Raw genomic sequence first — 125378 nt, 5'->3', positions numbered from 1 at the left:
TAAGTCTGCCTTCGTACTTCACCTGTCAGATGAGGGGGGTGATAAGAGCACACGTACCTTGTGAGGTCCAATGAGAGAATATTACTGGCATGTAATAGGCACTATTATACAGATATTATATCTCTATAACATATATAGATAGATATTAGCTATTATCCTTATTATTAAATGCTCATTGGAGCAAGCTGAACCAGGAAAACAATTAGCACAGTAATAGCGTTATTGTTATTTGGCTGATGCAGTTTAAGCGCCTTGGCCAGGGTCACATAGCCAGTAAGTGTCTGAGGATTCCAGGGCCGGGGCTCTACCCACTGTGCCATCTAGCTGCCCTGGCAACATTATAAAGATAAACAATTTTGAAAAATTTAACAACTTTGGTCAATGAGATAACTGACACAAATTTCTGAAGATTAATGATAAAGCATGTTATCTTTCTGACAAAGGGGAATGGATTTAATATAATGATACATTAAATAGATATATAATATGTATATGTTGTATATTATACATAATTATATATGGATTAACATATACATATATATATGTATACACACATATATGTTTTAGACGAGATCAGTATAAAACTTTGTTGTGTTTATGCATACCGTTACAAAGGTTTTGCTCCACTCTGTTCCCCCATCCTGGGAAGATGCAAAGGGAGTGAAATGGATTTTTGTTAACTAAAAAAAAATTAAATTTGCAAAATGCTCATTGATTTCTTCGTCTCATTCTTAGAAAGTTGTTTTTTTTTTTAAAAAAACATCAACTGTAAATTTTCCTCCCCTTTGTAACTTCCTTCATTAGAGTACCCAGGTAGTGCAGTGCTAATCAACAGAGAAAAACCTTAATTTATGAAATGAGTAGCCTTGAGAAAAATACAAATATTTTAATAATCTAAGTACAATTTCTTTTCACCACTACCACTGTGCCCTGAATTATGAATTTGCTAGCTATTCCTATAAAATTACAGAATCTTCGATCTCGAAGGGGCTCAGAGATCATCTTGTATAAAACAACCTGAAACAAGAATTCTCTTAACAATATTCCCCACAAATGTTCCTAAGATTTCCCTTGAACACCTTCACTACCTCCCACAGCAATCCATTACATGGTCTGAGGATGTCTGGCAGAGGGGAGGAAGATGAGATCTAGGGGGCAGTGACACTGTAGGTAAAGATGTCTAATGATAAGGAATCACATTTTAGATTGGCTTGAAAATGGCCACATGCTTGATGGGCAGCTCACTGGTGCTGACAACAATCTGGGGAGGGAGAGGCTACAGATAATAGCACCATTACACAGATGAGAAGATTCCATTGAAGAGAAGAGATTCACAAACCTTGTAAGGATCAGAGATGAGACATGAACCTGCCTTTCAGTCTTCCCCATGCTAATCACTAAATTGCCCTGGAGAGGTGAGACAGAACGGTGCAAAGAGGGTTTCCCAGAAAGAAAAGAGATTTTTGTTCTCCTAATGGAACTTACAGGAATTTTACGTAATTGGAAAAAGCCAAATGCAAAGACTTCTTTGAAGGACTTCAAACTGGGAGGGCTCACACAATTATTATTATTATTTACTTTGATAGAGTTGATGTTGCTAATAATAATAGCTAGCATTTTACATAGTGCTTTAAATATTGCAAAGCACTACTCATCTGTTATTTAATATGATCTTTACAATTACTCTGGGGGATAGATACTATTATTATCATCATTTTATAAAAGAGGGAAACTGAGGCTGAGAACCTGAAAGAAACAAGTCTCTTGATTCAGAAAGTTTAGACAGCCTTCTACTATTCCTTGGCTAATACATGTATGAATTGTTTAAATTGACAAAATGTTTATAGCGGAAGTAGTCGTCGTCATCATCATCATCATCATCATCATCATCATCATCATCATCAAAATGAGGAAATTGAAATAGTTGTTTTTAATCCTGGATGAACAGAACATCCTTAAATTCACCAAATGGAGACTGCTCAGGAGATAATGGTTACCACCATCTTTGACCCTAACTCTAGAGTTTTCTCTGCTTGGAAAAAACTGGGCTGGGAGTATTCAAATATCACCCACGGAAGGTTTGAACCTTTCCATGAAACTGGTCCTCTTCCCCTCCCTCTCAGGCGAAACACAAAGAGAGGGGCCATTTTATGGACCTGGAATCTAATTTTTTTTTTTTTTTTGCATAAGAAAATAAAGGGCTTTGTGTACATGGAAACTTCCTCTCCCCTGGAGAGATGAAAGATAGCCAGGGCTTCCAGATTCAGAAATCATGCAAATGATGAAGGTGCTGGCCCCTACAGCTGTGGTCTTGGACCTGCTGGAGGGCCAGAGGAGGAAGAATTGTGAAGCTACATTCTGATTATCCTCTCTCTGTTCCATCCATCAATGGGCATTCAGTTATTAAGGGCCAGCTCTATTCAAAGCATTATGTTACTTGATGAAGAACTTTGATTACTTTCCTTCCTTCCTTCCTTCCTTCCTTCCTTCCTTCCTTCCTTCCTTCCTTCCTTCCTTCCTTCCTTCCTTCCTTCCTTCCTTCCTTCCTTCCTTCCTTCCTTCCTTCCTTCCTTCCTTCCTTCCTTCCTTCCTTCCTTCCTTCCTTCCTTCCTTCCTTCTTTCTTTCTTTCTTTCTTTCTTTCTTTCTTTCTTTCTTTCTTTCTTTCTTTCTTTCTTTCTTTCTTTCTTTCTTTCTTTCTTTCTTTCTTTCTTTCTTTCTTTCTTTCTTTCTTTCTTCCTTCCTTCCTTCCTTCCTTCCTTCCTTCCTTCCTTCCTTCCTTCCTTCCTTCCTTCCTTCCTTCCTTCCTTCTTTCTTTCTTTCTTTCTTTCTTTCTTTCTTTCTTTCTTTCTTTCTTTCTTTCTTTCTTTCTTTCTTTCTTTCTTTCTTTCTTTCTTTCTTTCTTTCTTTCTTTCTTTCTTTCTTTCTTTCTTTCTTTCTTTCTTTCTTTCTTTCTTTCTTTCTTTCTTTCTTTCTTTCTTTCTTTCTTTCTTCCTGAGGCAATGGGTTAAGTGACATGCCCAGGATCACACAGCTAGGAAATGTTAAGTGTTTGAGGCCAGATTTGCACTCACATCCTCCTGACTTCAGGGCCGGTACTGTATCCACTGGCTACCTAGCTGCCCCTGAACCTTGGTTTCTTCATCTGTAAAATAGGCATATTAGAGCTCATACTAGCTACCTCCTAGGAGTGTTGGAAAGAGCTTTGTGTTCACTGTAAAGCCTATAGATAAGTTTTTGATTTTTTTAGTAACTCTTCCCCACACCCCTTCGATACTAAATGGATGAGAAAGCATTATTCCACACTTGTGTTGTCAATCACTGTGATCCGGAAATTGCACTGCAGATGCAAAGACAAACCTTCAAAGAGCTAATGTTCTGCTGAGGGATGCAGCCCATAAACATGTAAGTAAAACTAGCTTAATTTGAGGAGGGAGAAAAACACTAAGAACATTAAGGGAGGTAAAGAAAAACTGAAGGTGATCCATGAGCTGAGCCAAAATTTCAGCTCAAGCCTCCAAGAGGAAGAGAGGGCATTCCAAGAAAACTGGATAGTCTGTGAACAACCCCCTCAATAATCCAACAAGGAGGCTTCCATTCTCCCCTTGAATACCTTGTATCATGAGAAGTTTACTTTTATTTCCCTGGATTTCTCTTCCCCTCCCCTAACTCCAAACCCAATAGCTTGAGATTTAGGTCTTTAAAGACTAGGTGAGACATCAGGAGGCAAAGGAGGAAAAGAAGAATTTCAGAAAAAAGAAATTGCATGAGTGAAGGCAAGTTAAGCTGGAGAGCCTTGGGTGGGGGTAAGAACCAGAGGCAAAGAGTATAGTTTGGAGTTGAGAAGACCCGAGTTCAGATCCTACTTCTGATAGTTAGTAGCCATTGATCTTGGGCAACCTGAATTTGTCTGAGTCGCCATTTTCTCATCTGTTGGGGTTGGCTCTAAATCATGAAGAGACCAGGGCAAAAAGGAACTGAGAGAGAGGAGAAACATGATAAGGTTGGAAAGGTTAGGTTGGAATTAGGCTGCTGAAGGCCTTCACTGCCAACCTAATGATTTTAAATTGGGTTCCACAGATAATTAGAGGCCAATGAACATTTTTGAGTGAAGTTGTGAAATAGCCAAATCTAAGGATGAGGGAATTTAGTCTGGCAGTAGCTTGGAGGATGTATTGAGCATGATTGTGGTAGACATGTGGAGTGTAGAATCATGGATTTAATGATAGTCTTCATTTTACAGGCAAGGAAACTGATCCTTGCTCAAAGTCACACAGGAAAGGAATCGGATGGAATTTAAACCCATATCCTATGGCTCCAAATCCCTTAATCTTTCCTCAAGAACATTCAACAACCCGCCCATCTTCTGTCTTGGATCCTTACCAGGAAGGCTTTTTTTCCTTCTCTTTCCTTTCATGTGATGGAGTTAAGGGAACTTGAGCAGCAAGTGCTGATGGGAATTGAGTGAATCACACGGGCTGCATCTTGTGCCTCAATTCTGGAGCTAGTTCTTTCTATTCAATATGAATCTAGTCCAATTTGTCTTGTGAAAAATCCTTATTTAATGTGGGAATTGGGAAGGAGCTTTATTCTATTGTTGGAACCTTGCCCTGCATATCTGGGAAGCTGGATCCCATCTACCTGGATCCCCTCTACCTGCTCCTTAAAGACCCTTAACAAAGGACCGAGATTATATAGACCAGAAACCTGAAGATTGATGCAAGTTCTCACAATTATTTATCTCAAGTCACCCATAAGTCTTATCTGAAAACTACCCTCATGCCGGCCAATCAATTATTGTTTCCATGTTCCTTTGATTATTCAAAGTCAAGTGAGACTTCTGATTTCAAGAAATTGCACCTGATCATTCTCCCCCTTGGAAAGTCCCTTATCTTTCCTCCAAGTAGAATTCAGATTACCCAATGTTATGTTCTAGTTAATTGTTTCCTTTGAATTAATCGACCTTATTTGATTGCTTTTAATCAGTAAAAGTCTGCCTCCTTGCATTTGGATTGTATTTGTATCCAGCCTTCAATGCCCCTCTTTACCCCGATCCTATACTGGGCTCAGGTCTCTGAAATGTTTTCCTGTGTCCTCGAAATGTTTTCCTTATAAATAGAACAGGGGGAGTTGCAATATTTGCTTTGCAATTTGATAGGAAAATAGCCTCTGCCGGTGGAAAATGATGTCATACAACGGCCAGGACAGATTGCTCACCTGAAGATTCCAGAGAGGGCCGGCTCAGGCTGACCAGATGCTGAATGAGAAAGCAGGACAGCCCCGGGCAGAGTTACCTGATTCAGACCCAATCACTTAGTTAGAGCGTAGAATTTTGGAGGTGGAAAAAGATAATCCAATTCAACCTCCTCTTTTTTTTTTTTTTTTTTTTTTTTGAGGCAATCAGGGTTAAGTGACCTGCCCAGGGTCACACAGTGACACATTTGAACACAGGTCTTCCTCTAGGACCAGCATCACCTGGCTGTTCCTCACCTCATTTTCCAGAAGAAGATCATAAGATCACAAATTTAAAGCTACAGAGATCCTTGTAATTAGCATATTGACTTAGAAAACCAAATATTAATGTCATCTATGTTCTATTCTATTTTTGTTTATTTTGTTAAAAAAATTCCCAATTACATTTTAATTTGGTTTTGCTGTACTTAGGGGTGTCCTGGGGGTGTCCTGAGGATGGGAGTATTCAACACCTTTGGTCTAGATGACCACTAAGCTTCTGTCTAGGTCAGTGGGTCAGGGGGACGTCTGCACAGGGCAGAGAATAATAATGGGATTCTTCATATTCTTTAGAGCTGAAACAGACTTTCTTTTTTTTTATTAATTTTATAATTATAATTTTTTTTGACAGTACATATGCATGGGTAATTTTTTTACAACATTATCCCTTGTATTCCTTTTTCCAAATTATCCCCTCCCTCCCTCTACTCCCTCCCCTAGATGACAGGCAATCCCATACATTTTACATGTGTTACAGTATAACCTAGATACAGTATAGTGTGTAAATCCAATTTTCATGTTGCTGAAACAGACTTTCAACACCATTAAGTACAATTCCTTTTCCCTTCCTCAAAGTTCAGGTGACATACGGCTTAGATCATTAAGAAGGGGAGCTGAGACTCCAGGCCTAGACTTTGTGCCACATCATGGTGTCTCTGAAGGAAACTTTCTGAGTCTGGCAAAAGAAAACAAAACAAAACACCCAAAAGTGAGGTATTGGTGTAGCCCTTCCTCTGCTCCAGTATGAGAGTAGAGACTGCATGGGGTGTTCAGGGAAGATTAGCATCTCTGCTGAGCCCTGCTCTGGGCTGCTCTGGTCTCTACTTTTCACCCAACTCTCATTTGTGGGTCCAAGAAGCTACAGCACTCTCACTGTCCCAAGGCTCGTGGCAGGAGGGGCTATCAGGTAAAGAGTAACTGACGGGTCTCAGATTTGTCAGTGGATCAGGGGGATGTCTACACATGTGAAGAGTTCCTCTGACAGAGTGGGTGGATAGTCCAATGGTCATGGAGGTGACTGAAGTAGATACTGTGGAGCATTGAGAGCTTGGACAGACATCAGAGGTTCCAAGGCCAACCATTACATTCTGGGCCATCGCCAGTCCTTCTTACTTCTGCCTTACCACTAGATTTCCTTCAAGCCATTCTCCAACTGATAGACGGTCAAAAGATATGAAGAGACAATTTTTAGATGAAGAAATTAAACCCATTTCTAATCATATTAAAAGGTGCTCTAAATTATTATTGATTAGAGAAATACGCCTCTCAGATTGGTTAAGATAATAGGAAAAGATAATGATGAATGTTGGAGGGGATGTGGGAAAACTGGGACACTGATGCATTGTTGGAATTGTGAATTCATCCAGCCATTCTGGATATTGATTTGGAACTATGACCCAAAAGTTATCAAACTGTGCATACCCTTTGACGCAGCAGTGCTACTACTGGGCTTACATCCCAAAGAAATACTAAAGAAGGGAAAGGGACCCATATGTGCCAAAATGTTTTGTGTGGCAGCCCTTTTTGTGGTGGCCAGCAACTGGAAACTGAATGGATGCCCATCGATTGGAGGATGATTGGGTAAATTATAGTATATGAATGTTATGGAATATTATTGTTCTGTAAGAAATGGCCAACAGTATGATTTCAGAAAGGCCCGGAGAGACTTATATGAACTGATGCTGAGTGAGATGAGCAGAACCAGGAGATCATTGTACACAGAAATATCAAGATTATAGGACGATCAATTCTGATGAATGTGACTTTTTCTAACGAGATGATTCAGGTCAGTTCCAATGATCTTGTGATGGAGAGAGCCATCTACATCCAGCGAGAGGCCTGTGGGAACTGAGTGTGGATCACAGCAGAGTATTTTCACTCTTTTGTTGTTTGCTTGCATTTTGTTTTCTTTCTCATTTTTTCCAGTTTGATTTGATTTTTCTTGTGCAGCAAGAGAATTGTATAAAATATATGCATATATTAAATTTAACATATATTTCTACCATGTTTAACATATAACATATATTAGGAGAGGAGTGGGGGAAGGTGGGGAAATTGGAACACAAGGTTTTGCAAGGATTAATTTCAAAGAATTAATGATCCATGCATATGCATTTGAAAAATTAAAAAAAAACTTTAATAATAAAAAAAAAAAGAAACGGGCAGAATTTAAAAGTAACTTGAGTATCCAGAGGCTTTCTCTAATCTAAAGTAGATCTAAAGTAATCTAAAAATGTGCATTTTTCCTCTGGTTTTGGAAAACCCAGAAAAAAAGTCTCTTTTCCTGAGTTGGTAGAAGACATTAAAAATTATGTGAGAGTGCCACCTGGCGAGCAACATCATACATGATGGGGGCTCTCTGGTCCTGGGTTTGTACGATTGGTAGGAAGCTGCAATATCTCCTGCTCCTCCAAGTATAACTGAAGCTACCTGGGCCCCTGGTAGGAGATTTCTCTTGAGCTGTGCTTTAAAGCAAAATAAGGATCATGTGGGACAGAGAAAAGAAGAGAGCTATGAGTTCTCGACCCAGGAGACAGCTGGGCACGTCACAGGCGGGGGGGATGGACAAGATAATCAGAATAGGACAAAGTGGAATTGTGAGGAAGTTTCTGAGAATGATATAAGACTGGGAGGAGAAGCGGGAGCCAGGCTGTGGAGAATTTTCATTGCTAGCCGGAGGATTATGCATTTGATTCTAGACACAATATGGAACTATTGAAAACATTTGAACTGTGCAATGATGTGTCACATCCCCACTAGTACAGTCCCTCACTTGTATTTGTGCATTAGACTCCCAGATTCTAAGGTGTAAGCTGGGGGTGTTATCTTTCATTTAAGTATTTGTAGTGTCATCATGTGATCGGTTCTGTCTTTTACCTTCTTTTTATCTTCAGCCTTTGTTTAGTGCCTGGTATATTGTAGGTGCTTAATAAATGTTTATTGATTGTTTGGTAAAAGGATTTGACTTATTCTTCTTGGTCCCAGAGGATAGGTGAAGAAATATTTCAGGGAGGTAGATTTCAGCTCATTATAAGGACCCATTTTGGAATAATAAAGAATTTTTGTAGAAGTATAACAATCCAGATTGTAAGCTCCATAAAGACAAAAATAATTTCACTTTTCTTCTTCTTCTGTGTATTCCCAGGAACAAACACTATTTCTGACACGTGGTATGTGCTTGACAAATGCTTGTTGATTGAGTGATTTGACAAGTTTCCTCAACAGGTAACGACTTCCCTCTCACTGTATGTATTCACCCTAGAGGCTAGATGGCAATTTGTCAGGAAAATTATAGAGAGGATTCCTGTTCAGGTAAATGGCTTGTAAGGCCCATTCCAAGCAAGAGATTTTAGGAATCTAAAATCAAGGTAAATTCTCCTCAAGCACAGAAAACAAACAGGTCCTGGCAATCTCCACACCTTCTGTCTTGGCCAGAATCCACAGGAATTTGGCAAATGATGTTCAGTTGTTTCCCCTCCAAGGATAGAGGGTGGAACTATTTCCTGGCTCTTTGGAATTTACTGGCAAGCTCCAGGATGAGGGAGGCAGCAAGCAGGAACGACTTGCGTCTCCTCCCATCCCTCAGGTCCATTTGTGTGTCTGATGATCCTGTCTCATGAAACCAGAGAGGAAAGTTCCTGCTCTCTTAAAAAACAAATCCCACAAATTACTGGAGAAAAATGCTTTGGGAAGGTCAACATGGCGGCAGTTCTACCCATTCAGTTAGCGGGAAGGATGAAGAAGATGTCACGCTTCTGTTTGGTTTTCTTTAATGCTGGGTACTACTCCCATGTTTTGTCTTCAGGGCTCTTTTCTTAATTGCTGTTTGATAAAGTGCTTCATGGTATTTAGAAACAGCCTTGAACCCGGAGTCTAGAGATGAATTCTGGCTCCAGAGGCAGAGGAGCTTGCATAAGCCAGGAGGCCAGTGTCACTGGGTCAAAGAATATATGTAAGAGAGTAAGGTGTAAGAAGACTGGAAAGGTAGAAGGGACCCAGGTTATGAGGGCTTTAAATGCCGGAGAATATTTCATATTTGTTCCTGGAGGTAATAGGGAGCCACAGGAGTTTATTGAGTGGGAGCTGGGTGACATGGACGGATCTGCACTTAGAAAAATCACTTTAAGAACTAAATGGAGATGGACTGAAATGAGGAGACTTGAGGTAAAATCTACCAGCAGACTATTTCAATAGTCCAGGAATGAGATGATGATGATGATGATGATGATGATGAAGGTTAACCCCAGAGCAATGGTGGTGACAGAGGAGAGAAGGGGGTATATTTGGGAGATGTTGGGAAGGCAAAATCAATCGGTTTTGGCAACAGGATGGCTATAGAGGGAAAGGAAGGGGAAGATGGTGACTCTTGGATTGAACACCTGAAGAATCCACGTTGCCCTCTACACTTATAGGGAAGACAGGAGGTGAAGAGAGTTTAGGGGGCAAGATAATAGATTCTATTTTGGACGGATTGCATTTAAGGTGTCTACTGAACATCCGGCTGAAGACATCTGAAGGGCAGTTGGAGAAGCAAGGTTGGAGGTCAGCAAAAAGAATTGGGCAAGAAAGGTAGATCTGAGAATCATTAGCATAAATAGGAGAATAAAATTCCTTGGAATCTGATAAGAATACTAAGTCAAGTAGGAGAGAAGGAGAAGAGAAGAGGGCCCAGGACAGAACCCGGAGGAACACCTACTATTAAAGAGCACAGTCTGAAGGAGGATCCAGGGAAGAATTCAGAGAAGGAGTGGTCAGATGGGTAGGAGGTGCCTTGAAACCGAGAAGGAAGGAAATATCAAAGATGAGAGAATAATCGGCTGTGTTAGAGGCCACAGAGAAGTCAAGGAGAATGAGGAAGAGAAAAGGCCATTGGGCTTGGCCACTCAAATGATCACTAGTACCTTTGGAGGAGCCTTTTTGTAGAATAATAAAGTTGGGAGCACATTGTCAGAAGAGGGTAAGCAGAGGAAGTGAGGATGCTGATTATAGATGGCCATTTTGCGTTTAGCTGTAGAGGGCAGAAGGAAAATAGGATGATACTTATCAGTAATAGAAGGACTAAGGAAAGGTTTTTTTTTTCAGAATAAGAGAGACATGGGCATGTCTGTAGACAGAATGGAAGGAGCCAGTAGCAGAGAGAGATATATAGAAAAGAAATGATAAATGTGGGATGAAAAGGGGGGCAATTTGAGCAGATGGGATGGGATGGGATCACTGCAACAAGTAGAGAAGTTAGCCCTGGTCAGAAATAATGTCTTTATCATGTGAGACTTTCATTTCTCATCTGTAAAATGAAGTGGATTGGACTAGATGGCCTTGAAAGTTCTTCCCAACTCTAGACTGAATTATATTGTGTGTGACTGATTGTAAATCAGTTATTTCCCTTCCCTAGTTTAATCTGTTGCAGTCCCTTCTCTTATTCCAGTTGCCCAGAAAGATATCCATCACAAAGCCATTAATGATGGAGTCATTTCTTTGAGGTTGGAGATATTTGGGGTCTTCAAGGCTCTTTTATGAAAATAGCAACAAACTTCAGGAGGAGGAGCACCAATAAAAAATGAGGAGATTGGGCTAAAAAATTACTAAAATAGCCATTCAGTCCTTCCCCCTCATAAAGAAACACAGGCCCTGCCTGAATTTGGACTGAGACCCCTAACTTTAAATCTGGCTTTTCACTGCACTTAGCTGCCTCTCTTCCTAATTCCTACATTCTGAGATTCTGAAATATACCCATCAGAGCCATTATTACATGTACACATAACTGCAGTTGAGAACTGGCCACCTGTTTAGTGGGATTTCACATAATTACAGAATGTAGAACTGGGAGGGATCCACACAGAGAAGATACTTTACATTAAAAGAAAAACCCCACAACATTCTGAACTTAACAAACACTAAATCAAATATACCTTGTAGAACAGAAAATGGAGACTACATTTGAATCGATGAAACTCTATTTTAAAGTATATAATAAGTTCAAAACAAAACTTTCTAAGCTATCCTCTTTTTCTGTGATTCCTTCAGGTCTCCATTTCATTTTCTTCTCTTTTGTTATTATCCCTCAGCTTCCCATCTCCTCAGAGGGAGAAGAGAGAAAGGGAGAGAAGAGGAAAATCTGGGGAAAACCATTATTGTAACATTAGCACAATAGCTAGGGAAGGCTTCAGATCTAGCGTCAGGTACACCTCATTCAAACATTCATTATCTCCATATGTGGAGGTGGGGGCAGTTTATCCGGGAAGTGGAGGGAGAATGAGAAATGCTTCTTCTAGGTAATTATATCAGCTGTAACCTTGTTGTCCGTTGCTTTCAGAGACAGTCAAAGACAAATAAACCTCTCCAGCTTGTGAAAGGTCTAGGTACGTTGTCTGAGTATTTTATAAAGCTTCCTGGGGATGAATGTGTCTGTGTGTTTGTCTCCAGTGTGTGGATGAAAAGATTGTTGTTTGTCTTTTGTTCTCGAAGAAAGCCCATGACTTCAGGAAAATGATACCATGCCATGTGACTGAATTGGATTTAAGAGAAGGGAGGGCTGTGCAAAGTCACCTGCCTCACTTTCCCCTCCAGAGCCATCGAGGTCCAGTGGCCAGAGACAGATCAAGATGAGTGGAGATGGTCCTGGATGAAAAGGAAGAGGACTCAGGAGGCAGAATGTTGGGTCAGGATCTTCCTCCTGTCTCTGTTGTTGGGACCAGCCTCTAAGAGCCATTATGATACAGTGCATTGAGCACTGCACTAACCCTACATCCAGAGAGAGGCCTGTGGAGAGGCACTTAGGAGTCAGAGAGAGCTGAGTTCAAATTCCACCTCTGATGATGAATTTCCTGTGGGGAAAGGCATTTAATCACCCTGACCCTTGGTTTCTTCATCTATAAAATGGGCTAAATGTCCTCTAAGGTTCATTTAGCTTTAAATTTATGAGCTAAAGGAGAAGAAGAAACTTGAGTGAGGTGAGGTGCAGTTTTTCAGGGCAGGTGATTCTGGGGTGCTCAAGCAATTCAGAGGCATTTAATCTCCCTGGAAGATCAGAAATATTACTTACTCTGAGACTGTAGCTCTTTTGAGCTGTTCCCATCTAAGAAAAATAGTGTTCATAGGTCATCAAGGAGTCCTGAATTCTATCATTATTAAGTCATTCTTATTTTGAGGCCTCTGGTGTGCTAAATATTCTTTTATGGCAATCTCTATGGTCTTGGAAGTTGAGGGAACACATAAAGGTGCCATCATCGCCCTTCAAGTCAGCTAAGAGTTAAGCCACTGAGACAGCTATAAAATCATTCTATCATAAACATTTATAAATCTCCTACTGTGTGCAAGGCACTGCACTAAGCCCTGGAAATAGAAAAGGAAGCCAAAGACAATTCCTTCCCTCAAGGATCTCACAATTTAAGAGACTAACTAGAGGGATGGAGCTGGGATCATAGCATCATTGATTAAGGATAAGATGGGACTTTAGCATCAGGTTCAACTCCATTTTATAGATGATAATAATAATTACAGCCAACACTTATGTGACGCTTTTCCTAAATTATCTCATCTGATCCTCAATAATAAGACAAATATTACTGTTATCTCCATTTTACAGATCAGGAAACTGAGGCACAAAAATGCTAAGCAATGTACATAAAGTCATTGAAGATCTTTCCCTTTTTAGAGGGGATATGAGATAGTGATTTTCAAATCTTTGAAGGGCTGTCTTGTGAATAAATGATCCAATTGATTTTGTATCACTCCAGAAGACAGAATTACAGACAACAGTGAAAGGTATCAAGACAAACTGGGGCTTGATATAGGAAAGATGTTTTTTTTAAATTTTCATTCATTTTCTTTTTTTATTTTATTTTGTTTTTTATTAATTTTTATAATTGTAACATTTTCTTTGACAGTACATATGCATAGGTAAATTTTTTTTTTACAACATTACCCTTGTACTCCCTTCTGTTCCGAGTTTTTCCCCTCCTTCCCTCCACCCACTCCCCTAGATGGCAGGCATTCCCATACATATTAAATATCTTATAGTATATCCTAGGTACAATATATATGTGCAGAACTGAATTTTGTTGTTGTTCTTGCAAAGGAAGGATTGTATTTGCAAGGTAAAAATAATCTGGGAAGAAAAACAAAACAAAACAAAACAAAAAAACAATGCTCACAGTTTACACTCATTTCCCAGTGTTCCTTTTCTGGATGTAGCTGATTCTGTCCATCATTGATCAATTGGAATTGGATTAGTTCTTCTCTGTGTCGAAGATATCCACTTCCATCAGAATACGTCCTCATACAGTATCATTGTTGAAGTGTATAATGATCTCTTGGTTCTATTCATTTCACTCAGCAACAGTTGATTTAAGTCTCTCCAACCCTCTCTGTATTCCTCCTACTGGTCATTTCTTACAGAACAATAATATTCCATAACCTTCATATACCATAATTTACCCAACCATTCTCCAATTGATGGACATCCACTCATTTTCCAGTTTCTAGCCACTACAAAAAGGGTTGTCACAAACATTTTGGCACATACAGGTCCCGGAAAGATGTTTTTGACAACAACGAATCATCCTAAAGTAGAATGGGCTAGAGAGAAGTAGGCTGTCTCTCATTGGAGGGTCTTCCTGCAAAGGCTGGAGGACCATTTCTTGGGTATACATTAGACTAGTGGGCTTCTGAGACCCCTTCCAGTTCAAAAATAATGGGATTTTGTAATTTTGTAAAGTATGAGAGGCAGTAGCGTGGGTAGAGAGGAAAGGAATCAGCCTTCAGTGTGCTCACCTATAAGTGGGAAAATAGCCTTTTCCTCATGGAACATTGTTGATGTTTGCCCTTGTTCCTGATGACTACCATGATATCAGGAAGATGATGTCATGATATGCAAGTGAATTGGATTGAGGTGAGGGAGGACTGTGTCCGATCACCAAAGTCTCCTCTGGAGCCATAGGAGTCCAGTGGCCAGCTAGAAAGGGCCCTAGATGCAGTGGGAGACTTTGGCCTTTTTAAGCTAAATATTTCCCAGGTCTCAATTGAACTGAGGCAACATTATGGGATTGAGTAGAAAGAGCACCATATTTGGACTTCAAAGCCCTGGGTTTGAATCTGAACTCTCCTTCTCACCACCTCTGTCACCTTGGCTAAACCAATTAATTTATCTATCCCTTGGTACCTTCTTCTGTAAAATGAGAGGATTTCTAAGGCTCCCTCCATCACTAAAGTTTTATGATTTTGAAATTATAGAATTTAAAGTTACAAGAGATTTTCTGGATCACAGACGCCTACTCTCATGTTACAGAGAAGGAGCAGATGAGTAACTTGTCAAAGGTAGCACAATTAGTGTGCCGGGCTGGGAGACTTCCAGGGGACCCACAGCACACAGAAGGTCAACACCTCTGACAGATGGGATGTTTCTTGAGGAACCCAAAGCCATTAGAGAAAAGAGAGAACAGAGAGAGAATGATGTCTTTGAAACAGAGGGAGGAAAAACAGAATGGAAGAGCTTATGATCATGGCCAAAACTTTAGAGCCAAAGAGGAAGGAGGAGGAGGAGGAGGAAGATGAAGAGGAGGAAGTGGAAGAGGAGGAGGAGGAAAAAAAGAACAGAAGGAGGAAGGGAAGGAGGAAGAGGAAGAGGAGGAGGAGAGCCAAAAAAAGAATCTTTAGCCACTCACTGGTGAACCTTGGCCACAGTTTCAGTAAGTGGTGAGGTCGGGAGCCCAGAGACACAGAAAGGGAGGAGAGAGGGGAAGTGGAGGCGGTTTCTGGGTGTCAATAACTTGGTCAAGACATTTAGCATTCATTGAGGGGGAGGGAGAGATGGAACCAGGGCTGATTTTGCTTCAAGGACTGAAGTCTAAAAAAATTGAGGTAAGACTTCATTTTTTTAACTGGGGAAATGAGTATCTTTGTAGACAATGGTTAGAAGTCAGAGGAGATGGAGATAAAATGATGATAAGAAAGACAAGCAATTATTTATTACTTTAAGGTTTGCAAAATGTTTTTAAGTTGGGGTCTCGAGTCGAGAAGACCCTTATTCTAACTTAGCTGTGTAAGACTATGGTTTAGTCTCTCTAAGCTTCAATTTCTTGGTCTATAAAATATAAAATTAGGGTCCTGGATTCGATGCTGTTGGCACCCCCAATTTACAGATGAGGAAGTAGGGGGGTAGCTTGCCCAGAGCCATAAAGACAGTAAATGTTGGCGTTGGGATGAGGATCCATACGTCCTGATTTAAAGGAATTTAAAGGAATTTCTCCAATACTAAGTCATGCTTTATAATCAGAAGGGGACGGCTGGTTGGAGCAAGGCTGAGATGAGGCAGGATGGAGCAGGATTCAGGGCTTGAAAGGACTTCCTGAGGGCTGAAGACATCTCCTTTTTGGTGACCCGAGGGATGGGGAAGAGGGAGATGAAATCAAGGAAGACTGATGTGGGATAGCTAGAATTCTCAATCATGGAGTGAGGCCATCTCTTACAAGATTACGGATTTTGAGGGGTTTGGGCAAGATTTCAGGCACTGTGCCAAGTTCTGGGAATACAAACCAGCAAGGACCTAGGTTCTGATGAGGAAAGGGCGGCTGGGAGGGGAGGGCGTGCCTGTGAGGCCAGAGCATGGAGACGGCCAGGAAAAGATAGTGGAAGTGGGATCTCCGGGAGACTGAGCCAAAAAGCTGCTCTGCCAAAGCCCAGGGCACTTCCAGGGGCAGAGTCCAAGCTTCCTTGGAGGAGGAAGAGGAGGAGGAAGGGACTGGGAATGATAATTGAGGGGAATAAAGACAGACTAGAAGGCTTCCTGAGCAGCAGGGACAACGCACTATGGATGGAGAGCCTTAGGGCCTGGCACAGAGGGACTGGGGCATTATAGGGTTACCCCAAAATGAGAATTTGCATATTGGGACTAGTGAGCGCCAAGGGAGTAGCCGGTGGTGCAGTAGTAAGTGAAGGGATTGGCTTAGATGGTTCATCTCTAGATCTGTGACTTTTTGCAGCTAGGATTTCTTGTAGCTATGAGGCAACATGGCGGCAAGGCTTGTGATGGAGCCACAAGGGAGGAAATGAGCCAGAAGACCCAGACTGGGAACCAAAGGTCGTGGCGAGGGGCTTTGGAGCTGGAAAGCAGGGGAGGGATAGGTTTAGAGTGAGTGAGAGTGGGAAAAACGGGAGGATTAACATAGCACTCACTAGGTCCTAGGACCTGTGCAAAGTGCTTTGTAATGATCACCTTATTTGACAGAAGACCGGGATTTCTAAGTTTCAGACCTTGGAGATAATGATCCAGAGAGAGTGAGGTCTAAAGAGTGGAGTAGTCAGAGGCACAGAGCTTCCTCTATAAAATGGGCACACATTGGAGAAGGAAACGGAAACCATTCCATCATTTTTTTCCAAAAACCCCCAAAGGACAATACCTATGAGGTCAAATAAAGTCAGACAGGACTGAAGAAGAAGTCATTCTTTCCTGATGTGGTATTAGTCAATCTAGCCCAACTGGCCTTTTTTGCTGCTCCTCGTAGAGAATACAATCTCCCCTCTCCACACCTTTGCCTAGGCTGTGCCCTCTGTCTGGTGTATTCTCTCCTTATTGCCATGGCTCCCTTCAAAGCCCAGCTCAGCTGTTTCTTTCTATAGGAGATCTAGACTCTCCTGCCACAAGAGCTTTTCCTTGTACATTTATATTTATTTTGAATCTACTTCTTCATCTCTGAGTGATTTACTCAGATTGAATGTAAACTCCCTGAGGGCAAGAGCTTCATTGTTTTTAATCTTTGGTACATCACAGGTGTTTGAGAGAAGGTGGCTGATGGAGAGGAAAGTTGTTGACTTGAGATGGAAGAGGAGGAGGAAGATTGGTCATGTTTTCAGAGAGACTGGCAGGGGCAGTATTGCAAGAGGGTCAATGGGCATAGTGACAAGGATGGGCACGGGGAAGTTCGAGGTGACTGAAAGTGGGGGGGCAGACCTATAACCAGCAAGCTGAACACCCCGGATAAGCAGCATGACCCTCACTGGAAGTCAGCAGCACCCAATCCCTTTGTCCCTCATAGGGATAAATTCAGGGCCAGTACAAGGAGCTCCTTAGTGATGGGACTGGCTCTCCCCATGCGAGCCAGCACCCTTCTCTGCAGCCTGGCGTCCTGGCCATTGCAGGGAGCTCTGGGAGGCCCTGAATCACACAGATGGCATAGAGGCAGTTCCCAAACACAGATGTTCCTGGATCCCAGGTCTGCTCTCTGTCCTCCGGACTGGGATGCCTCTTCGGAATTCTTTTTTTCTTGGATTGGTGTAATTCTTAATGTCAAAATAAAACAAGGAGGGGAGATAATTGCTATGATAACTTCATCTCCCTCCTGACTCCCCACCTGCCCAACTTGCTCTGTTTCTGAAAAGATAGATCAGTTGATGATCTAAGGGTCCACCCATCCCTCCACCTCCTCCTTCCCTTTCCTGTGTTGCCTTGTTTTATTAGGGAATAAGTTTCTTTTTTTTTTTTAATTTTTTATTATATATATATAATATTATCCCTTGTATTCATTTTTCCAAATTATCCCCCCCTCCCTCTATTCCCTCCCCCCGACAACAGGCAATACCATACATTTTACATGTGTTACAATATAGTCTAGGTACAATACATGTGTGTGAGTATCATTTTCTTGTTGCACAATAAACATTAGAATCCGAAGGTACATGCAACCTGGGCAGACAGATATTAGTGCTAACAATTTACATTCACTTCCCAGTGTTCCTTCTCTGGGTGTAGCTACCTCTGTCCATCATTGATCAACTGGAAGTGAGTTGGATCTTCTTTATGTTGAAGATTTCCACTTCCATCAGAATACATCCTCATACAGTATTGTTGTTGAAGTGTACAGTGATCTTCTGGTTCTGCTCATTTCACTCAGCATCAGTTGATTTAAGTCTCTCCAACCCTCTCTGTATTCCTCCTGCTGGTCATGTCTTACAGAGCAATAATATTCCATAACCTTCATATACCACAATTTACCCAACCATTCTCCAACTGATGGACATCCATTCATCTTCCAGTTTCTAGCCACAACTAAAAGAGCTGCCACAAACATTTTGGCACATATATGTCTCTTTCCGCTCTTTAGTATTTCTTTGGGATATAATCCCAGTAGTAGCGCTGCTGGGTCAAAGGGTATGCACAGTTTCATAACTTTTTGGGCATAATTCCAGATTGCTCTCCAGAATGGCTGGATTCTTTCACAACTCCACCAACAATGTATCAGTGTCCCAGTTTCCCCACATCCCCTCCAACATTCATCATTATTTGTTCCTGTCATCTTAGCCAATCTGACAGGTGTGTAGTGGTATCTCAGAGTTGTCTTAATTTGCATTTCTCTGATCAGTAGTGATTTGGAACACTCTTTCATGTGAGTGGATATAGTTTCAATTTCTTCCTCTGAGAACTGTCTGTTCATATCCTTTGACCATTTATCAATTAGAGAATGGTTCGGTTTCTTATAAATTAGGGTCAGTTCTCTATATATTTTGGAAATGAGACCTTTGTCAGAACCTTTGTTTTTAAAAATATTTTCCCAATTTGTTACTTCCCTTCTAATCTTGTTTGCATTAGTATTATTTGTACAGAAACTTTTTAGTTTGATGTAATCAAAATCTTCTATTTTGTGATCAATAATGATCTCTAGTTCTCCTCTGGTCATAAATTCCTTCCTCCTCCACAGGTCTGAGAGGTAGACTATCCTCTGTTCCTCTAATCTATTTATTATCTCCCTCTTTATGCCTAAATCATGGACCCATTTTGATCTTATCTTGGTATAGGGTGTTAAGTGTGGATCCATATCTAATTTCTGCCATACTAATTTCCAGTTTTCCCAACAGTTTTTTCCGAATAATGAATTTTTATCCCTAATGTTGGAATCTTTGGGTTTGTCAAAGACTAGATTGCTATAGATGTACCCTTTTTTGTCCTTTGTATCTAATCTGTTCCACTGATCTACCGTTCTATTTCTTAGCCAATACCAAATGGTTTTGGTGACTGCTGCTATATAATATAGCTTTAGATCAGGTACACCTAGACCACCTTCCTCTGAGTTTTTTTTTCATTAGTAGGGAATAAGTTTCTTGAGACCAGGGAATATCTTTCTTTTGTATTTGTATTCCCAGCACTTGGGACAATGCCTAGTACATAGTAAGTGCTTATTTCATTCATTCATTCATCTGCCATTGCTGAAGTACACTGCTACATTTTTATCCCCTTAAATTTTAGCACCCTAGGACAAATCCCCACTTACCCTACCCTAGACATATCTGGGCATGTGTGAGGCTGAGTGGTATCGGACGCATTAAACAAGCCTGGAAAGACCAGTTAGAAGCTAGTTGTGGCTGGGGGAGGCTGAGGAGCTGATATTTTATTATGAAATAAGAAGGAACAGTGTTTTTAGTATCACTCACCTCAGTGTCGTGATAAAAGCCCCCCCTTTCTGAGAAGGCAGTAGGTGCCACATGGAGTAACTCACCTGTGGAGGGGGCTGCTTAGAGGAGGTAGTTTAGCCCAAGGGGAGCGGCCCCTCCCCCATTCCTTCTCAGCCTGAAGGGCATCTAGGAAAAACCCATCTTTCAGCTTTACATGAGCCATTCTTCGCATCTGTGAGAGGCAAGCCCAAGAGGGCTGCCCATCACAGGGCTGAATTATGATACATGTGCTTACCCCAGTTTCCTCTTTTAAGTAAACTTTGGCTACTTCCTCTATTCTAATTTCCTTATAATTGGTCTTTCCCCATAAAAGGATAGAGTAGGGGCAATTCCCAGCCTCCCTTGGGGTCAATATACTGCTGAAGGGTGTCGCAGGGCTTGGAGGCAAGAGGGACCACAGCACCGGGGAGGAACCCCACGTCCCTGCAGAGGTGATAGAAGGCAGTGCTTGAGCACGTCTCCAGCTTGGAAACCATCATAGCAGGTCAGGGATGGTTGGGATGCTGGACGTCCTGGAGGAAACTGAGGGGGCTGGATCCAAGTCATCCAACCAGGAAGTTAGCAGACCCTTATCTGGCTTCAAATTTAAGGCACTTTCTACTTCCTACACTGTACGGTTAAGTCCAAAGAGTATAAAAGGGAGAGCAAGGGGAGGAAAGATATTATGGAGGAACATTATTAGGATCCAGCGATGGACATGAGAAATAAGCGAGAGGGAAGTGTCAAAGGGAATAGAGATAACATTCAGCCAGCATTCTGCTCAGCTCTTTGGAACTGTTCAAAGGCAACGATGGGATGGGATAGAAGGAGGGAATGTGGGAAGGACATCCAGGTGGTCCAGGGGATAGAACCCTGGTCTTGGAATAGGAAGTCTCATCTTCTGGAGTTCAAATACGGCTCCAGACACTTACCAGCTGCTCATCCTGGGTCTGCCACTTAACCTGTTCACCTCAGTTTCTACATCTATAAAATGAGCTGGAGAATGAAATGGCCGATCATTCCAGTAATTTGGTCAAGAAAACCCCCAAAGGGGTCATGATGAGTTGGACTTGCCCAGGGTCACCAGGTCACAAGTATCTGAAGCTGAATTTGAACTCAAGATCAATCTTCCTGACTCCAAACCTGCTTGTTGATTGGCTGATGGATTGACTTCAAGTCCTTGTAAAACTTTCAAACACAGAATTTGGAAAATGCCTCCTAAAAATACATAAAAATGTAATATAGTGTGGCTAGTGTTAACACGAAGTTTTCCAAGTCACAAGCCGCTCTTCAGAGCTCTGTTTGTATTGGAGTCTGATGGCCCTTCCCACATGGGCTCTTGGTGGTGAGAGCCCGGGGAGCCCAGTCTTTGGGGGCATCAGGCCTGGATGAGGCCGGGAGGCGCCATGTGGGGACCAGCCTGGGCAGGAACGGCATCTCCTCTTGGCGATGTGGGGGGCGTGGGGTGTTTGGGGCTCGTGCTGCTCCAGCGCCCCCTCGGCCAGCATAGTAAGCAGCACTGAGGCGGGCTGGGGTCAGATTCTTCCTTGGTGGGGCATGGGCTGAGCCGCTTCCTTCCCATCTCTGGTCCCTGGAGGAGAGTGCTCGGGGAGCACGGGGCAGATGGGAGGGCGAGCAGCATGGGGAGCAGGCGATGAGCAGAAGTGACAAGAGTCAGGACTGTGTGAGAACCGATGGCCTAAGATTAAGGGAGCCCCAAAGCGCCCCTGGAGGGCTCCTGCACCAGAGGCTAGCGGCCCCTCACCGCATCCTGCAGCGCGCATTCTGATAAAGGCCGAGCCGGGATGGAGGTGGAGACCCTTCCAGCTCCGAGAAGTAGCCACTGGAATCCGTCAGACAATAAGGCAAATCGGGGAGGACTTACTAAACCACCCCGAGCAAGCCTGCGTCCAGGACCAACAGGAAATCTGTTTTAAAACGGAGTGGTTGGCGGACGCTCCGGGCTGAGCTTTCTGCGGACGATGGGCTTTGTGGCGGATTGGATACGAGCAGGTGAGAAAGGTGAGGAATCAGGAACTGCTCGGTGTTCAGGTGGAGGGGCCTGGGGACCGGGAAGAGGCGGTGTCCTTGGCAGCGCCAGGGAAGTCTGGAAGAGGGGGGGTCCCTATGGCCAGTGATCGGAAGAGGAGCCCCTGCAGGAGACTGGGAAGAAGGGGGGGAGCCGCGAACGCCGAGGAGCCTGGCGCTTTCAGAAGGCGGTTCCCACTCTTCCCCGTCCAGCTGGCCCCCTCCCCATCGTCCCTGGGCCCGTCTGTCCCAGACACGGAGAGGCTGCGGTGCAGGCCCCAACTTCATTTTATTGTGCGCTGTTTGTCCCTTTTCTAACTGCTGCGGTTGTCCGATTTCCGCCGCAGAATCATCCTGAAGAGCGGGCTAAGCTAAGAGCGGCGGCTCAAGTTGTCCAGAGAAGGGTCTCACCATAGGGGCGGCCCGAGTCTGGGATTAGAAACCGGGAGGTCAGGCCCGGGAGGCGGCCGCTCGGAGGGAGGCTGGGGAGTCGGGGCGGCCACGTCGGGCGGCAGACCCCCAGGCGGGCCGGGGAGGGCCAGAGAGAGGCGTCAACCGTGGGGAACAGCGGGCAAGCGGGGACCTTTAACCAGCAGCCTCGTTAGCCAGTTCCCCCGGCTGGAGGGGGAGCCCTGGCCTGCGGCTGACCCGAAGCCCCCCATGCTCCGTTCTGCCCCCCCATGGAGGCCCTTCCTTTCCTGTGCTACCCCCCCCCCCAGTTTGTCATAAAAAAATGCGTTCTGTCAAAATGAGAGCCAGGGCGGTGCCCTGGAAAGGCACCCCCAGAAGCGGCGCCCCAAATAAAGCCTCCGGCTGGTCACTCTCCCTCTCTAGAGCTCCCTTGGCCAAGGGGAAAATGAAGAGGCTGGACTCTAATTCTGGGCGGTTTGGGGTTTGAATTTTTGGTTTTGGTCAGATTTCTGCTGACTAGATCTGGAGCCTGCCCTGGGCAGAGGTTTACCATAGATCTGAAGAAACACAGCAATCAATTAACGGACATTTATTAAGTACCTGCTGTGTGCCAGGCACTGTCCATTTCAGGAGAAAGGAACCTTAGAGATGATCCAGTCCAATCAGACAGTCAACAAGCATTTATTAGGCGCCGACTATATGCCAGGCACTGTCTATTTCATTAGGAAGGAACCTTAGAGATGATCTCCGATCTCATTTAGTCAATCAGCAAGCATTTATTAGGCGTCGACTATATGCCAGACAAGACAGCCAGTTCCTGCCTCTCACTGCTCCAGTCCTCTCGTTTCTTGGGGGGAGGAGCTGAGGCTCGGAGGTCAGGGGTCACCGTAGGGAGCACTCTCCCTGCGGACTCAGGCGGGCAGCTGCCATTTACGGTTCCGCGGCTCCCTGGAGATCCAGGGAGGTCAGGGCCTTGCTTAGGAGCACGCGGCCTGTCAGCGCAGAACTCGAACCCGTCACTCTGGGAGTCAGCTCTCTAACCACCAGGCGCCTTTTTCAGGGAGAGGGGGAACTTTATTTCTACAGTCCTGTAAGGTTTGCAAAGCGCTTCAAGGTGCCAAGTGAACAACTACTGGGGCTTTGCAAAACGCTTTATGGGGTGCGGAGAAGCCTCGCGTCTGCTCTCTGAGGGAAAGCGAGGGATTGAAGGGAGGAGAGACTACAAGTCCCAGGAGGCCGCGCGTTGGCGCCGGCCGGTTTTAGGACTAAGAGAATCTGGAAGGGAGGAGGGAGAGGGGGAAGGAAGGTAGGAAAGACAGGATATCAATCCCAGGCTGCTTTGCGGAGCCGTAGGGAAGGCCGCGGGCGCGGGAGCGACTACACTTCCCAGACTGCCTTGCTCCCCGCTCGGGAGAGGACTACGTGTCCCAGGCTGCCTCGCGCGGCGGGCGGCCGTCCTGTCAGTCGGGAGTGGGGCGGGGACGAGGGCGGAGGCGGGGCGGCTCGGCTCCGGGATCGGCCGCGGCGGGCGGGCCGTTGGCGCTGCGGGCGCCCGGGGATGCCCGGGGCTGAGGCCGGGGCTGTGGCGGCCGAGGAGGGCGGGGGCCCCGAGGCCGCCCGGGAGCCGGCGCGGCTCTGCGGCTACCTGCAGAAGCTGTCTGGCAAGGGCCCCCTGCGAGGCTACCGCAGCCGCTGGTTCGTATTCGACCCGCGCCGCTGCTACCTCTACTACTTCAAGAGCCCGCAGGACGCGCTGCCGCTCGGCCACCTGGACATCGCCGACGCCTGCTTCAGCTACCAGGGCCCGGACGAGCCGCCCGCGGCCGCGGCCGGAGCAGCCGGGGCCGCCTCGACCGCCAGCGCCGAAGAGCCCCCCGCCGCGCTCTTCCAGGTGCACAGCGGAGGCGGCGTCACCGTGCTCAAGGTAGGCGCGGGAACCCCCGGCGGCGCCCCCGGACCCTCCCCAATGGAGGATCCTCCCCGGCGGGCGCCCCCGGACCCTCCCCAGCGCGCACTCTCCGAAAACTGAGTCCGCCTTCATCTTTCCCCTTTCCCTCCTCTTCCTTCCCCCTCCGTGACTGCCCCCTCCAGCCCCTTCTTCCCCTCCAGTTCCTTTTCCCACTCTCCCGCCTCTGCCTTTCTCTGCCGCTTTCCCTTTGCGTCCCTCAGTTTTCGGAGGCCGAGCTCCTTCTCCGCACAGACCCTCGTGGCCCTCCCCAGATCATTCCCACCACTAAATCCTTGCCCGCCTGAGAGCCCTGGGCGCAGCCTCCCGTGTCTGCGCGCCCCGCGCCCTTCTCTGGAAGCCTCGCCCGGGCCTCCTTGCCCACCTTTGGGCGCCCTGTGCCTTTTCTGCTCCTCTGTAACCCACCCGAGGGGGAGGAGTGGACGGGATGTTGGGCTCGCGGGTTCTGCCTCAGTTTCCCCATCTGTAAAATGAGGCGGTGGGACGCGCGGCCTCCAGGGTGTCCCAGGGATTGCGCGGCCTCTGCCCGAACTTTATCCTGCCCTTCCCTCGCCTTATTTCCCCCTTAATATCGCTGCCGAGTTTGCTTGCTCAGCCCTTCTGCTTCACCCCCTTCTCCATTTCTTGTCCCTTGCCGTGACCTTCATTCTTGTCCAGCCTCCTCATCTTTTCCATTTCTTCTTTCTCCTGGGGTGTCCCTTACTCAGTCATCTGCGCCCGGGCCGCGGAGCAGCACCTGTCAGCGGGACCGCTGGAGCCAGGGGTTCTTTCCTCGGCCCACCCTCGAGGTCACTGTCGAAGTTTGGCTTTTTATTCTTCCTTATCGTTTGGCTCGGGTTTTGATTGTGGCCTGCGGGTCCAGCAGACGTTCTCTGCTGCTCTTCTAGATGCTTGGAACTTTTCTCCAAAGAAGAGATTCAGAGTCCGAGTGCTTACCAAACTCCCCGGGTAAATTTAGGAACAGTCCATCGGCTTCAGAGGACCTTTGCCCAGAAGTCAGTAATTAACAAAATTGCCACTGTAACGAAAATTTAATTTCCTGTGGAATTGTTTATGAAAAGTGAAAATAGAAGCTTCTCATCACGAGGTCTTGGTATCCTGTTTCAAATTTTCTTTGATTACTTTCGGGCTTGCTTTTATGACTCCTCCTCTCCAAGCATGTGTGTATCGCAGAACTGTGTATATAAAGTAAGGACTGGCCCTTAGTTTTGGTGTCTAGGAGAAGAAACTTTTTCACCCGTGTTTTTTCTAGAGGGACAGTAACTTCGACTGTGGCCGTGAGTTTCCTCATCTGGAAATTGAAGGCGTTGGGCAGTGTCTAAGACCACTTCCAGCTCTGAAGTTCTGAGTCAAATGTGTACTACTAGAAATGATCTTTTGAGATTGAGGAGAGGGACTTTGAGCTTGGAAGGCAAAGGATCTTAAATTCATCAGTTCTTTCTCTTGCTCTGTCTCTACACATGCACACAAACACACTGTAAGAAATTAGCCTCAAACTGATTACAAAGTAAGGCCATAAAGGAATTAAACAATTAAGTTATTTTAAAAATGTTTTTAAAATGAAGACAAAGTGAGAGCCCAATAAGCAGCAACAAAAAGCTGAGAACATGAGACTTGGGATTTAAGAGTGAATCATAATGTAATTTTTAGCGTTGCCTTGGTAGTGAAGTTTTAGTGAAAAGTTTCAGTGAAAATCATTCTTCCTAACTTTTGATTCAGACTCCAGGTTCAAAGTGAATTCAGTTTGATTAGCCATTGCCCAGCCTGTCACAAGGTAGACTCCGTTTTCAAAAGGACTTTGCAATCCTGCACTGCCTTGTTTAAATTGAAGTTCCATATGTGTATGTATAAACATTTGATATAAAAGAGCTTTCCTTTTATGAACTTATTTATAATCCCCTTTATTGTTGAGTTGTTTCAGTCACATTCAACTCTTTATGATCCCATTGGGGTTTTCCTGGCAGAGACTCTGGAGCGGTCGCCATTTCCAGCTCATTTGACAGAGGAGGACACTGAGGCAGACCGGCTTTAGGGCTTGCCCAGAGTCACACAGGGAGGAAGTGTCTGAGACTGGATTTGATTTCAGGCAGATGAGTCCTCCTGACCCCAGGCCAGGTGCTCTATGCACTGGCCCACCTACCTGCCCTGCATGCTGTCCCATAAGGGGACCCAGATGAATCAGCAGGTGCCTTAGAGACTCTCTAGTCCTTACTGGTAATTTTGGAAGAAGAGATGTTAGCTGGGTGCCTTGTCCATGGTGACAGCAGTAGGAAGTGTGGGTGAGGGGGATTCAGTTGGGACTCTCTGACTCTGATGATGCTAATTTTGTTCCCCTGGGGTTGTTGTAGGAAGCACAGTGCCTGTGGTTGGGGGTTTCTGGGTTTTCCTGAGACACTTCACCTCTTGAGGAGCCTTGACAAATGGCTCACCATGCTTAGTAAACATCCTGTGTGAGAACCGCCATGCGGGGGTGGGGGTTTGGGGCAAGCCCACTTGCAGCCCCTCTTGCCAGAAGCCAGAGCTCCTTGGGAATCAGTCCTTGTGCAGCAACAGGAGGCGGAGGTATTTTAGTGTGTGGTTTCTTGCTGTTTCATTCAGGGATTTTCTTTTAACTTTTTTTTTTTTTTTTTGATAAAGGATAGGAATCATTTTCTCTATGACTAGTATAAGTCAGATATCTCTGAAACAACCTGGGTTGGAGCCTTCACTCTGCCTGGCTCCTGACCTTGGACAGGACAGGTCAGGCCCCAGGGCCTCAGTTTCCCTCTGTAAAACCAGGGGTTAGATTAGGTAAACCAAAGGTCCCCTTCTACCTGCAAGTGGAAAGCCCAGAGCTGTTCAGTTCAAGCCCGGCAGTTGGAGAACACTTGGCCAGGCTTGGCGCCGGGGAGGGCTTAGTGCCTGCTTTGTGGACGTGCAGACTAGGCCTCCTGCAAAGTGTCCCCTTGTTCCTGTGCCTGAAATAAGGTCATAAGACGAGACAAATGAACACGGACAGCAGGAGGGTAGTGGGGACGAGCCTGCTGGAGAGAGGACTCACTTCATGGGGTATTTCCCCGGCCCTGCCTGGGGCCCAGTCTGGGTTTACTGAATGACTGTGGACTTTCATTGGATTCCCTTAATCCAGCCTCCTTGCCCCCACCTTGATCGCCAGGCCTTGCTCAAATGTGTGATAAGGGGGAGGGCAACCATAGAGTCATTTGACATTAGTAGTGGTAAGTTCTACAGAAGAGACTTCTCCTTGGGATGCGAAGACCTCTCAGATAATAAAGATCATTAAGATGACAGCTGTTAAAGAGATAAAGGAACCCATGGAAGATAGAATGTTTCATGCTGTATAAGCATCTGGGTAGTCTGAGTATCCTTGAGGTATACACTGGGATTTTATGTGTCCTTTGCCTTGCAGGGTGAGGTCACTACAACTGAGTAGTCACATGGTCATGTTTGTGTGAAAGATACAACTTTTCTGTGAAACATCTTGTTTCTTGGCAGATGCTTGTGGCTTTTGTAATCACAGAAAATATAATTTATCCAAAAGAAGTCAGTAGTTTGGCATTTAATTACTTAATCGGTAATTATAGATTTTTCTGGTCACAACTTTTTAGCTATTGTCTTGAACTACTGCTTAAGTCTGCTGCTTTTTGCTGCCTCACCTGTTTCCCCCCAAAGTTTGGAGGCTTCTTATATGCTGGTCCCGCCTCCGTTTCTTTGCTTGCTCCGACAGACTCATACACAATCCTGTGCCTTCAACACATTATATGATTAGTTTATATTTGATTTGAGTTTTGTTTGATGTTAGACCATTTGTTACTCTAGCAAAAATAATTAAAAATTAAAGCGCATCATTCTATTGGCTGATTTCTCAGTACTAAAGCTCGGTCAAAAGATAGGCACAAGTTATTCACTTTTTGGACACAGTTTCAAATTGCTTTCCAGAATGGTTAGACCAATTCTTGGCTCCACCAATGGGATCGATGTATTTGGCACTAACATGTTTTTGAAACTTTATTTTTGCAACACCTTTCACATCCGTCCGTCCCCTGCCTCTCATACATACCACAACCACTGTGCTTCAGCTCTTGTCACCTCTTGCCCGTTCTGTTGCAGAAGTTTTCTGAGTAATCTTTCTGTATCTAGCTTCCACACAGCAGCCAAAGGGATGTTACTGAAACAGTCAGGTCCGACTGACATTTATTGTGCCTGCTCCCTACCTCTAGAATCAAATGCACTGTTCTCCACTCGGCATCGAAAGCCCTTCTCAGCTGGGCTCCGGCTTTCTTTCCATGTTTGCCTGTTGCTCCTCTCCAGGACCTCAGCGCTTCGCCGCCTGCACCTGCTTGCCCTTCTCTGCACACAAGACTCTGTCCCGGCTGCTGTCCTCTTAGCTTCTCACTTAGATTTCTCTTCCCCCTCCCTGCTGCCCATACCCCTGAAGGCTCAGCTTCCACAGGCTTCTTGATCCTCCAGGTGTTGGTGGCTGGCCCTGCAATGATTTTGTATGTAGTTTGTGGATTTCATATTCATCTGTAGGTTTTGCTGGGGTATCTCATTTTATTCCCAGGGTCTGCCATAGTCCCTGGCACATAGTAGGTGCTTATTAAAAACCAGTTGAAGTGTTTCATTTAGTGGAGTCATTTGCTCTGCTTCATGATTTTCAGAGAAGTCTATATATATATATATATATATATATATATATATATATATATATATATATATATATATGTATGTATGTATACATGCATGTATGTATCTAGTCACAAAATTATAAGTAGAACCTCTCTTTAATATAACTCAAAAGGTGAGATGAAATATGTGGTTTCACAAGTATTGTGCAGTTAATTTGCTTTTATGAAGCCTTGCTAACATAAAACTTTTCTGCTGTTAACCTTTAATGACTCTTCTTGCTCCTTGCAGTAAGTAGTGCAAGACCACATACTTTCCCAATTTCCTTCCCTTTTAAGAGTGACCACAGTTTATGAAGCAGTGGGAGGAGTGAACTGAATATAGGGCAGAGGTATTGAGCTGACCTCCCTCATGGCACTTGCTGTACATTTAATTGAATGTGCCTTTAAATTGTATCAGCATATAGCCAGTTGTCAGAAATGTTTTGATGGGAGTTTATTTGTTTTTTTCTCTTCAAACAATAAATTTTAAATAATACCATATAGAAATAGAAAATTGATGAATCCTATTAAAAAAATTCAGTATGGCTTTTCCAGTGCATTCTGCTGAATACCATATCTGGCTAATGAAAGGGTGCTAATAATGTAACAGGTGCTGTAGAGAATACAAATTAAGAATCCCCTCTTCAGGGAGCTTATGATCTAGTTAAAGAGGTAAAACAATCATAGAATGATGAGAATTCATCTGAAGGATTTTCTTCTAGATCAGAAATTCATGATTTCAAATGTTCTATGTGGCAAAGAGAGCTTTAACTGTCTGGCTTCTGTGGACATTGAGAAGCATTTTTGTGGGAAAAGAATATTAAAAAGTGCCGTGTGGCAGACCGTGGATGGCTGCATGGCTAGGAGGGATGTGAAGCTGAAGCATGAGGAGGTGCTTGTCCAGGAAAAGCTATGATTGGAGATCTCTCCAGCTATAAGGGAGGCTCTGGCTCCAAGCAGGATTGTAAGAGAACTATGAGTGTCATAGAAGGTTAAATCTTCAAGGTAAGGAATCAGCTAGGGAGAGGTTCCAAGTTGTTTGCAGCAAGGAAGGACTAGCAGTTTAGGGGAAATAATGACAAGTAGGAGAGAAATCCTCCTCCTCTCCTAAAAAACAATACTCCCAAGAACTGAGTACTTCCCCAAATAGTTTCATGGTTTATTCAAAACTCACTTGAGTCTTCTTGACTCTGAAGTGCTCTCCTTTCTATTCAGACCTGTATGTGCTCTGTATAAAATGAAAAGAAGTAGTGCTCTATTTTAATGAGTAACATTCTTTAGGGATCACTTTGACTGTCAGAAACATTCATTGCCTCCTGAATATAAAGTACTAGGTCTTGATCCTGTGAATAGGAACTTTTTTTTTTTTTTAAATAATACAGCTTGTTTGTACATAGCTGTTTACCTATTTCCTCCACCAAATGAGGAGCTCCTTGAAAGCAGCACTTGCTTTTTGTCATTGTGTGATTTGTGCTTAGCACAGTGCATGAAACAGTTAGTCAGTGTTGGCTGACTATTAAATGAGCTTAGCATTTCTTCTGTGGTCTGAGTCCACCTGGACAGGGGAAAGGGCCAGAAGAGACTCTCTCTCAGCAGGTGAATATTCCCTAGGGTGACTTGGGATATCCAGGGATGGGCTGGGATAGACCTGAGCAGGCTTTTTCTTCTCATGTGCCTCACTTCTAGGTTCCTTTCTGATGTGGACATTGTGTGCATTGCTGGGAGAGGATAACTCAGGTTAATGAGTGGACTATTATGTTTCAATGATTTTCATTTTTACCTTTTAAGTATATTTTATAATTGTTCTTGATTTTGCCTTCTTTGTAAGTATATATTTCATGTTTAAGTGTTAACAGTGTCATTATGACTAATTGTATAAATAGGGAGCACAGTAGTTGGGGTTCGGGAGCTATAGTGGTGATCAGTAGAACTGTTGTATTGTCCTTCTCTCTCTTCCTCCTTCCCATATCAGGATTAGTTCTAGGACCTTGAAAGGGAGCTAGCACTGTGACTGCCCTTGGTTACCACCTCCCAGTGCAGGTTAGGGTTAAGTGAGCCATTTCATGAAAAATAGAGTTGGGTACCATGTTATGTGGCCACTGCCATATTATAAACAAAGGAATCAGAAAGCATCTATTAAATGCCTACTGTGTGAAAATCACTGTGCTGAACCCTGGAATTACAAAAGAAAAGCACAATAGTCTTGCTTTCCAGGAAATCACCTTTCAATAGGGAGATGGGGAGACAACCCATATAGGAAGGTTCAGTTATGGGACAGATAGAAAGGCCCAGTGGTTCTTAAAGGACCACAAAACAGGTGGTAAGCATCTTCAATGAATCATGAACATATTTCTTGTTGAAGGAACCCTTTGTGGTTAGTATTTGAATGTCTTATCCAAATGAGCTTGCTCTAGACCAGTGGTTTTCAGGTTTATCTCTGCACTCTTGTGTCAACACTTCCCCAAATAGTTTCATGGTTTATTTTGTAGGTATTGCTACCACACACACACACACACAAAAGTTATTGGGACTCACAGGACTGTAGAATTTTAAAAACGGGAGGTCCTGTGAGATCTTCTGGGGCAGCCCCTTGACTTAAGAGTTGAAGAAATGAAGCACAGAGAGGCACGGATCGCACAGCTAATACAGCATTTGAGGCGTTCTGGCTCAGTTCTAGCCTGGTTTCCTTGGTGCCTTCAAAGTGTGACTTTCTTCCAGTGTTCAGCAATGTCCATCAAGAACAGCAGTGCAAAGGCCTTGTAGCTGAGAGGCGGCCCAGCAGTTCATACAGCCAGTGTGGGTTTGCCATGGCCACCACCAGAGAGCCAAGAAGGCTCTGGCTAGTGGCTCTGGAACCTTTGGTCTTTTGACTTCTCCATCAGATAACAAACGCTCTTCTGTGACACTATTTTGAACCTATAGTGCATAGCGGCAGAGATGAGTTCGAGTTTTCAGCTTGGGGTCAGGATGTTGAAATGTTTTCTTTTAGAAGCAGATGCAAATTAATTTAGAATGTATAGCCTTATCATCTTCTTCCACTTTTTTTTTAAATTTTCATGTATTTCCAAAAATATGATGGTATTGGAAAAGCTAAGATCATGTAATGCAATCTGTAATGGCACATTGAAGCTATTAGCAACAGAGCCAAGAGCAGAAGTCCCAGTGTGACACTGGGTGTGGCCATATGAGTTTTTATTTATCTGGAATAAACAAAAGTGGAGCACATGCATTTTGACTGTCCTAGATCGGATAGTGGTTAGCTACAGATTCAGCTCAGATTCACCCAAATGACCCAGCTGCTCTCCTAATCCATTGGAATGTACATGTGGTCACTTTTTTTTTTTTTTTAACAGTTCATATTATCATGCTCTTTGGAAACAGAATTTTCAACAATCTTTAATAATTCCTACTCCACGAAAAAGAATAAAAACATAAAATGGCTTTGGTCTTCTTTATCTTGGTTTGATTCAATTAAGTTTCTTAATTGCCTAATAAAGATCCAGGCCTTATGCTGGGAATCCAGAGATAAATAATACCACCATCATAAGGAATCCAGAGATAAACAATACTACCATTCCTGGCCTCAAGGGATTTAGTCAGCTTCACTGGTGTGATTGTGTGTGTGTGTGTGTGTGTGTGTGTGTGTGTGTGTGTGTGTGTGTGTTGGTGATCACAACACAGACATAGTTAAGTATAACAGAAGTTAGGCTCTGGTAGAGGCAAAAGGGCAATCCAGAATGCTCTGGGACAATTGAAGTAAGAAGAGAATATTTTCTCTTTGGGGGGCTTGGGAAGCTTCATAGAGATGGTAGCACTTCTCCTTGAAGAAAGAAGTCTTCTGAAAGCTATAGATGAGTTTATAGATACATTCAAAGCCTGGAGATTGGCTGGTATATGCTGAAAAACAGAAGTCTGGGAAGATAGGTTCAGATCAGGTAAACATTGATTAAGAGTCTAGGTTGTTGGAAGGTCTTAAATGTCAAGCTGAGGAGTTTATATTTTATTTTATTTTATTTTTTTCTGAGGCTGGGGTTAAGTGACTTGCCCAGGGTCACACAGCTAGGAAGTGTTAAGTGTCTGAGACCAGATTTGAACTCGGGTCATATTTTATTTTTTAGACCAGTGGTTTCTATAGTAGTCTTACCCCTATCTATAAGAAAGATTTAATCATATAACCCCAATATCACTATATTTACTTATTTATAAGTTTATATATAATACCCTACGTTGCTCATTTTAAATCTAGGACCAAAATAGAATCACTTTTAAAAGTCAGTTTTATTCCTGCTGCTGGTTTTTAGGGAGTTTATTTTAAATGAAGTTATGAGTTGAGTCACAATCACTCCAAACCTCTAAGTAAAATCTAGATAGATAGATAGATAGATAGATAGATAGATAGATAGATAGATAGATAGATAGATGGATGGATGAATTTATGGATGAATTTTGGCACAGAGTCCAACCTCTACCCAAATCTAAGGAATTCTATTTTTAGTTAAGATACAAGTTAATAAGATAAGGCCTCTTTGTAATTGAGACAAAATTCATATTACTAGAAAGTTTAGATTAGGAACAGTAAGTTATATACTAAGAACAGTAAGAATAATAAGAACAGAAGTTATACTAACTATAGAGTTGGGAAAAGCATCCCTTTTGTCAGGACTTCCCACTGTCCTTAAGGAGGTGAGTCTATAGGTGACATAAGTATCAGACTTCTGCTCTGAGATGCTTGTCTAGACAATGACTCTCCTTTAGGTCTCTGTTCCCTGCCATAACTCAGTTCTACTTTCACTGATTGCCCCAGGGCTGCCAGTTCTTGGCTCAATCCATCTAATCCCACTATCCCTTCTCAGCTTCCAGACTTTTGGAATCTTCTGGTTCAGATAACTCCTTCCTTTCATAGAGATTTCTTAAGACATCCTCAAGTCTCTTAATGGCTTTGATTGATCCTTGGAACTATTAAGATCTGGTTTACAGTGAAGAAATATTATTTTTAATTTAAATTTTTTTTATTTTGCAGTTACATGTAAAAATGATTTTTTCTTGGTTATACATGTATATTCAATGTTTTTTTTAAACATTTCCTTATGAATTCTTAAGAACCAATTTTTTTCTTGGTTATACATGTATATTTGTTTTTTTAAAAACATAGTTCTTTATGAATCAAAATCAGAAAATTCAGAACAAAAGGGAAAAACTATCAGAGAAAAAAATAAAAGAAAAAATAAGTGAGCATAGTTTGCCTTGATTTATATTGTCTCCATAGTTCTCTCTTTAGATGTGGATGGCATTTTCCTTCCAAAGTTTGTTGGGATTGCCTTCGATCACTGAACTACTGAGAAGAGCCAAGTCTGTCATAATTGGTCATCATACAATCTTGCTGTTGGTGTTTACAATGTTTTCCTAGTTCTGTCTGGATGTAAAACCCTTGCTCTCCTAAATTGCTTATGGTATCACTCGTTATACCCAAATCATGTACTTACTTTGACCTTATTTTGGTGTGGCGTGTGAGATGTAGCTTTATTCTGAGTTTCTGACATAATATTTTCCAGTTTTTCTAGTAATTTTTTTGAAATAGTGAGTTTTAATCCCAGAAGTTGGGAGTTTTGGGGTTTATCAAATAGTAGATTACTATTATCATTTATTATTGTGTCATATATATCTACCCTATTCTACTGGTCCATCATTCTATTTCTTACATATATTTTTGATGACTGTTGAATTATAATAGAATTTTAGAATTGGTACCGCTAGGCTACCATTCTTTATATATTTTTTTTCATTAGTCCTTTTGATATTCTTGATCTTTTGTTCTTCTAGATAAATTTTATTATTATTTTTCCTAACCCTATAAAATAATATTTTGGCAGTCTTATTGGTATGGTACTGAACAAGTAGACTAATTTAGAATTGTCATTTTTATTATATTAGCTCACCCCATCCATGAACAATTGATATTTTTCCATTTGTTTAGATCTGACTTTATTTGTATGAAAAGTGTTTTGTAATTGTGTTCATATAGTTCCTAGGTTTGCCTTGGCAGGTAGACACTCAAGTATTTTTTTTTAAAGTTATTTTAAATGGAATTTCTCTTTGTATTTATTGTTCCTGGGCTTCCTTAGTAACAAATAGAAATGCTGATGATTTATGTGGATTCATTTTATATTTTTAAACTTTGCTAAAGTTGTTAATTGTTTTAAATAAATTTTGATAGATTCCCTAGATATTTAAGTATCATCATATCATTTGCAAAAAAATGATAGTTTTATCTTCTCATTGCCTATTTTAATTCCTTTAGTTTCTTTTTTCATTTCTTATTGATAAAGCCAACATTTTTAGTACACTATTGAATAATAGTGGTGATAGTGGGCATCCTTGTTTCACCCCTAAACTTACTGGGAATATATCTAACTTCTCCTCATTACAAATAATGCTTGCTGATGGTTTTAGGTAGATTCTGTTTATCATTTTAAGGAAAACTCTCCTTATTCCTATACTCTTTAGTGTTTCTTTAAATAGAAACAGGTGCTGTATTTTGTCAAAAGTTTTTTATGCATCTATTGAGATTATCATATAATTTCTGTTATTTTTCGGTTTGGGAGCTTAATAATTTGTTCTTTTTCTAGCTTTTTTAGTTGCATGCCAAATTCATTGATCTCCTCTTTTTCTGTTTTGTTCATTAACTATTTAGAAATATAACATTTCCCCTAAGAATTGCTTTTGTTGCATCTCATAAATTTTGATATGTTGTCTGATTATTGTCATTTTTTTGGATGAAATGATTGTTTCTATGACTTATTGTTTGATCCACTCATGCTTTAGAATGGATTATTTAATTTTTCAATTGTTTTTTAGTCTACTCTTGGCCTATTATTGAATGTAATTTTTATTTTATCATCTGAAAAGGAAGCATTTACTATGTTTGTCTTTCTGCATTTGATTATGAGGTTTTTATACCTTAATACATAGTCAGTTTTTGTTTAGGTGCCATATACTGCTGAGAAAAAGTACATTTCTTTGTCCCTTTTCAGTTTTCTTCAGAGGTCTAAAATATCTAAATTTCTAAGATTCTGTTAACCTCTCAGTTTCTTGTTTTATTGTGGTTAGATTTATATAATTCTGAGGAGAGGTTGAGGTCCCCCACTCCTGTACTTTTGCTGTCTATTTCTTGTAACTTGCTTAACTAACTTCTCTAAGAATTTGGATACTGTACCACTTGGGGGTACATTTAGTATTGATATCACTTCATTGTTTATAGTACCCTTTAACAAAATGTAATTTTCTTCCTTATCTCTTTTAATTAGATCTGCTTTTGCTTTGTATGAGATCAGAATTACTTCCCCTGCTTTATCTATCTATCTATCTATCTATCTATCTATCTATCTATCTATCTATTTATTTATTTTTGCTTCAGCTGAACTATAATAAGTTCTGTTTCACCCTTTAACCATTGTTCTGTATGTTTCTCTCTATTGCAAATGTTTATCTTGTAAACAACAAATTGTAGGATTCAGGTTTTTGATCCACTCTATCTGCTTCTCTTTTATGGGAGAGTTCATCCCATTCACATTCACAATTATGATAACCAGCTCTGTATTTCCCTCCATCCTATTTTCTCCCCTGTATATACTTTTATTCTCTTTCTATCCTGTTCCTCCTTAATAGTGTTTTGTTTCTGATCTCCCCTGTCCTCATCTTGCCCTCCTATCATACCCCCTCCCTTCTTTTCTTAAATCTTTCTCCTAGTGTTTCTACTCTTACTTCTATCCATTTCCTCCCGTTCTTTCCTTTTTTTTCCTATTACTCATTTAGAGGAAAAAGTTTCTGTACACAATTGAATGAATATATTTCCTTTTTGAGCCCAAACTGATGAGGTTAAGTTTCAGATAATGCTCATGCCCCTCTTTTCCCTCTAATGTAACAGGTCTTTTATATTCTTCTTGTGATCTCATTTATCCCATTTGATCTCCTCTTTTCTTTTTCCCCTTCTTATGACCCCTCAATGTCTTTTTCTTTAATATTACATCAGAGTCAATTTATACCCATACCCTCTGTCTATGTATGCCTCCCTTTAACTGCTCTGATAAAAGATACATTTCTCAATAGTTACAAGTATCATTTTTCCCTCTAGAGATATAAACAGTTTAACCTTTAAATAATGTTTTTTTTTCTTTCCTGTTTACCTTGAGTCTTGTATTTGGAGAGCAAATTTTTTGTTTAGTTCTGATCTTTTCAATAGAAATCATTGAATGCTCAGTCTCAGTGGGTGGTTAATTCTTTTGTCTTCTGGAATATGGTATTTCAGGCCCTCTGTTCCTTTATTATAGAAGCTGCCTGACTCTAATCCTGACTGTGGCTCCTTGATACTTGAATTGTTTTTTGTTTTTTTTCTGGCAGCCTGCAGTATTTTTAACTTGAGATTGTAGTTCTGGAGTTTAGCAGCAATGTTTCTTGGGGTTTTCCTTGTGGGATCTCTTTCTGGAAGTGATCAATGGATTCTTTAAAGGACTATTTTATCTTCTGGTTCTAGTATATCAGAGCAGTTTTCCTTGATCTCTTGAATAATGCTATTCAGGCTCTTTTTTTTGGTCATGGCCTTCGGGTGTATCAATAACTTTTAAATTGTTTCTCCTGGATCTGTTTTCCAAGTCAGTTGTTTTTCCAATGAGGTATTTTACATTTTCTTCCATTTCCCCCCCTTCTTTTTAGTTTCTTTGACTGATTTTTGATGTCTCATAATCTTCATCTCATTAGCTTCCATTATAATTGTCTTATCTGATTTCAGAATGTAAATGCTTTGAAAGAGAAAGTTTTCTTGTTTCTCTGAAACCTAGAATATTTGACCCTAGAAATATGATTCCTAAACTTGTCCTAGTGGCACATGGAGCAAGTCATTTGGATGGGATCTAAGACAAACTTTCTTTGTACTACCTGAGGAAATTTCTAGGGTGGTGTGTGTGTGTGTGTGTGTGTGTGTGTGTGTGTGTGTGTACCTGCCTTGTATGAGTGCATTGTGTGCACATGTGTGTGACTGTGTATTTGCATATATGCATGCACATATGTACTTGTGCTGTATTGAGTGTGTTCATGTGTGTGCATACATGCATGCAGATGCATGCACAGTGGACTGAGTGCTGGGCCTGGAGGGGGGACCTGAATTCAAATCCAACTTAACATACTTCCTTTCTGTGTGTCTTTGGGCAAATCACTTATCCTGTGTTTGCCTCAGTTTCCTCATGACATAATGATTGTAAGATACTGTGTATAGTGCCTTGCATAGGCTGCGTGGCATTTCAATGTTGGGCATTATTTTTATCTATCCTGTACTTGAAGATTCAGAAAGGAGGGACACACCTGGGATAGAGAGTATAAGACAGTGAAAAGAGAGCCTGCTCTGGTCACAGAACCTGGGTTTAGGTGCTTCTGCTTTGTGACCTTAGGCATGGCACTGAATTATCTGTGAAAGTCAGGCATTGGATTTTTGACCTCTAGGCCCCTTCCAATGTGGCGCCATGACCCTGGGGCTGCCCACTCCTCTGTGGGACGTTTCTAATTGTTAGTGACCTGAAATCTGCCTTGACAATTCCCACTTTGCTCCTTATGTTGCCCTTTGGAGCCAAACAAAACGAGTCTAATCTAAGAGAAAAAGTCTAGTCTCTTATGTGATGTGCCTTCAGATACCTGGAGGCAGCTCTCATGGCTCTCTAAGCACTTTCTTCTCCAGATCAGGCGTCCTGTGTTCTTCCTTGTTCTTCAGTTGATTCTCTGTGACAGGATCTTAAGACTTGTCATCGGCAGGTTGTCTTCCTTTGGCTTCCTTCTCATATTGCACATCTTTCCTAAAAACTGGTACCCAGATCTGCACTTGGGACTCTAGGTTTTTTCTCATCTGGGCAGAGTATGGTGGGATAGTGATTTTCCGACATCACACCTTTCTTAATGCAGCCTGAGATTTCATGAACTTTGGGGATAACTGTCATACTCTTGACTTGTATGAGGGCTTTGGTCTCTCCAAGGCTGGGTGGATAAAACCTATATTGTGATGGAGGAGAAAACACTCAGACGAGTTCAGCTACAATGGACAGGCCTAATAGAGCCAAGACAGCAGCAGTGCCTCATTTTTTTGCATCATTGGGTCAAGTCCACGCTCCCTCCAATCTATTGTATTGTTTCTTTTTCTTTTCTTTTCTTTTTTTTTTTTTTTTCCTTCTGAGGCTGGGGTTAAATGACTTGTCCAGGGTCTCACAGCTAGGAAGTATTAAGTGTCTGAGATCAGATTTGAACTCCGGTCCTCCTGAATTCAAGGCTGGTGCTCTATCCACTGCGCCACCTAGCTGCCCCCTATTGTATTGTTTCTAATAGAGAAACAAAGGGGTGAATGCATAAAGTTTTTTCAGGGAATAATAAAATATCAAAACCTTAACTAGAACCTTATATATTTTTCATGCTGAACCAGTTAATGAATGACAAGGATGTTGGTGAAAAAAGCTTTTGGCTCTTCCCTAGCTCTGAGGACTGCAGAGGCAGAAACTGTATCACCTACAGAAGCAGGCACACATTCCTAAAAGGACTGCTCCCATGGCACATGGCTTTGGGAGGGGGTGGGAGAAGCAGGGCAGTAGATTCCATTCCTGACCCTTATTGCCTCGAGAATAATAGGAAAAGCGAATCTGAGTGGCTCAAGGCCCCACTGTTCAGTCCTATAATCTAGCTTAAGTCATATTAGACCATCTTCTTTTCAGGTCCATTTTTATTAAGCACCTTCTAGAAGGCACTCTGAATGAAGGATAGCCTACTTTTATACAATTCTAGCCAAAGAACTTTTAAATAAATAAAATATAGATTTAAAAAATGATTCAACATTAAAATATACTCCATTTGAATTCTATTCTAGCTGGATGTATCTGCCACTGGAATATATCTTAGTTTAGTTTCCCTATAATTTATACTAAGTGCCTTTTTACTTGATATAAGTAAAAAGCTTCTTAATAATTAAACCTCTATCCAAAAGAAGTCCCCACATGAAAGTGATGACTGTTTGTTTATCAGGTATATTGTAGAAGGGATATAGGAGATCGTTTCTTTATACATACTTGTATACATAAATATATAAGTATATTGTATACAATATACAATATGCATTTATATACATCAATATATCTAAATGTGGATGTATACAAATATCTGTGTCTCCATCCATCTGTCCGTCTGTCTATCTGTTTATCTGTCCATCTTGGCCAGGAGTTCATGGCTAGCTTTCTACTTTCTAGTTCCATCGTTGCTAAGGGCCTCTTTTAGATTCATCACAGTGGGCCTTGGCCCACTAATTGCCAGGAGTTGAAAGAAATTCACTTGACCTAATTCTGAATGGAACTGAGGGAAGTAAATAGGTTGGATTGCTGTGGTAACTGCGAAAGTCTTGTAATGATTTTAGACTTCTTCCTGAAAGAGAGGTCCATCTCTTTAATGAGGCTTTTCTTTCAGTGATGTATAGCTTTGAGTCATGAAATACTCCATTCTCTGAAGCACAAATAAAGAAATTCCACTCTCTTTTGAGTCCTGGGACCACCTCGGCTATATCAGTCTCCTTTGAGACTCTTCAATAGAATGACAATATCTTCCTTGTTTGCTTCATAAGGTTGTGGTGAGAGTCACAAGAGATTTTTAAACATATAATATTGTATTCAGGTTTAAAGTAATAGTACATAAGCAAGAGCAGACCCCTAGTTTAGATACTTGAGTTGTTTCTTCCCAGCAATATAAGTTACCATATGTCTTTGCAAGTAACATATTTCTCTTCTGCCAGGATGGCACAACTAAGAGAGTAGTAAGGTGCAAAATGAATCAGTACAATGGAAAAGTGTGACATTATGTATAGGCTTCCAATGGTCTCCCACTTCTGCAAAGAAGCTAGTGTAGGTGTCTTCCCCTATTGCTGGCTTGGGACCAGGTTTGGTCATTGTAATTTTGCAACGTTCCATTTTGATTGTCAGCTCAAGTCCAGTCTTCTTGCCACAACGTCATGCTGCAAAGGAGGTGGTGGTGGTGTTTTTAAACAGCTTTTGCTCTTGTTTCAGGAGGTGGCTAAGTAAGTTAATAGCATTCTTGAGAGTATTATCCCAAACTTGATGTCCTATAAGAAATGAAAGTAGCAAGGGAAGACAGATTTTTTGGCAAAAAGGAACAAGAACCAGTGAGACACAGCTGGTTGCTGAGAAATTGAGTCATGAGAAATGTCCCTTGCATGACACAAGCTTTCATCTGTTGTCCAGGAAGTGTTTCCTCTTCTGACAGCATTGAAGCTTCTGTCCTTTCATGAATGCAAGTAGAAAATCATTCTGTTATTTGATTTTCCCTCATTTACAATGCTATTCAGTCTTTTTAAAACGATCATTTTTATTTATTTTTAATCTTCTTTTTTACATTTTGTGTTTCAGATTCTCTTCCTGCCTCTCACCACTCTTCCATCACTGAGAGAGCACACAGTATATCATTTATACGTGTGAAATCATGCAAAGCATATTTTCTCTTTGACTTGGAAATTTGTCTGTAATATTCCCTGGATTTTCATTTTAAGATCTCTTTTAGGAGGTGATTGGTGGTTTCCTCTGTGTATAGGATATTGGGAATAATTTGTCATTATTTGTTGAAAGATGATATCTAGAAAGTATTTTTGACATGGTTTTCAGGTCATTCAGTAATTCTTAAATTATCTCCTCTTGATCTGTTTTCCAGATAATTTGTTTTTCCAATGAAATAGTTCACATTTTTCTTCTATTTTTCATTCTTTTGATTTGTTTTATTGGTTCTTGAAGTTTCATGAGCTTCCATTTGCCCAATCCTAATTTTTAAAGAATTATTTTCTTCAGTGATTTGTGGAATAGCTTATTCTTTTTTTAAAGGAATTTTTTTCCTTCAGTGAATTTTTGTATCTCTTATCCTATTAGGCCAATTCTGTTTGTTTGTTTTTTGGTGGCGACTCCTGTTTTCAGAGCTAGTTCTGGGGGTCTAATTTTTTGATTCTTTCAAGGTGGTATCCTGGGAAAAGTGTGGTCATTGACCTCCTGGTCTGCCTTCTGGTATGTACCCCCATTCCCCTACAGCTGCAAGCATTAGCATTCCTCTTGGCCTTGGAACTGTGACTAGAGCCCCCTGCCATCTTACAACCAACACAGACATACTCTTTAACCCCTGGAATGGTGATCCAGAATTGCATGTTTGCAATAGAATTGCCAACCAGCACCAACTGCATCCTGTGCCAGCGAGGGGTCCTCTGTAATCTCTTTCTAAGTAGTTGCCTGACCCCTTTATTGTCTCTGGGCTGAGAGTTCCTAAAGTTGCTGCTGCTTTAGCAGCCACCTCCAAGGCCAACATAGGTGCTCCTGCAGACCTAAGTTGTGTCAGGTTAGAAAACTCTTTTCTTACCTTTTGTTGTTTCTGCTGTTCCCAAGTTTGATTTGAAGTGTTATTTTATAGTTGTTTGGAGGACTGATGGTGATGTGTACTTTGCCTTCTTCAGTGTGGTCAGTGTTAATTAACTATTTAATTGTGTGACTTCTGGTTGCTGCCTAGTTTTCTTCCGAATCCAAACCCAGTGTGCTACCTACTGTATCCTGCTGCTTCTAACTCCCAAAACTGACTAGATTCCCTCTCTCTCCCTGACCCTTTTCTTCTTCCTCTCTCTTGAATATATAACTGGCTGTGACTGAATAAATCCACATTTCTTTATACATTTCTTAGTACATAATTATCTTCTATTTACTTTTTGTCCTTTTCTAGGCTCCTAACCGTGAACTCATGACATACTGGTTACAAGAACTACAGCAGAAGAGGTGGGAATATTGCAACAGTCTTGATCCTGTGAAGCGAGACAGCAGGACCTTCCCAAATCCCGGTGACTTTTCCAAAGGTCTTGTTGCCAAAGATAACACAGGTAATGTCAGGAATCAAGGGAATGTAGGAGAACTTGTATGGATCTTTAGTGTTGACTGGTTAAAATTAACTGATACCTTTTGTCTTCATGTTACCCACATTTCTCAATGAGGTTGAAACAGTCAACTGACTGGACAGTGCTTTTCTCAGACCCAGGAAAGCGATGTCTATGTGTCCAGAGGGAAGCTGGCATGTAAGAATGAGGGTGTCCCCCACATAAGGGTGCTCTGGGCCCCAGTTCCATTAAAAACCAGCTCCGGGTTCTTATCACTGATCAGCCAGAGTACACAATTAGTTCAAAGCAAAAACCTCTAGTGAAATGTCACAGAGAGAAAAACAGCAATGAAATGTTCCTCACACTCACTTGGGGCATTTCTCCCAGTGTGTGCATCATCAGAAAGAGGACAAGACTCACGAATCCAGCAGGAGGGCGATGTCATGGAGAGGCTTGTGCATAAGAACTTAGGCCCACTTCCCATCAGGATGTCACAGGCAGCGGGTATGAAGTCTTTGCAGGCACTAGTTGGGGGGAGGCACAGTTGCTCTGGGCAGGGGGCACTAGGTGAGGGGCACGGCTGCACTGGGCAGAGGGGAATGGTTGCACTGAACCGGGGGCACAGCTGCATTGGGCGGGGGAGGGGACATGGCTGCAGCAGGCAGGGGGGTATAGGGGCCTCTCAGCTGCTTCTAGGGTGCAGTCTTCCCCATAGAAAGGGCACATCCTTTACTCATGGAGCTTCTACTGTAAACTGCCTTGATGCTCTGGGGCATCTTCTGGGTCCTGTGTTCCTTTTGGGCTGGTAGCTCTGCTGTGGCCAACATGGCCCATGGAGAGGGGGGAAGGGGAGCTCTTCCTGCTCTCCCCCAGCCACCCGCAGCCCCCAGAGCCAGCAGCAACATCCCCATGGGGCTTGGGCTCTTCCATCTCCTGGGCTTGCTCTTTCAGAGCGTCTCCCGGCTCATGCTCCCTAGCAAGGGTCTTGCTTTTTAGAGACCCCTGGGAATGCGGCCAGTTGTTAAGCAGGGCTAGCAGCTGTCTACGTCCATCAAGCTTAACTCAAGAAACTCTTCTTATCTCCTAAAAGGAGAACTCACGCCTGGTTGTCCATGTGACCTGCTCCTTTCCTTCTGTCATCCTGGCCACTTCCCATCAGAGGTGACTATTGATCAGCCCTTTCTCCTCCCTGTATTAGGATACTGAATATCACCCCTTCTATGGGTAAATGCACAGCCCATATAAAGCAGGTGAAAGGTAACTTGAGAGTGAAGGAGTCACCACTAGGGGGAATCAGAGAAGGCTTCATGCAGAAAGGGGTCTTTCAACTGAGTCTTAAAGGAAACTAGGGTTCTCATAGATCAAGGTGAGGTGGGTTTGGGAGCAGACATGGACAAAGGAGGATCACCAGGGAGCCATTTTGGCTGGACTAGATGGAGGTCAGGAAAGTATCCCTGTGCTGGCGCCATGAGTAGCAGTGTGACCTGATCAGACCTGAGCCTCAGGAAGATCCCTTTGCATCGGGCTGAAGAAGGGCACATGGGGAAGAGGGCCGAGGCTGCCGCTGTCCAGACTGGGTGCGCTTGGGATGGCAACGCCTCTGCTCCTGTCATTCACCTGGCGGGGCTGAGTCTGCCGCGCCCCAGTTGTTCAGTGTGACATAGAAGCTGGCTCTGCCCTGGTGTCCCCACCTGGGCCTTGGTTCTCTTTACAGTGATTGGCTCACATTTCCTCCAGGCTCTTAAATTCTCTGATTCTGTAAAGCTGGAAAAGTGAACAACCTCAGAAATCTATGGCAAAAATGCTGGGCTTTTGAGGCTTTGGGCCCTGCAAACACGGGGCAGTTAGGTCTGCGCCATGGAGCCCCAAGAATCACTGTGTAAGCCAGGGAGGGCAGCTCACTGTGTACAGGAGAGTCCTTGGGGTCTCAGAGGCCTTCGGGGTCCTCAGGCCCTGACCGATGCACTGGGCTCAGCCAAGAAAACTCCCTCGTTCCTCCGCAAGCCCTGCTTGGCAGGGAGGGAGAACGTGCTTGGGTTTGCTGACTGAGCATTTGGTGACGTTCGTGCGCCTCTGATCCTTTCCTTGGAGAACGTAGAGAGGAGAGGCTCCTTCAGAGGCCTGGGACATGAGAGCCAGACACAGCAAGAGGCATCTTTGTAAAAGCCCTGGGCCAGGGAATGATTTGTTAGACCGTGTTTGAAATGTCTAAAGAATCAACTCCAAGAAACCAGAGTTCTTTCTGGAGAAAGGTTCTGGCTGGTCTCTGCAAGCAGAAATAGGACTCCAGACCTCTGTTGTCTGTTCCCCATCTCACAGTCCATCCTAAGTGTAAACCTAACTGTGACAGAGGCTACATTGCATGGGCTACTAATTTTGATGAACCCATTTAGATGCTAATCATTTATCTTAGGGAACGCAAAGTATGCCCTAAGGACATAGTTGTGCAACATGATAAAGCACCATAGACTCACTGATCTTGGGGTTAGGGTTAGAGTGGGGAGATATTTAGAGTGGGATTAGGGTTAGAATTTTAGCCTTAGCTCTAAGACAGATGAGCTATGTGGCACTGGGCACTGTTCCACTCTTTATTGCCTCAGTTTCTTCATCTGTCAATTGGGGACAATTATACTTTCTCATTCCTGCCTCACTGTGTTGTTGTCAGAGACCTGCTCGTCAAGCTGTAAAGTCCTCTGTAATTGTGATCCCCTGCAGGGAGAGGTTGGTTTGTTATTACTGGAATTGCTTTTACTGATGTCAGAAGTGATAACTACGACTGTTACCCTTCCAGCCTAGGGAGCTTACTTTGGAAAACTTAAGATTACTAATATTTTTTTAAAAGCCTTAACATTTGGAAGTGCTGGAGGGGTCTGCAGAGATCCTTCTGTCTTACCTCTTCATGTGACAGTTAAGGAAGTAGAAGACTGGAGGGAAATAGAATTCCAGAAACATCATAATTATTACAAAGAGCAAAGAGCATTTGAAAGTTTTAAATAGAGAAGCATGTGAAATCAGTGTTCTTTAGGTAATGGCTTCCTTATTACCCTGGTCTAGGATAAGTAAGTGCTTAATAAATGCTTGTTTCCTTCCTTCAAAAATCTCCATCTCTCCCTCCCATCCTTTTGCACTTTACACTTCATGACATAATGTAAAGAACAGTTTATTGAAGTTAAAGAATTAATTCTTTTTAAGACTGAAGAAAGTAGAGTTTTCAGTTTGTTTCAACACACTTTTCCCCCATCTATACTTTAGCATTGATATTAGTGGGAAGGCATCTAAGTTTATTCTCATTACTTATTTTTTTCCTATAAAACACATGCATCATTAGACCCTTCCCCCCAGCATCACCCAGCAGAAAAATTATTTAGCCTAGAAGTTAACCTCATTCTAGTCCTGGTTGTGCCAGTTAGGGGCCAGTTAGTGATCATCTATAAATAATTTGCTGTTGACTAGTTGGATGTTTCAGGTTCTTGCTTTAAGATTCTAAAATTTTTTTGCACTTTTTTTTTTTTTAACTGTTAATGTTTAACATGATGTATACGCAAACATAAATTGATTAAGTGAGCCAGTTTGTCATTCTAACTTATCCTTTGATAATCTTAGGAAGCTTATAAATGAAAATAATATTAATCTATTTTATTTAATACAATTAAGAATTTATTGTAATTAAAATTATTTGTTTTTACAAGCACTTAGTATCTTTCCTTCTCAATATTTTTCCCAATTGAATAGAAAAAAATATCAGTAAAGCCCTTTCACAGAAATACAAAACAAACCCCCACATTGGCATGTCTAAAAATTTGTCTCATTCTACATTTTAAGACCATCACTTCTAGTTGGTAGCTAGATGGTATGTTTTATTTTCAATCCCTTAGACTTGTAATTTAATTATTGCATTCATTAGAGTTCTAAAATCTTTCAAAGTTAATAATATCTATATAAATTGTTCTATTTCTGCTCATTTCCTTCTACAGCAATATATCGAGGTCTCAGTTTTTTCCTAAAGTTCTTTGTTTTCACTTTTTTATGGAAAATAATATTCTATTAAATTCATAGACTGTAATTTGGTTAGCCATTCCCCAAAAGCAAGCCACCCTTTAATTTCCAGTTTTTTGCTACTTTACAAAGAGCTACTATAAGAAATTTTGTACATATAGGTTCTCTTCCTGTTTCTTTGATCTCTTTGGACCTAGTAAAGATATATGGACAGTTTGCTCATTTTTGGGGGTGTCATTCCAAATTGATTTTTAGAATGACTGATCCAATTCATATTTTCACCAAAAGTATACTAATGTTCCTGTTTTCCTGTAGACCTCCAGCATTTGCTACTTTCTCCTTTTGTCATCTTTGTCAAACTAGGTCATGAGTTGCTTTAATTTGGATTTCTGTTATTATCAGTGATTTGGAGCATCTTTATATGGCTTTTGATTACTTGGATTTCTTCCTTTACCTGTTTATATCCTTTGCCCATTTATCTATTGGGGAATAGTCCTTGGTTTTAAATTGGAATCAATTACTTATTTATCTTTAGAAAGGGGATCTTTCTCAGAGAAAGGTACTTGCTGCAAAGATATTGCCCCAAATACCTCCCTTCTAATTTAAAAGAAGTACAAAATCTTTTAAAATTTTCTTAAGAAAAATCATCCATGGAGGAAGGAATTTATGACCAGAGGAGAACTAGAGATCATTATTGATCACAAAATAGAAGATTTTGATTACATTAAACTAAAAAGTTTCTGTACAAATAATACTAATGCAAACAAGATTAGAAGGGAAGTAACAAATTGGGAAAATATTTTTAAAAACAAAGGTTCTGACAAAGGTCTCATTTCCAAAATATATAGAGAACTGACCATAATTTATAAGAAACCGAACCATTCTCCAATTGATAAATGGTCAAAGGATATGAACAGACAATTCTCAGAGGAAGAAATTGAAACTATATCCGCTCACATGAAAGTGTTCCAAATCACTCCTGATCAGAGAAATGCAAATTAAGACCACTCTGAGATACCACTACACACCTGTCAGATTGGCTAAGATGACAGGAACAAAGAATGATGAATGTTGGAGGGGATGTGGGAAAACTGGGACACTAATACATTGCTGGTGGAGTTGCGAAAGAATCCAGCCATTCTGGAGAGCAATCTGGAATTATGCCCAAAAAGTTATCAAACTGTGCATACCCTTTGACCCAGCAGCGCTACTACTGGGATTATATCCCAAAGAAATACTAAAGAGCGGAAAGAGTCATATATGTGCCAAAATGTTTGTGGCAGCTCTTTTTGTTGTAGCTAGAAACTGGAAGATGAATGGATGTCCATCAGTTGGAGAATGGTTGGGTAAATTGTGGTATATGAATGTTATGGAATATTATTGTTCTGTAAGAAATGACCAGCAGGAGGAATACAGAGAGGCCTGGAGAGACTTAAATCAACTGATGCTGAGTGAAATGAGCAGAACCAGAAGATCACTATACACTTCAACAACAATACTGTATGAGGATGTATTCTGATGGAAGTGGAAATCTTCAACATAAAGAAGATCCAACTCACTTCCAGTTGATCAATGATGGACAGAGGTAGCTACACCCAGAGAAGAAACACTGGGAAGTGAATGTTAATTGTTAGCACTAATATCTGTCTGCCCAGGTTGCATGTACCTTCGGATTCAATGTTTATTGTGCAACAAGAAAATGATATTCACACACATGTATTGTACCTAGACTATATTGTAACACATGTAAAATGTATGGTATTGCCTGTCATCGGGGGGAGGGAATAAAGGAAGGGGGGGATAATTTGGAAAAATGAATACAAGGGATAATATTATAAAATATATATATATATATATAAAATAAAAAAAATTAAAAAAAAAAAAAAAGAAAAATCATCCACTTTATCTCTTCTGATTCTCCCTATTTGTTAATTATAAACTCTCCCCCCATTCATAGATGTACTTTCTTCTCTAATTTCTCCTGTAATTTGCTCATGAGGCCATCTTTTATAGCTAAGTCTCTTGTATCCTTTTGGAATTTATCATGATGTTGATGTGAAAGGTTGGTTTTACCAAACTGCTTTTCAGTTTTCCCTGAAGTTACTGTCAAATACTAAGTCTTTATTCTAGTACTGTGGTGTTTGGGTTTATTGAACAGTAGATATCATATTTTGATCAAACTCTCAATTTTTAACCAGTACCAAATTGTTTTTCTTAATAATTACTGCTTTATAGTATAGTTTGGGGTGTGATACATACTAATAGAACCTGTTCTGTTCTACTTTTTTTCATTAGTACCTTTACAGTTTTTATGACTGTTTAGGTAACAAACTTTAAATATACCATAATTTGTACAGATGTTTTTTTTGATATAACATTCTTAATAATTTTCACTTTTATAACATAAAAATAATAACCACAATAGTATTATAAATATGAAGTATCGGGGTTTCTTGGTATAAATTTCCTTAAAATGGGTCATCATTGATATGGTTACTCATAATTCTTTTTCAAACACTAATGGAGATAGATATTTTATTGTTATAATATTTACAACAGAAAATCCTGTTATGCAGACAGGATGTTCAAATGATAGTAAAATTTGAACCACTTGTTTGATAAACCAGAGAACTTTTTATTGACTATTAGCCAAACTAAAAGATTTTCCAGTTTAAATTCTTGTTTCAATGTCCCATCATAAGACATTCTCTTCTTGTTCAGTTGAAGTAAAATAAAATGTTTCAGATTAATCTGTGGCAAATGGATTTCTATCCACCTTTAATGGAGCTTGCCCAATAGTACATATATTTGGGACAGACAGTACAGATAGATAAGAGATTAGGCCCAGACTTGAACTGAGGATGGGCTAGATTGCATTCAGGAAGTGAATTTGCCAGGTTCTTTTAATGGCCTCAAGTAGCCTATGAAAGCTAAAGGTCCCTCTTTTCAGGATAGCATTTTATTGGGGTTGCTATATGGCAGTGAGGTATGGGGCACCCTTGCTTCCAAAGAACTAAGCATAAGTATCATAAAGTGAGCAAAAAAAGGATGAGGAAGAGGATGGACAGGCTGTAGCACATGGACAGTGGGAAATTCCAAAGAGGAACAGGAAGTTGTAGGAAAGGCAAAGAAAATGGGCTACTCATAAAAATCAGATTGGCAGAGGGTTCCACTGGGTCATTAATATGTTGGAAGAAAAGGACAACCTTGAGTGTGTTTGATAGATCTCCTGTGGCAAACCTTTGGGAGAACATGGATAAGTCATCTAGGATGGACAGTCATGAATGGAGTGTGAGCTCTATTGTTGGGTAAAACTCAATTTGAATATATCCATCACTATTTAGAAATATTTAGGCCTTTAAAATAAAATGGTAATGACTTCCATATAGATCAGGCAGCAATTAAAGAAAGTCTTTACTTTCTTCTGTTTGATGTGCAGAACAAGAGTTTTTAAAATTAAAATTTTTAAAAAAAATTTGTTAAATTCAATGTCTATAATAAATTTTCCATGCATTTAGTCACTTCATTTTTCTGGATCAGATCTTGAATTTGAAGATCTCAACTGATTTTTTTAGAGCATCCAGTTTTTCAAAAATATTGGCCATATACTAAATTTTAAGGTGAAAATATTCATTACAAAATAAATTTGTTTTACCATGAAGAAAAATAGACATTTCTTTCCTTCCTTTCTTCTTTCTTTTCTTTCTTCCTTTTTTTTAAGCTTTGATGCAAGAAATACAATGTTTTATAATATGTGTCCTATTTTCTGTCCCCATATTATCATAATTTTATAGAGTTTTCAATTTATTTTTTTTAAAGTTGATTACTTTTATACCAATGTAAAAAATTGGTACGTTTTTCAACTTAAAAAATTGTATGTAGCTTTCATTTTATTTAAGTGTAAAACTCTTCATATTTCTCAATACAAGTATTTGTCTTTGAAGCATGAAATATGATTAAATTACAGGAGATAGCAATCTTTTTCAGCCCTTACATTCTAAATCTAAACCTTTTCACCTTGACATTGATAGAGCTATGTCACTACAGAATCTGATATTTTCCCCACATCTTTTACTGAAAAATTTTCTTAAATATTTTATTATCTGAGATGATTCAGGCCAGTTCCAATGATTTTGTTTTTAAGAAAGCCATCTGCACCCACAGAGAGGGCAATAGGAACTGAACTGGACCACAACATATTTTCACTCTTTTTGTTGTTGTTTGCTTGCATTTAAAATTTTTTGATCTGATTTTTCTTGTGTAGCACAATAATTGTGGAAATATGTATAGAAGAATTGCACATGTTTAACATATATCGTATCACTTGCTGTCTAAGGGAAGGGTAGGATGAAAGAAGGGGAAAAATTAAAACATAAGGTTTTATAAGGGTGAATGTTGAATATTATCCATGTATATATTTTGAAAATAAAAAGCTTTAATTAAAAAATATTGCATTGCCATCAATAGTTTTGCAAAGTAATGACAACTAACTTCTAGACTAACTTCTAACATCATTTTCAATAACATCATATTCATGTAATCGAATGAACATCTTTAAATGTATCTCTTGCTTCATCCATTCTCAATAGAAAATCTGAAAATTTTTATTTCTCAATTAATTGATTACAAAGGACTTCAGACATATGGGTGTTTTTCCCCCCACTGTATTATTTTCAAATGGAATTACTCAAAGCTGTTTTGCATATGATATGTCAAGCAATGGCTTAGAAAAGTTAGACATGATAGACCTTTGGAGAAAATTGAATGGAGATAGGAATGAACATATCTTTTTCTCAGCAGTTACATGACATCTAAACAAAAACTGACTATATATTAGGGCATAAAAACCTCACACTGCAATGCAGAAAGGTAGAAATAGTCAATGCATCTTTTTTGAGATCATGATGGAAAAATAGACCAAAAATTAATTGAAAACTAAATAATCCTAAAGAATGATTGGGTTAAACAAAAAATCATAGAAACAATCAATAATTTCAACCAAGAGAATAACAATTATGAGACAAATACCAAAACTTATGGGATGCAGCCAACACAATTCTTAGGGAAAATTTTATATCTCTAGATACTTCTTTTTTCTTTCTTGTGGGTTTTCCCTTTTGACCTAATTTTTCTTTCACAGCATGATGAATATGGGAATATGTACATGTTTAATCTAAATTGGATTGTTTGCCATTTTCAAGAGGAGGTGGTGGGTGAGAGAGAGAGAAAAATTTGGAATACAAAGTTCTGCAAAAAGAATGTTAAAAATTATCTTTGCATGTATTTGGAAAAATAAAAATTAATAAAAAAGGATGTAATTAGCACCATTATTTTTAACAAATGAGGCTAAAACATTTATTTTTGTTTATTAGAAGTATCTTCTTTGGAATAATTCTCATCCTGCCATTGACGAGATATTTCAGTTTTTTTTAGATTCCATGCTAAATGCATAGTATTCATACAAAGCAAGTCCAGTGAACTATCTTCTTCCTAATTAATTGTACTTGTGAATTTCATTGATAAATATAGTGGATCTTTTTCTCTGTTATTTGGATTTTTTCTGTTTTTCTGCTACCTAAACTGTTATCTCTCTTGCATCTACTTGTATTAGTTTGTCTGGAGCCTGAGTCAGACAACAGTGATGGCAGCCAACTATAGCAGTGTAGGTATTGGTACACCTACCAATATGGATGATTTAAAGTTGATCACTTTTTTTTCATGTCTTACTACATAATTGCTGCACTGCTTTCATTATCAGTTGGATTGAATTCACTGGGTTAATCTTGCTTTTGATTTGAACTTTGTTTCCACTGAAAAAAATAGTGATTCTGTTTATGTGAAAGTTGGACTAAAAATATCTAGTTATTTTGACTTTGGCTTCATGGTGCTTCTGGAGCTTGTTATGCCCCTGAACTCTTGAGGTGGGGGATTCTTCCCATTCTGGAAGTCCACTTTGTGCCTTTTGTGTTTCTTGACTAGGCTTCTTTTTTTTTTTCATGAACTAAAGAATAAATTAATTCCCAAATTGAACAATGTTGGTATAAAGAGAGAATGTGGATTAATTTGACACATTTTATTGATAAATTTAAATTACTCATTTTCCCCTTGGATATCTCATCTGGAAGAATTTCCATATTTTTCTTTTGGCTTGTAGGTGGAAACATTTGGCAGAGGTTTTGTTTTAGAGAGAGTACATGCTAAAATTTGACAGTGTATTCATATTATTGCCTTTTCTCTTGGAAAAAAAATTCTGTTCTTCATTCTGCAAAATCAGACAGTTGTATTTAGATGGGATAGGGCTGTGGTAAGTGATCAGTGCCATATTTAGTGACAGCGTATCTTCATCTGTCATTGGTGATGTTATTTGGTAGTTTGCTCTCATATCCCTGGGAAACATTTCATAATATTCCGAAAAGCTCAGAAAATGGCACACTTTTGTTAATCCAGCCTCTTTTCCTTTTTTCAAGAGAAGACCTATTTCAGAGCCCTGAAAGAATGCCAGAAGCTGATCATAGATAGAAAAGACGTCTCCGATCCACAAGTTCTAAATTTGGGCTTTGGGGGGACCTAAAGCTGCCTGATGCTGATGTTCCTTCTCTTTCAGATGGGATTCTCCTGCATCCAAACACCTCCGCCGAAAAGGCCAGAAACGTCCTCTCTGTGGAGGCCACTCCTGGAGAGCTGGTGGGAGAGCAGGCCGCCAGCCAGCCGGCCCCGGCCCAGCCCAGCACCAGCAACTTCTCCCTAAAGCAGTGGGGCACCGATATCAAGTGAGTCTGTCAGCTTAACGGCTGCCTCGGCATGGAAGGCCTAGAGGCCTGGCTCTGGTCCGGCCCTGTGTGAACCTGGGCCTTTGCTGCTCTTCTCTGGGCCTCAGTTCTTCCTCTGTAAAGTAGGAACAATATTTGTTGTGAGGGAAAGCTCCAGAGGGTTTGGTAAGCCTTCCTGGCTTTAAATGTGAGATGGGGTCCTTCCTCAGGAGCTGTGGGCGTTCTGCCGGCAGCCCCGGCACCCTCTGTCTCGAGACTCTTCTCTCTAGAGAAAACTCTCTTATAAATAAAATGGAACCACAAAAGTGGTTCAAAGGAGAGAAAGATGTCACAGAGTTACACAACCTTAGCCTGGAGAGAGCCCTTGAGATCCTAAATTGGGGCCCAGAGAAGGGCTGGGAACAGCTGGGCCAGGGGCTTGGGGCCAGGAGCAGAAGGAGCTGGCTGCTCCAAGGCAGGACGTGGGGAGGGGAGCTGGGCAGATCCTGCTTCTGACATATACAACCTGGGCCCTCTCTCTGGGTACATCCCCTGCCACCTGGGCAGCTTCTGGACCTGTGCCTCCCTGACCTAGAGGGCCCCTGGGGGGCCATCCTCACTCCTGGGCTCTTGTGTTGTTTTCTGAGAAGCCCCCATCCTCCTGTTGGGCAGCAGCTCTTCCAAGCTGGCTGGTCCCGTCCATTGAACGGCTCCCAGTCTGGGGCTTCCTAAGAGATCATCAGTTGGTCTGAGCTGTGCCAGGGCAGGGATTGCCCGAGTCTGGACCTGGGCTGGAAAAACTCTCAGGATGGGAAGCCCCCATCCCCAGGCACAGCTGTCATTGTCAGGGAATCTCTCCTCAGGCTGGATGGAAGTGTTTTCTTGTCGCTCTGAGCCCCTGTCAGGCTTTCTCACAAGGTTCTGGATCTGATCCAGAACTCTGCTCATAACTATCACTGCCATCTCTAAAAATGCCAGTGAGAGGAGAAAGCGAGATACCCCGGAATGGAGGAGGCCCTGGGCTCCCCGAGGCGAGCGGACAGCATCTTGGGCCCCTTCTTGGGGGTCAGCTTGTGGTCAGAACAGCCCTGGATATTGTGCCCTCCAGGGAGAGTGGATGGAGCGAGGCTGGAGAGGCGGGGAGTCGCTGCATCTGTTGTGAAATGATGCTGTTGACCCATTGACCTGTCCATGGCTGATCAGGCAGAGAGGAGGCTGCGAGTCAGGGCCCCACGCCTCCAGCCTAATGACTTCATGTGTTGGCAGTGCTTGGTAATTGCGTATTTTTTGGACTGGACCTGGGTTGGATTTCATCAGTGTCAGAGTGCTTCTTTACCAGAGCTCTGAGACACAGTCCTTAGTACTTGCCCAGAGTCCAGCAGGGGAGCTTTGAACCCAGATCTCTACCCATTATACCACACTATTAAATAACTGCATCAAGCCATCCATGTGGCCACACACACGTCTATTTAGTGATAGTCTTCTAATTTCTCATTTTATTCATATGTTAAATAGGGAAAATGCCTGCTTTTCATACTTTCTACTGGGAGGGGGCCGGTGAGATAAACTATCAGAGAGCTTCGGAAAGGTCAACATTTTATATTACTATAAGGTGGCATTTGTATTGCAAGCTCCCATGCCCATGATGATATATGGTACAACTGTATTTTTATCTCGAGCGATATTAAATGTAATTTCCGTGTGCTAAACACTGGCATTTTCAAAGTCATGATGGCTATTCAGATGTTTTTTTAAATAAGGCATAATATACAATAGCCACCACATGACCTCAGAGTTTAATATTTGCAGACAACTGGCTTTTGCTTTGAGTCTTGCTTGTTTTGAAGCTCAGTGTCTCTGTTAGCTTACTTTGAAATACAGATTTGTGCTCTTTAACCCTCAGTGGTGGCTCTTGCTCTCCTGCCCATCCCTTCTGTTCTGCCATAAACTTATCTCCATTAATTAAGGCCCTTGGTTCAGGAGTTGAAATATGTTTTGCATGACAAAAGTTAAGATCATTGTGATTATTAGACCTAGAGTTCTACTTAATGATATCACATTTTTACGTAGCATTTTACAATTTTCTAAGGGTTTTCCTTACTGTCACTGAAAAGTGTAGGGGCTGGAAGGTTATGAGATTGGCCAGCTAACAGCTAGTAAGAAGTGTAACCTGGAATGAAAACTAAAATTTCTCATGGGAAATGCTATGGTTTTTCTTTTAGATGGTGCTGGTTCTGTTGCTCTATTAAAAAATGGGTGCAGGCTTCATTTTTTCATTAAAGCTTTTGTTTCCTGATAATAAGAACAACTTTGTGAAGAGGAGGGACAGCTTTGAGGACAGAAATGACTTTGGAGAGTTCCATATACATTGTCCATTACAGAATGTTGTTCTTTTCAAGTATCTTAGACGTGCCCCATTTTGGTCAGCCTTTCCTTGAGTCTGTTTGATGGCCAGGCAGCTTTCCCAAAAGAAGTAAACTCCATTGTGGCCAATGTAAATGCGTTGGAAGTTCCAAAGTTGATGTTTATAACTTAATCCCACAAGAAATGGACCATGGAAAAATGGAGTCTTTCAGTTTGTCCACAGACAGAAAAGTTCCTTGAATGGTAAAATCTCATTGCAGGGCTTTGTTTTAAAGTGTGCTCCTAGGCCTCTGATTGAGAGACTTTGTTGGCAGGCAGGCAAGGTGTCAGTGGCCTGCTAGAAGGGAGAATTTAAGCAATGAGTTCTTAGTGAGGCAATATCCCTTTCTTTGTTAACATCTTTTAATCCCATTGAGAGGTTTGGTTACATTGGACTTCAGTGGAATCTGAAAAGTTTCTTGGTGGAATTCATATGGCTGCAGGCCCTTGAGAAATTTGATAGTTGTTTGTCTAATGCTTCTGTGAACTTTTTAAGATCCAAACATAACAAAGCAATAAGGAAGATTTTTTTAAAAAGTGAACCATGCAATTTGCCTATGAAAATCTGGATAGAATATTAACATTTGGCAGAAGTCAGCTGTTAACCATCTTGGGCTGTGTTGTAGATCATAGAAGCTGCCTATTTTTGAACAAATGCAAGGAAATAAGCTGATGTTCATCCTGCCTAGTAGATGATCACAAATTATTTGTTGAATGAATGAACTGATTATAGGAACTATGGTATCCGGGTACTCTACCAGGATATTGACTGTATTAACCCTCTCAATAGAAAGACTCCGCTTAAACCTATTGTGAACTTAACTTTACTGCTTTATTTCATGCCATTCCCCTTCACAGACTGTTAATGGCTGAGCAAGACCACCTGCTGCTGCCCAAGCTCTTCCTACCCTCTAATTCCATACATTTCCCAGGTCTTCTCCCACTGTTTCCCTCATTGCACACCTCAGCCTACTGAAGACTCGTGTCAGGTTCTTTATGAGTCAAAGTAATCACTTTCTCCTCAAATTGTATTTTCTTGGATCTTATCTTTGTTTTATGGCAAAAAGGCAGAGCTGCTCTTTAGCATCTAGGTGGCCTAGTGGAGACCTGAATTCAAATCCAGTCTCAGTCATATTCTAATCGTGTGACCCCAGCCAAGTCATTTAACCCTGTTTGCCTCAGTTTTCTCAGCCATAAAAAAGAGATGATATTTGCACCTGCTCTTCACAGCTGGTGTGAGGATGAAAGGAGGTAGTTGGAAAGCAATTAATATACCTGGCCCACAGTAAGTAGGTACTTAAATACGTGCTCTCTTCCCTCTTTATCTTAGAACATTTTATTTTAGGCCTTACCTACTTGTATACATGCAATTTCTCTATTAGATGAGAAGCTCTCTGGGGTCAAGAACTCTGTTAGAAGTTTGTATTGCTTACTTTGTCTAGGAAGGGTTTCTTGTATTTCTTTTTATAGCATTTAATAAGTATGCTCTTTATTCAAGGAGACATTAATTGATTTTTACTCCTAAATAATAACCACCTTTATTAGCTATTGACAAAGCCGACCTTCATTGGTCCAAATTGGTGCAAATTGTAGCCTTGTCATGCCTTCTTGTTCTTTTTTATTTTTGTACTTGTTCTTCAGTAGTTTCTTTTTTTTAAATTAATTTTATAATTATACATTTTTGACAGTATATATGCATGAGTAATTTTTTAAATAACATTATCCCTTGTATTCATTTTTCCAGATTATCCCCTCCTTCCCTTTACTCCCTCCCCTAGATGACAGGCAATCCCATACATCTTACATGTGTTACAGTATAACCTAGATACAGTATATGTGAGTAAATCCAATTTTCTTGTTTCACGTTAAGTATTAGATTCCGAAGGTATAAGTAACCTGAGTAGAAAGACATTAGTGCTAACAGTTTACATTCACTTCCCAGTGTTCCTTCTCTGGGTGTAGTTGTTTCTGTCCATCATTGATCAGCTGGAAGTGAGTTGGATCTTCTTTATGTTCTTCAGTAGATTCTTCAATAAAATCTACCCGCTGGGCTAGAAACCTTCCTCTTTTGGGGGAAATGGAGTGGGGGAAGTGTACCAGAGCAATGCCTGGGCTGGCCAAATGTTACTTCTTGCTTTTACAATATGACTGATCTACTTCCTTTCTGGATGATACATTTCTAGGAAAATATCCCCTATACTACTTATTGCATATCATTGTTTCATCTGCTACAACCTGCTTATACCTACCATTTATTAGATCTCCTTTGCCCTTTGAGTCACGTATAATTCTAAGTCTTTGGAGAATATGTGCCATCCCAATATTTGCCACCAGAAGAACACTTGTGTTCAGTAGATGAGATTTTTTGTCAAAAACAGCTTGAGTTATCGAATGCACTGCAGAAGTCACAAGACTTAATGGTCATATGACCAATGAGATGGAGACTAGACATTTTTTCTTATCCTTACAGCCTCTCAATCTTTTCCAAAACAGAAGTTATGCCGCAAAGATAACGCTACTTCAGCTATTTCCATGGTTTAGGTCAGAAGTGTCAAACTCAGATGGAAATGGGGCCATTTAATTATATATAGGGACCCCATGGATTGCATCTTAACTAGAAAACCATATATTAACATCATTTATGCTACTGTAATTTTATTTATTGTGTAAACTATTTCCCAGTTTAGAGCACTGGGATTCCATGCTTCATCTGTCTGGTCTAGGACACCAGGAATCTAAAAGAAGGCAAAGCAAAACAAAAATCCCATGAACCAACACCTCCCTCCAGGTCACTCAGCAACCCCTCCCTCATCACCCACCTCAGTGCCTGCCTAACCCATGGGCCCTGCACTCTTGTGCCCCCTCCCTCTTTCAAGTTTCCTGGGGATCTGAGCTGTAGATTGTAAAAAAGAGGGGAAAATGGGACTCCAGCCTGCTGTTCCTGAGTGTATCAAAAGAGAATTGAGAATTGTGAGAACAGCATTTAGGGTTAGTAATAATTGGGTAGAACAGAAAAATTTGAATCTACAGTGGCCAAGTCTGCCTAAAGAAATAGACAAAAAAGGGCAGCTGATTGGGAATGCACAACGAAGTAAAGGACAGTCTAGAGGAAGAAATGGAAAAAACAGTAACATTGAAGGAAAACATATTCTTATTTCAAGAAAAACATTGGTCTTGAAGAGAGGTCATCAAGCAACACCACAAGGATTATAGATATAGAAAAATCCAAGTCAAAAAACCTGAATGCCATAATTCAAGAACTAATAGAAGAAAAATATCTGGAACTTCTGAACACAGAAAAGGAAGAATACATAGATTGCCTACAGAAAAAAAAATCCAAGCCTGCAAACTTCTAGACACATAGGACTAAATTTAACAGTTCAATTCAGAAACAGATTCTCCAAGTGACCAAGAGCAAGACCTTTCAGTACAAAAAGTAGGCAGGGAGCAATTACCCACAAAGAAGCTGGATTATTCCTCTGAGGCTTGAACAACCCCTTTTCCTGATACCTTCCACTTTTTACCAGAACCAATTGTTCTGACTTTTGGTCTTAGATCAAGCCTAAATTTATCACTTTGAACTTTCTATACCTTGCTCTTACTTTTGCCTTCTGTAACAAAACAGATCAAGCTTTTAAGGGACAGCCTTTCAGTAACTTGCAGGCAGCTATCAGGACCCCAGGAGACTTCTCTTCTCCAGAGTAATACTCTCCAGTCAGTCCTTATGGGGCTGTTCTTGTGGCCTGCTCCTAGATGTACATTAACTTATTAACAATCTTGCTAATCTGCAGCATCCAGGACGAGCACCATCCTTCAAATACAGCCCCTGCAGGACCAGGGACAGGGGGATGGAAGCTCAGCCTCTCTTAATTCAGCCTAGTATCACACTTTTTTTCCCCCTCACATAGCTGTTTGTGTGTGTGTGTGTGTGTGTGTGTGTGTGTGTGTGTGTGTGTGTATGAAGTCCAACAAGACCCCCGAATCTCTAACATACTGAAGTTCAGCCATACTACTTCCATCAGGTCTTGTGAAATCAATTTAAAAAAAAAAAAGCCAAAATATAAGTTTTTACATTTTACCTCAATTAGGTTTTATCTCAAATTCAGTCTAGTTTTCTAGCCTATGAGGATCTTTTTTGAGCCATTATTTTAGATATGCTTTCTAATTTGGGGTCATCTGTAAAGGTGATAAATCTACTTCTATTCCTTTATCCAAATCATTGAATAAAAAAAATGTTAAGCAGTGAAGAGCCAAGCATGGATCCATTAGAGACCATCTTCCAAGTGGACATCAAACCATTAATGACTTTGAATGTAGCCATTTAATTCTTTATTTAATCTATTCCATATGTGTTCAGCTTTTCCATAAGAGGAGCATGAAATAACTTTGTCATGCTTTGATAAGAATAAGTAAATTGCAGCATTCCCATTTTCTATCAGTTTAACATTAAGGTTTATCTGGCAGGACTTGGGCTTGCCAAAGCCATCCTTACTCTTGATGGGACCTATTTTCTTTTCTAGCTGTTCACTAGTCATCTTGTTAATAATAAATTCTGGAATTTTGACTGGACTAAAAAGTCAAATTCTCTGACCTAGAGTTTTCAGGAGAGTGGCTAGGTGGACCATGGTTTGAATGCTGGGCTTGCAGTCAGAATGACTCAACTTCCTGAGTTGAAATTTGGTTTCTGGCACTAGCTGTGTTATCCTGGGCAAGTCACTTAACTCTGTTTGCTTCGTTTTCTTGTCTGTAAAATGGGCTGGAGAAGAAAATGGCAAACTATTATCTTTTCCCAGAAAACCTTAAATGTAGTCATGAAGAGTGAAACATAACTGAAAATCACTGAAAGAATTTGCAGATTATATTCTTTGCTTGAGGGGAAGAAAGGTATGATATATCAAGATATTCGCCCTTTTTCAATCTTGCAATTCTGTCATTCATTTGATCTTTCAAAGACTATTGATGATGACTTGGTAATGTAGTTAGTTAAACTAACCTGTTGATTTGAATTAATTAAGGACATCTTAGTGCTCTTTTACTATATTTAGATAGGGTATCAATTCCATATTGACCCTTTTTGTTTGGTTTCCTGTACAAAGTTCTGGACCTAATAAATTGTTAGTGCCTGTCATTTATAAAAACATACTGATGCACTAAATCAATGGATTGGCCATCAAACACTATATCCTAGACAATAAACATTTTTCATCCTTATTTTTTAATGATGCTCTTTTTTTTTTTAATGATGATGATTCTCACTGAAGAGATTCTGGTATATTCTGGGTCTTACTGTAATTCATGTAATTTCATTTGAAAATCTGGAGTATTTTACCATCTATAAGAATCTCTTCCTTTGAGGCCCCATATAAGACATCCTTCGTGACTTTGGTAAATGTCTTTGAGCTTCCCAATTTTTTATGCCTCCAATAAGTTAACAAATGCTTATTCGAGGAGAAAGTGCAGGTAACCTTGCACAGTCCACCCTCACTTCATTCCAATTCACTTGCATGTCATGATATCACCTCCCTGATGCCATGATCCTCTTTGAAAAGAGGACAAATAACAACTAAGTGCCTTCTATGTGCCAGACATTGTGCTAGGTACTGGGGATACAAAGACAGACAACATATAATGTATCGTATAAGCATTGTTGAACAGAATCATCTTTAAACTTGAATTTATCAAAGAATTCCACATTATCTTAAAATGCAAGTGAAAAGAACCCTCTTTTGAAGAAGAACCTGTAAAGCCACATTTTGGATGATTGTGTCAAATGCTTTTATTTAGTCAACAAATACAACTGGTTATTGCATTCACTCTACTTTCCTCTGAATTGAATACTTATAAAAATGTGACCTGGTATAGTAGCTCAAAATAAGTGAGAGCCCACCTGTTCAATTCTCATTTTGTCATCAATAAAAACTCTCTCTATATAGATTTTCTTAGAAAGATTGGAAGGAGTCTAAGTTGGTTGTTATTTTTATACTTTCAGAGGCCTTTTTTGGGAAGTGTAATATTATTGTCCTTTTGTCAGTTCCATTCAATATCTTTGGTATCTTTTCCTCACTGAAATATTTTATAAAATGATCTCTTTTTGCACATTTTTCTCCTCTATTTAGTGTCGATCTAGCTGTAATTTGTATGGATAATTTAAGTACTACTTCTTCTTCAAGTAGACATTGGGGACAAAAGTGATGGTTACGCTGTCACTGATTATAAAAAAAAATCACTTGTAAAAATGCATGTTATTTTCTTCAATTTTTCTTTTTTTCTGTACTTTTTCTTTCTGAATGTTCTTAGTTGTTTATTAACTTAGAGTTTATCAACTCTCGTACTGAGCTGTATATACTCTTCTTTTGGGTTATTCTTCTATTTGCTGTTTGAGATAAAACTGCTTGTAATTATCTGCCATCTCCTGTAACATTTCACAATTGAATTTTTTAAACTACTATTGTCTTTGGTTTCCAGTTGGCAAAGAGAGAAATGTTGGCTGAGGGGGTTTCTGACTTCTTTGGAACTTGCCCTTACTGCCTCTTATTAAACTTCTATATAAGATGGTATAATTGAGATCAGTATTCCTGCCTTTCCCCATTTTCTCACATTTTTTCTAGCAACAGTAGCTTGCTCCATTTGGTCCAGTTAGAGATGTTGGAAAGGTATAGAGCATCATCTTTATATGTTTATTCTTTAATCTGATGTTGATTTTGACCTCAGCTGTAAGTAATTGATGGTGGCCTTCCGCTCATCGGTTATTTCCCATCTGTTCTTCCCCTTCCCTTCCTTGGCCCTTGTCTTCCCCTTCTTTCTCTTCCTCTCTTTTTCACACAGTGACACTAACTTCTTTCAGATATTTACCAAAATGGGAAATGTGCTGACAAGAGTGATTTATGTTCTCTTTGGTATAGTAAAAGGTTTTAAGTAGCCGTTCCTTCCAATTTTCACAGAAATTCGATGTCTTCATTTCGACCCGGAAGAGGAAATAATGACAGCCGGAAGAGTGTGTTTTATACCAATGAAGAGTGGGAATTTATAGACCCCAATCCAAAGGATTTAGAGGAATCTGCGCTTCATGAACAAGGGAAGAAGCAAACCTGTGAGGGAAACAAAGGTAAAGATCCAGCTGGGGACTTCCTGCTCTGGGCCAGGCAGCATGGGGCCCTCTCCTTCCCTCTGGCCGCAGTCATCGCCAGCTTCTGGACATCCTCCCTCTGCCCTCCAGCCAGACCTCCCTGCTTACCCAGCCCCCTGGTGTCCTCCTTCCAACTCTCAGACTTTCTCTTTCTAGAGTCTTCTCCAACTGAAACCTGGCCTGATTGCTTCCAGCTTGTGTAGCCGTCCAGCAAAAAGGTCTCTGTAGAACTTTCCTTTACTCCCATAGAATGCAAGCTCCTTAAGTGTTGGATCTCTATGTCCCCAGCCTCTAGCAAGTACTTAAATGCTTGTTGAGTGCATAAAAATGACATAAGCAGTGAAAAAGTAAAAAATGAGAGAAATGGAGCCGAGTTCAGAGTAACAGAAACTTTCAGGGGCCCCAGCACCATCAAAAGAAAAATTATATGGCTACGTAGGTTTTATTAAGAAATAGCTTTGTTTTACTTCTTAGGCATTGTTTTTAATGAATTTTTAATGGAGCCTATTTTAGAGAAAGCTGTAGAAACACAAAGACATTTTAGCTCCATATGTAGAAAAAACAATGGATTTTGGTCCCAGCTCTGCCCCTCTCCAGGTGTTTGACGTTTCCCCTCTCTGCCCCTCCTCTATCATCCCTGAGATAACACTGCTGGAGGCTGCACCCCTGAAAAAGGCCCGTACCCCTAACAGCTTGCTCACCATACCTTATTTACTTAAGGGGTATTCACTGCCCCCTTTACTTTTATCAGGTTGAAGTGGAAACACCTTTGGGTAGAACATGCACAGGCTCTGGAGCTGGCAGGGGCTTCCAAGGTCTTCTGGGGTAAACCTAGGGAGCCAGCGGGTTTAGAGTCTGGGTCTCTGGGTTCTTCTGGGGGACTTTCCATCGTGCCCCACTGAAGAAAGGAACACCCGCACGGCTGCTTGCCTCTGAACAAGCAGATTGGCATTTAGTGTCTCAGACAGTTGGCAGGGTGCTGCTTCCGGGCTCCAGAAGCCTGTGCCCTCCAAGGCTAAGCTTTGGCAGGCCCTGCCAAGTGGGTGTAGGGTGAAGGCTGAGAGCTAAGTTCAGAGACGCTCCTCACCCAGACGAGATCTGGAGTAAGAGTCCCTGATCACTGATGAAGCCCTCCCTTCCCCTGCATCCCCAGCGCTGTGCTAGATGCTATGCAAGGCATGAGGTAGGGCCTGCCCTCAAGGTGCATCCCGTCTATGGGGGAAGATAAGACAAGAAAGTGGGGCTGGAGGGCAGGTCCCTGGCACAGGGGGGCAGGTCTCTGAGCTGGTTTCATCTGGCAGAATGATGAGTTTCTAGAGAGATAAAGTCCTGTCAAGCAGCCGAATGGGAACCAATGAGCACTTGGTGGGCCCCTGGGGGAGAGGGCGGAGGCTGTGAGAAGGCTGGGTTTCCCCGTAGATCTCATCTGGCGGAATGAGCGGCTAGGTGATGACACATTGTTTTGGTCACAGCAGTGAGTGACTCCCAGCTGGGCTCGGGGATGGGCAGTTAGTGGTGGTCATTGCCCTCATCAGTAAAGCCGAAGATCCCCAGGTGCCAGAGCTAAGGGAGAGTCCCAAGCAGAGAGAAGAGGTGATGCTCCTCAGGGGCCATGCTCTCCTGTCTGTGAAAGTGGGCGCACTACTGGGGTCACCAGGGACTGCTAGGAAGCCCCCTCTATGCAGGGATGAAAGGCAGTTGTGAAGTTTCAGATTGAGTTTCTTGTCCTCTGCTAGACAAATGTTTTTTGTTTTTGCATAGGAGTGATTGGCTCAGCGTTCCCCTTTGATTTTGGCCGTATCCCCTATAAAGGAAAGCGACCTTTGAAAGATATGATTGGGTCATACAAGAACCGAAATAATAGTGGTGATTCTCCAGTTGAATGGACTTCAGGCAATGGCAGTAAATCAGTCTCTGAAATGCAATTGAAGTTTCAAAGCCAGCAAGAAGAGCTAGAAAGACTGAAGAAGGAACTCTCTAGCCAAAAGGTAACTATTTCTTTTTTAAATTGCATGGTAGATAGAGAACCAGAAATGAGTAAGAGCTTCCATATTACACGTAAATATTTAAGGCATTTTAAATCCCAGAGAGTGAGTTTATGTTAAAATTTCCAGGGCCCATAGCCAATGTTGCAGGTACAAATATTCTCAATAATGTTAGCGTGATACCTTGAATTTTCATTGACATTGAACTAATTTTTTAAAAGAGGAATAGCTTCCTATTTCCTACCTTGGTCTGCATCCACAAATCTGATTATTGATTTTAATAGGTTTTAGAAATCTTCCTGACTCAAAGAACTGCTAGCTTCCAGTTTTCAGGAGTCATTAGAATTAATGATAATTTAGTTATGTCTGGCTGAGACAAGCCAGATACAAAATTAATTTCTGGGTCAATCGGAAAAGAAAGATATATTTTATGACTTACATGGACTTGAATAATTCAAGTGCTAAAAATGCCTTAGATCCTATGAATTTAATACTCATATAAATATTCCCATAATACTACTATTCATTTAGTTATGCATGCATTATGATTTTTTTCTTTCCTCATTGCTTTCTTTAAAAAGTAAATATTTTTTTTCTTAAGTACACCAAGGAGACATTCTGGGTTTTATTATTATCAGTAAAGTTTCTTTATTTACTGATAATTGCTTCGAGAAAAGTTGCTGTTATTTTTCTTCATTTTAGGTTTTAATAATTCAGCCTATTTCTGTTATTTCCCTTACCCCCGCCCTCTCCTCAGGAACTTGTACGACTTTTACAGCAGACGGTCAGGTCATCCCAATATGATAAATATTTCACTAGCAGCCATCTTTGTGATGGAGTCCCAAAAGAGAAACTTGAGCTTCTGCACCAAAAAGATGATCAGATCTTAGGTCTCAGCAACCAACTTGAAAAGTTCAATCTGGAAAAAGACAGTCTCCAGCAGGAAGTAAAGAACTTGAAATGCAAAGTTGGTGAACTCAACGAACAGCTGGGCATGTTATTGGAAACAATCCAAGCCAAAGATGAAGTGATCATTAAACTCTCCAGACAGCTCAGCGAATGTGAAGGGAACTCATCTTCCCAAACACTCGGCACATTCACGTCCTCTTCTGTCAACAAAGACCTCCAGGAGCTCGACAGACTAAAAGTAAGCAAGTAAAAGATAGTCTTTATTCTTATTTGTTATAAAAAGAGGAACCAGAAACTCACATTGTTTGGAAGTGATTGGGAAAAATTGGTTGATGTTGATGATGAGCTTGAGAAATTGGCCACTCCATGTGATTATAAAATAACGAGATTGTCTTTAGCGAACTTTCAAGATGTCATTCATATCTAAGTGAAGGTTCTGCTTTCAGTAATCAGTTTGAGGCCCTCAGTCAGTCAGCAAGCATCGATGAGGTAACTGCTGCGTGCTGAGCGTAGTACTAGATGAACGAACTTCAGAAAACTCATGCTTAGAGAAGCAGAGAAGGATTTGATGTGATGAGGGGAGCCCTTGAGGAGCACACCTCTAGGTCAGGAAAGGCCTCGTGGAGAAAGCATCATTTGTTCTGAGTTTTAAAGAAAGAAAAACATTCTAAGAGACCGAGATAAGCAGACAGCTGAGGCAGGGCATGAAGATGAGAGACGGGAAATGGCGTCCTAGGTGAGAAATAGCAAGGGCAGCACTTTGGTTGGACTGAAGAGGAAAGGAAGGGAAATAAGGCCACAGCTGTGGACTTCCTCATGCTTAAATGGTTTTGGATCACACAGGGAAGCCGTATTGTTTTATAGTTATATCACATTTTGACCATGACAGTGATGATTTCTTGCCTCTCCTCAGTTTGTATACTGTGCCATAATTCTTCATCTGGCTTAGTTGACCAGAGAGCTAAGTGGGGATGCTCCACACTTCCTTAAGAAATGATATTGAAGGGCAACAGGGCTACGCGTGTAGGTTACTCTAATCCAGGTTGACCAAAAAGTAGCAGAACCAAGCAGGGAAGATGCAATGGCTCATTACTTGAGGTATCCACAGCCTTCTTTGTTGCTGTCTCAGAATAGAGGGATTATGAAACTCTCTCCACTCAGTCTCCACTTACACGTGTGCACCCGCCCGTGAAACATTGCAGACTGTGTAGCCTGTGATTCCAAAATGGAGTTTCCTTTTCTTCTAACCCCACCCCCTTTCCCTATCTTCTTGCTACTATCAAGGGTACCAGCGGCCTGTCCTCTTGGCTCCCCAGGTTTACAAGCTGTTTGCCTTCCTTGGCTCTCCACCCACTTTCACCCTCCTCCTTTCATAGCCTCTCTCGGATTTGCCTCCTTTTCTGCTGCACCCTCGTGCAGTCTCTCTGCTCCAGGCCGGTCTTCCGGCCTTCGTTCTCTCTCTGCTGCTCAGCTCCACCACCCCATCATCCCCCTCCTGTTCACCCAGTCCTTCCATCGTGGCTCTGGGAGCATCTCAAAAGCTCCTTTTGGCACTGGAAGACTTCATAGCCTGCTTCCTTCCCACCTCCCTCCTGTGTCCTCAGTGATTCAGAGACACAGGCCTCCTTGTTGTTTCTTGATCAAGACACTCTCTTTGACTTCTTTCACATTTCAACTGAAAACTCAGTTTCTATAAAAAGGTGCTATTAATGTGCCTCCCCCTATGGATTACCTTCAGTTTATTCTGTTTATACCTCTTATTTTTACCTAGTTTTCACACTGTCCCCTCCATTTAGATTGTGAGTCTTTGGGAACAGGGACTGTTGTTGCTTTTTTTTATATCCCTACCACTTAACACTAAGCCTAGTACCTAGTAAGTGCTTAATAAATGATTGTTAACCGAGTAAGTGATGATGTCAGAGGATCTATTATGCCCAGAGCTGGGATTTAAGTCAGGTCTTCCAGGCTAGCACTTTATTCATGAGGCGCTTGTATTTCTCACTGGGAGATATACAGAAGAAAAATCACAGAGGATGAGCACAGACCTGAAGTCCAGTCCTGCCAGAGTAAGGTTAGAAGTGCTGACGGTCAGAGTGAGCGGAGGCTGCCCTGGAAAGCCCAGGACAACAGAGTGATAGAGGGAAGGCAGGATGGACCTTGTCACTTAGGAGGAAGAGAAAGAACTGCTTCACTCATTCTGCTGCTTTTCTTTGCCAAAGAGAGCGACCTTTGTGTCAGAAAGGAATAATAAAGTGGCTTATAGTATATTTGATACTGGAGGTAAATATGGAATTCCTAAGAGAACAAAGCTCTGCCTTTTTTGAGTTCAGGTCACCTGGCTCTGGGAATTCATACCTAGCAGGTGTGTTTGCTGAAGGATTGTGGAAGATGGCGAGGGACCAAAGATTCTGTACTGGTTAGTGAGAAGGGAAGAATCCAGAGTGGACAGACCTTGCCAGTGACCTTGACTTAAGGTTTTACATTCTGTTTTATAGGGCTTGATTAGTGACCATCTAAAAAAGGCAGACTAGTCTCGTTATCCCCCTTCCTTTGTTTTTACACTAGTAAATCAGGGGAAGCCTGTAGATGAAGCTTACAGAGGTTCTGGAAAGCATAAAGTGTCTCTGCCTGTTGAAGAGATGGAAAAATGTGGACTGGATGATACCATAGCAAAGGATCAGGGTCCCAAGAGCCACCTTAATGGTTGAAGGCTCTCTTGGCACTGTGGGTCTCTCACCAAGGACCTGGGGTAGTCACCATTTTTATCACTAACTTGGATAAAGTTGTAGACGGTGTGCTTATCAGATTTGCAGATGTCTGTGATGCAGAAGGAAAGAGTCAGGATTCAGAAATAGCTCAGGACATGGAGCTGAGAACAGAGATAAAAGTTAACAGTAGTAAATAGAGTCTTAACACAGCTGGGTTCAGAAATCAACTTTTAAAGTGTCCGAGTGGTGACGAGGATCTTGACGGCAGTCTGAAAAAGATCTGTGGGTTTTAGCAGAGTGCAATATCAAGAAAATGGTTCCTTGTAGTGGGAGCCAAGAAAGCAACCTTTACTTACTTTAAAAGATGTGTAGTTTCCAGGAATAAGGAGGTAAGAAAAGACCTGATATGTTCTTTCCTGGCCAGCCCATGTTCAGAACTGTGCCCCACATTTTCATACTGAAAAGCTGACGGACATCCTGAGGAAGGGAGCCATGGTGGTGAAAGGCCTCTGGAAATCAGGGGAACTGGGGTGCTGAGCTGGAGTTGAGGAGAGCTGTCCTCAAGTGTTTGAAGGACTGCCACGAAGAAGAGAGAATGGGGTTGCTCCATTGATCTCAGAGAATCAGCAGATAGGACAGGTTTTTGCTTGTAAATCTAAGCTTCCTGACAATTAGCGCTTTCCAGAAGTTGAATAAATGGGCTGTCTCCATTCCTCACTGGAGGTCTTGGGGCCAAGACCATCTAATCACTTGTCAGGAGGGGGAGGGGATGCTTTTCTCAGATGCGGGCAGGCCTGGAGGGCCTTGGAGATATCTTGGGAGTCTGTGAGGTAAATGTAAGGCCCTTTGTGGTCCTGCAAATGATTCATCCGTGTGGGAAATTCTCAGGATGAATCCGTCTTTCCACATTGCTGTCGTATTTAATGGTTGCCTGAGAGGTTGAGGGACTTGCCAGTTGCCACACGATAATATGTCAAAGGTAAGGAATTAAATTGAGGTTTTCCTGATTTCAACGCTGGTCTTAAATAACAACAGAATCTTTCCTCTGGAAGAAAAGTAGCTTCTTGTCAGTGTGTGTTTTAAAAAGACCCACAAACAGAAAAGAAGCCCAATATTTGTCAGTGCATCGTTTGGGAGTGAGCAGAGATCCATTTCGATCACTCCCACCTTCCACATCCTTTTCTAATACAAGTAATCTTGACTTTTAGCTGTCACAGCAATCCGCATCTACTAGTCATAAGACAGTCAGCATTTTTCCTAAAGCACAGCCCTCAGGCAGAGCTCGTTGTCCAGATGTCAGTTCCGGAATGGGGATGGTGTCCTCCATAAAGCTGTTTTAGTTTTCTTAGCTGCCGTTTCCCACTGCTCTCTCACTGAGTTCATGGGCCGTTAAAGCCTAAAGTTCTTTTTATCTTGAAAAAAGTCCGATCATAATTCACCAACTGTATGTTCTTGTCATTAATTTTTTTCAAACTAGAACATAGAATGTCACATTCATCCCCACTGAATTTTGTCATAACTGGGTTTTATCTGTAGAACTGCCAAATACCTCGGATTCTGAGGGAGCTTGCACAATAACAGTCTGTCCTGTTCGTGGGCTTGGGGCAGGACATCCTGGGGGAAATCAGGATCTCCACAGAAGCTTCACACCAGGTCACGGGGTCTCGGGACAAGTCCCTTCCGGAGGTGCAGGGCAAGCAGGAAGGTCGCTGGATTTCAGTATATCCCAGATTGCCCTCAGGGAATCTGTGCTGAGAGGAGATCTTGCAAAGCTGAACTTGTGCGATGGTGAGATAGGAGATTGAGGGGAACCAGAGAAAGGCCCCCCAGCCGGAGGGGAGGCCTTCAGAGTGGGCGTCAGGAGCTTGTTTTAAGCCCTAGGGCTCCCCAGGTGGAACGTGTGGCTGTGGGTCCGAGCCTCAGGCCCCTGGGGGTGAAAAGTTTGGGGGGCACCAGAAGGGCAGTGGGGGGCATGTGGTCACCTATGGCCAACAAGCTACTACACCCCAGAAATTATGTAACATAAGAGTCAAGTCAAACCAGTAAGCCTACCACGTACATGGCCTATTAAACCCTGGTGTACAAGGAAAGGTGGAACTGGCCCAGTGAGAGAGAGCCTGTAAAGAGCCAGATCAGCAACACTGGCACAGAGCTCTTGCAGGTCACCTGAGGGAAACTGGGAAAGGTCGTGGCAGATGGAGCCAGGAGAACAGGACAGGGCGGGAAGGCATGGGGGCGGCCAGAGGAGGGGTGTGTAAGCTGTGGCGCAAAGGGAGGGCCCGCTCAGAGAGGTTAGAACTGGGCAAATCTAGTAGTAGTCAGCCCAGAGCGAACTGGGGGGGCTGATAGTCACCTCAGGCAGTGGTCTGGAGGGAGGCCAGAGGGGTTCAGTGTCAGGGGCCAAGCCAAGGGCCAGGATTAAGAAAAGGACATTATAAGATCCCAGGGACTTTGGGTGGGCAGGAGATCCATGAGGTTGGAACAAAAGGGAGTGAGTGGGGAGTGGGGCTAGCCAGCCCTCTCAGAGGGGAGCCATGAAAGGAAAGAAGGCTATGGGATGGTAGTCCTGGGGAGGAAGTGAGGATCTGTGAAGGTGGGGGAGGGAGGGCAGCAGTCCAGAGGGTCAAGATTGGCCAGATAAGGGACAATCTACAGTAAAACTAGCATGGGACAGTCACTCTTGCCTGTTAGAAAAGGCAGAAGGTATCAGAGCTCTACCTGGGGAGTTGAGGGGTGTGGCAAGATTTGGAAGAGCCCCTGTAAGGCACACAAATCGAAGCCCCTCAGCTGTTTGTGCCTCTCCCGACTTCTCTCATTCCCATGTGAAGAGCTAGGGGCAAAAGCAGCCCGCAGTAAGATGTAAGATCAGGGAAAGAGGGCTGCTGCTCCCCAGGGAGAGCCTGGGTGCCCTAGAGTCCATCTCTGTCCCGGGGGCCATTGATGAGAGGCTGCAGGGGAGGGAAGTGGAGGATCAGAATGGTGGGGAGGGGCGGCCAAGGGGTGTGGCTGCAGCCCTCATGAAGGAAGATGGCCCGGAGACTGCACCCGGACTACCCAGCACTACTGGGGTGAGCGTGAGGGAGAGGGGGCAGTGGAGGATGAAGGGGGGCTCCGGTGTGTGCAGAAGGTGCTCCCGCAGGGGGTTCTGAGCATCCCTGACCGTCTCTTCTTCCTCCTTCCACACGGCACCCACGTTCTCTGGGCGCTTCTTGACTTTGTGCTTCCTCTCAGAGGCTGTGAGCTGCGTGGACTCTGGGGCCGCCTCTGAGCAATGCTTCCAGCCCCATTCCAGCAACAGCTGAAGCCACGCACGGTGGGCACGTCAGGGAGCTTGCGGGTTGGGCTTTGGGAACAAGAACAAGACTTCCTGTTAGCAGAGTTTCCATATGTTGTAGAGTCCAATCATATAAAAACCAGAATTCTGTTTTTATTAAAGTACCTGAGCTTTTTGCTTGGTGAGTTTTCCCTCCACATCTAGAGGGGATCCTTCATGATGTCATTGAGTTGGGATGTAGAATGATTTATAAAATGTCCCATCCTTTTTCTGAAATTTTTTTTACAGTGATGATCCCAAAAACTGACATTAGTTCAGTTATCATTTAGTTTATGAGATGTGATTAAATTCATCTAGAAGGGTTTGTGCTACACTCCTCATTTGAAAAAAAAAAATTGAGTGGACCAAAAGTCACAAGAAAATTGCCCCAGTTTACATAGGAAATTCAGCTAGCACAGGAAAGAAGCTGGGCTAAACAGTACTCATGACATGCCGTTGGACGATTCTGATTCACTGAGGGCACATGCTTCTAATTCATGGAAACTCTATTTTAGAAATTATAGGCTCCCAATCTGAGTGAAATCACCAAGATTTTCTGTCTGCTCTAAGGCCAAAGTGGGACAGAGCTTTCAGCCCGCTTTGAAATTAAGCTACATTCTCCTGATGTTGGCTTACAAATACCCAATTAAAGCTGGACTCGTGCGTTTTACAACCCAGGGATCAGAAAGACAGCTGGGCACTATGGCCTGGGTTGGTAGTGGTCAGCCGCTCAGAGTGACTGTGGGCACATTGCTCCATTTCTCAATGCCTCAGGCAGCCAAGACAACTTCCTGAGTAAGGGCTGTTTGTAAGGGAGTTTGCTTACTTATTTCCCTACACTTATGAAATCACAAATTCAGACCAAAATGATTCTCTGTAGATTTTTTAATAGAAGCCGAGATTAACAAGGATATTCCTAAAACAAACACAAATTCCCAAGTCTGTACGTTTTCTTTCTTTTTAAATATGTAATTGATGCTCTTAAACACCTGTCACTTCAGTGGTCTCCTTTCATCCCTTCATAGAGCTTTCCCTTGTAACCAATGTTACAGTCCCAAACACAGAGAGCATCGGCTGTGTCTGAGAGGCCTGCGGCCTACCCTTCTGCTGCGGGTCAGCAGACTTCCTCACGGACTGCCGGGATTGTCGCAGTCACCTTCACCACACTCCCTATGCTCCCCAGAGGTGCAGGCGAGACTTTCCAGACAGACGTTTGTTTCTAGTACAAATGCTGCAGGCAGCTGCCCCCCTCCAGTCTTCCCTTTCCAAAGCTCCATCGCCAGCCCGGAGTCCATAGAGCAATGTGCTGGGGCCTTCCTGATGCTCGCCCTGCAAGGACAGGAAAATCACTGCAGCTTGCTCTTGTCTGTGGGGGGGAGCACCTTCTAATGCTGGTGGATGTCCGTGGGGGGAGCACCATGTAATGCTGGTGGATGTCCGTGGAGGGAGCACCTTCTAGTGCTGGTGGATGTCCGTGGGGGGAGCACCTTCTAGTGCTGGTGGATGTCCATGGGGGGAGTACCATCTAATGCTGGTGGATGTCTGTGGGGGGAGCACCATCTAATGCTGGTGGATGTCTGTGGGGGGAGCACCATGTAATGCTGGTGGATGTCCGTGGGGGGAGCACCATCTAATGCTGGTGGATGTCCGTGGAGGGAGCACCTTCTAATGCTGGTGGATGTCTGTGGGGGGAGCACCATGTAATGCTGATGGATGTCCGTGGAGGGAGCACCTTCTAGTTCTGGTGGATGTCCGTGGGGGGAGTACCATCTAATGCTGGTGGATGTCCGTGGGGGGAGCACCATCTAATGCTGGTGGATGTCCGTGGGGGGAGCACCATCTAATGCTGGTGGATGTCCGTGGGGGGAGCACCATGTAATGCTGGTGGATGTCCGTGGGGGGAGCACCATCTAATGCTGGTGGATGTCCGTGGGGGGAGCACCATGTAATGCTGGTGGATGTCCGTGGGGGGAGCACCATCTAATGCTGGTGGATGTCCGTGGGGGGAGCACCATCTAATGCTGGTGGATGTCCGTGGGGGGAGCACCATCTAATGCTGGTGGATGTCCGTGGGGGGAGCACCATCTAATGCTGGTGGATGTCCGTGGGGGGAGTACCATCTAATGCTGGTGGATGTCCGTGGGGGGAGTACCATCTAATGCTGGTGGATGTCCGTGGGGGGAGCACCATCTAAGTGGGCCCCTGCTTTCATGGGCCTCTTCACGAGGACACATTCCTGCTGGCCCTCAGACTCAGCCCAAGTTTGTTCTGAGGAGAAGCCAGCTGCCTTTGTCCCGTGAGGGGAATTGTAGCCGTGATACTGAGCTTGGCTTGGGAAGCTGGGACTCAAGGAACTTGAATCTAAAATAATTTAGGGAGTTTAGGGAATGAAGTAGATTTTTTTTTTTTTTATATTTTAAACACAAATATGTTGTTTTTTTAATTTGTTTTTTTATAAAGTCTTTGCCCGTGTTAATAACTCCTAGAAAACATTGTCTGGCCCTAATAGAAGGAGGAGGAGCAGATTGGGAAAGCACCCAGAGGCGCCTGGTGAAGGTTTCGGGGACGCCTCATTTCTGAGCTCAGGAGCCACTGTCAGCTTAGTGTCCATAGGGTCATCGAGGGTTCCAGGTTCAGAAGGACCTAGTCAGCCATGCAGGGGAAAGAGCAGGCCCTGTGCTTTCTGGCCCAAGCTGGACAGCACCCGTCGGCCTCGGCTGCCTACAGGGAGCTGCCTTCCCTCCCCGGGGCTCCTGGGAGAAGGCAGAGGAAGCCCTCTGTGATTCGGTGTGGGAGCCAGTTTCAGGACTTAGTGAGAGGAGTACGGGGTGGACAAGGCGCCGCTGTGTAGGCCGGCCTCGATGATTTGCCCTTTATTACCTGGTGGGTTGGTGTGGTCTGGCCCAGAAACCCGTTCTCCCCTCAGGGCTCTGTTCTTGCAAGGGTGAGATCCTGCTCCTGCACCCCTTTCGCTGCGGGGGTGACTGCCCACAAACTGGGCCTTTGCTTCCCCTCTGGGAGAGAGCCTGCTGCCCTTTGTTGCTGGGGGCTCCGGCCTGCCCTTGACTCAGCTCAGTGAGGTCCAGGTGGCTGGAGTCAGCAACACCGGGATTCAAATCCTCCCCTAACTTATGTCTTGTCGCGGATTTGCCAGGGGGGTGGAAGGAGCTCTCTCTGGCCTTCTAATCGATCAAGGCTGGCAGAAGCAGGTCTCCCAGCTCCCGCTGCCCCACGCCACTCCATCGCTTCATTTCTGTGACCTGGAGATGCCATGGCCCAGTGTGTTGGGCACAGGACTGCCTTCTCCCTAGACCCTGAGTCAGGTTTCTGCTCTGCCTCCTGCCAGCTCTGGCCTGGCTGGGCGAGTCAGCCTCCCACCAGGGCATCCCAAGGGGTGGTTTTCCAAGGTCCTGCCTGAAAGGGCCTTCCAGGGTAGATGGCACAAGCCATCCGTGCAGGAAGAAACTGAAGCTTGTGGCCTTCACACAATCCAGACGTGTCAGGGCTGGGATCTGGACTCCCCAGTCTTGTACCCCCCAACCTTACCTGGAGCCCCTTCTTCAGAGTCTGCAGAGGCTTTTTCTTTCACAGCTAAGTTGTCTGGGCATTTGGATCACAAATTTGTCTGGGCATTTGGTCAGTTAGCAAAGAAAAGCACCCAGCGGGCTGTTTGTAGTGTGGAGGGGCGTGCTAATAAATCTGGGTGTTGGTGAAGAATACTTCCCTGAGGAACTCTGAAAGCATTTGAGCAGTGTCACCAGCAGTGCTGGCAGAAAGCCTGGCACTCGCGGCTCCGATGGTTTCAGGGGAAGCCTCCGGCTCAGCTTGCTGTTGAAAAATCCTGATTTTTAGCTGTGTGATTGTGTGTGGTTGTGTGCGTTGAACCTTGTTTGCATATGGTCTTGCATGAAAACTCTGGTTTCACATTCTCTTTCTCACTCCTTTCAATCTTTCCTGCTCAGAGCTCCAAGGGACTTGGTTTCCTGAAACTGATAGCTGATAGTGTGCCTGACTCTCTGCCAAGCCCACACTTAAGCCGCAGGTCAGCCGAGCTCGTCGCCAGCTTGTTCTTGTGCTACGGAATGTGAAAATAATGCACTCAGCTAACTGCTTTTGTGTGTGCACCTAGAGCTAGCGTGTGTCTCCTCCAGAGAGCCCATGGGAAGGGCCGTAAAAGCGTGCTCTGCGGGGCAGAGGAGGACAGGGCTGGAAACCGGGCATCCAAGTTCGTGGTTCCAGCCCTGTCCGTTTACTCCTCCCTGGACCTCAGTTTATTCCCCTAACAATTGAGGGGATTGTGCAAGAAGGTTTTTAAAATTCAGCCAATCCCAGCACACTGATTTTATATTGTGTTGGGCAGGATATTTTTTTTTAAATGCACAAACAGAATCTGGTGGCTGGAATGATAAGGATACTGCCTGGAATGGAACCAGATGTGTTTAATGGAGATGAGCATGTGACACGTAGTGAGAGGAGGAGCTGATTCTCAAAAACTCTTAATCTATTGAGAGTTGCTGTGAATTTTCAGAACAGCAGAGGAGGAGTCAGGTTCTAGTCGTAGCCCTGACCAACTACAGCTTCCCCTTCCCCGGGCCTCAGTGCTAGGTTCCAGCTCAGACCTGCCTTTGTCCTCCCTTCCAGAACTGACCATCTCTTTTCTGAAGTTCATTCTAATGTGAACACACTTGGCTCTGGGGTCCAGGGTCCCTTTGGACACTGACCTTAGAGAGCTGTGCTACGAAGGCCAATGAGACTCCTGGGAAGTCACAGCCTGGGAGATGGGGCTGTGATCACAGCCTCCCTGGGGCACGTGTCTGAGAAAGGGAGAAACGAGAATGTCCATAAACAGCGCGTTTCTCCTCAGTCTGAGGCACTGTTATCCTGCTCTCAAAAGGGGACTTGGATGTGCCCAGCATTTGTGTAACTTTAAGTAGTTATTCCAAGACAGGGGAGCTATGTTGCAGACAGTAGAGAAAATCACCACATTAAAGCAAAGTCCTTTTCACTCAGAATATCTGTCCTTAAATTGGAAGCCCAAGGAATGCTTTAGTTCTGACTGTTTAGATCAAGCCAGCTCTGAAGAGAAGTAACTCTTGAGCAAGTCAGCTACTCTCTGCCTCTGTTTCCCCACATGTAAAATGGGGATGAGCGCAACATCTACTTCATAGAGTTGTTGTGAGGACCAAATGAGTAAACTTTTAAATCACTTTGCCACCATTGAAAGGATTTACATAAATGCCATCTATAAAAGAGACAAACCCAACAAGTATTTCTAATTGTTGTGCTAATGACAGAATCAAAATGTATGTTTATGTTCATGGGTGGTTTTGTTTTTTTTTCCCTCTGCAGGACAGTCTTCAGGGGTATAAGACACAGAATAAATTTCTAAATAAAGAGATTTTGGAACTCTCAACTCTTCGGAGAAATGCAGAAAGACGAGAGAAGGATTTAATGGTTAAGGTCAGATTGAAAGTCTCCCCCTATTTTGGGAAGGCCTGGGAGAAAACCAGTTTATTAGTTTGGGGAAGAGCCAGTTCGAGCAGAAATCTCACAGAGGAAGAAATGGTTATTGGGAATTACGAAGAATTACACCATCAGTCTGCCCAATTGAAAAGAAGCATCCTCTTGTGGCATTTTAAGGGATGCTGTTGGGAATAGTTAAAAATATTATTTTGGTACATCTCCTTTTAAAAAGAACTGTTCAAGTTGCTCAGAAGTTGTAATGTTTTTCTTAGTCTTGTGACTAAGACCCTAAAGTGATCAAATTGGGTAAGTGGAGAGGCATTGAGGGTATGGAAAGGAGATGAGACCAACACGGGCCATTTCATCATCTGGAAGATGGAGCTCAGAACTCGGCCTCTAGCAAATTGCATTACAATTTTTGGTAGCGTTTTGGAGTTGGAAATATAAATGTCCCACATTAGTCCTGGGAGAGGGGAGAGAAGCACCACACCCTTGGGATGGGACAAAATGAGATAATATATGTAAAGTGCTTCACAAATCTCAGGGTACTATGGGAGTGTGAGCAGTTCTGTACCCATTTCACAGATGAGGAAACTGAGGATGCTAGGGTTATTATTTCCCCTTACGTCTTTCTCCGCTGAAGTCCCACTCAGATACCTCACTGGGCATGGAGGTGACTGAGCCTTAAAGGCTGTGCCAATGGAGACAAGTGCCCTCGAGGTGTGTAGTCACATTGGTAGACTTTGTGTTGCCTAAAGACCAGCAGATGCTTGTCAGAGCGAGATTATGGGTTGTGATCCGCATTGGTGAAGGAGTACTCTTGTAAGGGAGACCTGATTCTTGTGCTTTCTGCCTCTGCCTTTGAACCGAGTAGTCACGAGAAGGTTTTCTTCAGTATTCTAGCCTGGAAGCCAAGCTGTGTCAAATAGAGAGCAAGTACTTGATCTTGCTTCAAGAAATGAAGAACCCCGTGTGCTCTGAAGAGCAGGGGCCCGCCCGGGATGTCATAGCCCGGCTCCTGGAAGACGCCCTGCAGGTGGAAGGCTCCGAGCAGCCCGAACAAGCTTTTGTCAAACCGCATCTCGTCAGGTAAGTGGGAGCTCTCTCGGGGCCATGCAGGAATCCAGCCTGCCCTGCTTTCCCCTCTTCCTTGGATAGGGCTGCTCACCCTGGGGCCTTTGTCCCCCTGCCCCCATTTTACAGGTGAAGAGGAAAGAATGTGGAGGGCTGCAGTCCCCGCCCCTCAGCCCAGGGCTCTGGCTTGTGTGGAATGGAGCTGGTAACAGCAGCATTTGCCATGCACTCCCCACCCTCCCAGCTGCGGCCTCCAGCAGGACCCAGAGCCCAGTGGTTAGAGAGTTTCTTAAGCCTCATTAATCAGACAAAAGGATAGAAGCCCAGACTCTGGGGAGTGAGGGGAGGAGCCCTCTGGGTGGAGGGACCGGCCCCCATGGTCACCGAGCTTCTAGGTAACAGGAAGAAGCCCAAGGTGGGCCAGGCTGTGATGAGGCTGTGTCCGTGCACTCATTATTCCTGGTTTTTATATTTTGATTTCACCTTGTGGAGCTTATGCCTTCTCTCTAAACTACCTTGTAGTTACTTTATTTCGTACACATGTGTCTTCTCAATAGTGTCCTTGGTCACAAGGTCTGTTTTACATTTGTCCTTCTAGCCGCAGTATCTGGCACATAGTAGGCGCTTACAAAATGTTTCTTAATTGATTCTCTCCTACTGGATTACAAGAGGCTGAAGGCCCGGGGGATGGAGAGGGGGCTAGAGAGTCAGGAAGGTCCGCCTTCAGATCTAGCCTCAGCTGCATACTGGTGGCCTTGATTTGCTGAGCTGTGAGACAAGGTCCTAGCCCCACCTCCCTTGCAGGGTGGTTGTGAGATTTAAATGAGATAGTGAAGTGCTTGGTACCCAGTAGGCGCCTCAGAACTCTTATTGCTGCACTTAGCCCAGCGCCTGGCACACAGGAAGTGCTCTATAAATGCTTCTTCTCTTCCCCCACCCCTTTGTTGAGGGCAAAGACTGTGTCCTCTAGCATTTTCAGCACTGTGGCTCTAGGCAACACAGAATGGTGGGCTTTATCCCATTTTAGAGCCAACTGGGGAAGTGCCCTGTCCCCTCACCCAGATGACTCAGTGCCCGCACACTCCCCTGGCCGAGCTCTTGCCGGTGTGCCAGGTAATGGTGGGCGCATGTCTGTGGACAGCGTAGCCCCGAGGCTGACACAGCTCTGACTCTCTCTCCCTCAGTGAGTATGACATTTATGGGTTTCGGACGGTGCCTGAGGATGACGAGGAAGAGAAGCTGGTTGCTAAAGTGCGAGCGCTGGATCTGAAGACCCTGGCGCTCACGGAAAATCAGGACATTTCCACAGGGGTCAAGTGGGAAAATTATTTTGCCAGCACAATGAACCGAGAGATGATCTGCTCCCCTGAACTGAAAAACCTCATCCGCACCGGGATTCCCCATGAGCACCGCTCCAAGATTTGGAAGTGGTGCGTGGACCTCCGCATGAAGAAGTTCAAGGACCGGGCAGAGCCCGGATACTTCCAGACCCTGCTCCAGAACGCTCTCGAGAAGCAGAATCCGGCCTCGAAGCAGATCGAACTGGACCTCTTAAGAACGTTGCCAAATAACAAGCATTACTCCTCCCCAACTTCAGAAGGCATTCAGAAACTGCGCAATGTCCTCTTGGCCTTTTCGTGGAGAAACCCTGATATAGGATATTGCCAAGGTTTAAACAGGTATGAACTTGCCAGATCTCGGATTGGGACCTGGGGTACCTCACAAGCTGTCTGGGCCAATGTTGGGGGAAGATGGATCCGGGTCACTAGTGGGGGTAGGAGGATGGGAGGTGAATTTGAACCCATATCCTTGGATCCACAGCCAATGCTCTCCCATCGTGCCATATTTCCTCCCTACTTTTTAAGGGAAGAAAAGAAATAGAACATCCAGTTTGGCAGCAGAGGAGTTCTGAGAAATAAGTCCCCTCTTCATGTAGTATGGAGGAAAGCCAATTTTTTGTCTGAAGTCATTTAGTTCTTCCTCTGATTTCTAGAGAAGGACTGAATAATGCACCAGCAGAAAGACGTTCATACAAACGTGTCAGATCTGTCCCAGGCCCGGCCTGCTTACATTTGACAACAGAAGGTGCTGCTTTGGACACTTTTTCCCCATTATAATGCAGGACCTTGAGCTGGAATGTTGACGGATGGGCAATCCCTAGTAATGAAGCTTATGGGCCAATAGAAGCCCCAAAGTAAAGTAGTAAAGTAAAGCCCTCCTGTGCATCCTCTGCATGGCTGGCAAAGCGGCCTTCCTCCTCCCCAAGCCTGACTTGTCACCTTCCCATCCAGGCCCTTCCATAGTTCCCTCCTGCTTCTCTTCAGTGACCACCAAAATAGCTAAAACCCAGCTGAAAGCAAGCGTGGGACCCCGAGCCCTTCCTGCCCCAGCCCAGCTCCTCTGGCCCTCTTCTCCCAGGATGCTTCCCTTAGCTGCCTTGGCTCCCATCCTCTGGGCGTGTCTTTGGACAACAGAAGGTGGACGGAGTTTGTTCCAGAGTCTGCTTCTCGAGCTCTGGAAACGCTCCCCTTCTTTCTTTTCTCTTCAGAACTTTCTCTTTGTGGCTTCAGAACTTCATTTTCAAAACCTCCTTATCTTTTCCAGAACCTTGTAGAATATGAGGCCATGAAATCAGACTGCCAGTTTCTCTGAATCCTTGGAAGCTTCCTCTCCCAAACTCAGGAGTGTGCATAAAAATGTTTTCTCCCCCGTGTCATAAATAGCACAAGCCTTAGGCGCAGGCTCCAGAGGGTCCCTCCTTGTTCACAATCACCGAGTCAGGAGGATCTTTGGGCTTCCACTGCCCTTTCCTTCCACCTTGGTTTCTGATTTCTTGTTAAGTGTTTGTGGATCTACTTGAACTCTTTGAATAGGAACTTAAGTACTGAGATGAAGAGAGATGTTCTTGTTTTTTTAATTATTGTTTTTCCATGTAATATGTATGATTGTTCCTGAGAAACAGTCTATTCGAAGGAAAAAACTGACTTGTGGTGTCCTGGCAATAAAGACAAGTTTCTTTAAAAAAAAAAAAAAAAAAAAAAAAAGGAAACAGAAAAGGAAATCTTTTTTCAATTCTTATGCTGGGCTTGAGGAGAAGTACTGCTAGCTATTCTTAATTGGGAAGCTATAAATCATTTTGGCTGTTGGAAAGGAATGAGAAACAACATGTCTCCTGTAAAAAGGGTGGAAGCAGATGTCTTCTTCTGGAAGGCTCAGCTCTTTCATTTTTCTTGGTCTACTTTCAGGTTGGCTGCAGTCGCTCTCCTCTACTTGGACCAAGAAGATGCTTTTTGGTGTCTTGTTACCATCGTGGAAGTCTTTATGCCACGAGATTATTATACAAAGACGCTCCTGGGATCACAGGTACTACGGGATACAGCAAATGCTACATTTGTTTTTACACTTAAATCTATCATTTTATTCATTTCTTTTAAAGGTTTTAGTTAATGCCAGGAAAAAGTGTGGAGAAAATTGTTAGCATGAAAAATTAAACAAGGGATATTTTATGAATGCTATTGAGATCAGAAGGGCCCACACTTGTAGTCAGTTGTGTGGAGGGTGATAAACAGCTTAGTGTGGGGAGAACATTAGATCTGGAGTCCAGAAGGGGAGCTTAGCTTCTCACCTCTGCCACAGCCCTTCTGGAAAGCAGTTGTGAAGTCATGCAACCATGGTGATCGAAGAATCCCTGCTGTTTGAGCCAGGCCCATACGCCCAGGGGGGGTAGTGACAAAAAGAAAGGCCCATGTACATTGCATCTTTTTTTATTATTAATTTTGTAATTATAACATTTTTGACAGTACATATGCATAGGTACAACATTATCCCTTGCACTCACTTCTGTTCCGAATTGTTCCCCTCCTTCCCTCCACCCCCTCCCCTAGATGGCAGGCATTCCCATACATATTAAATATCTTATAGTATATCCAAATATATAGGTACAATATATATGTGAAGAACCGAATTTTGTTGTTGTTGTTGTTGCAAAGGAAGAATTGGATTCGGAAGGTAAAAGTAACCTGGGTAGAAAGATAATAGTGCAGTTTACCCTCATTTCCCAGGGTTCTTTCTCTGGGTGTAGCTGGTTCTGTCCATCATTGATCAATTGGAACTGAATTAGCTCTTCTCTATGTTGAAGATCTCCACTTCCATCAGCATACATCCTCGTATAGTATCATTGTTGAAGTGTATAGTGATCTCCTGGTCCTGCTCGTTTCACTCAGCATGTACATTGCATCTTAATGGCAACCCTTCTTGTGATGGAACTGGGAACAAGGTGGGAACAGCTAAACAAATGGAATCCTTCAAATGAATTGGGCTCTTCTGGTGCTGTATGAAGGCCCGGCATGATAGGCACAGAGATGCCTGGAAAGACTTTTGGGACTGATGGAGAGTGAAGTCAACAGAGCTAGAAAAGCAGGTTGTGCAGGGGCCATGGCTGTGGAGACAGAAAGAACAGCGCAGTGGTCACAACTGAGTGTTAGAGCCGCCCAGCTTGGCTCCCTCAGAGAAAGTGGCCGGACGGGCACACGTCCCCCAGCAGGGCCCTAGGCGCGTGAGGGTAAACCTTTATGACGAATGGCTTAGCCGGCCAAAGTTTTCTTCTTCCTCCTCTTTTCTTCTTTATTATAAAAGATGGTTCTTTGGGAGGGAGGAGTCCAGGGAAGTTATAAATGCTGCCAGATCAAAAGACAATGAAATCTAGTATTACGGTTTGTGTTGGCTCTGTGGGCTTCAGTTTGCTCAGCCTAAAAAAGGCGGCTCTGGATTAATTATTTCCAAGATCTCTGTGCATGATGCTTGCTCACATCCCAGGAGAAGAGGATCTGCTCATAGACAATTTGCTGACGAATCTGCAGATCCATTTTGGTGACATTTCCCAGTTATTGCATCATTATGTGAGAAAGAAAACAGAATTAAAGGCAGGAGGAAAGTCTTGTCACTCTGCAGCACAAAAGAATGACTTAGAAGGACCAAATGACAAAGTGTGAGGTGACTCAGGGTAAAAAACCTGTTGCTTTTGTTCCAGCTAGAGATTAGCAGAAAGGAAAAAACAAATCTTTTCTGAAATATGAATTCAAAGATAAAATTTGCATCAATCTGTGCTAAAAATATAAACAAAAATTTTTTTTTAATCTAGTAGAAAGATGTTTGTATGACTTAGGTACCAGACCAATAGTCAAGAGCCTTGAATTCAAATCCAGCTTTGGATGCTTATCTGCAATGTGACTAGACAAGTCACTTCACCTTTTTTTTCTTAGGCTCCTCACTAGTAAAATGAGTTGGAGAATTCTGAAGGCAGCAGAGCTATCTAAATCATCAATGAGGATCTACAGGGTGCCCTGCGCACCCCAAACACTCAGAGTCGGAATTACCACAAGTCTGCCCCAGACATGAACCCAGGAACAATCCATGCTCTTTTTCACATCAAAAGCCCCCATGATTTACTCTTTGATCAAGTGCAGAGCTCCCCATCTCCACACAGTATGGAGCAGATCCCTGAGTCTTTCTTAACGTATTCCAAAGGAGCTCATAAGCCGTCCAAAGAGTAAAGAGTCTCACAAACCTCTGCCAGAAAGGCTGAACCCCACTTTGTCAGGCCTGCAAGTTACTGTAGCGAACCAGCAAATGCAGCCTTGTCCTCTCTGAGGAAAGAAGGCAGGGACTCGAAAAGAAGAGGTGATCCCACTGGACCCTATGGCTGCTGGCTGCTACCCGCTACCCAGGAGCCACGTTCCATGTTAAAGGGCAGGGCCTGGACGCTGCCCCTGGGATGCTCTGGGAAGGAGAGAGCACTCAGAACCATGCAGAAAGCCCCGCCTCCTATCCCCCTGCCCCTGGGACACCTGGCCAGTGCTAAATATTTTCAATGCTGAATTTGGGTTTTTCTAAATGTCTTTTGTCATTGATGGTTCTTGTGTTGCCCAGTGCTTTTGGGTCATGTCTGACCACATGATCCTGCTTAGGATCTTCTGGCAAAGATAGCTTTGTCATCTCCTTCTCCAGCTCATTTTACAGATGAGGAAACTGAGGTGCACAGAGTTAGGTGACTTGCCCGGGGTCCTACAGCCTGGTCCTCTATCCTTTGCAGCACCCCTCCCCCCTTTCTGCTCCACAAAGCCCCTCGGTTTCAGTTGAGGTGAGTTTGGGGCTTTAATGCTCTGGCTTGGCCAAACCCAAGAGTGTCCCTGGAGAAAGTGCTGGGGGGATGGGCATGAGGCAGACTCTTTTATCTCTCCAACTGGATCACCAGACCTTGGGACAAAGCCTCTCCAGGCTGACACAAACCAGCTTTTTCCCACCTGATGCTTCCTTCAGGGGCAAAGGTGAGGACTGGGGCTCATGGGATATATGGAGCTCAGTGGGAAGCTCAGATATTTGGCCTGTCTTTCTCTACCTTCAGAATGGTCACAAAACTTGACATTTTTGGAGTCGTTCAGCCGTGTTCAAAGCTCTCTGATCATGGAGTTTTCTTGTCAAAAATGCTGGAATGGTTTGCTACTTCCTCCTTTTTTTTTTTTTTTTTTTTTTTAATAATAGCTCTCTATCTTCCAAACACACATGAAGACAGTTCTCAAGGTCCACCCCTGCCAAACCTTCCCTCACCCCCAGCCCGCCCCCAGCCCCGCTTCCTTCTCCATCCTCACCACTCTCTCCTCTCTCTGCAGGTTGACCAACGTGTTTTCAAGGACCTGATGAGTGAGAAGCTGCCTCGGTTACATGCCCACTTTGAACAGTACAAAGTGGACTATACGCTCATCACCTTCAACTGGTTCCTGGTGATATTTGTGGACAGTGTGGTCAGTGACATCCTCTTCAAAATTTGGGACTCTTTCCTTTATGAAGGACCCAAGGTATGTTTGCCTCCTAACTTTTATATTTGAAGCCATTTCATGACCATACTGTTACACTTCACATCAGAAGTCTTTGGATGGAGCCAAATAGGAAGTGCAATAGGGAAACGAAGGGAAGACCCCAGAGCTGAAGTTGAAGCCTGGTCTGATTTGAATTCATGTGGGCCATCTCCTGAGACTGTTTTCTGAAGGCCTCCTCCAGGCAGGTCTGTGTGACCTCAGTCTGTCAATTTGGCTGAAATCAGAACTGTTTAGCAAATGATCTTTTATTTTAGCCTGCGAGTTATGGAACAACTTTAGAGTTTTGTAATCCTGAAATCAGAAATCTTTCTTGTCATGAAACCAATGGGGATCTACCCGTAGCTTAAAACCCACCCTTTCTCTCCTGAGGTGGCCCAGTCTGTTTTTGTGCTGTTAGGATTGTCAGAAATGTTTTCCTTTTGTTGTCTAAATCTGCCGTCCATTGTCCTTAATTCTGCCCAGTATGGTAAGAAAAACAAGACTAACCCTTTTTGTAGACAGCAGCCCTGCTTGTAGCTCTGGGCTTTTGCTACATTGTGTGAGATGTCAGTGACTTTTTTCTGGATTATTAAAGGAAACATATTACAGTAGACCCCTAAAGCTATTTGGTTGAGAGAAGGGCAAAAGAAGGGCACAAAGGAATTTCTTTGCCTCTGGGAGTTCTGAAAATCGAATTACCCAGAATAAATAAAACAATGTTTTTTAAAGTGCCCAGAAGTGAAGAATTTATTTACTGGTTCATCAGTAAGATGGTCCCCCACTATGCCTCAGAGGTAACTATCCCGTGTTAGCAGGACCCACTCTAAGTTTTGTAGTAGTGTGCCCCGTGATATGAAACCCATGAGTTTAGGGCTCCATTACTTTAATTTCTAGTCAGTAACATTTATTTTGAACTATAGTTCTTAACTGATTGAATGGAACAAGCCTAACGTTGATAGAAGTCAACTTAATGATGGTGGCAAATAGGTAGAGAAACTGCCTTGGCCCTTTGGCTTCTGTGCTTTCCTTTGAAGGGACAAATACCCAAAAGGGAGACCTCATCTGGCCTGGGGGCTACTTGTTTGAATCCTGGACAGCCATGGTGATCACAATTCCCATTAAGCTGGGGGCTTACCCAGCATTCTGCTTCCAAAGCAAAAAGATTATTTTCTTCTTTGTATGGAGGAGAAATCTGAGACCTAGGGAATCTAAAGACTCTGCTGGACGTTAGCTAACCAGTCAGCATCCAGCGTTCTTTCTGTGTTCCCCTCAATCCACAACCCATTAATTCAGATAAGAAAAGTCGTTTCCGATTTCCCCATAGTGTTAGCAACAGGGAAAGCATTAGGTTATGAAAGAAAAATTTTAAACCATGTTTCGTCATAAGGCTTTTTGACCTTGGCCAAAGTGAAGTGGATGACGCTGGGGTTTTAGAAGAAAGCCAGTTGAGTGGAAACCAGTAAGCTCAGTTTTCTTCCGCCCTCCAAGAAGGGCCCTGACATCGACCACTCTCCCTCGGCTCGTGGAGCACACGTGGGCAGCGCCCAGAATGGATCTCGGGAAATATGGCCTGCACCTCGCCGCTCCCCCCGAGACAGAGACCCATGTCTTTTCCGTGTGCTGGAGGAGGGGGGCCTGGGCTGCGAGCATGGCAATGGGGACCCTTCCCAGAGCCCTGACTCTTGTCACTGAATCCACAGGTCATCTTCCGCTTCGCTCTAGCGCTTTTTAAGTACAAAGAAGAAGCGATCTTGAAGTTACACGATCCGATGTCCATATTCAAGTACCTGAGACATTTCACCCGCACAGTTCTTGATGCCAGGTATGGTCTTGCCAAGACAGAGGAGGGATTAGAAATCTTGGCTAATGGCTAATGGTCCTTCATGAAGAAATCTCCCTTTGTGAGGAGGGGCTGGGCTCAAGGCTGTCTCTGGAGCCCACAGAGTCTTTGGGGCAACAGAGAATGGGGAGATGGTGCCAGGCATGGGGCCAGAAAAGGGCCTGATACTCATTTCACTGCTCCCAGGAGCTGGGCGGCTTCCCTCGTGCCCCTGCCCCCCATCCAGCTCCTGCCAGGGTTACCTGTGGCCATGAGGGCCCCGAGTCAAGGGTCCGAGTGGAGCGGGCAGATTTCCCTGTCTGTGTTGGGACCTGCTGCACGCTCACCCTTTAGTTTCTCTGGGTCTCAGAAGCAGCTTTCTTCCCATTCTTGCTTGTTGAGCTTAGCTTTCTCCTTTGGGTGTAATGGGGTAACCCTTGTCAAGTGCATGGGGAAAGACTTTGGGCATTATCGGCTGGTCCCCCCTCTTTCTGAGGTTGGGGACCTTGAGGCCCTTATTGGCCTGATGACCATAGTAGAGAAACATGATGTAGATGATGCAGTGATTGAGCCTCTCCTGCAGTTCAGTAATACACAGTCAGGGGCACAGGGGAATAGTCTGGAGAACGTGGGTAAGAGAGTTCCCCGGGCAGGGCGCAGGAGGGGCGGGCGCCTGCGCCGAGAGGCTTGTGTGGGGGCTATATGGAGGTGCCGGAGCTGGTGGGAAATTGGGAGTGATGTTCAGGTAGGGTTAGTCACGCCGCCCTGGGAGTAATTTCATCTTTGTGCTTGAGTTCCACAATAATGGCTTCCATGATGAGGTGTCAGCCTCTCGGTAATATAACATATTCTCCGAGCTGATGGGCCTGAAAATATTCGTCATGTCTAACCTTGCAGTGACCCTTCTGTCCGAGCCCTTGGAGAGTGCACGGATTTTGACTGGGCCAGGACTTGGCGGGACTGGGCCAAGCTTATGGGTGCTGCCTCTACCCGATGATGAGCAACAGATTGCGGGGGGGGGGGGGGGGAGATAATTCTTCAGAAGCTACAGCATAGCTTTCTTCATTGAGCTGATGCCTAAATAAATGTTCTTGGGGACCTTGGAGAAGCCATCTCTGACTTTTGGAATCATAGGCCTGAGGGACTGTGAGAGCTGTCGTCATTTCTCTGTTTCTAGGAAGATTTGACAGAGTTTGAGCTCCAAAGCAGTAGGTTCTTCTCTTAAAATGAGCTGTTTTCAGCTGTCTTGGTTCCCAGCACAAAGTTCCTAGATGGGCCGACTCACCCGTGTTGGTGCATCTCTGCCGGGATTCGGGCCTTCAGCCGTCTGTCAAACCCAGGATTGCTTTGCTTCTTAAACATGGCAGCAGAGCTCCACCTTGTGAATTCCTGTGGAATTGCTTGTCTAGTGTTTTTGAGGTAATTTAGCCTGGGATTTTAGCGTGACATTTGTGGGGCTCAAAGGGATTTTGAAGATCCCTGATCATACAGGTGAGTAAGCAGAGGCTCAGAGAGGTTGTCACTTGTCCAAGACAACTTTGTGACTTTGCTTCTTCACATAACTCATCAAAAAGAATTAGTAGAAAATACATGAAAGGAGCTTTGCCTTTGGCTCTGTTTCTGGTACCAGCTGGCTTTGAGGCCGTGGATGGCTTCTTCCCTCTGGGCCTCTGGACTACATGCTTGAGGTCTGGTGATTCTTACGGCTTTGACTTCTTTTGGTCTCATAATCTGTAGAACTCTGACCCAGTCAGTCAGTAAACACTTAATTAGTCATCAGGTGTACTAGGAGCACTCATTCTACATATGCAGAAGTGTGACGTACATACAAAACAAATACAAGGTCCCGAGGTAGGGGTCTAGAAAAGCCTCACTGGGAAGGGGTGCTTGAGCTGAAAGATGGAGTCGAAGAGGAGCAGCCTGGGCAAAGACAGACAGGAGGTGGCGGATCCCTGGGCTGGAGCACAGAGCATAGGAAGGGGACAGGTCTTGCTTGGCTGGAGCTGGAGCGTTCTTGACAGTGGGGGTTGCATTTTGTCCTAGACAAGAGGGGCCACTGCAGGGTGGGGCTTCAGAGAATATCCCTTTGGTCGCTCGCCGTGGGCAGAGAGCCTCATACAGAGGCGGTCGTGGTCCACCGCTGACCGCGGGAAGAGCAAGGAAGGGCTTGCGGACATGGAGCAGTCAGGACAGGGCAGCTGACTGGACACGGGTGGAGGCCTGTAAAGGAGAGAGAGGGACCCAGGATGACTCAGCTTTCCAACCAGTGACTGGAAAAACAGTAGAAATAGAAATAGGAAAATGTGGAGGGGAAAGAGGATTGGGTCCATTTTGGATATATTGAGTTAGAAGTACAGACAAAACTCTTGGGTTAATGAGCTTGGGCTACAAAGATATGAAGGAAGATAATGTGTGTGTAGACTTGGGAGGCACCTACGGAAACATGAGTTCCTTGCCTTTCAGATTGCCAGGGGGGAGTTAGAGAGAAAAGAGCAGATTCCAGAACAGAGCCACGCTGAGGAGTGCATGGCCCCGTCAGGTGCCGTTGTGCTGATTCTTACGTTGTGCTGTGCCTTATGCCAGCATTGGCAGAAAAGCTTCTTACCTTCTAAAAGGAGGCTTTTGCCCACGAGAACATAATAGATAAAATAGAGAGTGTCAGAAATCTAGAGGAATTCCTCAAATCCTTTGGGGTTTTATTTTTTTTTTCAAATTGTTGAAATTGGTTTTTGCACTTTTTTTTTCTTTGTTTTTTTGCTTAGGCAATTGGGATTAAGTGACTCACACAGGTTTATTTAGTATCTGAGGCCAGATTTGAACTCAGGTCCTCCTGATCTCAGGGCTGGTGCTCTATTCTCTGTGCCATCTAGATGCCCCCGAGTTTTTCTAGTTGCCTTAAATGGTGCTCTGTAATGAATAAATGTATAAATCAGATGCTCCATACAACTTCCCTGGGATCACAGTTAATAGAATTTGGAGCTAGAAAGAGGGAAATCCATGTCCCGAGAGAAGAGACTTGCCAACATCACAGAACTGGTTTTCACACCCAGGCCTTCAGTACCACAACCCTATGTGCTCTCTGCCGTCCCATGCACTAGGAACACTTATTTTTCTTTCTTTTCTTTTTTTGGCTCTTTTTATATTTCCAAATACATGCAAAGGCAGTTTTCAACATTCACCCTTGCAAAACCTTTTGTTCCAGATTTTCTGTCTTCCTTCTTTCCATTCCCTTCCCCAGCCAGCAAGCAATTCAAGATAAGTTAAACATGTGCAATTCTTCTAAACATTTCTACATTTATCAGGCTGCCCAAGAAAAATGAGATCAAAAGGGGGGGAAAAGCCCCAGGGGAAAAAAAAAGCAAGCAAACAACAACAAAAAAAGTGAAAATACTACATTGTGATCCACATTCAGTCCCCATAGTCCTCTCTCTGGCTCTCTCCATCACAGTTGATCATCACATAATCTTGTTGTTGCCGTGTTCAATGTTCTCTTCTTGGTTCTGTTTACTTCACTTAGTATCAGTTCCTCTCTAGGCCTCTCTCAAATCATCCTACTGGTCATTTCTTATGGAACAATAATATTCTATAACATCCATATGCCACAGTTTATTCAGCCATTTCCCAACTGATGGGCATCCACTCAGTTTCCAGTTTCTTCCCATTACAAAAAGGGCTACAACAAACACTTTTGCACATGTGGGTCCCTTTCCCTCCTTTAAGATCTCTTTGGGATATAGGCCCAATAGAAACACTGCTGGTTCAAAGGGCATGTACAATTTGATAGCCCTTTGGACACAGTTCCAGGTTGCTCTCCAGCATGATGGGATCAGGTCGCAATTCCACCAACAATGTATTAGCGCCCCAGTTGTCCCACATCCCCTCCATCATTTATCATTATCTTTTCCTGTCATCTTAGCCAATTTAAGAGGTGTAAAGTGGTACTTTAGAGTTGTCTTAATTTGAATTTCTCTGATCAATAGTGATTTAGAGCATTTTTTCCTTATGACTAGAAATGGCTTTAATGTCTTCCTCTGAAAATTGTCTTCATTTATCAATTTATCCCAATTTATCAATTGGGGAATGGCTTACAGTCTTATAAATTTGAGTCCATTCTCTATATATTTTAGAAACGAGGCCTTTATCAGAGTTCGTGGATGTAAAGCTCCTCCCCCCTTCCCCCCAGCTTTCTGCTTCCCTACTAATCTGGCTGCATTGGTTTTGTTTGTACAAAACTTTTTGCATTTCAGAATGTTCTCTGACTGTTCTTTGGCGGTATTCCTTCCCCAGAGAGCTGGGAGGCAGACTGGCCCTTGTTTTCTTAGGAGCTTTCTGAAGGGATTTCATGGTGCTCGGACTTTTCAGGCTCGAGATCCGCCCTTACATCAGTGGCTTTCCTCAGCCCGGGCTCATCCTGCCCACAGCTTATTTGCCCACAGCTGGGTTCCCTCAGTGGGCCGAGAGCTCTGGGAGGGGCTGGCCTGGTACAGAGTAGGTGCTTAATAAATGCTCGCCTGAACGAAGCTGCAATTGGAGGCAGCTGAGTGATCCGGGCTGGCTCTGGTGTGTTTGCTTTCCAGGAAGTTGATCAGCATCGCTTTCGGGGACCTGAACCCTTTCCCTCTGCGGCCCATCCGGAACCGGAGGAGCTACCACCTGGAGAAGGTGCGTCTCGAGCTCTCGGAGCTGGAGGCTATCCGGGAGGACTTTGTCCGGGAGCGCGACACGGACGTGGATAAGCGCGACCTCATCAGTGACGAGGACGAGGACAGCTGAGCGCCCCTCTTCCCCACCGCCCCCCCCCCCCAGGTGTCATGACCAAAGTGAGGGGAGCAGACACAGCTCGGGTGGTCTGTTCTCCCGAGAATGTACACGGCGCGTCTGGGAGTCTGCTGGACACATTTCCGACGCGTGAGCTCCCCCTCCCTCTCCCCCTCCTGCCGAGTCAGGATCCCTCTGCCTTGTTTACAGCCGCCTTCACAGTCAGTGCCCGCCGTGGTTGAAGGCGGAGAACCCCAACCTGGGACCATGCCTTAGCCCGCAGGAACCCAAAGGCCTCAGCCTGCCGCCTCCCTGTGGAAAGTCCTGGAAATGCTTCATGGCAAAGCCCCCAGGGACGGCCATCTCAGCCATTCTCCTTGTCCTGTGGCCATCTTCTCAAGCCAGAGGTCCAAGGCAACTTTTGGAACCGCAGAACACGCCACTTGCAAAGCCCTCCCTGGTTCCCATCGACCCATCGCATTTACTGGGAGTGCTGGGAGTAACAGGCTCCCGGGGGCCTGCGGCTTGTGGAGATGGGGCGGCCATGGCAGATCCCGGGGCCGGCTGGCCGCCAATCAAGGCGGGCATGGCGCAATTTGGGGGAGGAGGCTTTAAGGCAGAGTTTTGGCGAGACTGATCAGGGTGAGATTGCGCTTCCCAAAGAGGTAACAAAAAAAACCGCATCACCCAGATAAGGGTAGCCCGGGTGTTGGTGACCAGGAAGCCCCGGGCCGCCCCTTTCAGTTTTACTCCGAAGATTCTGCCCCAGAGAGCGAATTGGCTCCAGGTTAGTTTCCCTGCATTCCCTAATTCTGGGGGCTTCCCCCACAATCCAGGTCTCCCGCACTGGCCCGGCTCTCCGCTGTCAGAGTGAATGGTCCCTTTGGTTCTTGGCTAGTCTTAGAGCAGCACATCCTTTGTGAGAAGCTGGAGAAGAGAGCAGGTGTCTCCCAGAGAGCCATGTGTCCTTCCCATCTTCACTTGCGGCAGCTGTTACAGAAACTCCCGGGAGAAGCAGTTTGGTAACAAAGTGGCTGCCATTGGTTCTAAACCTCATCAGAATGTGGGAGACTTTCTTTAGTTTATAGTAGAAGATATATATGCAGTTTGGGTTAGAGGCAATTCTTTGTGCTTTACCCCGTGGTTCCTCTCTAATTTGTGAACATGGTAAGGAATATTTTTTAAAATTGGGGTTTAAAATTACATTTTTTCCCAAGTCCCTACCTGGACTAAAAACTTCTAGAAATAATGATACATATCCTGCAAATGCTATCAAATTTTTTAGTGATTTCTAGAATTTCTGTTTTGTAATTTAAAAAAATTTTATATTTCTACTCCTTTTTTTTTTTTTAATTGTCCTATCAACTGAGACTCAGTGTAGTCTTTCTGATGTTAAGATTTGGGTTATTTTTCTTGAGGAAACTCTAGAGTGAACCACACCTTTAATGCTATAGTCTTATTCTCTATTCAGATGTTAAATTTTATGTCAGATGCATTAGAAACTTCATCCTTGGCTGAGATGGGGAAAGATAGGGTAGACTAGAGCTAGTGGAGCACAGACCTCTCCAGAAGTCAGTGGAAAGTCGAGCCTTGCCCTTATGAGCCATTCTGGGACTTCCCAGCCACTGATACACACTGAGCAGTCACTGACCTCTGCCCTTATAAAGCCAGATTCCTAACTTGGGAATTTGCTTATCTCTTTTCACGAGGTACTGTTTCTAGAAACAAATCTTGCAATTGCTGTTTGAAAGGGGTTCCAGAAAGTTTCTGGAGAGAACTGCCACATATGTCTTAATGGAATGGTATTTGATCCTTTGATTCCCTACTGTGATGCTCTTTTAGAGCAGAAGGAATCACAGGATCATTAGATCCCTGCAGGGCTGTCTGTATTGGAATTTCTCCTAGAAACACAGGAGGCAAGGGCAGCTCTCACTCTGGCAGTCCTGGGCCCAGCCCCATCGCCTCCTGCTGTCTATCCCCTCCTGCTCCGGAACCACACCAGAAGAGAATGTGGAGAGGAACAGGCTCGCCGAAGTCCCAGGAGAGCTTGGGGGGTGGGATGGGGAAAGGAAGGGATAGACTTCTCCCTGGCCCCAACATTCACTTTTTCTACCAAAGAACTGGCAGGATGGAGCTTGAACTTCTTCAGAATTCATCTTAGTGTGTCTAGAGGTTCCTTCTGTTCATCCTAGAGTGGAATGGGCTCCATTGCTGTCATCCTACAATAGAGTCAACGGGCTGGCAGACAGAGACTGGAGAATCAGTGAAGGAGCCCAGAGATCATGCAGAGCCCCTTAGCTTCTGGGTCTCCCATTTCAGCTGGAAGAACCGCAGTTGTCCTGGTCAGTTCTAAACCAGTGCTTTGGAAATCCAGTATTCAAGATGAAAAAGATAAATAAATGCAATGAATATCTGTTAATAAGTACTTTTTGTTTATTTTCACTACAGTTTATATTTTTATAGCCAATTTTATCAAGGTTTTTCTAGGTAATGGACATTTTATTTTATATGGCAAATGCATGATTCCCTTTATGTGTATTTATGTAAGCACAAACCACTGAGTTACGGTTCTCCTCTGTCTTTGGTCAGCATTCACTTTATGCATGAACTTCTGGCCCCAAGTACCCCCTTGTGTTACTCATGCTGGAATATTAAGAGTAATACCAGAGAGAAGAGCTGTGGGGTTGATAGTAATTCAGGTTTCAACTATACTGTGTATGGGAATATCAAGTATTATAGACAAGTATTACTGTTTTGTTTTCTTTGATAATGATTTATCATATTGTATAAACTGCCCCGCTTTGGGACTTGGGGCTGGAGGATGTTACTTGCAGTATTTTTCTTCCTGTGTACAAGGGTGGATCTGGCAGTTCGAGCTTGACCGGATCGTTGGAGAGCAGGAGAATGGGGAGAAATCCTCAGGGGTGGCCATTTTGACACGAGCATCTGATGCTCCTGTGTAGTTGGAATCTGTGATGTGAGAATCACATTGCCCCTCTTCCAGCCCCAGAGCTGGCTAAAGATGTCTGAAGTAACCTGCCTTAAAGGAAGGCCCTCGTTGGCTCATGTTCTACTTGGAGCTATGTGCACAGTCTTCAAGTGAAGTTTTAGAATTGTAATATTAAAGGAAAAAATAAAATATGTTAATTTTGTGTAACTTTCCGTGTTTTTGTTTTTGTTTTTCTCCCTGTCTATGCAATTAAAATAATCACTGTAAGTAAGCTGGAGTTAAAGAAAGAATAGGAGTCAAGAAATCGGGTGTAGTAGTCTAGGGCTAACTCTGTTAGAACCCAGAACATCTAGATAAAGCATTTATTAAGTGCTTGTTGTGTGCCAAGCTCTGTGCAGAGTATGTGGAATACTGATTGATAGGCAAAAAGCAAAATAGTCCTGCCATCTGCTACCTTATATTCTAATGAAGGGGAAAAAACATAAAAAGGTGTTGAAGTTGGCTAGTGATGGTATATGTGTCATGAGAGTTTATTCCAAATCATCAGTTATTAAGTCCCTAGACTTCTCTAATCCACCTGCTCCTACTCTCAACCTCAGTTTCTCTCAATCAGAATGGTCAGCCGGACTCAGGGGTCTGGGCCCTAGCATAGGGGTTCTAAATCTCTCTAAATCTCTGGACCAATTCTTTCTCGAGTATGAAGAAGTTTCATTGGAATATGTCAAAACCCCTAACAGTCCTTCCCATTCCTGTTCTCTGTTTTAAGAATTCTCCCAGGTCTGTCATGAAGGTTTAGAAGGGATGAATGGTCTGGAAGAGCTGCTGTGAAAAGTGGAATAGTGACTCGGTGAGGCAGGAGTAAAAGAACTGCCTCACAGCAGGGAGGGCCCGGTGGACAATACGTAACAAGCTTGTGCTGGACCCAGCCAGCCAGGTTTCTTGATCTTCTCTAAAGCTGGATCAACCATGGGATAAGTGGGCAAGAGAAGAAGCAATCTAGAAATGAACTAATTTACTAAGAGATCAAGATGGGGAAGGTCAGAGAAAGTATAGCTCTACCTGAATTCACCTTTTTGTAACTTTCACTCATTGCTCCTGTTACCCCCTGCTAAGGAGAACAAGTCTGATGGCTGCTCATCACAACCCTAAAAATAACTGAAATCAAGGGGCATGTTCACCACCTTCCCCAACACCACCACTTTTCAAGGTTAAACATCCCCAAATCCAAAGAACCTCATGGAGCCTCCACCATCATGGTGGTCTCTCTACATTAAAAAAAATGTGCACCAGAATCAACTCCAACTTGTTAAAATGCCTTCCACAAAATCTTTCTCCCGCATTGCCCCCTTGCAGCTTGGAGGTAGGATCCTGAGGTCCTAAAGACTGTGCCAGCAGAGCAAAGATAATGACAGCCTCTCCCACGCCAGAATAGTCCTAGAAACTCTTCTAAATGGGGAGAGACCCGTCGCCTCGGCAATAGCTGACCATTCAGTGAGGAATTCCTTGCTCTTGGAGATCCACAAAACAAAGGAAAATGGGGGGAAAATGTCCTGCTGTCTGTCCCTTGTGCCTTCTGTTTCTGCAGTGGGAGAATAGCAAAAGAGGCCTTGTAATAATTACCCAGTATTGTTGTTTCTCAGTCATTTCAGTGTGTGCACTGCCTAAAGACATAACTTGATAATTCCAGCGCAAGACCCTGGTCCAGCAGCTAATCAGTCCAAGTGTCACTCGGGGGACTGAACTCTGAACTCTGTCTCTCTTCCCCCTCCTCTCTCCATTTAGATGTTTGTATATGTCATTAATACCATTTCCATCATCTTTGTTTCCATTTCCCTTCTCTTTCACTCCTCCGACTCACAGACATCCATTAAGTCTGATAGCATGTGCACTATTTCGCACTTGTAGTACCCCCCTCCCCCCACTTCTGCAAAGATGGTAGGTTCCTTTGATTTCTTTTTAAGGGACAATATAAGAACTTTGCAGTCAGAAACTAAAGCATGTGAAAATTGATTTTCTCCTTGTAAATGAAGCCAGAAAGTAAAAGAAATGACAGATAAATTGAAGCATGACCTGCAGGTTCTCTTTGAAGGGACAAATAAAACAAGTAGGGTGTGTATCCAGTCTGTAAAATGAGCTGGGGAAGGGCATGGCAAACCATCCCAGTGTCTGCCAAGAAAACCTCTGATAGGGTCATGAGGAGTCAGGCCCGACCGAAATGACCCGACAAGCGCCACAGTTGTATATCCGAAGGCCACAGAAAGGATCATTTCGCAGAGCATTCGCCCATCATCTGGTTTCACGGTGTTTGGTAAGAGAAGCAAAAAGACCCCCATAAAGATAATGTGGCTTATGGATCAGTGTTGCAGAAAATAAGATCTTCCAAGCTAAGATAAGAGATGTTTTTATTCAGCCCTGAGCTTCCACTCCCTCATCACCCTGTGAAACGTTTATGTCACACACACACACACACACACACACACACACACACACACACACACACACACACACACAACCATTTGCTGCATGAAAAGAACAACCCTTTAAAGACATGAACATTTTATAAAGTGGAAAGCGAAGTTGAATGAGCCGTTAGTGATGCACAGAGCTGTGGGTCCATCCTGGAGGGGGGTGGGTGGGGGTGGGAGTGGACACCCTCTGGGAGCCTTAGCAGAGAATTCCCTAGCTGATACATTCATAGAACGACCCCCCCCCCCCCAGGCTCAGGATTGTCAGCCTTCCCACAAGGCTGATGTCTGAGCGGTAAAAATGGGCTGTTCTGGGGCCTATGCGGGAAGCCTTTTTCAGCCCAGGAGGAATGCCAGTTAATAAAGCTTAGACCTGAAGGCCTGTGCACACACACAAACACCTTAAGAAGCCTCACATGTAACCCTCTTTTTGTATATGTTGTATATTGTGTATATTTTGTACATATTGGATAAAGAAAGGTTTGTGTTCGCTGATGATTATGTAATGAAGGACTTAAAAAATGAATTAAAAATAAACGCTGCACTAGGAGAGAAATAAAAGAACACCCGCTAAGTGTTTGCCTGAGGTAATGGACAATTTACCTCCATTAGCATTAATTAAGCTTAATGAAAGCTGAAGGAAGCTGGAGAATAATTAAAAGTTAATTCTTTTTAACGGGCCTTGGAAACCGCCAACTCAGTTAATTCCAGAAACATTAATCATCGATGTTCCCGGCGGTGCTGAGGTGCCGGACACTGGGACAAAGACGGAGAGCCCGGTCCTCAAGGAGCTTTATTCTGCCGGCTACAGCAGCGGCGGTGAGGGCCGGCGGTCACTAGATGAGTCCACAGAAGGTACGAGTCGGGCCTGATTAGTGGTTTTGTTGCTCGTCTAGAATTGAGAAACCGGCGGAGAGAATGCTGAAGGAAACTGAACGTGCTTGGAGAGTGCAACAGGCCGAGAGAAGGAAACGCGTAATGTGGAGCATTTGGGGGGGGGGGGGGGGACAGCCACCCGAGGGATCGGAGGCTCTTCCTGAAGGAGATTTCACATAAACTAGGCCTAGAAGAGAGGACGGGCCTCCAGCGGGAGGGTTCTGTTCTTGCCGGGGCTTGGGTGAATAGCCGGAATCCTCCAGTCCGGGTATCCTGGCCTTTCTGTCTCCGCAGTCTCTCTTGTACCTCCTTCCCGCTGCCCCGGCAATCGCCAGGGTTATGCCCAAGTCACCCACCATTCGGAGCGGCCCCCCAGCTCCATCCCCGGCCCCGGCCCGTGACCCCCTGGTCCTCCAGAAGGCCGCGGGCCCGCTGTGGAGGGGACATGGAAAAGATCCGGCAGAACAGGGCCCCTGGCTCCCGGAGCTGCGTGGATGCCGGGGCCCCTGGCTCCCACAGCCGCGTGGATCCCGGGCCCGTGGCTCCCACAGCCGCGTGGATACCGGGCCCGTGGCTCTCGGAGTGGCCAAGCCGAGCAGGCTAAGGGGGTATCACGGAGGGCTCCCTGGAGGAGGAAGACGCCCTTGAAGGACTAGTAGGGATTGTGCAGGGTTAGAAGAGGGAGGAGGCGCCCAAGTGGAGGCTGGGGAGGGGGGGGAGGAGAGTGATGGCTGAACTGTGACTATCGCCACAGCCGCCCCGCCCCCAAGGAGTGGGGAGGAGGAGGCTTCAGAAACCGTAACAGGGGCGCCGGCGCGGCGGGGCTGGCTCTGAGCCCTCACAGCCCGAGCTCGACATTTACCCACGGATAACCGGGGTAGAGACAGAGGCAGAGACAGAGAGAGAGAGTTAGAGAGAGACAGAGACACAGAGGCACAGAGAGAGACAGACAGAGACAGACAGAAACAAAGAGAGAGGAGAGAGAGAGACAGAGAGACACAGAGAAAGACAGACAGACACAGACACAATCACACACACAAGCACTCACACACACAATCACACAGTCACTCACATGCATACAATCACACCCACTCACTCACACACACTCACACACAATCACTCACACCCACACAATCACACACACAGTCACACCCAGTCACTCACACACACTCACATCCATAATCACTCACACCCACAACCACACTCACAAATCACACACACATTCACACCCAAAATCATACACACAATCACTCACACACACACACACAATTACACAATCACACACAATCACTCACACCCACACAATCACACAGTCACACCCAGTCACTCACACACTCACATCCACAATCACTCACACCCACAATCTCTCAAATCACACACACATTCACACCCAAAATCATACACACAATCACTCACACACACAATCATAATCACTCACACACTCCCTGTTCCTCCACTTACACAGCTCCCTGACCAGCATGGAGGCAGAGAAGGTGCCTCATCCACACTCTCTGCTCCTCCCCCTAAGCACAGTGTATACAGTGGTGTCCAATGCTTGTTTATTGATGAACAGCCTGATGGATGGAATGAATTGATCTCTGCAAGGACCCTGCCATGTGCTAGTGGGATAAATCAAGCACACGAAAGGTGGAGAAAGCACAAACACTTTTGGTCTTTGGACTTTGTCTGTGGCAACGATTTAGAATCCCTTTCCACAAGCCCACAGTATAATCATAATAGCTTCATTGATTATTTAATCAGTGGGAGATGTAACACATCATCTGTCCACCTGGTGGCACTGCACTCAAACAGCTGCCAACTAGGTCCAGGGGCGGCTTGTCCAGGGGATGGAGTCCTGGGCCAGGAGTCAGGAAGAACCCAAGTTCAAATCTGCCCATAGAGACTACCATGTCACTCTGAGCAAGTCAGTTAAACTCTACTTGCCTCAGTTTTCTCATCTGAAAAAAAGGGAAATAACAGCATCTTTCCCCTAGGGTTGTCGTGAGCATCACATGAGATAACATTTATAGAGCCTGAACACAGAGGGCGGCCCCGTTGGGCTGGTGCAGCGACGCTGAGCCGCCAGCCGGGATTTTCTTAAAGGATGGTTTAGAAAAGGAGGACCGCCAGCAAGTTCAGCAGCGAGCTGACCTCAAGTTCCACAAGGGGCTGCTGCTTTTTGTCATTTACATAAGGCTGCACAAACTTGGACTGACTTCATCCTAAGCCGCCTTCATTTATTTTTCACCTTGATTTATTTGGAACGGAGGCCTTGCTTCTAAAAATGCGTCATGTAGGTTGTCTAAAATACACCTAATCCCATTTACAAGAATGCCTTTAGATCTGCTTTTTTTTTTTTTTTTTTTTTTTTTTTTTTAAGCTCAAATTACAGAGTCTCCCCACAGCGCATCTCAAGGATCACCAGAGATCGTGGCTTAAGGCTGTCTTCAGACAGAGCATTGTACACGGCGGATCGGCTGGGGAACTAATCTAAATCCTGCGGGCTGCTTAAATCTGAGGGGGATAAGGGGAGAGACACCCACAGTGCCAACAATATGAAGTGGATTTGTCTCTATTTTATTTCATCTTTTTATTTCATTGAAGTGCAATTAACTCTGAAAGAGATTTTCCAAACTGGGAGAGACAGAGACAGAGAGACAGAGAGACAGAGACAGAGACAGAGAGAGACAGAGAGACAGAGACAGAGAGAGACAGAGAGACAGAGACAGAGAGACAGGGAGAGAGAGAGAGAGAGAGAGAGAGAGAGAGAGAGAGAGAGAGAGAGAGAGAGAGACAGAGAGACAGAGACAGAGACACAGAGAGAGAGAGACAGAGAGACAGGGAGAGAGAGACAGAGACAGAGACAGAGAGACAGGGAGAGAGAGACAGGGGGAGAGAGAGAGAGAGAGAGAGAGAGAGAGAGAGAGAGAGAGAGAGAGAGAGAGAGAGAGAGAGAGACAGAGACAGAGAGACAGGGAGAGAGAGAGAGAGACAGACAGAGAGAGAGAGACAGAGAGAGAGAGACAGAGACAGAGACACAGAGAGAGAGAGACAGAGAGAGACAGAGAGAGACAGAGACAGAGAGACAGGGAGAGAAAGAGAGAAAGAGAGAGAAAGAGACAGAGACAGAGAGAGACAGAGAGAGAAACAGAGAGAGAGACAGAGAGACAGAGAGAAAGAGAAAGAGAGACAGAGAGAGAGACAGAGACAGAGAGAGAGAAAGAGAGACAGACAGAGGGACAAAGGGACAGAGACAGAGGGACAGAGACAGAGACAGAGAGAGAGAAAGAGAGACAGACAGAGGGACAAAGGGACAGAGACAGAGAGACAGAGACAGAGACAGAGAGAAAGAGAGACAGACAGAGGGACAAAGGAACAGGGACAGAGAGACAGAGGGAGAAAGAAAGAAAGCGAGAGAGAGACAGAAAAGAGAGACAGAGACAAAGGTACAGAGACAGAAGGAAAGAGAGAGAGACAGAGACAGGGAAAGAAACAGAGACATTTAATTTAAATTGTGTCGGTGTCATGGCCACTAAATAGTTTCTTTTTTCCTTTGCTCACTCTTCCTGTCTTAGCTCCAGGCTTGATGCTGGGATGGAGAGGTTCGATGGCCCCTGCGGCCCTCTTGGAGGGAAAGCCTCAGCTGGTCATGTGCTGTGGGTTAGCTCAGGCTCTATGGGACAGCTCAAGCTCCCGAAGAGCCTGATCACAGCAAGGTCTGTCTGCTGCCCCCCCCCCCCCCCCCGGCACACTGCTCTGGGCTCGGGACTAGGTAGCAAAGATGCCAGTTGGCACCTGTTTGGTGTCTTGACAGACTCGAGGGAGGAGGGAAGCTTATCTTGCCTGGTGGGAGGCCTTTCTCCAGGTGCTGGAGTGCTCCCCATCACACATTCCTGCTCTGACTCTGTTTCCAGGGTTCAAAGCCTGCCCTGTTTCCCTGGAACAAGTGACTCTGTGATTTCTTCTGGGTTTGCCCGTCAGGATTTTCTAGTTCTGTTTAGAGGCGTTTTGTGGACGGGCTCGGCCGCACTCCTCCCTCCCTCTTGGGTCTGTCGATATAAGTGGTCACTGCTGTAAGCCTCCATTTAAAGATGTGATTCTGAGAAGGGGAGCCGCACTTTCCCAGCTGCCCGAGGGGTCCAGGGCACAAAAAGGGCCCTGAGACAGACACTCAGTCTTCCCTATGTCCTGTGTTTGACACCTTCTCCCACTTGGTGCCACCTTTAGTTCAGACCTTCCAGACCCCCACTCATGGGGAGGCCTGGAGAAAGGAATTATTATCTCGCTTGTGAGTCAGATAGAAGAAATCCTAATTAGAGAAGAAACTCCGGCATTCTTTTATAGGATATGCAGCTGAAAGGGCCGTGGAGATCGCCTTGTTTAGAGAGTTTCCATTTGGGCCATAAACGTGTGTTCTTAACGTCATAACTGGATTTTTGTTTCCTCAGTTTCCATTGCAGTTGATGGCTCTTATTCTATGCCTTTGTGACGTGATTCTGGGAGGCTTCCCTAGGCTTCTCCGGGCTGGCCCAGAGTGAACCTGCAGCAAAAAAGGCCAAGAGCCAGGCCTAGCCCACCTTTCTTTCTTTCTTTCTTTCTTTTTTTTCCTGGCCCACCTTTCACTGGGAGAAGAGGAGGCGTGAGTGGTCCCTACATCACACAGTGGTCAGCACTGGGCCTGGGCCCCGGACACTCTGCCCAGCTCATTCTGCTGGCCCTCAGAACTGGCTGTGAGGCTGCTGTGCCCTCGTCCTGCTTCACTGGCCTGGCTTTGCTGAGGGCCCACGGACTCTGACAGTACTGTCTCTAGCTGTCTCTCTGTCTCTGTCTCTATCTCTCTCTCTGTCTCTAGCTGTCTCTCTGTCTCTGTCTCTCTCTGTCTCTTTCTCTCTATCTCTCTCTCTGTCTCTAGCTGTCTCTGTCTCTCTGTCTCTAGCTGTCTCTCTGTCTCTCTGTCTCTCTGTCTCTGTCTCTCTGTCTCTTTCTCTCTGTCTCTGTCTCTGTCTCTAGCTGTCTCTCTAGCTGTCTCTCTGTCTCTCTGTCTCTCTCTGTCTCTGTCTCTCTGTCTCTTTCTCTCTGTCTCTGTCTCTGTCTCTAGCTGTCTCTCTAGCTGTCTCTCTGTCTCTGTCTCTGTCTCTGTCTCTCTCTCTCTCTCTCTCTCTCTCTCTCTCTCTCTCTGTCTGTCTGTCTCTCTGTCTCTCTGTCTCTCTGTCTCTCTCTCTCTGTCTCTTTGTGTTTTGTTTCTCTGTCTCTGTCTCTCTCTGTGTCTCTCTGTCTCTGTCTGTATCTCCCAAACGCACACCGCCCCTCCCCAGAGCTCCTGAGTGTCAGTCGGGGGAGCTGGCACTGCCCCAGTGCCATGTGACTGCTCCCTGCCTCTGTAGTGGAACATTTCCCAGCTCCAGCGTCTGTTTGTCCCACGCCCGGCCTCCGCTCCTCACTCACACGGAGCCCCAGATGCTCCGCAGGCCCCACGGGAGGGGGCAGAGAAGAGGGCAGACCGGCGGGACTGAGCCTCGGCTGCGTGTCATCCTGGGGAATCTGGCGAGGCTGAGTCACTTTTCCAGCCACTACGGGCGGGCTAACTGGCTACTGAGGAATAACAAGGAGGTGTGGCTGGTCAGCCTTTCCCAGCACCTCCTCTGCTCTTATCTCATGGAGCTCCGACACAGCCTCCCTAAAGAAGGACTGGTGAGAGAAACAGAGACAGAGAGAGACAGAGACAGAGACAGAGAGAGGGAGGGGAGGAGGAAGAGAGACAGATAGAGACAGAGGGAGGGAGGGAAAGGAGAGAGATAGCCAGAGACAGAGGCAGACACAGGCAGACAGAGATACTGATAAGATTCTCCTAGAGTCCTGGAGACTAATTGCCACAGAGACAATGTCCCTGAGAGTCGCGACTGGGATCGGGAGCTGCCTGAGGAGGAGGCAACACAACAGCTCCTCTGTCAGCCTCCACCTTTCCCCCCATCACCACACACCTCAAAGAGGGCTTGGGCATCCTCCAGGTATCATCCTGACTTTGATCCTCTGGACAGGGACTCAGAGATAGCAAGAAGGAGGAGACATTGCTCCTAGTAGACAAAAAGACCTAAATCTCACATCTCCTTTCTTTCCACCCATAAAACCTGGCATGAGGCAGCTCTCCCACTCATAGGATTATATATGAAAGAACCCTTTGAAGTCACTGAGTCCATTTTTCAGATAAGGAAACTGAGACCCAGAATAACTAAGTATCTGGAGAGACCTAGGTAATGAGTCTCTGGGCTGGGCCTTAAACACAGGTGCTCCTGAATCCAAGGCCAGGTCTTTCCCTTCATGCTTTGGGACAGGGGCTGGGGCAGGGAATTATGGCTAGGAAGAAAGAGGATTTCTCTCTAGCTCTCATTTGGGCTAATTATCCTCACTAACTGACCCTGTGCACATTACAGAGAAGTACTAATCTGTCTTAGTGGAAAGAATTTTCTCACCTAACAGTTCCCTCAACTAATGAAAGACTAGCTCCAGGCCTTATCCTTAACCTATCACTGTCTTGTTCTTGCTCATTGGGGAGTAAGCTCCGACATTTCTACACTACTGAAGACCACTATGGAATCTCATATGTGAAAGTCTGACTGTTTCCTTCTCGTGCCTTCATCAAGGATGCCCTCAGTGTGGGAATTGGTTTTCAGAAAACTTTGTAGAGAAAGTTGTTTTGTCCATTGTTTTCAAGTCTAGCACCCTTTGCAGTCAGCATCCTGGGACAAAGGGCTGATCGCCCTACCCTGGTTATGTCTCTGGCGACTATATTCTTCTTAAACTTTGTATCTCAGCACTCCACACATTGTGGGTGCTTAATAAATGATTATTGAATTTAATTAGTAAATATTTGCTGAACCATGAATTCAACTTCATTGCATGAGAGAAAGAGAGTCGGGCACAAAGTGTAATCATACCTGGCCCTGCATCCCCTAGGTAGAAAATGTGGTTTCAGAAATGGGTGAAGCAGGAACCAGGGGAGCAAAGATAGTCAGTGGGATTTACTGGGAAAAAATAGAGGAATTGTCTTCAGAGGACTCCTATGAAAATGTAGGGGGTGCCTAACTTAGATCAGATTGCCCTCGGGGAAAGGGGAGGGAAGCATGGAGAAAAAATGTAAATCGAAATATTATAAAAGCAAATATTGAAAACTGACAAACTTTAAAATGACAATAATAAAGAAAATGCATGTGGATTATGCAGGATGAATCCTCAATAATCCTCAATAATTCACATCAATAAAAGGACTTTTTCAAGCAGCTAATCTGCCATTTTGGAGGGCCCAGAGGGAAATATCAATGGGTGGATCATCATTTCCATTTCCCATCTGTACAAGGGAATGATTGAAGGAGGTGCTCTCTAAAGCTCCTTTAAATCACTCCAGGGATGTTATGGTAATAGGAAGAGACAGTGGGGAAGGGAATGGCCCATGAGGACTGGGGGTGGCTCTAGAAAGATGAGGTCTGCTATGGAACCTCATATGTGAAAATCTGACTGTTGCCTTCTCACGCCTTCATCAAGGATGCTCTCAGTGTGGAACAGATTCTCAGAAAACGTTATCGAGAAAGTTGTTTTGTCCATTGCTTTCAAGGGGGCCCAATGACACCGTAGGGTCTGTCTTAACTTCTGTATGAGTTGGATTTAAGTGAGATAGTTGCACAGAGTCGTTGACTTTGTTCATAAAGTTGGAAACTTTAGAGGAAAGGGCAGTTTGTTCACCATTTTTGAGAGAGAGTGTTAAATTCCAGTGATTTTTTTTTCCCCTCAAGAATTTCACAACTCTTCTTTCAGATAATTTGAAAGTTGATCACTCAACACCTTCAAAGCTGGCCCTCCAGCTAGGGCCTCTTCCATGTTTACCAGGTTAACCCAGCTGTCACCCCCATCTTTGTTTTCTCGATTTTACTTCTCCATTCAGCACCATAGGACTGTGATGGGAGAGTTCTGACACCATGACTCACTCCATTGTCACAAATGATAAAAAAGCCATCTTGACTGGTCTTTGGGACTTTTTTGCTCTTTCACTTTTCTATTGTTTGAGCTACATTTCTCCATCATATTTTCCCCCATCCTTCTCTATGTTCTTTTTTTTTTTGCATCGAAGTCACCAAATATTAAAGCTTTTGTTGATTTACTTTGGAGCTTATTGCTATTTTTGGAGAATGTCCTTATCTCTTCATCCTTTGCCACAAATGTTGGTGTACAGACTTCAGTCCTTCTTGTGTAAGGAGAGCTTCATTATTTCACAGACCCAAATATGTAAAAGAGACCAGATAAAAGGATATTGAACTGACTATAAAAATCCAACCATGCTTGCTGATCATTTACATGGCCCCGATTAGTCCCTTGAGTGAATCAGAAAGGAAACAATGCCATAGGATGAAGAATGATAGAGATTCTGCATCCTGAAAATCCTTTCAATCTTATTCAGGCCGGTCAGCAGAGAGATGCAAATAGGACCCAACCCCTGATGAGAATTGTAGAAGAAGCATGGGGCAGACAAAAGGATGCTGGGAGAATAGAATCACAGATAGATGAAAACTACTCCAAAGGAAGTACTCTGAGATGAAGGCTGCTTGATTGTCTATGAAGAGTGTTGGAACAAAAGCTATTCTGCTGGAATAGCTCTCAACTATAGTCCTCAAAGCAACAACCATTTATCTCCTTTTTCTCAGCTTTGGGAACTTGAAGCCTTTCCCTCTAGTCATGAAAACAGTCTGATGAGCTTTCTTCCCTTTAAATGTTTACCTTTTCCTTGTTAACAATATTAACCCCTGGCACTTGGAAGTTTGGGGGTACTTACTGGGAGGAGAGAATTGAAGGGGAAGCACTCTAAGAGTCAGTGAGAGATTTAATCTTGAGATATTTTGCCAGAAGCATTGTCTCTAGCTGGGGCTGAGTATGGGGAGAACTGCAGATCCTTTGATTCAACTTCCCAGAGCAAAGATGGATTATTTTGCTGTAAAATGCATCAAGGCAATGAGTTAATTCTAGCAATTTTGCAGATATGCATACAACTTTAACACATGACTATTACGGGTGCTGTAATAGAAGATAAAATGGTGTTTCTTGTTGCTTTTGAATGCACAATAAAGTCAACTCTTTTATTTTAAGGTTAGCCTATAAACTACTCAGTCCTGGTATTTACATGAAAAAACTAACTTTTGTCTTCTGATTTAATTCAAGATTGGTATGATTCCATTTGTCTGGGAGTGTGTCCTCTTATTGGTCACTGGACTAGGATCTCACCCTTAAGTAAGATTGATGAGGTCTAGAATTGGGGTACCTAAATGAAATTAGGACTAATTGAGGTCTAGTGGCAGGTTTGGGGTTCAGGGAGTCAAATAGAGCTCCTCTGCAATCCCTTTGGATTCGGTGCAAGGATACGGAGTTAAATGAGGTCTAGTGACGGCACAAGAGTTCCCTGTAAAGGAATTTATAGACCCCAAAACCTAGATTGATAAAAGAGGTTTATTATGGGATTTGGAAGTAAAGTAAAAATCTAGTTAGTAAAAGTGAAGGTAGAGGTAAGAGGGTACTGGAAACACTGTTCCAGTGGGCAGAGATCCGGGGTACCAGGTGTAAGGCTGCCATGTTTGGGACCTCTGCAAAGAGAGGGCTCCAGTCTGGCTCTTTTATAATAAGGGGCTTTGGCTACAAGCTGAAAGGGACTTATAGGTAGAGTCCCAGGTTGGCTCCAGGCTGGGTTTCAGCCAGGGTTAGAATTTGAATTGAATTCAATGAGTTTTGGGACTGAGCCATTTCCACCCAGATAACAAAGATGAAATTGTTTGTGCTTGGGGTGGAGTCCCCTCCCTGAGGCAGAGTCGAAGGAGGTTTTCTCCTTTAAGGATTTTTCAGAGTTTTGGGATTTCTTCTTCAAGATGATTTAGAGCATAAACCCTAATGCCAGTGGTTTTTAGGTGACCTCAAACTGTGAGGTTCCAGAGACTGAACCATCTCCTTCTGTTTCCTTCTGAAGCTCTCCAGAATCTGACATTCTATTTTCTATGTTCTGAGGTTCTCACTAGCTCCTGCATTTTAGGTTGGAAGGGTCTTCCTAACTCTGATATTCTCTGCACTATGACCTTAGGGGTCTTGAAATTTTTAAATTCTATATTCTAAGATTTCTCCTAGCTCTGAAATTATATGTTTTAAAGTTTCTTTCTATTCTGACAGTCTGTGTTCTATGATCTATGTCCTTTCCCAGATCTGACATTCTAGGTTCTAAGGGTCTTCCCAGCTCTGACGTTCTATGTTTTGAAGTCCCTCCTAGCTCTAGCATTTTAAGTCCTAATATTCCTCTTAGCTCTAAAATTGTATGTTCTGAAGTTCCTTCCAATTCTGAATTCTATGTTCTGTGACCTAAATTCCCTCTCAGATCTGGCATTCTAGGTTTAAAGATTCCTTACAGCTTTGACATTTTAGATTCTAAGGGTCTTCCCACCTTTGACATTTATGTTTTGAGATCCCTCCTAACCCTGACATTCTACACATTCTGAGCTAAGGACCCTTCTAGTTCTGACATTTTTAAGCCCTAAGATTCCTTTCAGTTCTGAAATTGTATAGTCTAAAGTTCCTTTCAATTCTGATATTCTGTGTCCAATGACCTAAATTCCCACTTAGACCTGACATTCTAGGTTCTAAAGTCCCTTACAGCTTTGGCCTGCTAGGTTCTGAGGTCCCTTCTAACTATGATGTTCTCTGTTCTGTTCTAAGGTCCCTCCAAGCTCTACCATCCTATAAACCTCTTTGCACTTGGGAAATATTGGGAAGACTGCAATGGAGACAGAAGAAGAGAAAGCAATCTTTACCCCTAGGGTGTCCATAGTCTGCTTGGAAGCTTCCAAGTGAAACAATGAGGCAATAAGGCAGCACATGACACAATTAAGAGCCTAATAGGGCCCATACAGAGCCTTACTTGCTCAGGAAATGGAAAGCTTGTTCCCCCACACCCTAGGCTTTGGGTGAGCCAAGACAGATGCCCTAGAGCAGAACCAGCCTTGGCATTGGGCCTGGGAGGGCTTGCAGATCCCTGCTGAATGCTCATCTCTTTGGGTGCTTTCCAGAGCCCCTTGGCAAGCAATCTTTGTTTCTGTACTGATATTCCAAGAGCCTCAAGTTGTCTCTATCAAGGACGGACATGGGGTTCAGGGCACAAGAGGATACTCTGGTTTGCATTGGCAATATAACAGAACTCCTCTCCATCCAAATGCCTTTTCCACTGGACTCACTGGAGTTTTTCAGGGGATCTCCTTACACTCCTTCCATTGGGTAGTTTTCCAGTTCCCATCTCCTCAAATGACCTTGTTGTATCTGCCTTTTTCTGTGACTGGGGAGAACATTTCATATTTACAGTGGTAACTTTTTTTCATAACTCCATTTTACAGATGAAGAAATTGAGGTTCGAAAGAGGAGAATGATTTACCCCAAATCACATGTTAGGAGAGCTAGATTCTGAACTCAGGTCTCCTGACTCCAAATCCAGTGCTTTTCCCAACATAACACTAGCAAGTTCATCCCATTCTGGATCTCAAATTGAAGAAACTCACTCAAGACTGCCTTTTAATTTAACTACAGGTTTATTAATAGCTTATGAACTCCTGAGGAACACTCATTTGCCAAAAAGATAAAAGGGTACCGAGATTTATCTATGGCTTCCAGTCTTATTATAGATCTAGGAAATGAAGTCATAGATGTAACCATAGTCCAGGAAGTTTTATTCAAAAATTTAGGGAAATCTCTAGACTGACATGAGCTAATGCTGTGTGAAGTGAGCAGAACCAAGAGAACATTATACACAGTAATAGCAAAATTATGTGATGATGGACTTTACTCTTCTCAACAATGAGGTGATTCAGAGCAATTCCAATAGACTTGGGATGGAAAGAGCCATCTGCATCCAGAGAGAGAACAATGGAGACTGAATGTGGATCACAACATAGTATTCATCTTTTGTTTATTTGTTTTTCCTTTCTTGTGTTTTTCCCCTTTTGTTTTGATTCTTCTTCCTCTTCTTCTTTTTTCTTTTTTTTTTCTTTTTTTTTTTTCTTTTTTTGCTGAGGCAATTGGGGTTAGGTGATTTGCCCAGGGTCACACAAGCCAGGAAGTATTAAGTATCTGGGGTCGTATTTGAACTCAGGTCCTCCTGACTTCAGGGTTGGTGCTTTAGCCACTGTGCCATCTAGCTGTCCCTATTTTGATTATTCTTGTACAACATGACAAATATTGAAATATGTTTAAAATAATTGCACATATTTAACCTATATTAGATCATTTGATGTCTTAGGGAGAGGGGAGGTAAGGGAATGAGGAAGACAAATTTGGAACACAGAATCTTACAAAAATGGATGCTAAAACTATCTTTACATGTATTTGGAAAAATAAAATATCATTTAGAAAAATATATAGGGAAATTTTGAGTGGTCCAAGGGTGTTAAAGACCATGTAGTTTTAGAGAGATGGACAAAGGGAAGCTGGAATCTTCTTCATTTAGAGATCCAGCTCACCAGGCCCAGGGCCTTTTAGACTGCTGCGCCTGGATTCGGGAAGACTCATCTTCTTGAGTTCAAATATGATCTTAGACACCCATCCGCTATGTGACCCTGGGCAAGTCACTTAATTCTATTTGCCTCCATTTTCTCATCTGTAAAATGAGTTGGAGAAATAAATGATAACCCACTCCAGTATCTTTGCCAAGAGAATCCCAAATGGAGGTCACAAAGACACATACAACAATAACAGCCATCGCCTACCCCTCCATTGTAAAAACTCTTCTGTGCCTCTTTGATATGGGATGATCTACCCCATCCTACCTCTTACTTTCACTGTCTCTCCGGGCATTCTTTCTCATCCTTTAATTTTATGTTTTCTAGATATCATCCCATCATATTCACCTCACGCCCAGGCCCTCTGTCTATGTTTATGCCTTCCCTAATAATAAGAAAAGAGTTCCTCAGGAGTTACATATATCATCATCTCCTGTAGGAATGTAAACAGTTTAATCTTGTGGAATCTCTTAGGATTTCTCTTTCCTGTTTTCTTTTTTATGCTTCCCTTGAGGTTTGTTTTTTAAAGTTCAATTTTCTGATTCAGCTCTGCTTTCTTCATCATGAATGCTTGAAAGTCCTTTATTTCATTGCATATTCATTTTCCCACATTCTATTCAGTTTTGCTAGATGGGTGATTCTTGGTTGTAATTCTAGCTCCTTTTGCTCTTCAGAACATCATATTCTAAGACCTCTGATCTTTTCCTGTAGAAGCTGCTAAATCTTAAATTAGCCTGATTGCGGCTCCCAGTACTTAAATTCTGTCTTTCTGGATGCTTGCAATATTTCCTCCTTGATTGGAGGGCTCTGAAATTTGGTTATAATATTCCTGGGAGTTTTAACTTTTGGTGTCTTTTCAGGAGGGGATCCGTGGATTTGTCCAATTTCTATTTTACCATCTGGTTCTAGACTATCAGGGACGTTTTCCTTGGTAATTTCTTGAAAGATAATGGCTAGCTTCCTTTGTTGATCATTGCTTTTGCATAGGACAATAATTCTTAAATTGTTAAATTTCCATTGTTAATTATTAAAACCTTTTTCCTTGCTAACTAAGTTTTCCCAAATCTGTTTCATATTTACCACTCCTGGTATCTATTTTACCTCTTTATTTTGTCTGTAACCTCTTCTCATAAATAAACGTGCCTTTTGCCAAAGAGAAAGACCATTGTGCACTATTGAGTCTGTATCCCAAAGAAATCGTAAAGGAAGGAAAAGAACCCAGCTGTACAAAAATGTTTATAGTGACTCTTTTTGTGGTGACAAAAATTGGAAAAGGAGTGGATACCTCAGTTAGGGAATGGCTGAACAAGCTGTGGTAAATGATGGTAATGGAATATTATTGTTCTATAAAAAAATGATGAATAAGCTGATTTTAGAAAGGCCTAGAAAGATTTATATGAATTGATATTGAGCAAAACAAGCAGAACCAGAATACATTGCACACAGTAATAGCAAGATTGTGTGATAATCAGCTATGACAGAGTTGGCTCTTCTCAGCAGTTCAATGATCTAAGGCAATCCCAATAAACTTTGGATGGAACATGCCATCCATATCTAGAGAAAACTATGGAGACAGATTGTAAATCAACCCATGCTAACGTTCATGTTTTCCCCTTCTGTTGGTTTTTCCCCCTCTCATTGTTTTTCCCTTTTGTTCTGATTTTTTCTCCCAACATGATTCATAAGGAAATATATAAAAATATGAATATACATGAATAATAAAAAAGTTGTTTTTTATATAAAACTAGGAAAAATAATTTGCTAATGAAAAAAGAGAAAGGCCATTGTGAATTTGTCACAGGACAGAATCTCATTCTTTGCTGCCAATGGCTTCCCTCAATCTCAACATTTGGTTCTGAATCTCAGCTTCATTGCCAGACCCTCTGTTAAGTGCTAGGGAGCCCTTCCTAGCTATAAGTGGTGTATTTCTACAATAACAGGCGGAGCAGTGAGCTGTCATGAGGTAACTTATTCCTGGGGAAACCCCTAGTCTAGTGGTCATCTGTCACTGTTTATTCCTTTCCTCCTCTCTACCCCAACTTGTGTTTCCTCTTGGGGAAATCCCAGACCCCAGCTCTATTCCTTTTTAGGAAATACTCTGGAGGGCATCTCATTGAGCAGTCAGGGACCTCCCAACCAGAAATAGCCCAACGGACAGGCAGAAGGATGTGCTGACCTGATAGCCCTGACTGGAATAGGAGTCACAGATAGAATGTGTCATGTTGATCAGCCTTGGAAATACACACAATTTTCTCAGGAATAAATGGACCCCAAATTATCCTATGATTTGTGTTCATTTCCCCCACCAAAAAAATATTGACAGGCGGTTGAATTCAGTTCAATATAACCAATGTACTATTTTGGAGGGGAATTAGGAGAAGAAAGTGAGATCTTTTTCTCCTTGTTTTTTGCAAATACCATGAAAAAATTAAGCCAGGTCAAAGTAAAAAACCAGAGGAAGGAGGTCCTCTTCCTGCTCTGCAACATATGGAAAATGCTCCGAGAATCTCACGTTACCATCAGAAAGTCAGTTTATTATCACCCCTCTCCAAATTCCCATAACACCTCCATTTGGCCCTGATCCCACCTTGTCACGGGTTGTTTCTGACCTTTTCCAGTCAGCCTGAGTTCCCAGGAGTGAGGGTGAAGGGCAGGGACCAGGCCTTCTCTTCCCTTGTTTTTCCACGGCACAGGACCAGGCACATAGCTGGGAGCTCAGCAGATATCTGTGGACAAACCGCAGGGCCCAGGGCGGCTTTGAAAGGCATCCAGGTGAAGGAAGCAGAGAGACGCCTCCTCAGGCTCTGGGCTGTGGGGAAACATCTGGGAAGCCTTCCGTGGAAGGGGTGAGGCTGGGGGCCCAGGGGCTGATCCCTGCCTTTGCCTTGCAAGCTCGTGTCTTCTCTCCATTCATAACCAGCTGCCTGGCAGCCCAGCCCCGAGCATGTCCCAAGCACAGGGACTACATTTCCGGGCAAATAAACAATGGCGAGACCGACCGCCCAGGCCCAAGGGAGCTGGGAGTGCTGTGGTTCGGGATTTGGAGACACCACCAGAGAGGCAGGAATGTGTCAGCAGAGAAGCTGGCTTCCAGAGCAGGGCAGCTTGGGTAACATGGGTGAGGAAGGAAGGAAACAGAGCAAGGTGCTTTATTAAGCAGCCACGCTATGCCAGACACTGTGTTAAGCACTGAATGGCTATTATCTCATTTAATCTTCACAACAACCCAGCCAGAGAGGGTAGGGGCTGTCACCTCATTTTTTTATTAAAGATTTTTATTTTCACAATGTATGCATGGATAATTTTCACCCTGGCAAAACCTTGTGTTCCAAACTTTTTCCCTCTTTTCTCCCCACTCCCTCCCTTAGATGCAAAGTTAAATCTGATATATATTAAACATGTGCAATTCTTATATATATATATGTATATATATTTCCACAATTACCATGTTGCACAAGAAAAATCAGATCATAAAGGGAAAAAATGAGAAAGAAAACAAAAAGAAAGCAAACAATAACAAAAAAGATGATGTTGTGATCCACATTTAGTCTCCATAGTCCTCTCTCTTCATCCCATGGCTCTCTCCATCACAAGACCATTGGAACTGGCCTGAATCATCTCATTGTTGGGGAGGGCCACGTCCATGAGAATTGATCATCATACAGTATTGTTGTTGAAGTATATGATGATCTCTTGGTTCTGTTCATTTTAATCAGCATCAGTTCATGTAAGTCTCTCCAGGCCTTTCTGAAATCTTCCTGCTGGTCATTTCTTACAAAACAATAATGTTCCATAACATTCATATACCACAATTTATTCCCCAGCTAATGGGCATCCACTCAGTTTCCAGTTTCTTGCCACGACAAAAAGGGCTGCCACAAACATTTTTGCACACGTGGGTCCTTTTCTCTCCTTTATATCAGCTCATTTTTACAGACAAGAAAGCTGAAGCAAACAGAAGCTAAATTACTTGTGTAGAGTACTAGAGCTAGTCAGTGTCCAAGGCTGGATATGAACTCAGGCCTTCCTGACTCCAGGTTGGGCCCTCTCTCCACTGTGTCATCCAGCAAGTTGGATGTGAGGAGCTCTTCAGGTTCAAAGCCCATGGGTCTGCTGCTTATAGCAATAAATCTAGGCTGGCGGTCTTAAAGGTGCATCCCCCTCAGCTCCTGCTATATTCTTGGGACCACAACACACACTCTTAGAAGGCAGGGATTGTTCCTGACCTTTCTTTGCATCTGACAGTAAAGTACACAGTAAGCTTGTTGTAAGTAAATGCTTGTTGGCTGACTGGATACAGTAATTAGAATCTAGCCTTTATATGCTAGCTGTAGGACCATGGGCGATTTTTTTTCTAAGACTCAGTTTCCTTATCTGTTAAATGGCCATGTAATCTTTGCACTACCTACAACATTGGAGTGCTGTGTAAATGTCAAATATTTTGTAATTAGACAGGTATTACTTTACATACTTTCAGCTAAGGGATATAACTAAGCAAGTGATTGGGTACCATGCTTTATTCAGAACAACTACTGATGAATTTTAGACCATTTGGAAATCATGTAATTGAGACTAAGAAGTATCTCACAGATTTCTTGTGCGTGCGTGCATGTGTGTATGACAGAAACAGAGACAAAGAATAGAAACTGAGACAGAGACAGAAAGAAAGAAACACGGGGAGAGAGAGGCAGAGACATGGGAAAGATAGAAGAGAAAAGAAACAAAAAGAGGGAGAAAAAGAAAGGATGAAATAGAGAGACAGAGAAAGAGAAGAGAAGAGAGAAGAGAAAAAGGAGAGGACATATAGAGAGACAAAGGAGAAAAAGAAGGAGGAGGAGGAGAAAGAGGAGGAGGAGAAGGAAGAGAAGGAGGAGGAAGAAGGAGAAAGGAAGAGAAAGAAGGGGAAGAGGGAAGAGTGGGGAAAGAGAGAGAAACAGAAACAGAGACACAGAGAGAGAGAGAGAGAGAGAGAGAGAGAGAGAGAGAGAGAGAGAGAGAGAGAGAGAGAGAGAGAGCAACCATGAGGGCAGTTGCTGGGTCACTTGTATGCCATTATAAGCCTTTTCCTTCGCAGAATCTCCTGGATATTTCCAATACCCCGAGTTTGGAGTTGTGCTATACCACCAGCTGCCTCAGAGTTAGTATCCTTATCTCCCACTGCTCTGTGTCTAGGGCCAGTCCTTCCCATAAATGAAAAAAACAACAACAAAGAAAGTGATTTAGGATGTATCTCTTGGCCATAGAGATGGCCACAGAAAATGTGAACTGAAGGACTTGACATCAAGGATGCAGGGGTCTAGATGAGGCCCAGTGACAAGGGGGAAGAGAGCGGCTTTCTATGTCTCTTCCCTCCATCCTTGATTTTGACTTTGGTAAGAAGCAGCTGGAGGTTCCTGGCTGCAAAAAGACATTGAAAGGAAAAATACTGGCTGTAAGACTGTCATCTCTTGAGTTCACAATCCATGCACTAAAGAAGAGCAATGACTGGGATCCAGAACCCAAAGAAATCTCACCTCTTTCATTTAATAAACAGCTCTCCTGGATGCTGACTCTTCTGGAGCTTCGGTGGGCGCAGCATGGTAGTTAGGAGAGAAGCCCTCAACTTGGAGTCAGGACCTGATCATCACTGCCAGCTCAACTACTTATTATCTGTGTGATGTTGGGTAAGTCCCTTTTGCTGTTTGGACCTCATTTTTCCAACTGTAAAGTGAGGAGATTGGACTAGATGAACTCAGAGATCTCTTCTAGCTCTACATCTTTGATCCTATTATCTGTTTCTATTTTCTTTTTAACTACAAATTTGACAAACACCATGAATATTTTTTAAAAATACAAAGAATAGAACAAAATAAGATTGCTGATGAAATGGGGAACTTCTCTTAGAGGCAGTATATTACATTTAACATAACAACAACAAAATTGCCCTGCTTATCTCTGTCCCTTTCTGAACTTCCTTCTGTGTATTTTTAAAAAATGCTTTATCATGTGTTTTGCTTTTCTACATTTTTTCCCACCCAAGGGAGGAACAGTCACAGAGAATTTTAAAAAGTTGCACTGTGCCTTTCCTAGAACTCCTAGATTTTGATTAGCATGGTCCAGAGAAACTGGACATACAGCCAGCAGTGTAGTAGATATGGTTTTCTATATAATTTCTTTCTTTTATTAATCCTATACCAAAAAACCCACACCAAAACACTATGTACAGTATTTGAGCATTCTTATTGATTCCCATGGGGAAGCTGACACTATTATGTGAAGACTGTGTAATTAATGCTATTTGAAAAATAAGAAGAACAGGGAGGAGGTCAAGTTTGGCTTGTTGGTGAGGATTAGAGTTGATCTAATTGGTTAAACCACAGTGACTGGGATCTCTAGACTGACAGAAGATTGTGTATTTGTCCTCAAGTGCATTTGTATGTATGCCCAGAAATAGAAGACATTCAGTCTCTGCGAACCACAGTCTCTGACAAGTTCCCAGTTCTGTGGGGTGGAGTACATAATCACACAGGTGAAAAGCTACAATATGAACAGCATCAGTTTAGTGGCTAATGATACCACCTAGTGGTCACACTACATCTTAAACCCCTATTTGAACACCAGAGTTTCTCCTTGGAATTGTTGATGGTCTTTTCCATTCAGATTGTTGTCTCTTAAAATACAGATTTCTTCTGACCATAACCCTACTTAATTTCAATATTAGATGAACCTTTTTTCAGCTTTCAGTATCCCCTTCTTCAAGAAATCTCCTTTCTAATCTCCATTAGAGGGTCATGGTTGTAGGGATCAGCTCTATGTTATCCCTACTGGCCACAGCTGAAAACATCGACAGATTGTCAATTTACGAAATCATAGGATTCGAAAGCTGGTCGTCTAGAGACAAATCATGAACGAGGGGTCATCCAGTCTCTACATGAAAGGGGAACTCACTATCTCTCCAGACAGCTGGTTTCTATTTTGAGGTAGCTCTAATTGTTAGAAAATCTTAGTTTAAAACTGAAAAAAATAATTCACTAAAAATTAAAATTGGACAAATAAATGGAAGTGAATGATTCAAGAATCAGTCAAACAAAATTTTAAAAAATGAAAAAATAGAAGAAAATGTAAAATGCCTCAATGGAAAAACAACTGACCTGAAAAAAATATCCAGAAGAGAAAATCTTAGAATTATTGGATTGAAACAGGATGAAAACAAAAGAGACTGGACAATATTTTTAAAGAAATCTTAAGCTTAAATCTGCCTCACCTCATCTTCCACCCGTTGTTCCTAGATCTGCCTTGGAGGGCCAAGCAGAACAAAGCTAACCCTTCTTCTCTGCAACAGTCTTTCTAGTACATGGAGGTGAGTCTCTTATCCTCTCTGGGCTAAATAATAGCTAGTATAATAATAGCTAGCCTTTATACAGTTCTTTAAGGTTTATCTGCTTTTGTTACTAACACAATTACTATGAATAATTGTTAATAGCAATAGTTAATATCTAGAATAACTATGGCAGCTACATATGTTGGTGTATGGACTGTTGAGGAGCAGAGCACCTCTGGTGGGAGGCCTTGGGGAGCCCTTGTCAGGGCTGTTCATTCACCTTTGGTGAATTCACCTGATCCCCCACTTCTCACTTGTATTTCCAAGAAACATGTGCAGAGTCCACATCTGAGCAGAGCCAGGGCTCAGCTTGTTGATGAGTTGGGGAGTGTTTATCCCAAGTGTGGGAAGACTTCTCCAACAAAATTAGTGGTCTAGAACAATGGCCGTGAAGGCAGCTGAAGCAGGTGTATGGAGCACTTAGAGCTTAGGCAGGTATCAGGGACACCCAGGTTGCCCACTGCATCCTGAGCCATTGCCAATAATTCTGACTTGTTTTGCCACTGGACTTAAATGACTCTGGAAGAGAGAACGAGGCCAGTGACATTGTGCAATGCTGTTGTTGTTGAGTCATTTTCATAAATGACTCTCCGTGACCCCATTTGGGGTTTTCTTTTTTTTTTTTTCCTTCAATAGTATTTTATTTTATTTTTTCCAATTACATGTAAAGATCATTTTCAATAATCACTTTTTAAGATTTTGACTTCCAAATTTTTTCTTTCTCCCTCCTTTACCTCTCCCTTTCCCAAAAAAATAAGCAATCTAATATAGGTTATAGATATACATGTTTTCATACTAGTCATGTTGTGAAAGAAAAATCAGAACAAAAGGGGAAAAATCAGGAGAAAAAAGGTAAAAATCTTATTCTTTGATCCTCATTCAATCTTCAGTCTCTATAGTGCTCTCTCTGAATGAGAATGGTTTTTTTATTTTTGACATTTGATAGTTTTTTATTTTTCCAAATACATGCAGAAATTCGTTTTCAACATTCACTTTTACAAAACTTTGTGATCCAGAGATTTCTTCCTTCCTCCTCCTCCAGACAGTAAGCAATCCAATATAGGTTAAACATGTGCAGTTCTTCTAAACATATTTCATCATGCTGCGCAAGAAAAAAAATCAGATCAAAAGGAGAAAACAACAAGCAAGAAACGATCACAACAACAAAAGGTGAAAATATTATTCTTTGATGTACATTCAGTCCTTTGTATTGTCCAATTGCCTTTGTATTGGAATTGCCTTGAGTCACCTCATTGTTGGAAAGAGCCATGTCCATGAATGGCATTTTCTACCCCAAGACTATTGAAATTATTTTGAACCATGGCATTGCTGAGAAGAGACATGTCCATCCCAGTTGCTCCATTGCCGTGTACAATGTTCTCCCAGTTCTGCTCATTTCACTCAGCATTAGTTCCTGTAAGTCACTCCAGGCCTCTCTGAAATTATCCTGATGATTGTTTCTTATAGAACAATAATATTCCATAACATTCCCATACCATAACTTATCCAACCATTCCCCGGCTGATAGATATTCACTCATTTTCCAGTTCTTTGCTGCACATGTCGTATTTTACGATGTCTTTGGAAACAGAGCATATGGGCTTCTCTTGGCAAAGATAATGGAGTGTTTTGCCACTTCTTTCTCCAGCTCATTTGACATATGGGGAAATTAAGGCAAACAGAGTTACATGACTTTCTCTGGACACAGCCAGCAAGCCTAAATCAGGTCCTCTGCACTCTGTCTGTCCTCTGCAACTGCTCCACTTAAATCCAGTTCACATGAAGTTAAGACATCACGTCCCGATCGGCTCCTCCACTGGAAATGAAGAACAAGCAACAATAACATCGCCGGCCAGTCTTATAATTCAAGGTTTGTCCGTTTTCATCATCAACACCCATAATTACCATGAGTGACTATTAATAGCAATAACAAATTATGGACAGCTAGGTGGCACTATAGTGCAGAGAGCATCGGGCTCGGAATCCTAAAGACTCCTCCTCCTGAGCTCAAATCTGGTCTCAGACTCTCGTAGCTTGGGACCCTGGGTAAGTCATCTAACCCTGTTTGCCTCAGTTTCCTCATCTGTAAAGTGAGCTGGAGAAGGAAGCAGCAAATCCCTTTGTTATCTTTGCCAAGAAAACCCACAAGAGGTCACAAAAAGTCAGACCCAACTGAAAAACAAATGAACAATATATGGATTATTCCTACTAACACCAGCAGCACTTATAGAGCACTTTAAAGTTGTTTGGTATCTCATTTAATATTATCCTTAATATTACTAGCAGCCCTCTTTTGGATGATTCCCCAGCTTGCCCATGTGCCTTTTAAAAGCAGCATCCAGATCCAGGCACAATATTCCAAGCATAGGCAGAAAATGACAATATAATTGACCCTCTGTTCCAGATACTGCACAGGTGAGATTAGCTTGTCCAAGGCTTGTCTTGCCTCAGCCTCACTCACCTTTTGGCTCCCAGGTGCCCTCATGAGATGACAGGAGACTCTGCTGTAGTGTGTGTACACATGCTTTGTGTGGACTACAGATAGAGGCTAAATATCTTTATTTGGTGTGAGTGGACTGGATGGCTTCCAGTTCCCATGGACAAATAGGAAAAGAAATTAATTGGGAGTCAAAGGCTCTCCAAGATTGGGGGTCAACCACCTTGGTCAAGTCCCTCTTCTCTCTAGACCTCAGTTTCCCCTTATAGAATGAATGAATGAGGGAGTGAGTGAATGAATGATTCTATGAATGAATGAATGAGGTGTTTACTAAGTGCTTATTATGTGTTAAGAGTTGGGGATACACTTTTAAAAATAAGACCCTGTTCTGCCTAATGCGAGGCGTGAACTTTAAGTTCACGCCTCGCATTAGGCAGAACAGGGTCTCTAGGGCCAGGAAGGCCCCATTTGGTGGTTCTGGGAATCCTATTTTCCTGATTCTGGAAAGGTAGTCTATTTCTAGCAGGGCCCTCTTAGAATATACACATTAGAATTATCTGACAGCATCCATCCATCTGGGACTCTCTGCTTTGGACACATAAAGAAATCCCAAGAAGGGATTTGGCCACAGCCCATGAACTCACAGCAAGACTGAGGAGGCTCATTCTTCACTTCCTGGACTCCATGGGAGCTAAAAGGAGGGAGGTTTAGGACAATACAGGAAGTCATATTTCACATAATAGACAGCAAATGTGGGGAACTTTTTTTAAAATTTTTGTAAATAAAAATAGATTCAAGGAGACTTAAAGAAGAGAGAGAAAGAAGAGAGAAGAGAAAGTAAAAAAAATGTAAAGGGAGGTAGAAAAAGGGGGCAGGAGAATTCTATGAAGAAGAAGTGGAAGAAGGATAGATGGAAGAGAATGAGAAGAAAGGACAGGGGAGAGAGAATGAGGAAGAGAAGAATGGAGGAAAAGCAGAAAAAGAGAAGTGAAGAGAGCATAAGTAGAAAGAGGAGAGAATGGGAGAGTGGAAGAGGAAGAAAAAGCAGAGTAAAAAGAATGAGGGGAGAGAAGGGGGAAGGATGAAAGAGAGGAGGGAGGAAATAATAAGAGAGAGGAAGAGAAGAGGAAGAGAAAGAGGGAACAAGGGGTGGGAGCCAAGGACACATAATATGATCAGGATGCTACTGGGAGCAAACAGCCCAACCCAGCACAGCCCGAAGGATCTCTAAATAACCCAAATTCCAAGGTTGGAAGGAAACAGAAACAGAGCCAGACCTTCCTGGTCAGCTGGAGGTGGCAGGCAGATGTTGCCCTGGAATGGCCCTGGGTAGGGAGCAGTGTGCCTCATGGGTACTCCCTGGACAGAGTTTTCCTCTGGGCTTTTCACAAGAATGAAAAATGGCCCATGTCAGGTTTTGACCCCTGGTCATCATTTGGATAAAATGACAAATGACCTTACTCGTTTACATTTGATTGTGAAAGGAAGAAATTGTGGGATACAACTAAGAGACATGGGTCCAGTTTTCATTTTCCATCATCAGGAATCTTGAGAAATTTTCCCATCTGAAAAGTGGGATAACAATACTTTTGGGACACATCTCACAGGGGTGTGGTGATGTAATGAGGCTTAAATGAAATTATGATCATAAAAAAGGCGTTGTCAATCTGAAAGTGTGATATAAATGCCATTTCTTCTTTAAGATCCGGCTTAAGGGAGAGCTTCCCTATAAAGTCCAGCCTCCGAGAATTTATCCCTTCTTTGAACTCCCAAAGCTCTTGCTGTCTGAACTGTTTCTTAAATCATAGACACTGTAGAGTTGAAAGGGACCTGAAAGTCCAAGCAAATGCATTTGCTTCCCTAGATCTTCATGATCTTCCCTAAATCTTCCAGTCTTGTCTCCCCCTCTAGAGTAGCAGTGCCTTCAAGGCAGGGAGCAAGTCCTACGCCTGTTTCCCTACTAGTCTGGCATGGCGCTCAATATATAGTAGGAGTAAATGAGCTCTTAAATTAAACATTAAAAATCTGTGATGTTGTGAATTATTTGATCCATCCATCCATCTATCCAAGTATTCAACCATCCATCCATCCATCTAGTCATCCGTATATTCATCCATCTATCCTTGTAATGAAGCAGTCATCCATCCAACAAACTTTTATTAAGTGCTAATTATGGGAGAGCACAGCCTCTACCCAGACACCAGGGTTTAGCCAAGGTGGGCACCTTGCCATGCGCCTGGCCTCTGCTTACTAACCACTCCCATCTCCTTTCCTCCCTTTGCTCCAGGGAATGATAGTCAGTATTACTAATGTTAGTGGAAAAGGCGTGATGATCTAATGTCCTTGGGCTCCACATACAATCTTGTGGCTGTGCAGACCAAAGCTCCCTTTTTTTTGGGAGGGGGGGAGAAGGCATCCCTAGTAGACCATAAGCTCCTTGGGAACAGGAACTGATCTCACTTTTGTCTTTGAATTCTTCTCTACCCAACATACTGCCTGGAACACAGAAGGTGCATAATAAATGCTTGTTAACTGAATCTTGCCCTTGTGGAGTTTACTAGCTGGCAGGAAGATAAGACAAGACACACGTAACTGTTACGTGTGATAAATGCATCGGAGAGGCAGTAAACAGAATGTCCTTGCCAGTGGAAGAGGGAGGAAGGCTTCATGGAAGTGATTCTTGAGTTAGGCTCTGACCTTTTATGTCTTGGACCTCTTTGGGGAGCTAGCGAATGGAACCCATGGACCCTTTTCAGAATCATATTTTTAAATGCATCAGACAGATAAGATACAAAAATCCCAGTCATATTAAAATAGCGTAATTAAAATATTTTTTACTAAGTTCATGGATCACTGTTAGAAAGCTCTCCCTTTTCCTCAGAACTGTACCTGGGCCGTGGTGGAAGGCTCCACGCATCAGGAGACAGCCTTGGGAAGAGAGGCTATAGAGATCCGGAGCAGTAGGTCCAAGAATTACTTCCAACTGGGCGCTCAGGTGGATATTCTCCTGTGGCCAATGGGTCATCTGCCGGCTCCCGATTTCCGGTCCCCTGGCCACTCCACTCTGATCAGAGTAAGTGGGGAGCCCCTACCCTCCAGTCAAGATGTGTGCTTTCTCTTTTGAGCCTTTCACAACTCCCTGGGTTCCTCATTAAGCAAGAATAATAATTCCTACCCCCCCCCCCATGTAGCAGGACAGTTTGGATTTTGTGTAAGAGAAGCGGAAACAGAGGGGCTCAGGGCAAAAGCTGTGGGCCTGGCTTCAGGATATGTATATTTGAATCCTGACCTTTGAACAGTAACCAGCCGGGTGATGATGGGTAAATCACTTTACCACAGCTTAATTATTCCCATTTGTAAAATAAAATCGACTCTCCTGTCTCACCAGGTTGTTGTGACAGAAAGCCAGAGCTCTGTAACTCTCTTGGGAGGCCACATGACACAGTGGAAAGGCCCTGGAAGGCCCAGAAGATCTGGGTTCAAGACTCACCTCAGACACGCCCAGGCTGTGCGAGCTTTGGCAAATCCCTTAAATTCTTGGTGCTCCAGACAAGCAACTTGCCAGGACTTTAAGTTTCAGAGGGGATTCCCTCATCTGGAAGTTTCCCAGGCCAGTGAATCATGGCTCCCATCCCTTGCAAATCTCAAAGTTCTGGAGAATTGTAGTCTGTTGTCCAGCCCCTTGGAAAGCTCCACGTTAGAGGGATGGAATGAGAGTGGCCACAAAAGCTGCAAATTTCTGCATCCCAGCCCCAGTCAGTTCTTCTGGGAGCCAGACAGCGGGAGCCAGTGGGACCTTGGACAAGCCCATTCCTGGTATTTGGGGCTCCTGGGTTGTTCTTGGGGGCTCTTTGAGGATCAGATGAGAGAAGAGATGGGAGCCAATGGAGTTCAGGAGTCATACTGACATTAGCCACAGTGAAAGGGATCCTTGTGGTCTCCTGTGCCTTGCACCCATCCTTGTCTTTTTGCACCCTCTTGGTTCCTATTCCAAAGGGCCCATTTTGAAGTCATATGACCCCAGAGCTGCATCCAATTTCAATCTTTTCCCAGCTCCACTTCCTCCCATCCTCCCTCCCCCAGTAAGCAAAGAGGAGATCTATTCTTTGGGATAATAGATATTTATTTATAATACAAAAAGTTGGGGTTCCTTGAACCTTCATTAGAATAAAAAACATTAAGAACCTTTTTCAGGAGAGGTGGGGGGGCATCCCCCATTCCCAGGAAGTCGAGGTGTCTGTCCCTGTCGGACAGGAGACAGAGCAGGAGAGCCTGCTGGTTAGCACCATTGAGAGCAGTGAGTGAGTGGAGGGTTGAGATGAGGGGACCTCTGTGATCTCAGAGAAGGCTCTCCCCAGGGAAGTGGGTTATGAGGTAAGGCCACATCCTTCTCAGCTGTGGAACGATCCGCCCCATGGGGTGTGCTTTTAAAATAATAATAATCACCATAATATTATTAAAAATAACAATAATCGTAACAACAGTAGCGTCTTCCCTGGGTTGTGATGAGCACCGGAGTCCCTCCTGTCAGGGCTGGCCTTCCGTGCCGCCCCCGAAAGTGGGCAAAGGCCCAAAGGGAGGGAGCGGTCGCTTCCTCGGATCCGTGAACAGCCCCTCCGAGAGAGGGGCGGGCAGCGGGCT

At 43.5% G+C, this 125378-nt stretch overlaps 2 protein-coding genes across 2 annotated transcripts in view; one reads left to right on the top strand and one right to left on the bottom strand.

Moving 5' to 3' along the window:
* Positions 1–23865: 23865 nt before the first annotated feature.
* Positions 23866–95239, top strand: TBC1D2B (TBC1 domain family member 2B). Its single transcript, XM_074296447.1, has 13 exons — positions 23866–24293; positions 42779–42932; positions 53527–53692; positions 63016–63179; positions 64962–65188; positions 65943–66332; positions 77465–77575; positions 78474–78667; positions 79837–80331; positions 81898–82015; positions 85321–85506; positions 87207–87328; positions 91903–95239. The coding sequence occupies exons 1-13, from the start codon at positions 23928–23930 to the stop codon at positions 92096–92098; spliced, it is 2889 nt and encodes a 962-aa protein (XP_074152548.1). The 5' UTR covers positions 23866–23927; the 3' UTR covers positions 92099–95239.
* A 29603-nt stretch (positions 95240–124842) lies between these two features.
* ADAMTS7 (ADAM metallopeptidase with thrombospondin type 1 motif 7) overlaps positions 124843–125378 on the bottom strand; it is a 153552-nt gene continuing 153016 nt past the window's right edge. The window contains exon 24 of the mRNA XM_074296446.1: positions 124843–125378. This exon is cut by the window's right edge and continues 163 nt beyond it. Coding sequence (XP_074152547.1) covers position 125378 — 1 coding nt within the window. The 3' untranslated portion in view covers positions 124843–125377.

Source organism: Sminthopsis crassicaudata, chromosome 2 (assembly GCF_048593235.1).
Source record: "Sminthopsis crassicaudata isolate SCR6 chromosome 2, ASM4859323v1, whole genome shotgun sequence".
Classification (NCBI taxonomy): domain Eukaryota; kingdom Metazoa; phylum Chordata; class Mammalia; order Dasyuromorphia; family Dasyuridae; genus Sminthopsis; species Sminthopsis crassicaudata.
The sequence above is the reverse complement of the archived record's forward strand: the minus strand, read 5'-3'. Positions and strand labels throughout refer to the sequence as shown.

Coding starts and splice junctions, on each gene's coding strand:
- TBC1D2B (XM_074296447.1), top strand. CDS start 23,928: ATGCCCGGGGCTGAGGCCGGGGCTGTGGCGGCCGAGGAGGGCGGGGGC. Junction 78,668..79,836: donor GTCAAACCGCATCTCGTCAG/GTAAGTGGGAGC, acceptor TCTCTCCCTCAG/TGAGTATGACATTTATGGGT. Junction 87,329..91,902: donor CGCACAGTTCTTGATGCCAG/GTATGGTCTTGC, acceptor TTTGCTTTCCAG/GAAGTTGATCAGCATCGCTT.